Source organism: Aquarana catesbeiana, linkage group LG06 (assembly GCF_042186555.1).
Source record: "Aquarana catesbeiana isolate 2022-GZ linkage group LG06, ASM4218655v1, whole genome shotgun sequence".
NCBI lineage: Eukaryota > Metazoa > Chordata > Amphibia > Anura > Ranidae > Aquarana > Aquarana catesbeiana.
Window position 1 is genome coordinate 368,588,457 of NC_133329.1, and position 144,179 is coordinate 368,732,635.

Here is a 144,179-nt window from a genome sequence, read left to right on the forward strand (position 1 = left end):
GCTTTAGGGCATGGGGGGCACCCTGCGGGCCCCCCCCCCACCCCAAAGCACCTTGTCCCAATGTTGATGAGGACAAGGGCCTCTTCCCGACAACCCTGGCCGTTGGTTGTCGGGGTCTGCGGGCGGGGGGCTTATCGGAATCCGGGAGCCCCCTTTAATAAGGGGGCCCCCAGATCCCGGCCCCCCACCCTATGTGAATGAGTATGGGGTACATGGTACCCCTACCCATTCACCTAGGGAAAAAAAGCGTCAATAAAAAACACAGTACACAGGTTTTTAAAATAATTTATTAGGCAGCTCCGGGATCTTCTTCCGACTTCGGGGGTCTCTCCGGCGTCCGCATCTTCTGCCGGCTCCACCGCTATCTTCTGGCGCTCTTTTGCCAGCGGTGGTCCGGACCTCTGGATCGTCTTCTTCCCTCTTCTCTTCCAGAGATGTTGACACGACGCTCTCTCCAGCCAGAATGGTCTCTGTGCGCTCCGCACCGGACTTATATATGCCCTAAAGCACCCACCCTCCATGTTGAGGGCATGCGGCCTGGTACCGGGCCGCTAGCTCGTCCCCACCCCCATTCCTGACCGGCCGGGCTGCGTGCTCAGATGAGGGTCTGGTATGGATTTTGGGGGGGACCCCACGCCGATTTTTCGGCGTAGGGGGTTCCCCTTAGATCCATACCAGACCTAAGGGCCTGGTATGCCCCTGGGGGGGAACCCACGCCGGTTTTTTCATTTAAAACTTGGCGTGGAGTTTCCCCTTATGATTCATACCAACTATTGTATGTTTTAATTTGTTAATGCCAAAAACGTGGCAAAGTAGTACTGCTCCCAAATCGCGGTAAAATCGCGGTAAAATCGCGGCAAAATCGCGGTAAAATCGTGCGACTTTGAAGTCGTATAAGTGTGAAAGGGTCCTAAATAAAAGGTATTGCACTTACATTTGTTCAGGTAAAAGCCAGCGTTGTGTACAACATAGACGGCCACCATAAAAACATCCAGATACTGTAAATAGAAACGTGATAGCAGGAGACAGCTCCTTCACTCATCACTGCCTGTATGTAAAGTCATTTGAACCTGGGGTTGGTCTTGAAGACACCAACACTGGAGCATGCCTCCGAAGGACTTACATCTGCACGAGAGTGCCTCTGAAGGACTGTAATTGCTGTACTACACCTTAGCAGGTATGCCTGGACAGTAGGGGTGTAGGGATAACCTTGCATAGGTATGTTGGACTGCGGAATCTTCAAGTGTTTCTCCTTTTCCAAGTAAAGTATTGAAACAATGTCCTTGCCTGGTCTGAAGTTACTGAAAGAGGTGTATCGCAAGTAACTGACACAAATATAGTTTAACAAGCGGGTCTTAACACATTGGGGGTATGAAGGTATGCATGTGAAGTGGAGTTAGGTGAAGACACAAGTGGTTACCTAGGGCAGTGTTTCTCAACTCCAGTCCTCAAGGTGCCCCAACAGGTCATGTTTTCAGGATTTCCATTATTTAGCACAGGTGATTTGATCAGTTTCACTGCCTTGGTAATTACCACAGTTGTTTCATCTGAGGGAAATCCTGAAAACATGACCTGTTGGGGCGCCTTGAGGACTGGAGTTGAGAAACACTGACCTAGGGTAACAGAAGCATAACAAGGAGCCTGTCGGTAGCGTGTACCTGCTATAGGCAGATGTTGGAAATCCTTCCATCAGCAGTCTCCCATAGCAACGGGAGCGGATTTGTGCCGCAGAGGTTCCCCATCCTGTAGAAAGGTAAGGAGGTTCAAAAGTCAAGTTAAGTGCATGTGTGGAGCCTGCGTGGAGCACACGGCGGGACTCACTCCGCTATTGGGGAGTTATAGTGGAAAATGTTGGACAGGTGAATGTGGACATTGGCTCTCCTAAATGCAGATTACGGAGAAGGAGTACATTGTCACGGGGAACCTAAAGTTAACTGGACAACAATTAAGGTGTCAGAGTGCATGGTCTACGTTCATCTCTAATGCCCCATACACACGATCGGTCTTGCATACACACGGTCACACAAATAGTTACATAGTTACATAGTTAGTAAGGTTGAATAAAGACACCAGTCCATCCAGTTCAACCTGAGTGAGTACACCCTCACATCAGTCCCTACCCTCAAGAAACCCACAATCCAAGGTCCCCAACTCACATTCATATACTAGGGCCAATTTTGGACAGAAGCCAATTAACCTACCAGCACGTCTTTGGAGTGTGGGAGGAAACCAGAGTACCCGGAGGAAACCCACGCAGGCACAGGGAGAACATGCAAACTCCAGGCAGGTAGTGTCGTGGTTGGGATTCGAACCAGCTACCCTTTTTACTGCTAGGTGAGAGTGCTACCCACTACACCACTGTGCCGTCCTACACCACTGTGCCGCCCTAAATGTTGGCCAACAATTACGTGGTTTTTCAGCTCTTTAGCGCCACCCTTTGGGCTCCTTCTGCTAATTTCGTGTTAGTAGAAGTTTTGAGTGTTGATTTGCGCTTTTCTTTTTGCGTTTTTTCATTTAGCGCTATTATTATTAATATTATTATTATTATTCTTGATATCACTAGGAAAAAAAAAGCCTTTGAAACTTCATTTGCGGAGGGGCAGGAGGCAGAGCCTAGCGGAGCAGACATGCATTGTTAGAGCTCCACACCGCTGAGGAGAGAAGAGAAGGACAAAGCGGAGCCTGCAGGCTCAAAAGGTATCCATTTGAACCTTTTTGCCCCAGGGAACAAACTGTGAAAGTTTGGGCAGGAAATATGGTACTGGGAGGAAGCCGTGGCAGAAATAAAAATCACCTCACAAAGAGCTCACAGGCACTCACTGCAGCTGAAGCAGCTCCAGTCACCTCACAAGATACAGCATCAGGGCTCTCTCACAGACAGAAAATGTCACAGCAAGACTCTCCATTTGAGTCAGATACAGAACAAATCCTCTCACAAACTTCTCCACAAGCCTCCTCAGTATCCCCAGTAATATTATTACAATTTGAAAAGATGCTTCATAAGGCTTTAAAACAAACCTCAGACCAAATAACAAAAAGCCTAACCAAAGAAATAAGAGAGCTGGGAAACCGCACCGCAGCCTTAGAAATAAAAATGGATGAAATTGAAATTACAACCCAAGTAAATATAACAGAATTGGAACAATTAAAAAAAGAGAATTTAATACTTCAAACTAAGCTCGAAGATTACGAAAATAGAGCCAGACGTTCAAACTTGCGCATAAGGGGAATACCTGAAACTGTGACAGACCTGCAATCTACTATTACTGCTCTATTACAAGAACTAAAGCCAGATATCCCTATTGAACGTTTAGAACTGGACAGAGTACACAGAGCCCTCACAGCCAAAAAGAAAGATGGACCCCCACGTGATATAATCACAAAATTTCATTATTACAGAACGAAAGAACAAATACTAATTGCTGCAAGAGGAAAAAAGGAACTTAATTTTCAAGGACACAATTATCAAATTTTTGCTGACCTATCCCAACTTACTATTACTAAAAGACGATCCATGAAACCCCAACTAATGGAACTGCAACGCCACAACATTATGTATCAATGGGGCTTCCCCTTTTCAGTCAGATTTAACTACCAAGGTACAATTTACAGAAGCAGATCAGCAGATGAACTACAACAAACCCTTTTAAAATTAAATCTGACAGAACCCACAAGCAGCAACTCTCCCACACGCAGAAGAATGGCGTCATCTTCACCTTCAGGCAGCACCCAGAAAATCTCAGAACAAAATGGGAATCATCATTCTCACAAAAGAGGCCGTTATGCCACATCATCCATGGACCAAGAAGATTCAATGGACTGACATCCTATTTCCTGATATCTCTTCATTTATTATACTAAGAGATGGTTCTCTATAAAAAACCTGTATTTATAACTGAATGTGACTGCATTCTGATAGTCACACACTGTGTGGGATCATGTTACATTCCAGTTATATTTCTTATTACTTCTGATTCATATAGCCTTAGAATATATAAGTGAAATAAGGAAATTCTTGTTCAGTTATATATTATCAGGTAATAACAATAGATTTATTACTTTTTAGGACAAATATGTTCAATAATCCAGAAGTAATGGAAGCTTTTTCTTTCTTTTCTTAAAACAAATATATTATTACCTAACTAGTTCCTAGAATTATGTTTTTGTTTATTCTAATCTGAAGCAATACAACCTCAATTTTATGAGTTAACATATCTAAACAGTTACATATGAATAAAATATGTAATTGTTTACTCTAAAAGGGTTAAAATCCCAAAATAATTCAAACTATCTTCATCAATACCAAAGTTATTAACAGTACCTTTCTAACAGAATTATTTAGCCTAGGGCAAGACTAACCATATACAACCACCCTGGAATAAATAATTTCAACAAAAACTATATTCTGCACTCCAATTAATGAAACATCATTTTGATGTCTTTTGACATAGCACTTCTCTCCTGTAAGCGGAAGATCCGTGTACCCCCATTAGCCTTCCTCATTCTCCCAACCATATTATGTGGGAGTGTGACGAAGGCACTTATTCCCCTGAGAGAGATATTTATTCTCTTTCATGAGTAAATTGTGATTACTTGCAAAAAATAATTTATACAATGTATCATCTAATCTCATATGTTTTTTGTTTACTCTTTACTCCAGAATTCACTGGTTTCTTTTCTATCTATTCATCTCTTCAGTCCACACAGGTTGATCTGCGCAGTCAGCTCTGCATAACAAAAAGTAAGTCAAAACTATTTGATCTATTGCCATGGCACCACTGAATATACTTTCCCTGAATGTTCAGGGAATAAATGTCCCTCAAAAAAGGACCAAAGCCTTCCGTACTTTCCATAACAAGAAGGCTCACATAGTATGCCTCCAAGAAACACACTTCACCAAAGATTCTACTCCAAAATATATTTCTCCTTTTTATCAACAAATTTACACTGCTTCTGCCTGTACCAAGCAAAGGGGAACTCTAATTGCATTTCACCGATCCACACCATTCACCTTATCATCAGAAATTAAAGACCCAGAAGGTAGATACCTGATACTCATGGGTTATATAATGGATACAGCAATCATGGTGATTTCCTACTACGCTCCTAACAAACAACCTACACCATTCCTCTCACATATATTACAAGTGATTAATACTCACAAAATAGGAACAGTGATAATGTGTGGGGATTCGAACCAGGTCCTCCTCCCATTTCTAGATAAATCACCTTTTCCACCATCCAAAATAACCTCTAGATTACCTTTTTCTCAACTTCTTTCCAAATACAATCTGGTAGATTCATGGAGAGAAAGTAACCCAATGAAAAAGAAATTCACTTATTTCTCGCACCCTCATCAAACCTTCACCAGAATAGATCATATTTTTCTAACAATAGGAATGATACCAGAAATTATTGCATCAGATATAATTCCGATTCCGTGGTCTGACCATAATGCAGTATACACTACTATAGCCTCAGCCATACCAAAAGCGCATGACCCAACGTGGTACTTACCGGACATAATGCTCAAACACCCACTACATCAGATGGCCATTGAACAAGCTTTAAAGGAATACATATCAATTAATAATACAACAGACATCTCCCCAATAACACTGAGGGAAGCTCATAAGCCTGTCTTGCGTGGTACAATACAAAGACAAATGACACTATTTAAACGGGAACGCAAAAATCTAGCAAAAAAACTAGAACTCAATTTTAATGCAGCCTACATATCATTTTAAGATAATCCATCTCAGAGTACAAAATCTCATCTGGAAAAATCTAGATTGGAATACGATCTATTTCTCACTGAGTCAGTTGATAAATCCCTCAAACGCTCCAAACACAATTTCTACATGAATACAAACAAACCAGGTACATATTTGGCTCGGGCATTAAATTCAACTAACAAATCTTTCAAACCAATACGTTTGAAATTATCAAAAAATGTTTACACTTGTAATCCAGTTAAAATAGTCCATAAATTTCACTCACATCTCGCAACTTTATACAAGACAAACAATGAATTTAATCCTACAGAAGCTGAATCCTTCTTCTCAAAAATAAACTTACCTGAGTTATCTCAGAATCAAAAAAGCAGTTTGGATGAGCCTATAACTATAGATGAAGTTGCTAACGCCATAAAAGACCTAAAACTTAACAAAAGACCAGGCCCAGACGGCTACTCGGCTTTATACTATAAAACATTCTCAGAAATACTCTCTCCCATTCTTACTGAAACTTTTAACAAACTTCTAGATGGACATTCTTTTCGGCAAGAAACACTAATGGCAATTGTTTGTATGATCCCAAAACCCCTTTCTGATGATACTTCCTGTGTGAATTATCGGCCTATCTCTCTGTTAAACCTCGATATTAAATTATTAGCAAAAATAATAGCAAAACGCCTCAATAGCATTATAGGAAAATTAATACATAGAGATCAAGTAGGCTTCATGCCAAATAGACAGGCAGGCGATAATATACGCAGGGCAGTGTTATTGGCACATATTGCTAAAAAACGGAAATCCCTTTATGTTTTCTATCTCTCGATATTAAGAGGGCATTTGACACAGTATCCTGGCAATATATGCAATATTCATTACAAAAATGGGGTTTTGGACCCCACTTTTTAACATGGATCAAAGCATTATATAATAAACCCAAAGCCTATATAAAATATGCTGGATACAAATCTGAAGCCTTTAATATCGAAAGAGGTACCCGACAGGGTTGCCCATTATCTCCCTTATTATTTGCCCTTATACTCGAACCCATGGCCCAATACATCAGAACAAACCAAACTATAACTGGCATTGAAGTAGGAGGTATTACACACAAATTATGTATATTTGCAGACGATATATTACTTTTTCTATCATCACCACAGGTCTCTGGTCCTAACTTAATACCAGCTCTTGATGGATTTGCAGCCCTATCCGGTCTTATGATTAATCCTAAGAAATGCCTAGTGCTTAATATTTCACTCACAAACATGGAATTGTTAGGCTAGGGCTGCACTCCCATTCACATGGGCAGAAAAATCAATCCCATATCTTGGAATTCATTTAACAGCATCTCATTCTGACTTATTCTCAACCAATTATCCTCCTGTATTAAGACAGATCACAAATCTAATAAAACAATGGTCGCAACTTCCTTTATCCTGGATAGGGAAGATTAATGCAATCAAAATGACTATTCTACCCAAATTGCTTTATCTATTCAGAGTCCTCCCTATTCCAATTCCTTCCTATTTTTTGAGAATAGTACAAAAAAGAGCAACTTCGTTTATATGGGGCTCTTCTAAACCACGTATACCTATACACACACTACATCTTCCCAAAAATAAAGGAGGCCTGGGATACCCTAATTTTACTAACTACTACAGAGCAGCATATTTGGCCAGTCTGTCCAAATACCATGCAAAACAGGAAATCCCATTATGGGTATTTATAGAGGCTTCAGAAAATGACCCTCTATTAATATCAAATTTATTATGGCTTGATCCTAAAGACCGCTTTAAAATTCATAATCCCATAACTAAACACTTCTTATCTCTCTGGGATAAACTAAAAACCAAATATCAGTTACAATCTCCACACAATCCTCTCCTTTCTTTTATCAGAAATCCGGCCTTTTATCCGGCATGGATCTACCCAAATTCTTTTAAAGCTTGGACAACATCAGGCATTCAGACACTAAATGACTTCATAGCATCTAAATCATTCCTTTCATTCCCATCGCTTAGAGAAAAATATGATCTACCAAACTCTGAGATATTTAGATATCTCCAAATCAAAAATTTCTATACACCATTCCTAAAGGGGGATACACCATTATCCCAATTATCCATTTTTGAATCAATCTGTACAAAAGATCCATTTGCTAAAGGTACAATTTCATCACTTTATAATCAATTATATGGAGTAGCAAATCTTAATAGACCCTCTTACGTTCAGAGGTGGGAGGAGGACCTGGGACGAACTTTAGAAGACACGGACTGGTCTAACATATGGCTCACATCTAAGTCATCTTCACCCAACATCTTAGCACTGGAGACAAATTATAAAGTCCTAACTCGCTGGTACCTTGTACCCGCTAGAGTGGCAAAATATTCACCTAATACCTCAGCTCTTTGTTTTCGAGGATGCCCAGAAATAGGCACATATTTACACATATGGTGGACGTGCCCAGTAATCCAAACCTTCTGGAAGGAAGTCTTCGTGATTGCATCTAAAATATTTAAAAAAATAATACAACCAGATCCATATTTTACTTTACTTAATCTAAAACCGGAATGGTCAACACTCTCTCAATTCAAACTTATGATCCAACTAATAACGGCTGCAAAACAAACAGTGGCCAAGGCATGGAAATCTCCTACATTGGTACTAGCAGAAACAATTCACAGAATGAATAATACAATGTCCCATGCTAAGATGGTAGCCATCGATCAAAATCAAATTCCAAAATTTGAAAAACTTTGGCACCCTTGGATAAAACAACAGTTCCTGTCAAATTTCAATGACTCTGTCCTGTTGCCATGGTAACAGATTAAATGACTTACAGAGACACCCATTCTAAGGCTTCAAAGAGAACTAAAAAGAATAATAAACTGACGAGCGGGACAACCTTGTGGACCATCCCTCTACCTTTCAACCCTTTTTCTTCTTTCTCTTTCCTTTTCTCCACCTTACGATTAAAGCTCATTATCAGAATTTATTTGACCTATATACACTCTACTTGTAAACAATATGTATAGTAGGTATAAATCATTTAAATACCTACAAAAGTAACTAAGGAAATGATATATATCTTTAATTTAGGTTTACGTGAACCCAATGTTTAATATTTGAAATTTCATGATATTTACCTATATAAACCCTACTGTAAAACAATGAGCTTACTTTATAGATCCTTGTAAACTTACTTTATGTATCTTTATAACATTGTATACTCAATAAACTTCTTTTGACAAGGAAACTTCATTTGCAATAACTCCATCAGTATCACCAGCAAAGCAGCTTCATTATTATCCCATTAAAGAAGAAGAGAATTGTGCTCTGCATTTGAAGATTTCATAATTTGCCTCGTCACGAATGTTAATTCTCCATTACGAACGCTAGTTTACAAGACCGGCCGCTTCTGCTTCTGAGCATGCGTGAACTTTTGTGTGACTGACTTGTGTACACACGATCGTAAAGTCCGACAACAAAGTTTTATGGCGGAAAATTTGAGAACCTGCTAGCCAACATTTGTTTGAGGAAAGTCAGACAGCAAATGTCCAATGGAGCGTACACACGGTTGGACTTTCCACCAATAAGCTCACATCCAACATTTCCCGTCGAGAAAAGTGGCAAATAATTTCGCGCTACCCCCAATTCTAAGCAGCTGACACACCAAATTGGATAAATGGTAAAGAGAAAACAATAACAAAATGTCTAATGGGTGTAGGGACAGGGGATTATAACGGTGCTAGGGTCAGAAAATACAAAAAAGAAAGAAAAGAAGGTTTCTTTTAAAAAGGCAAAAAATTACAAAGTTTATTGGTAATAGTACATACATAAAAAAACACATAAGAATCAATTTACACTTAGAATAAATATGTATACTGCATGTGACCCGAGGTGTTGTAGAGTAGGCCAGATGGAAGTGGCCGTCAAAATGGGGGCTCGATTTCCTACATGTTTCGCCAAGACATTGGCTTCCTCAGGGAACAAGAGCTCAAATATGTAAAAAAGGGTCTGTATATGAGGATATAGAAAACATCATGTGAGTAAAATCGTTTAACAAAGCAGTATTTAATATATACTCAAGAAAATCAAAATTGTGGCTAGATAATCATGCAACAAGGTGGCCCCACTGGTGCCGGTAACGCAAACGTACCTGGAGCGCCGACTCGCAGAGAGGGGGGCCGCGAAGGGCGTCACCACAGGGGAATAACGGGCAGGCCGCGCCGTATAATTGTGCCTGCAGGGGGCGCACAGTAGACCTGGCAGAGGAATGTATTGAAAATATGTGAGTGGATGTTATGTTTAGCATATAGGGGACTGAAGATGATGCAGGTATGCATCACTTGCATAAGGCGAAGAAATGTATATATCTATATAATATAAAAAAGTGTAAAACTCACAATTTTCTTTAAAAACAATGAATTGCAGTGGACACAAGGTGCCTGTAGATGGATGCACACACACAGCAAAGCGAATAACGGAATCAGCAGTCAATTAGGAAAAATGGCCTAAATGAAAGAATGAGTTGCTATTAAGATGAAGTTTAGTGGACAATATAAACTAGGCAGGGAAAAGAATCAACAACAGGGAACTTACTGAGTAAGGTACCCTGCCAGATAGGGGTCTCGAATTGATGCAATCGAATGCATGAAATGTATTAGAAAAACACCAATTACAGTGTATCCTGGGAAAAGATGGATATAAAGGGGAAAGTTAAGGCAGCATAGACTATATTGAGAGAAATAATAGGACTGCTAAAGGGACAGGAGACAAATTTACCTGGTAAGACATAAAGCAGGGGATGTGACTTTAAGGAAATCGATGTTGAGGATTATTCAGGGAATGGATGGTAAGTCCCAAATAGCTCCTAAGGAATGATTGAAGGCTCAGTGAATAGTGAAAGGGGAACAGAATTGTGCTAAATGTCCTAAAGAAAAAAGAAATGACCTAATTGCTGTGTGTGGAGTGTGTATAGGCACGTCCGTCGTCCAGCAGAAGGGCTGGGGGACTGGCCGGTTACTTATGTGCCCCCCACACCTGATCAAATGCTGATCAGGTGTGCGGACGCAAGTGAAGGGCGCCTGCGCACAAAGCGGTGCCGCGGAACAACAAGTTCCGACATGCACCGCGCGCGCATGCTCAGAGCAGGCGGACCGCTTGGCGAATGAGAGGATGGGACGCCAAGGAATGGGAGGTACCAAGGCGTCACCACCTCCCATCAGCCGATGGAGAAGAGGGGACCAGAGGGTCTGAGTGTGACGCGGGCACCCAGGGCAGACAAGAATGGTCTGCCCCGGGCGTCCGTACAGGCATGAACAGCGCTGGCAATGCACCTCCCGAGGGGGGAAGCCAGCAACACGACTCCCCACCAGGACGTAGGGGGACCAGGAAGAGGATGCGATCCGGCAGTGGGGCACGCCAAGTGCAAGACTGGAAGTGGGCAGAGACACAGGGTGGGGGGCATGGCCTCCACTAACCAGGCCGTCCACAGGGGTCCATGGGGACAGCGAGAGATACCTGTGTGTCAGCACACAATATCACGCCAGTGTATAGCAGACATAGAGAACCACAGAGTCCTAGTTATACAGGGAGAAATATAGAAAAAACAAATCTTGTATGATACGGACTGAAATCAAAAAGGACATATGGGTCAAAAAGGTATGTTAGTACAGATATCAATATCAAAACTTCTCATATCAATGAATACAAATAAAAATGGAAAATTACACAAATGCACATGTATGAAAATAGAAATGTTGATATGAAGGGAAGTACAGTAATGGCAAATGACAGAGGTCATGATGGTAAAGAGTGCCATAAGGAAAATGAAAAGGGGAACCGCAAGTGGAGCCATGGCAGAAATCCGGAAGAGCTGAAAAACATCAAATAGGTGGGATAGGAATATAGGAAGGTGGGGACAGGGAGAGATTGGTACAGACCCATCTCTAAATCACTTATCGACCACTACATATCCGAATACCAACAATTGATATTCGAAGCCTACCAAAAGGGCACTATAGATTCCAACACATGGAAGTTTCTCAGTGTCAAAGAACCTACAACTCCTACCTTTTATTCGCTCCCCAAACTCCATAAATCTCTTGATCACCCTCCGGGCCGTCCCATCGTGTCCGGACGACAATGCCTCACCGAATCTGCCAGCGCATTGGTCGATAAATATCTGGCACACCACGTAGTTGCCCTGCCTTCATACATTAAGGATACTATTCATCTTCTTCGGCTACTTGAAAACCAAACCCTACCCGAAAACACATGGCTAGTAGCCCTAGATGTGGAAAGTCTATATAACACCATTCCACATAATAGAGGCATTTCAGTGATCAGAAAATTAATCCGGAAAGAGGCCCCAAATTTGACACATACGGGGACTTTGTCCTAGAATTATTGAGGTTCATACTCACACGGAACTACTTTATGTTCGGCTCCTCCCACTACCTCCAGGTGCAAGGTGTGGCTATGGGGACCAAGTGTGCCCCAGCCTATGCCAACCTTTACCTGGGGGGGTGGGAGAGGGAACTATTTGATCCGGTCTATTCCAATCCCTACCTGTCCAGGGTGATTTCCTGGTACAGGTATATAGACGACATATTGTTGTTCTGGTCAGGTACCAAAGAAGAACTTGTTCTGTTTGTTCAGCACCTCACTTTGAACACGTTTAATCTTAGGTTCACCATGGAGTGCAGCCAATTGCAGATCCATTTCTTGGACCTCCTGATTGGCTTGCAGTCTAATGGTCAAATCTACACCGCCCTTTATCGTAAACCCTCTTCGGGCAACACGATATTGCATGCTCACAGTGCCCACCCCGAACCTCTCCTTAGAAGTATCCCGTTTAGCCAATATCTGAGGATAAAACGTAATTGCACCATAGAGGAAGATTTCCTCAAGGCAGCATATGAATTGTATAATAGACTCCTCGATAGAGGCTACAGTCATTCTCTTTTGAAAAAAGCCTTTAATAAGGCAAAGAAACTAAACAGAAAGGACCTTGTTTTTTCCGACAAATCATCAGACATTAGACAACCGATAAGACTCATTACCCATTTTCAAACCAACACACTCAAATTAAGCACATTCTCAATCAATTTTGGCCCTTACTAACATCAGATCCTATAATCGCCAAATATGTGAATACACACCCTGACATCACATACCGCCGATCCCCCTCACTTCGCGATCGACTCACTACTAGCCACCATGTTACTGACACTGCCCTTAGGCCCACTGCCACAGGTACATACCAATGTGGCAGATGTGACATTTGTGCCTTTGTCACTAACTCTCAAGTGGTGAACTTGCCTAATGGAAACATTCATACCATTAGACACCGAGTCACCTGTACCACCGTAGGAGTCGTTTATCTGGCCCAATGCCAATGTGGCTCATACTATGTCGGCAAAACTAAGCGTCCGTTTCAGATCCGTATTCGCGATCACATCAAACCGTTACATAAAAATACTACCACCACTGCTATCAACCGACATATTGCTGCTCAGCACAACTTTGATCCCCATGTCATTGTGTTTTCCGCACTCGAACATGTTCCTTCACATGTCAGAGGCGGAAGCATAGACAACAAATTACTACGACTTGAAACAAAATGGATTCATACATTAAATGCCACTAAGTTTCCGGGACTTAATGAACATATTAGTTTCAAACCTTTTCTCTAATACCTCGAGCCATATCTACAAATATAGTGCGCATTTCTATTTTCCATGCCCACCCTCCAGTCCGCGTCGCTTATAGTTTTCATTCGATTCGTTCCTTTTCCCTCTCCCTGTCCCCACCTTCCTATATTCCTATCCCACCTATTTGATGTTTTTCAGCTCTTCCGGATTTCTGCCATGGCTCCACTTGCGGTTCCCCTTTTCAGTTTCCTTATGGCACTCTTTACCATCATGACCTCTGTCATTTGCCATTACTGTACTTCCCTTCATATCAACATTTCTATTTTCATACATGTGCATTTGTGTAATTTTCCGTTTTTATTTGTATTCATTGATATGAGAAGTTTTGATATTGATATCTGTACTAACATACCTTTTTGACCCATATGTCCTTTTTGATTTCAGTCCGTATCATACAAGATTTGTTTTTTCTATATTTCTCCCTGTATAACTAGGACTCTGTGGTTCTCTATGTCTGCTATACACTCTGTGGCGTGATATTGTGTGCTGACACACAGGTATCTCTCGCTGTCCCCATGGACCCCTGTGGACGGCCTGGTTAGTGGAGGCCATGCCCCCCACCCTGTGTCTCTGCCCACTTCCAGTCTTGCACTTGGCGTGCCCCACTGCCGGATCGCATCCTCTTCCTGGTCCCCCTACGTCCTGGTGGGGAGACGTGTTGCTGGCTTCCCCCCTCGGGAGGTGCATTGCCAGCGCTGTTCGTGCCTGTACGGACGCCCGGGGCAGACCATTCTTGTCTGCCCTGGGTGCCCGCGTCACACTCAGACCCTCTGGTCCCCTCTTCTCCATCGGCTGATGGGAGGTGGTGACGCCTTGGTACCTCCCATTCCTTGGCGTCCCATCCTCTCATTCGCCAAGCGGTCCGCCTGCTCTGAGCATGCGCGCGCGGTGCATGTCGGAACTTGTTGTTCCGCGGCACCGCTTTGTGTGCAGGCGCGGGCGCCCTTCACTTGCGTCCGCACACCTGATCAGCATTTGATCAGGTGTGGGGGGCACATAAGTAACCGGCCAGTCCCCCAGCCCTTCTGCTGGACGACGGACGTGCCTATACACACTCCACACACAGCAATTAGGTCATTTCTTTTTTCTTTAGGACATTTAGCACAATTCTGTTCCCCTTTCACTATTCACTGAGCCTTCAATCATTCCTTAGGAGCTATTTGGGACTTACCATCCATTCCCTGAATAATCCTCAACATCGATTTCCTTAAAGTCACATCCCCTGCTTTATGTCTTACCAGGTAAATTTGTCTCCTGTCCCTTTAGCAGTCCTATTATTTCTCTCAATATAGTCTATGCTGCCTTAACTTTCCCCTTTATATCCATCTTTTCCCAGGATACACTGTAATTGGTGTTTTTCTAATACATTTCATGCATTCGATTGCATCAATTCGAGACCCCTATCTGGCAGGGTACCTTACTCAGTAAGTTCCCTGTTGTTGATTCTTTTCCCTGCCTAGTTTATATTGTCCACTAAACTTCATCTTAATAGCAACTCATTCTTTCATTTAGGCCATTTTTCCTAATTGACTGCTGATTCCGTTATTCGCTTTGCTGTGTGTGTGCATCCATCTACAGGCACCTTGTGTCCACTGCAATTCATTGCTTTTAAAGAAAATTGTGAGTTTTACACTTTTTTATATTATATAGATATATACATTTCTTCGCCTTATGCAAGTGATGCATACCTGCATCATCTTCAGTCCCCTATATGCTAAACATAACATCCACTCACATATTTTCAATACATTCCTCTGCCAGGTCTACTGTGCGCCCCCTGCAGGCACAATTATACAGCGCGGCCTGCCCGTTAATCCCCTGTGGTGACGCCCTTCGCGGCCCCCCTCTCTGTGAGTCGGCGCTCCAGGTACTTTTGCGTTACCGGCACCAGTGGGGCCACCTTGTTGCATGATTATCTAGCCACAATTTTGATTTTCTTGAGTATATATTAAATACTGCTTTGTTAAACGATTTTGCTCACATGATGTTTTCTATATCCTCATATACAGACCCTTTTTTACATATTTGAGCTCTTGTTCCCTGAGGAAGCCAATGTCTTGGCGAAACATGTAGGAAATCGAGCCCCCATTTTGACGGCCACTTCCATCTGGCCTACTCTACAACACCTCGGGTCACATGCAGTATACATATTTATTCTAAGTGTAAATTGATTCTTATGTGTTTTTTTATGTATGTACTATTACCAATAAACTTTGTAATTTTTTGCCTTTTTAAAAGAAACCTTTTCTTTCTTTTTTGTATTTTCTGACCCTAGCACCGTTATAATCCCCTGTCTCTACACCCATTAGTTATTTTGATTATTTTGGGGATGAGGTGCTGTATCCCTTGGTACCATCTAGCCACCTTTACATTTATTGAATAACAAAATGTGTAGCGCTATAAAATGATGGGCTGTTAGCCCAAAATGGCATCTGAAATTACAAACAGTGAATGAGAAAAATGGATTGTGTCGTAAGAAGTAATAATGACAATACAAATAATAAAATCAATCTGTGTGTAATACACATAAAAAGTGACAATATAAATAACAGCACTGATAGTGCTGCAACTGAAACTTCTGTGGATATAAAATTCCAGTCTATATGTTTAGAGTTGTGAGACTCAACCGCAAGAAGTTCCAGTGTGGAAAAACATGTCTGTCCATAAATACCAATTTGTGACTGTGATAGAACCACCACCGTGAGAAGAGGAGAAGAGGAGGCTTACCGGAATGTTTGAACACGCCAGAACGTATGCTCTGCGTGTCAAACAGGCTTATAATGTGGTGAGTAGATTCGGGGGATGTCAATTTCTCTGTTTCCTTGTTCGCACTCCAATGAGGACATGTGGTGAGTGGCCTCTCATATGGAACAGTACTCAGAAATTCACAAATGTAGAATGGCAAAGGAAAAAAAGCAAAAAGGGACCAAATAGTGTAATTCTGTATAAAAAAATTTAATTTAAAAAAGTTATGAACACTCACATGATTGTAGATAAAAAAAAGAGCTTGTACAAAATCAATAAGCAGCAGTGGAGACCTTTCTGACGCGTTTAGTCTCCAAGGACATCGTCTGGGGTGTCCCTCCACTGCTGCACTCCACAAATATATAAAGAATGTGACCCCTTATCATGAAAATCAAGTCTACAAGCGTTTGCAGCAAATTGACCCGAGCACTTCCTGTATGTTAAAATGGCGTCTCGGCGTGGGCTCCATAGTGTATGATAACCAATATGGAGGTGCGTTTCCCGTTGGAAAGTCTGACCGTGTGTACGCAGCATAAGAGTAGAGGCCCGCCTTAAGGTCGAGTATTCCACCACGGCAATAGCCCTGAAGATCCCACCCCGGGGTAGGCCTTTCATGTGACTGGTGATTGGCACCCAGTGAGAAGAGAAACATGGAGAACGTGATGAACCACCACCACTTTACCCTTACAAACTTATCACAAATTTGACTCCGAAATTCACAAGGCCTCATTCACACAGGGCGTACTACAACGTATGCTTGTGCAAGGGCCGTGTTTACCCGCACGGGGAGGAACAGGTGTTCAGGAGAGGCATTCCCATTGATGTCAAGTAGGACGCAGCGGTTGCACGCACACATCTGGTGCAACTGTGTATAGTAACCAATCGTTTTCTAACTTCAGCTTTTTAAATTAAAGAGGAACTGCAGTCTGTTCACATAATTTGTAATAAAAAGATTTTTGCCATTCTGAAGCTTCCCTCTAACTACTTTGCAAATGTCTGTTGCTAGGCAGTCGTCGTAATCTGCCACTTCCTTCTCCGCGGAGCTGTTCCTTCTCTTCATCCCTCGCGTTTCCTCCTGGGAAATGGGGCGTACTGTCTTCTGGGACCTGTGTGTGTCAGCCGCCCATTCACAAAGCGCTGCGCGACTCGCGCGTTTGCGCAGTAGGAAATGGGCAGTGAAACCGCAAGGCTCCACTGCCTGTTTCCCTTTGTTAGAATGGCGGCGCCGGCACCCAATCCGATGGACGGATCGGCTTCGGGGGGCCGACATTGCGGGAACCCAGGACAGGTAAGTCTACTTATTAAAAGTCAGCAGCTACAGTGTTTGCAGCTGCTGACTTTAAAAAAAAAAAAATTGCGGCAGGAACACCGCTTTAACAATAAAACCTGGAAGCTGATTGGGTACTATGCACAGTAGCACCAGATTTTGTGTGCACCAATTTTAGTAAATCTAAGGCCAGGTTCACACATATGCGGCTGCGGTTTCAGTGCTGCAGTCCAGTGCGGTTTTGTTCACCGGTTCAGGTGCGATTCAGGTGCAAATTTTTACCTGAAATTGCACCTGAAACGAGACCCAAAGACACAGTGACAGGACCCTTTTTAAAACCACACCACGGCCGCCCCACACATGTGTGAACCGGCTCCATTGAAAGCTGGTCCAATTCACATGTTATGCGAATTGAATGCGGTTAAAAATGCACCCAATTTACATATATGTGAACTGAGCCTTACCCTTTTAAGTTCTGGGACACACACCCACACCCAAACGGATGTCAAATTAGGAGCAGTGGCTGTGTCCATTCAGCCGCAGCATTCCAGTTGCCATGAAGGGTATTGTCTGCATGGGGATGCATGAAACACCTATGGGTAAACATGGCCTCACATGGGTATACGCTATAGTACACCTCCCCATGTGAACAAGGCCTAAAGCATCGCCAGCAATTAAAAGAAGCCCTCAATTCTTCTCATTCAAGGTTGAATGATCAGTTTGACCTGCCTGTAAGGGAACAAGTTCATTCTCATCCAACTGCTCACAGATTCATGATTGTACAAGTAGAAATTAAATGAATGGGCACAGATGTCACAAAACGTGACATTCGTCTTGTTCTGTTCTGATTCAGCAGGGCATTGTTCATGGATTCTCTGCTGATTGGACCAGTCTGTGCCCATGTGATGGAGGTCTTAAAGTGGTTGTAAACCCTTACAGACCACTTCTTGGAAAAATATAGAATCGCGCTGAGCATGTGAAAAATAATAATAAAGTAAAGAAAGTGCAAACTAACACACTAACCCAATATTTAAAAAGTGATCAAATATCCATAAATGTACAACCAGGTGTATTGTGAACGGGAATCTTGAATGTTAAAAACACCACTATATATGAGAGGACAGAAGCTGACCAATAGTGGTTGTTCAGGTGAGCCAATTGGCTAAATAAAAAACATATAATTGCAAATGTCCAAAAATTGAAATAATAATATCACCCGTGAACCTAAAAAACGATTGAAAAGTGAATGTAATGTCCATCCATAAATATGCAATCTTCGGTGTTTCAAAAATGAAGGAATTGTGCACAATTCACCACCATTGTGTAGAGAGTTACTGCTTACCGGAAGCCCGTGATCCCCCACTACAGAGGATCAAGGGAAGCCTGTAATAATGGATGCCCTCCAGGGCATATCAGATGCAGCCAATACCCTTCAAATCATCAGTGCTGATAGTGTGATCTCCAAAGGACCATTATTCCTCAGTAAGGATGAGCTCCAGGGTGTTCGCACACTCCACGTGCCATGCCCGCCAGGAAGTCGGCACAGCGCTGCACTAATCACAGGCAGGGAGACATTTACAGATCTCTGCAGCCGCACATCGGGAAAATGTCTCACTGCCTGTGATTAGCGCAGCGCCGTGCCGACTTCATGGCGGGCTCTGCACGTGGAGTGTGTGAACACACCAGAGCTCATCCTTACTCCTCAGAACGCCTCATTTCATTCACCAGTGGGTAGATTTGTATGGCTACAAACCGGAGCCCGGCCACCGCCTCACTGCTCGGTACAGCCTCCGCCAACACTCTGCCCGCCGCGGCTGCACTCCCTTCCGCTCAGCGGCGTAAAGCTCTGTGACGTCACAGCCAGCGATTGTCTTTCACCAGGCTTCTACGGTGTGGAGTGGGTTGTAGGTAAGCCTATAATAAGACTTACCTGTAGGTACCCTGCACAGTTTAGGAGATAGAATGTGCTGACGTCATTGGCACATGCACACTGAAGCAACGGCACGTTCGTGCTGTTGCTTCAGCTAGTGTGTCGTTAACGGTGGCTCCCACGGGAGTGACGTCATCGCGGCTCCGGCCAATCACAGCGCCGCCGGAGCCCATGATACCAGGATGTAACTCCGGGAGCGATGTCGCCGGCCGGACCAGTGTACGGGGACCGCGGCAGGGGCTCCGCTCTAAGGTAATTCATTATGAGCGATACTCGCTCATTATGCCTTTGTCTTGCAGGTATTTTTTTTTTTTTGTCAGTTCACATTCACAACCACTTTAGGGTGCTTTGAGCACTGTTGATAAATTAGAGATTTTATTCAATGTTCTGGATATTTCACTTTGTTGCACTATAAATGACAGGTCAACTTAGTCAAGAAATGAAGTGATAAAACTGCAAATTGCAACCTTGCTCAGCTTCATCCAAGGTAGGCCTCTGACAACATTTAAAAAATGTCTTGTTTTTCATCCCCCTCCCCCATCTGGAGGCAGCAATGTCTGCACTGTGCTCTGTACCCAGCTGCAGGCTAAAGAGAAACTGAAAGTAATTGAATGTGCAAATATCTTTTTTTTAGTTTCTGTTCTTGGGAGCGGCCGAGAAGCAGGAAGCTTTTCAAAGGCGTCTTTTTTGCTTAAAAAGTTGGACGTACAATTCCGTGAGTATGAAATCAATCTATAGGGGATTATAGTATATAGGACTTTTAGCTTCTGTGTCCTATGGGATCTTTGTTCTTTTCTTTACTTCCTCTATATCTTCTCGTCTATAGTTCCCTTTTCTAATGGGTGTTTAATAACCTTTTCGTATAGGCCCCAACCTCTAATCAGGATAACATACCTCCCAACTGTCACTTTTTCCTGCCTAGTTGTCCCTCTTTTTGGTCTGATGTATCAACTTTTTAAAAAATATTATTATTATTTTTATTATACAGGATTTATATAGCGCAGTTTATGCAGTGCTTTATGTCTACTATGTAACTACCAAAAGTGTTCTACTACACAAACCCTTTCACCCAACCTCTAAAGTAATGCATTTTTTTTAAAAAGCCAGAAGTATGTCTTTTCCTACATGCTGTGTGCCAAAAGTGTCCCTCTGTCTCGTCTCAGAAAGGTGGGAGGTGTGGAATTATATCCTCTGAAAGTGACTTTGCAAAGTAAAAATATATATAGAGAAAATAGCCTTAAGAACATTTGACCTAAAGTGTTAAAGAATATTCAACTAATAGAGGAAATAGCCTAATGCCGCGTACACACGATCGGACATTCGGACAACAAAAATGTTGGCTCAAACTTGTCTTGCATACACACGGTCACACAAATGTTGTCGAAAATTCCGAACATCAAGAACCTGGTGACGTACAACACGTAGGACGAGCCGAGAAAAATGAAGTTTAATAGCCAGTGCGGCTCTTCTGCTTGATTCCGAGCATGTGTGGAACTTTGTGCGTCGGAATTGTGTATACACGATCGGAATTTCCGACAACGGATTTTGGTGTCGGAAAATTTGAGATCCGGCTCTTAAATTTTGTTTGTCGGAAATTGCCGACGGAAAATGTCCGATTGAGCCTACACACGGTCGGAATATCCGACAAGAAGCTCCCATCGAACATTTATTGTCGGAAATTCCGACCGTGTGTACGCGGCATTACACTGTAGGCTACTAACATTCGATCAGAAGAGGAAAACTAAGGGAGACCTCTGCTAAGTGTATGGAGATTCCTATGCTCACCACCAACAGTGTAATGAATTGCCTACTGCAGACATGGACCTTCTAAAATCTATACAGAACTGATACATTGTTGCAGAAGCGGAACTCTTTTGTTGCTTTTGGTGTTCATCGGTAAGCCCCCATTCACACCAGTGTGGCTTTGAAATCACGCTACTTCAGTACGATTTCAAAGCCACAGATCAGTGTGATTTGTACATCTGATTTTACTGGCTTAACAGAAGTCAATGCAAGTCACAATGAAATCAGAAAAAAAATTGTGCAGGAACCTTTCTCAAAGTCCCTGTGACATGAGTCATGGCGATTTGAATGGTTTTATTGCTGACAATGGGGTGCAACTTGTCATGTGATTTGGAACTGTCAACTTGCATGACAAATGGCACCGGTGTGAACGGGGGCTAAAGGGTTTCAGCGGTCAATTCACTAAGACCGCTTTCACACTGGGGCGTTTTTCAGGCGCTACGGCGCCAAAAATAGCGCCTGAAAAAAGCCTCAGCAGAGCAACCCAAGTGCTTTCACCCTGGGGCGCTGCACTGGCAGGACGTCACAAAAAGTCCTGAGAGCAGCTTCTTTGCAGCGGTGGAGGAGCGGTGAATACACCGCTCCTCCACTGATCCTGCCCATTGAAAACAATGGGGCAACGCTGCTATACCGCCGACAAAGCACCGATGCAGCGGTGTTTTGCGGGTGGATTTAACCCCTTTTCGGCTGCTAGCGGGGGTTAAACCGACCCGCTAGTGACCGAATAGCGCGCTAAAACGCCGGTAAAATAGTGCCGCTTTACCGCTGACGCCCAGGGCGGCTCAGTGTGAAAGGGGTCTTACAGTTAAACAACGACTGAAAAAATGCATGTGGTAATCCGTTTTCAAATGTGCAATTCACTAAAAATTTTGCGATAAATAACCCATGCGGTAAAGATTTGGTAATGCGGTAATTACCGCATATTTCCATGCTGTAATTTATTGTGTGACCACCGCGTCCTTAATAACCAATCACTCATCAGCTGTCAGCGGGTTTCCCACTGACAGCTGAATGTAAAAAAAATAAGTGTGGGGGTCCCCCCCAATCCATACCAGGCCCTTCGGGTCTGGTATGGATTGTAGGCGAAATCCCACACCAAAAAATGAAATAAAAAATTGCGTGGTGTCTCCCACCAAATCCATGTCAGACCCTTATCTGAGCATGCAGCCTGGCAGGCCAGGAAAGGGGGGACGAGCAACCCCCCCCCCTCCTGAGCCATATCAGGCCACATGCCCTCAACACGCCACCTTGTTCCCATCTTGATGGGGACAAGGGCCTCTTCTCCGCAACCCTGGATGGTGGTTGTGGGGGTCTGCGGGTGGGGGGGTTATGCGGAATCTGGCCCAGATACCGCCCCCTCATGTGAATGACTAACTCACCCAAAAAAAAAGTTGGGTAAAAAATAGTAAGCAGTTTTTGACAAGTCCTTTATTTAAAAAACAAAAAAAAAGGCCCCCCCCATGTAGATCCATTGTCAATCACAATGCCTGTCGCCACCGCCGAACCAGAAAAAACCCCACCTCCTCTCCCGCTGTCTGACAGTTCTTAAATAAACAAGGGGTGTGACCCTGCTCTTTGTGATGTCATCGACCGGGGGCATGCAGACTTTTGCTTTCTTCTGGTTGGCGGTGGCAGCAGGCATCCTGACTGACGATGGATCTACACCTTGGGACATTTTTTTTTTAAATAAAGGACTTGTCAAAAAGCACCTACTGTCTTTTTTTTTTTTTTTTTGGTGAATGAGTTGGGATACTATATATCCAATACTCACTCACGTGGCAGGTGCCGAGATCTGGGGGCCCCCTTGTTAAAAGGGTCTCCCACATACCGATAAGCCACATTCCCGCTAACCCCCACAACCACCTGTGCTCAATGCCCAGATAAGGGTCTGGTATGGACTTGGGGGGGGGGGCCCACTCTGTTTTTTTTCTTTTTTTCAGAATTTTTAATTGCCAGCAATGGTTTTGTTTACATTCAGCTGTCAGCGGGAAACCCCTTCTCCTTCCCCCACAGCCTGCAATTGTTTTGTTTACATGCTGCCAGTGGGGGCCTCCTTGGTTCCCTACTGCATGCGCAGTAGGGAACCGGCTTTGAAGCCGCTTGTGTGTAAGATTATTGTGATTCATTCGCTTGCAATGAATGTTTGGGCATTGTCACACCCACTGATTAACCACTTCAGCCCCGGAAGGTTTTACCCCCTTCCTGACCAGAGCATTTTTTACAATTTGCCATTGCGTCGCTTTAACGAAATTTGCGTCCTTTTTTTCCCACAAATAGAGCTTTCTTTTGGTGCTATTTGATCACCTTTGTGGTTTTTATTTTTTACGCTATACACACAAAAAAAGCGACAATTTTGAAAAAAAAAATGTTTTACTTTTTGCTATAATAAATATCCCCAAAAATGTTTTTAAAAAACACATTTCTTCATCAGTTTAGGCCAATATATATTCTTGTACAAATTTTTGGTAAAAAAAAATTGAAATATGCGTATATTGGTTTGCGCAAAAGTTATTACGTCTACAAACTATGGGAAAAATTTATGGCATTTTTATTATTATTATTATTATTATTTTTATTATTTTTTTTTTTACTAGTAATGGCGATGGTCTGCGATTTTTAGTGGTATTGCGACGGACAGATTGGACACTTTTGACACATTTTTTGGGACCATTGACATTTGTACAGCCATCAGTGCTAAAAAATGCACTGATTACTGTGTAAATAACACTGGTAGGGAAGGGGTTAACACTACAGGGTGATAAAGGGGTTACATGTGTGTTCTAACTGTATGGAGATAGGACTGAGTAGGAGACGAGACATATCGCTGTTCCTACTTACTAGGAACAAAAGACATGTCTCCTCTCCTTTGACAGCACAGGGATTTGTGTGTTTTCACCGTGCTGGCACTCGTGCCAGCGATCCCTGCTGTGCAGCCCTCTGGCGGGCGGCTCTTTAAGGAAACCCATACCCGCATGGGGTTTCGCGCAGGGGAGCCATTCTGCCCCCGTAAATACACGTGAGCCAGTCGGGAACCGGTTAACAAATACATTTCACAGTTTTTACATAGGTGACAAACCTACTGTATATTGCATACTATTATACTAATATGATACTCTATTATATACTTGTTTGATACGTCATTGTCAAAATGTTAAATTGTCTTATGATTTCAGCAAAGTAAATATGAGCATGGATGATTTACAGACATTACACGAAGAATTAGAGCAATTAAAGGTATTTTTTTTTTTTAAAGGGGGTTGTGTTTTTATTTGTGTTCCTCTGGTAAACTTGATGATTTTACAAAATTTCAGGTTCAACTAGTGTTATATTAAAGCTGTATAAAAACCCGAAAGCAAACATGTATTATATTTCAGCTCACTGTTTCTTTGCTGGAAGAGAAAATTTGGGGGGGGGGGTTGTTTTACTTGAAAGGGGGATTGGAGGGATAGGGGATTTAGTGAAGTCGGGCGGGGGAGGATTTGTACTGGAATGGGGGAGGGGGGGGGTTGTGCTGGGAAGGAGGATTTGTTGTGGGAGAGGAATAGGATTTGTGTTGGGAGGGAGCATTGAGGGGATGGGGATAAGTGCTAGGATGGGGAAGAATGGGGGATTTTGCTGGGACTGGGGATTTTGGGAGGGTGGAGGAGGACTTGTGCTGGGGAAGGGGGAAGAAGATTTGTGTTGTGAGGGAGATTTCTGGGGGGGGCGGGATTTGTTCTGGGAGGGGGGAATGAGTGTGAATTGTTTCTGAAAGGGTAAAGTGGATTCTCCTTACCCCTACACTGTGCACCACACACACCCCTGCATTCTGTGCATTACACACTCCTGTCTCCTGCATGCTGTGCATTATGTACTCCTAGACCTTGCTCTCTGTGTGCCATCTACTCCTAAATCCATCACTGACTACAGCCCTCTATGTGCTACATACTCCTGATCCTTGAACGCAATACACGCCCTGGACCTGCAGTATGCGTTATGTATCCTAAACCTGACATTGACTGCAGCACCCTTTTTTGAAGCCAATTAGAGCCCCAGGCTCTACTCATGTGCTTGAGAAAAAGAAAAACAAAAAAAACATTGAAATCAATGCGTCCGGCGCCCCGCATGTAGATTAGGGGCCAGGTGCATGGATTAGAGGGGCAGTGCCCCTAATGGAGCAGCGGCCACTGACAGAGAGGTCAAATCTCCCCAATGCATATACAAATGGCAGTAAAAAATCTGACAGGTGTTCTAATCCCTGTTCACTCTTTTCAAAAATGAAAACAAGCTTTGACATCAGCTGTACTTTAACTGATCTCATATGATTTTGTTCTCCAGCCCTGGTTTCCCAGGTTCTCAAGAAGTTCTCCAGCTCCCTTTTTAAAATTTTTTCTTTTTTTACATTACAGAAAAAGCAGCAATACCAGTGAGATTCATGACACTAAAAGTAGAGCCAGGAACAATGATAGGTAGATATATACTGTATGTAGCAAAGTCCATGGTTCCTTGAGGCCTAATGGTGACCTCCAGAGTTAGGGACAGCTGACATCCTTCTGTGTAGAGTGGGTAACAAGGCATGGTGGGTGTACTGCTAGATGAAATGGTGGGCGGCAGACACTTTTTGAATGCAAAGAGATTTATTGTCTCTTGAACAGAACTGTAAAAGAGAGGGTTAGGGCCAGGACACCCTTAAGTAGATGCAATGATAATGATAAAGACTTCTATAGGTAGACAGCTATACAGATGAAGGCCTCCAGCCAGACACCGCTTCTGTATAGGTAGGACCACTGTCTCCTATGGCAACAATCTTGTAGCAGTTACTAACGGTAGTTGTATTCACATATTGGCAACACAAACCGTTCTCCTTACTCCACAATCACTCATTGTGGATCTCCCAGTCTTTCACTAGACTTTGAATCCAATAGCCACTGAATCCCCAGAGCTCTTCCACTTTTAGCACTCAGTATCTTCCTCAAGCATCACCCCCGCTTCCCTGCTGGGTCCCTGGACTGGCACCCACAGATACACTTCAAGCATCACCCCCACTGACACGCTGGGTCCCTGGCTTGGCACTCACTGATGCTCCTCAAGCGTCACCTCTGCTGTCCTGCTGGGTCCCTGACTTGACAATTGCTGAAGTTTTCCCACTTCTTCACCGTCCCTGGCTGTTGAGAAGTCTGCTTTGGTACTGTCCTCAGCTTGCTCACAGTGGTCTCCGATAACAAGGGGGATGGTCCCTTAGTGGCGACAACTTCCCCTTCTACCTCCGACCACAGCTGGTTCCCTGGCCGGCGGAACCGCTACTTCTGGTTGGACTACAAGCCCGCAGTCCCAACCCTGCACTGCTTCTGGATAGGCCCTCAGATAGCCTAGCAGCCAGATGTCCCCAGGATAGGCCTCAAGCTTACGGCCTAGCAGGCCAGGGCGACATAACACACGTCAACCCAGACAGCCGTCCAGGTGGCTTAGAACCTCGATCACCTGACTCCACCAAAAATAAATAGGCGCTCCCAGCAGGCCAAGGGACCAAATAAAATCCCTGCCCATTGGCTTGGACACCCATTCATTCTCGTCTGAGCTTGCAAAGCCTCTGTCTTATCTAGTGTGACCAGCATAGCGCCTCCTAGTGACAGAAGAGAAAGGATGCAACAAGTCCAGTTTTAGAGAGGAACCAATTAATCTCCTAACAATCGGCCAAGGCAGCTATCGCTTGGCTACACATCAGGCTGCTACATATAGGTAGAAGAGATAAAAACCTTATGAGCATTTTATCCAACCATTCCTACAACATCTGTATTGGATAGAGTCATCCTTTAAATATATTCAAATTTTTGCAGGCCTGGTCCAGCCCTGGGGTACAATTATTTGATTCCAAAGGTTTGGGCACCTCAATTTTTCCATAATGAATAACTGGCACACACTCTTCGTTTTGCCCCTTAGAGACAGTGTGAGCAAGCAGCCAAACAGAAAACATTTAAAAAAATTGAAAAACAAACAGCGACTGAAAATAATGAAGAACTGGAGAAAGAGCTAGATAAGTTGGATGCGACAAAAAATAAACTTCAAGATGCCTTAAAACAACAACAGGCACGTTTCAAGGTAAGTCGAAGGTTTTCTTTGCCTCCTATGTGAATGAAGTAATTATTAGTAATTAGTAATTATTATTAACCACTTAACCTCCGGAAGATTTACCCCCTTCATTACCAGGCCATTTTTTGCTTTTTGCAACTGCGTTAGGTTAACTAACTTTTGCACAGCCATGCAGCAAGCTTAACATCTAGGGTGATCAAAGGGTTATTGTGTTTCCTGTGAGCTGCTTTTACTTAAAGCGTTAGTAAACCCGCTGACTTTTTTTTTTTTCCTACACCTGTAAGGGAAAAGGCATAATGAGCTAGTATGCACCGCATACTAGCTCATTATGAGATACTTACCTTAGAACGAGGCGCTGGCATCTCAACCTGTCCACGCTGAGGTAGCTGACATTTCCCCATTTCCAGCGTGCCTTTCCGGGTATGCGCGCTGGAGACTTTTTTTCCGGCAAAGTCCGGCGGCTGCCCTGTGCGCATGCGCCGCTGCAGTCAGCGGCTCATTGCAAGGGGAATATCTCCTAAACCTGTATATTTTTTTTACCTACAGGTAAGCCTTATTATAGGCTTACCTGTAGGTAAAAGTTTAAAAAAAAAGGTATACAACCTCTTTAAGTGCCGGTTTTTATTCCCAGCTGACAGGACAGAGCTCTGTATTGTTTACATTAATAGAGCTCTGTCCTGTCTTTCTCCTCACCGATCAGGGGGTGGCAGCAGTCATCTATTGACCAACACCCGCTGATTGGCTTGTGCTATGACTAATCACAGCACAGCCAGCACACCCCCTACCCGGAGATGCAGAAACTTATGCAGTATATACGTGATTCTGCGCAGCCGACCCGCACTATAGCAGTAAAGCTACAGTGCTCGGTCAGCAAGTGGGTAATGAAGATGAAACCGGACAGAGGGAATCTAACATGGAGAGTCCAAGTACTGCTCTGAAACTCCACTGAGATGCATTCAGTTGGAACCTAATAGATTTGAAGCTTCCTATCACTTGACCATTTTTCTTTCGAGGAGGCTGAAACCAGAAGAATTCTATATATGATGCTTGGTTTCTGCCAAACAGGGGGCCATAGTGGAAGAAGTTTGGGTTTTCATCTGAACGCTTGAACAGTGAAAGTTCGGTCGGCTCACCCTTAGTTGGGATGTTAATCTTTTTAAAAGAACAACCCCCCACGCACCAGGGGCAGATCCAGAGTCTAGTCTCGGGAGAGGCACTGCCAGAAAATATTTTTTTTTTTGCGGGCAATTTAACAGGTAAACGGCTGGTGTTGGCGCTTTTATCATCACTGCACCATGGTTGTTATGGTGTCAGGATGATTGAAGTGCATTATTTCTATTATTACATTGAAATATAAAATGAAATGGTTCAACTCACCATAATGCAGAATCAGTGGGAGCCCTGAGTGCGTCACTTTCCACGTCGACCTGCCTTCAGATGCGGATTGTCACTTGCCACGTCCCTGCCACAAGTTGCAAATTGCCACTTACCTGCCATCAGATGCAGATTGTCACTTAACACACGTGGCGGATTGTCACCTACCACGTCACCTGCCACACGTTGCGGAATGTCACTTGCCACGTCACCTGCCACACGTTGCCTATTGTCACTTGCCACATCACCTGCCATATGTTGCTTATTGCCACGTCACCTGCCACACATTGCTGATTGTCACTTGCCACACGTTGCTGATTGTCACTTGCCACGTAACCTGCTACACGTTGCTGATTGTCATTGGCCTGCTAAGGTGCAGGTGGTCACTTGCCAGAGTGAAGACAGGCAGCAGAGAGATGATGTAATCTCTCTGCTGCCCGCGGCTGCAGAGTGAGGGCAAAACTGCAGTGAAGCAGGGTGGGCGGTGAGAGATGACGTCATCTCTCTGCTCCCCGACCGCCGGCACGTTGACTGACCGCCCACTCACACACTCAATGACTGGCCTGCCCACCCGCACACTCACCTGCCAATCCCTGCTGACTGGCCCGCCGCTCGTTAACCCACTTGCACGGTCGCCCGCCTGCTCACTCGTCCTCTGGCTCTGACTGGCCGGCCCATCACTAATTTCTCGGGGGGTGGGGGGGCATGGGCAATTGTCCTGTTGCACCCCCCCCCCCCCCCCCGATGAGCCGCTGCCATGCACTGGTTTTCACCTTGTTTGCAGTCCCCTGCCATTCTATTCCAAAGTTGTCAGTAAATAAGCAGTACTCCTAGGCATGGAAAGCATAGGCTTGAGAAAGGAGTCAGGCAGCTGTGACATGCGTAGCCACGCCCCCTTTGCAGTTCACTGGCATATGATGTCACGTCTGGCGCTGAACTCCACAGAGAGCCACGCTTTTAGGTTACATTTGTTTCCTGGTTTCTTTGCATCACCTGGCCTCAGGTGTTACCACAGCTTCCTGGCTTGGAGTGGTGGATACCCTTGGACCACTGAGCTGCCGGTTCCATGGGTTTGGATGACAGGCGATGATATGTGAGTTGCTAATTGTCTTTTTATTCATTAAAGATTTTGTGCACAGCCTGTACAAATGGCATCTCCACATATGCTTCTATCCTAGAGCAAGCTTTGTGTAGACTTGTTGCTTTCTGTGGGAGTTCAGGACCAAACTCAGGAGTTTAGAGCCTGGTGCTGATGAAAAAGCCAGAACCATATCTTGTAAACCAAAATGGCAGGCAGTGTGTAGGTGTTTATCTTCTGTGTCGCCAGTGATAACCAATGGCTCCCCCAATGAAGGGTTTCTAAGGGAGCCTGGCCTTCACCATAGACCTCCACATGGATTTGGATTTGGATTTGATACATGACTCTCCTTGGTAGCAGCTCTTGGCTTTGCCCCATTGGTGACATCTTATATTTTGACAGGCAAGCAAACTGAACTGCCACATTTTCAGGCAATAGTGCTGTCTAAAAAAAGCACATGCAGGGAGACGGTGTTCAGGCTGAATTACAAGCAAAATGTTGAGTCAGGAAACAGATTCCAATAACTATAACCAGATTGTAGTAGAATAGTCTGGGTCTAATCCAGAGTATCAATCAGAACTCCCCAAATAGCATAATGAAATATTTACAGGACCAGCATTAAGTGCTGACACAGTGCATTGAATTGAATTAGCATTTGATGCCAGATGTCAGTGGCATGCTGAAATGTGCCCCAACAGCAGTACTTTACCTCAACCAATAGGTGGAGCAGGCATGCATTTTCCAATCTAAGAGCAGTTGTGTCCTTTATACTGTTTCTGCCCTCCAACAGTGTGGAAGGATGGCAGGAGGTAGGTAGGGGTTGCCAATTCTTTAACATTTCTACTGTATTTTGCCTACATGAGCCCTTTGTGATTGGTAAATTTCTGTGTTTGTGTGCTATAAGGAAGAAATGCTGGATCTAAGTGAGACGCATGATGAACTAAGAGAGGAAGAGTCTGAACTTCAGAAGAAATTAATTGAAAGCGAAGAAATTTGTAGAAGTATCCAGGATAACTTAATGGTAGGTCACACATGAAATCTAAAACCAGAAATGTAAGAAATAAATAAAAACGAATTTCGGGAGTAATTAAATAAATTTTTCGGACGAAAACGAAATATTTCAGTGTGCGCATGTCTATAAATTAATAAGTTAAAGTAAGTACAGTAATCCAGTCTAGATTAATGGAGTTCTAATATAGGTTGCATAGAACAGCCAGGTAGCTGCTTGACCTCTCCCTCATTTATTAATTCCTCTAACAAATTTTTAATATACTGTATCTTTTCCTATGGCAACCAAAAAAAGAACACTTTTTAATATCCTTTGATTTTTTTTAAGTAAAATAAGTAGGAAAAATTGCATATCAATATTTGCCATTTTCCTTCTGAGACAGTATGGGGCGCTTTAGGCTTCCTCTATTGCTTTAGACTTCTCTTTTATAGACCTCAGTAGCTCCAAATCACATTTACGTGAATAGGTCAGAGGAGTGACTCCTCTCTTATCAGATTGCTCAGCCTGAAGATTTATTCAAAGCAAATGTCAAAGCAGCTAAGCCATAGCACTCTGGGAATCCTTTCACATGGCTCATGTTTATTTGTCATGTGTTACGTTTATTTGTAAACAAGAGTTTCATATTGATTATATAATATAACAGTAAAAACAGATAAAAAGCTACATTATAAAAATGTTAAAACATAGGAAATAAACAACTGAAATAAAATCTACCTTTTATAGTTTGCCTGTAACCGCTTCAGCTCTGGAAGGTTTACGGCACTGTGGTATTTGAGGCCGGGTTCACACTGGTACGACAAGACAGTACCTTTTTGGATCCGACTTTGCCCTGCGACTTGAAGTCCGACATGCGTCCGACTTTAATGAACAGGGATCCGACTTTGATCCCCGACAATACAAGGCACTGTGTCTGGTATGAATATTTAGGGGAAACTCCATGCCAAATAAAAAAAAAAATGGCATGGATTTCCCCTCCAAGAGCATACCAGGCCCCTCGGTCTGGTATCGATTTTAAGGGGAACCTCTACGCCGAAAAAACGTAAAGACCCTTATCTGAGCACACAGCCTGACAGGTCAGGAAAATGGATGGGGACAAGCGAGTGGCCCCCTTCCTTCTGAACCGTACCAGGCCGCATGCCCTCAACATGGGGGGTGCTTTGGGGCAGGGGGGGCTGTGCCCCCCACCCCAAAGCACCTTGTCCCCATGTTGATGAGGACAAGGGCCTCTTCCCGACAACCCTGGCCGTTGGTTGTCGGGGTCTGCGGGCAGGGGGTTTATCGGAATCTGGGAGCCCCCTTTAACAAGGGGGCCCCCAGATCCCGGCCCCCACCCTATGTGAATGAGTATGGGGTACATTGTACCCCTACCCATTCACATTAAAAAAAAAAAGTGTCAAAAATAAAACGCAGTACAGATGTTTTTCGAAGTAATTTTTTTAAGCAGCTCCGGCATCTCTTCTGATCTGTTCTCCCCTCTCCGGCACTTCTGTGTCCTCCGCTGACGTCTTTTGCCTTTGTCAGTTCTTCTCCTCTCTCCGGTTCTTCTCCGCTCTCTCTCCGGTTCTTCTCCCTCTGTCCGCTGTCTTCTGCCGGGTCTCCGCTATCTTCTCGCACTTTTGCGCGCTCTTTTGCCTGGTCTTCTCCGCTGTCTTCTCCCTGTGTTCTTCTTCCGATGTTGACTGAACGCTATCCAGATGACGTCACGCGGTGACCCCGCCCCATGCCAATATAAGTAGTGGCGCACCCGGCATTAGAGCAGGAGAGAGTGTTGAGTCAACATCGGAAGAAGAACAAAGGGAGAAGACCGGGCAAAAGAGCGAGAAGATAGTGGAGGAGACCCGGCAGAAGATAGCGGACAGAGGGAGAAGAACCGGAGAGAGCGCGGAGAAGACCCAGAGAGGGGAGAAGAACAAACAGAGGCAGAAGACATCAGCGGAGGACACAGAAGAGCCAGAGAGGGGAGAACAGATCAGAAGAGACGCCGAAGCTGCCTAATAAATTACTTTACAAACATGTGTAATATGTTTTATTTTTGACACTTTCTTTAGGTGAATGGGTAGGGGTACAATGTACCCCATACTCATTCACATAGGGTGGGGGGCCGGGATCTGGGGGTCCCCTTGTTAAAGGGGGCTTCCAGATTTCGATAAGCCCCCGCGCCCGTAGACCCCGAAACCAATGGCCAGGGTTGTCGGGAAGAGGCCCTTGTCCTCATCAACATGGAAACAAGGTGTTTGGGGCCCCCCTGCCCCAAAGCACCCCCCCTATGTTGAGGGCATGTGGCCTTGTACGGTTCAGGAGGGGAGGTGCTCGCTCATCCCCACCCCCTTTCTTGACCTGCCGGGCTGTGTGCTCGGATAAGGGTCTGGTATGGATTTTGGGGGGGCCCTTAAAATCCATACCAGGCCGAAATTTGGTGTGGAGTTCCCCTTCAAGATCATCAGAGCACAAGTCGTATGCCAAAGTCAGATCAGTCAAGACGGCGATCCAACTTTGATCCAACTTCAGTGATATTCATTGGGCTAAAGTAGGATCAAAGTCGGACCAAAGTAGTGCAGGGGGCAATTTCAAAGTCGGACCAGTTAAGATGGCTCCCATAGGGAAACATTGATTTTCACACGTCATGCGACATGAGCTCCCAATGTCGGAGCATTTGTCGTACCAGTGTGAACCCGGCCTCACTGACAATTGTGCGGTCGTGCCACACTGTACCCAAATAAAATGTATGTTTTTTTTTTCCCCACAAATAGAGCTTTCCTTTGGTGGTATTTGATTATCTCCTTTTTTTTTTTTGCGCTAGAAACAAAGAAACAAATGACAATTTTGAAAAAAAAAACTATTTTTTACTTTCTGCTATAAAACACATCCAATAAAAATGTTTTAAAAATCTAATTTCTTCATCAATTTAGGCCAATATGTATTCTGCTACATATTTTTGGTAAAAAAAAATCCCAATAAGTGTAAATTGATTGGTTTGCGCAAAAGTTACAGTGTCTACAAACTATGGGATATTTTTATTTTTTTACTAGTAATGGCAGCAATCAGAGACTTATAATGGGACTGATATTTTGGGGTGGACAAATTGGACACTAATTGACACTTTTTTGGGGACCAGTGACACTAATACAGTGATCCTTGCTAAAAAATATGCACTGTCACCCTACTAATGACACTGGCTGGGAAGCGGTTAACATCAGGGGCGATCAAAGGGTTAAATGTGTGCCTAGGGAGTATTTACTAACTGTGGGGGGAGGTGCTTTTACTACTTAAAGACATGGATCAGTGTTCCTGCTTCACAGGTACACGGGATCCATGTCTTCTGTACTCACGGAATGACAGCCTGCCTTGTTTACATAGGCAGACCGTCATTCTGTCATAGTGTGGAACGATCGGCGGGTCCCCGGGGGGACATTGGCTGACCGGCGGCACGTGTGCGTGACCAAAACCTGGAAGTGCAGAATCGTGTGTGTGTGTGTGTGTGTGTATATATACCATGCTGAGCAAAGTGACAGTGTTTCTGAAAAGCCCCCGTCTCCTTCCCAATCTTACTAGCACTACCCTGCCCGCTTCATCTCTCCGCAGCAGCTTTCTACAATACTTAGCAATTCCAGGTATGAAGGAGCTTGTGATATATTGAGTCTAGCAGTCAAGCACGCTCACGTGACAGGAGAGTGAAGTCACCAGTCCTCCGGGTCGCTGACAGCAGTCATTTCAATGCTTGTTGTGGAGATAGAAGGAGCTATGATGGAGCACTGGGTATACAGTAGGTGGACAGGGGGCCTTTTCCAGAAAAAACTTCATCTTGCTCTGCACGGGAAAGGTCTCTTTAAAGAAAAACTATAATGGTGGGTGTTGATTTTATTTCAGTTGTTTATCTCCTATGTATTCAGGTTTTTATAATGCAGTTATATCTGTTTTTACTGTTTTTATATATATCAATATGAAACCCTTGTTTAAAAATAAACCTAAAACCTGTCAAATAAACATCATACTTGACAAAGGATTCCCAGAGTGTTATGGCCTAGCTGCTTTAATGTTTGCTTTGTCTAAATCAGGGGTGTCCAAACTTTTTTCAAAGAGGGTCAGATTTGATGAAGTGAACATGCGTGAGGTCCGACCATTTTGCCTGACATTCTTTGAACCATTCAAATTCGATCTAAGTGTTCGTTCGAGCACTAATACACTGCCCAACAATAATTCTCTTGCCATTGTGGCTGTGTGTGAGTGAAGAGATGAGCTTGGGCGTGTTATTTGGATATACCGTATTTATTGGCGTATAACACAAACCTTCACTTTAAGAGGAAGTTTCAGGAAAAAAACTTAAATTGTAAATAAAGAACTGTGAAGCAAAATAAGGGTCAGTGCCCATCTGCAGCCTCACAAGTGCCATGAATGCAGCCCCACCATTGCCATGAATGCAGCACTCCCATTGCCATCAGTGCAGCACCCCCATTGCCATGAATGCAGCACCCCCATTGCCATGAATGCAGCACCCCCATTGCCATGAATGCAGCACCCCCATTGCCATGAATGCAGCACCCACCATTGCCATGAATGCAGCACCCACCATTGCCATGAATGCAGCACCCACCATTGCCATGAATTCAGCACCCACCATTTTCAGAAATGCAGCACCCATATTGCCATGAATGCAGACTCACCATTGCCATCAGTGAAGCCTGATTGATGCCCATCCATCTGCAGCCTTGGAGGGGACAGGGAGGGGGGCGGGACGAGTGCCAAAGGATTACATATGGGAAAAACTCCTGTTTTCCCGACGGCCTCTTTAATACAAAGTCCCGCCTCCTATGATGGACAGAACAGTTGTCCAATGGCAGCGCGGGACTTTTACAGAGGCTACCGTGTAAACAGGAAATTCTCCTGTGTGTACGGCACTCGTCCCGCCTCCTCACTGTCCCCTCCAAGGCAGCCAGCATATATATCTTTTGTGGCTGCAGCGCTGGGAGATCGTTGGGGGCCACAAAAGATATATATGTCCAAATAACCAGGCGGGCCGTTAAAAACTGGAACGTGGGCCACAATTGGCCCGCGGGCCGGAATTTGGACATGCCTGGTCTAAATAAATCTTTGGACTGAGCATGCTGATAAGGGAGGACTCACTTCTCTAACTCATTCACTTGCATGTGTAAATGTTATCTGGAGCTATTGAGCTCTGTAAACAGATTTTTTTTTTGTCTTTTTTACATACTACTTAACGGACCACTATAACAAAATAGAATTGTATTCTGGTAGCTCTATGTGGTAAATACCCATAATCATACTATTCAGAATATGATTTTTTTATATACCTTTATTGATATTTCTCTCTATATATACATATAGACCAAGCAGTCTATCAAACATAACAGTTACAGGGGTTGAGACAAACTACATAACCCTACTTACAGTGTTATAGTCACCTTTTATTCAGATGGTTAAACTTTTTTTACCAAAAGAAAATAAACCAGATGCTGTAACTGCTTATAAAGTGCTAGCTGCAGTTGGCATTTAATTGGTTTGTTGCTTACTTAAAGTGTTACTAAACCCACAACAGTATTATCAGTCTGTATATGCAGTAAAGCATGCTTGTTATACTCACTGTGGAACATAAGGGGTTAATCCTCGTCATTGTGTAAAAAGGCTGTTTGACCCTGTCTTCTCTGATCCTCCCCTTCTTCCACTGTCCCCAATAGATCTCCTGAGACTTGGTGGCACTCTGCACATGCTCAGTTTGGTGTGTGTTGATAGAGTTTTTTTTTTTTTTCTTGGGAGGGTGCATGTGATCAGCACAGTCCAGACAGGGGTTCAGGGGTCCTGCAGCCTCATAGGACAGTCAGAGGAGAATGAAAACTCCTACAATCTTTAACCATACACTGATAGAAGGCACAAGACTGCTATATACTGCTGATGAGAAAAGTTATATAGCAGTTTATATTTACTAAAATAATTGCATTTACATGCCCTGTGTACTGTGGGAGATCAAATATAGTGAATGCAGTTTCCTTGGTTTAGTAACACTTTAGGCTGGGTTCACACTTATGCGAATTGGATGAAGGTTTCCCCATATCCAATTCGCATGACAGGAGAGCTCAATGGACCTGGTTCACGCAGCTTCGGGGTGGCCACGGTCCAGATTTAGAAAGTGTCCGGCGCATCTTTGGCTCCAAATCAGGTGCAAATTCAGGCAGAAATTCAGACCTGTTTCGCACCTGAATCGGAGGGCTGCATTGGACCCTCTGCTGTGAGCAGCAGCCACAGCATGTCTAAACCCAGCCTTAAAGCCCATACAGAACTATAAGTCCACTAGGGATATCCTGTCTAGAGGGTGACAACGCTGCTGCATGATTTCACTTCACAATGAACAGCGTTGTCACCCTGTTTAAGAAAGTGGAAAAATAATAGATCGAATGGAAGAAACAAAAGGTAATAAAACTGTTACAAGAGGACTTAGAACTGCTGTGTTATTGCTAGCGACTATCTTCATCATATGTGTCAATTTTTTAAATTTTGCCCAGTTACATTTCCAGTCCCAGCTTCAGTAGGAACCAAGAGCTGACTCTCATACATTAAAATCTACCCGTGGTCCTGATTTAAAAGGGCAAACCAGTTTTCAGTCTTTTCCAATATACCCAACAATCCTTTGTTACCTTGGTTTTGTTTTTGCACCAGGTTAACAGTCAATTGCCTGCAAAGAATATAAATTTTAAAGAGACTCTGACCACTGCAGAAAACAGAAGTGATGCTGAACCTATGGACATTACCTACACCTGTTACCTGACTTCAGGTCGCCCCTTTATCCTGGGGGCTGGTCAGGCCTTGCTGACGTTTGAGGAGGAGAGAGGTACGGTATTTTTACTTGATTCTAAAAAAAAGTATTTTGATATGTTGTTGATCTACCTCATTATAGGCGGATTACATGAGGGTGATCTTGGTATCTAGATGGTTCTGGTAAGTAAGTAAGACTTCACCATTTTTATTCTGCAGCAGGTTACAAAATTAAATAAAATATGCGATTGGCTGTTATGTCTACACCATTTTTCTTCACTCTCTTGTTTTAAAAGAATTTTTTTTTAAGATGAAATAGAATTTGTCACAGTTGTTTCGTGTTCTCAGTGTCCTCATTGGGGAGATTTCCCCTCACTTCCTGTCCCAGGAACATTGATAATTGGGACAGCGAGTGAGGGCAAATTTCCATGTCCAGGACCTGGGCGGCAACAAAAACCCGAGAGAAATTCACACTCTTCCCCATTTAATCAAAACCTATATTTTACATAGTACCCCTTTTGGTGAACTTTGCAGCATAAAATGGCTAAAAATTCAATTCTAGCATTTTGCAAAACATAAAGCCCACCTTTTTTTGTTTTTTGTTTACTTTTAGGCTTCATGCACATAGGATGTTTAAAGATGCCAGCGCTGCTGCCAGGAAAAAGCAGCGTTAAAAATGTTTTTTGTCGCGTTTTTGAATAGCGTTTACAGGCATTTATGCGCGCTTAGCCGTGTTAGCATTTTTGGGTGTTTTTACAGTAAAAACACTGCCTATATTGTAAAAAGACCTAAAAACGCCAAACGCGGCTAAAAGCTTGTTACAACGTTAAGCCGTGTTTAGCGGCAACTTACCATGTTTACAGTACCTGCCCGTGAGAATGTGTTTCCAGCGCGATCCCATTGCGCTGGTTCTCAGCGACAGGGTACTGTACATCTCGTGCTGGCTGTAATAGGAAAAACACATTTTCCTATTGCAGCCAGTGCGAGAGAGAACTCCCCTCCAAGGGCATACCAGGCCCTTAAGTCTTAACCCCTACCCCAAAGCACCTTGTCCCCATGTTAATGAGTATAAGGGCCTCTTCCCAACAACCCTGGCCATTGGTTGTCTGGGTCTGTGGGCGAAGGGCTTATCGGAATCCGGGAGCCCCCTTTAATAAGGGGGCCTCCAGATCCCGGCCCCCCACCCAATGTGAATGAGTATGGGGTACATCGTACCCCATTGATCAGGATGCTGGTATGGCATATGGAGCAAACAGAATGCTGGTATGGGGTATAGCGGTGATCAGGACGCTGGTATGGGGTATGGCGGTGATCAGGATGCTGGTATGGCATATGGGGGGATCAGAACGCTAATATGGTGTATGGCGGTGATCAGAAAGCTGGTATTTGATATGGCGGTGATCAGGATGCTGGTATGGCATATGGGGTGATCAGAACACTGGTATGGGGTAAGGCGGTCATCAGGATTCTGATATAAGTTATGGCAGTCATCAGGATGCTGGTGTGGCATATGGGGTGATCAGAACACTTTAATTGGGGTATGGCGGTGATCAGGATTCTGGTATAGGGTATGGCAGTGATCAGGATGCTGGTATTGCATATGGGGTGATCATGATGCTGGTATGGGGTATGGCGGTGATGAGGATGCTGGTATGGTATATGGGGGCATCAGAATGCTGGTATGGGGTATGGCGGTGATGAGGATGCTGGTATGGTATATGGGGGGATCAGAACGCTGGTATGTGGTATGGCGGTGATGAGGATGCTGGTATGGTATATGGGGTGATCAGAACACTGGTATGGGGTATGGTAGTGATCAGGATGCTGGTGTGGCATATGGGATGATCAGGACGCTGGTATGGGGTATAGCAGTGATCATGATTCTGGTAAAGGGTATGTCAGTGATCAGGATGCTGGTATGGCATATGGGGCGATCAGAACACTGGTATGGGGTATGGTGGTGATCAGGATGCTGGTATTGCATATGGGGTGATCATGGTGCTTGTATGGGGTATGATGGTGTTCAGGATGCTGGTATGGTGGTGATCAGGACTCTGGTATGGCATGTGGGGTGATCAGAATGCTGGTATGTCATATGGGGTGATCTGAACGCTGGTATGGTGTATGGCAGATCAGGGCTCTAGTATGGCAGTGATCAGGGTGCTGGTATTGCATATGGGGTGGTCATTGGGCTAGTATGGCGGTGATCAGGATGCTGGTATGGCATACGAGGGGATCAGAACACTGGTATGGGGTATGGCATTGATCAGAACACTGGTATGGGGTATAGTGGTGATAAGGATGCTGGTATGGTGGTGATCAGGATGCTGGTATGGTGTATGGTGGTGATCGGGATGCTGGTATTGCATATAGGGTGATCAGAATGCTGGTATTGGGTATGGCGGTGATCAGAGCGCTGGTATGGTATATGGCAGTGATCAGCACACTGGTATGCCAGTGATCAGGATGCTGGTATGGCATATGAGGGGTTCAGGACGCTGGTATGGGGTATGGCGGTGTTTAGGATGCTGGTATGGCACATGGGGGGGATCAGAAAACCTGTATGCGGTATGGTGGTGATCAGGATTCTGGTATAGGGTATGGCAGTGATCAGGATGCTGGTATGGCATATGGGGCAAACAGAATGCTGGTATGGGGTATAGCGGTAAACAGGACGCTGGTATGGGGTATGGCGGTGATCAGGATGCTGGTATGGCATATGGGGGGATCAGAACGCTAATATGGTGTATGGCGGTGATCAGAAAGCTGGTATTTGGTATGGCGGTGATCAGGATGCTGATATGGCATATGGGGCGATCAGAGCGCTGGTATGGGGTGTGGTGGTGATCAGGGTGCTGGTATAGTGGTGATCAGAACGCTAATATGGTGTATGGCGGTGATCAGAAAGCTGGTATTTGGTATGGCAGTGATCAGGATGCTGGTGTGGCATATGGGGTGATCAGAACACTTTTATTGGGGTATGGCGGTGATCAGGATTCTGGTATAGGTATGGCAGTGATCAGGATGCTGGTATTGCATATGGGGTGATCATGAGTATGGGGTATGGCGGTGATGAGGATGCTGGTATGGTATATGGGGGGATAAGAACGCTGGTATGGGGTATGGCGATGATGAGGATGCTGGTATGGTATATGGGGTGATCAGAACACTGGTATGGGGTATGGTAGTGATAAGGATGCTGGTAAAGGGTATGTCAGAGATCAGGATGCTGGTATGGCATATGGGGTGATCATGGTGCTTGTCTCATGGGGTATGATGGTGTTCAGGATGCTGGTATGGTGGTGATCAGGACTCTGGTATGGCATGTGGGGTGATCAGAATGCTGGTATGTCATATGGGGTGATCTGAACGCTGGTATGGTGTATGGCAGATCAGGGCTCTAGTATGGCAGTGATCAGGGTGCTGGTATTGCATATGGGGTGGTCATTGGGCTGGTATGGGGTATGGTGGTGATCAGGATATTGGTATGGTGTATTGCGGTGTTATTGTGAGCACTCGGACAGGTGCTGCCTTCATTGTTTATTATGATTACACTGGGGCAGTGATCAGGGACACTGGGTCAGGCTGGCACTGCAGTCTGTGAGTTTATATGCAGCATGACAGGCTGCTGTACACTCACAGGCTGCAGCATTGGCTCTCTCTGCATTCACAGTGAGAGCAGAGAGAACCAATGCTTACTTTCATTTTGCATTGTTTACTATGTGATTGCTGTGATTGGACACAGCAATCGCATAATAAAACATCGCCGGCCTCACGGGTGCACGCTGATGCGGGCTGACATACAGGTATGTTAACGCACATCGCCGCTGCTTCCTGTCCACTGTCTATTGAAGTGGTTAATGGGCCCATCTATGAACCCAGTTATAGTAGTCAGGAAGGGTTAAAACATCTGACAATATTTGTATTGCTGTATTTGCCTTCCTTTACCTTTGCCAGCCGCCCCCTTCATTTCCTATACGGGCGTCATAGAAACAGGAAGTGAGGAAAAATCTCACCAGAAATAAAAATCTGGGGAAATAGACCACTTTTGTGGAAAAATAAAAAATAAATTGGATGGATTTGGGCCTTAGCACCATGTCAGAAAAAAAAAGCTAATAGGTATTAGAACTTTTGCAAACACTTTTGTGAAATAAATTAGTAACTCTTGACAATAAAACTTACACTTTTAATATTTACTCCCCCCTCTTAAATACTGTTTCCGAATAGTTGCTAGATCTGTTATTGCCAAGAAAAGACATTCTCTGGAGGGGATCGATGGCGGAAGGAATGTGGAAGCTCTGCAACCTCAATTAGACAAATCGGTGAAATTTGAGGTAAAATATGTATTTCTCATTGTATTTCCTTGGATGGATCATGCTGAGGTGTTTTTTGAGACCGTTTTGTTGCCTCATTTGCTTTATAGGTGCGCATGGATATTTCAAGGAAGAAATTAAAAATTTCTAATCTGCCTGAGGATATTCCTGAAGAGACGCTAAAGGACAAAGTGGAGCTGACCTTCTATAAATCTAGTATTGGAGGAGCAGAGATCGAGGAGGTGGAATATGACAGGAATGATAACACTGCCTATGTCACATATTTGCAGAATGGAGGTATGCAGGAAACATACACCTAGATTATTTAATTTGGAAATGAAAGCGATATTAAGCCCAAGACCAAACAGTTATTAACCTAGAAACATAGAAAAGTGATGGCAGAAAAAGACTGAGTAGTCCAATGAGTCTGCCCATTTTTTTTATTTGTGTTTTTTTTCGTTAACTTTATTGTCTGACTATAGATCTAGGTTTGTTCCAATGAAAAGAAAGAAAAAAAGAGCGCACCAGCCTAGTGCATTATCCTTGACAGATTTATTGATTAAAAACAAGATAAAATCTACTCACAAAGGTTGAAGAAAAAATCGCATTGTATATGGCACAGAGGCCTCTGAGGACTCTGATGAAGAAGGGTAACCTTCGAAACGCGTTAACCAGCAGTAGTCCGTACGCCTCCTTCCTGGGACCTGGAAAACTGCTACCACTGGACTAATCGCCTCTGTGCCATATACAATGCGATTTTTTTCTTCAACCTTTGTGAGTAGATTTTATCTTGTTTTTAATCAATAAATCTGTCAAGGATAATGCACTAGGCTGGTGCGCTCTTTTTTTCTTTCTTTTCATTTAATATTAGGACAATCCCATCCTTAAGAGCAGCAAGGCCGAAATCCACAGTCCTTCCTGAACCCTTGAGATCTTTTAGCTAATACACCTGTGCGCAAGAGTATTTTTGCATCTTTTCATAGGTTTGTTCCAAGCATGTTTGAAGCCATTTACCGTTGACTGTCTCACTACCTCTGCTGGTAGTTTATTCCAAGCATCATCTACCCTTTCAGTAAAAAAATACTTTTTAAGATTAGTTTTGAACTTCCCTTCAGTTACTTTGAGGTCATGTGCCCGTATTCTTGATTTTGGTTTCATATTGAAAGAACTGCCTTCCTAAACCTTATTCACCCCCTTGATGTTTTTAAAGGTTTTAGACATGTGTCCCCTTTCCCTTCTTTCCTCCAGACTGTATATATTATGTTCCTGAAGTCTCTCTTAAAATGTTTACTCCCCCAGACCTTTCACCATTTTTGTTACCCGTCTCTGGACTTGTCCTGTCTTATCCAGGGGCGGCCCATCTATTAGAGGCGCATAGACCCCCCCCCCCCCCCATCCATGTGTTCAGCCCTCAGATCTACATGCAGGGCACCGGACGCATGGATTTCGATGGCGGGAGTGTTTTTTTTTAGCACCTGATTAGAGCCAGAGGCTCTAATAGGCTTCAAAAAAGGGTGGGCTTGGGGCGCAGAGCACTGCGCCCCGATTCCACCCAGTTATGTCACATTAGAGAATTAATATTCACTATTACCACACTGATCCACCTCCCGGGCCAATCAGGAAGCGGGTTTTGAGAGGCCTGGTTCACATTGATGCGGTACAGAAAGTGCAGCAAAATCTGTGCAGTTTCCGCACCACATCAAAATCACACCCCTGTTAATGCGAACTGCTGCCGATGTGTATGTTAAGTTAATGACACCCCGAAATCTGTTCGCAAAACGCAGTGTGATTTGCAGAATCAGATGGCATGGGTGTAAACACCCATGCCATCCAAATCTGGTGCGGCAAAAAAAAAAAAAAAGATCCTGGACCATTTTGGTGTGGATGCACCAATGAAATGAATGGCTCAGCTGCAGAATTGCATGTAATTTGAACAGGAATGGGATACGATTCCTGTCCAAATCACATGTGGTTTCCACACTGCAACCATTGTGAACTGGTCCTAAATGATGCCCACTGTCATTCAACCTCGAGAGACTTAGGAAATACTGTGAGTGCAGGCCATCCTGGATGCAACTCCTGAGGGAGTATTAGGTCACATTCACATGGTTGGGTAGCTGGATTTCCAATCGTAAGAATCAGCGGATTGACTGGGGCATGCGATCAGCCTGCGATTAGTTGCAGCTGAGTGGCTGCTGCTGTTCAAGTGTAGCCACACACAGAGCGGATAGCTGCGGTTATAGATAGCTGTGAGCTCCACCCAGGCTCGGACATCTTTCGTTAACTGAAGCTATATGCTCTGTGTACCTGCATGCAAACAGCAGCATCCGAGGTCAATTTTTGAGGATTCTAGAATAGGGTTTCACAAGCTCAGCAATGGCATGCAATGCCAAGCTGCTGCAAGCAAAGCAAACAGAATATTGGTATGCATTAAAAAGGGGATTAACTCCAGAAATAAAGTGATAATTCTCCCACTCTACAAGACTCTACACTCTGGTCTACACTCTACAAGACTCTGGTCCAGCCGCACCTGGAGTATGCTGTTCAGTTCTGGGCACCAGTCCTCAGGAAGGATGTACTGGAACTGGAGAGAGTCCAGAGAAGGGCAACAAAACTAATAAAGGGTCTGGAGGATATTATGAGGAAAGTTTGCGAGCACTGAACTTATTCTCTCTGGAGAAGAGACGCTTGAGAGGGGATATGTTTTCAATATACAAATACCGTACTGGTGACCCCACAATAGGGATAAAATGTTTCCGCGGAAGGGAGTTTAATAAGACACGTGGCCATTCACTAAAATTAGAAGAAAAGAGGTTTAACCTTAAACTACGTAGAGTGTTCTTTACTGTAATGCCACGTACACACGACCTTTTCTGCCGGAAAGTCCGGTCGTGTGTACGCGTTATAAGAGCGGCAAGGATGTGGAATCCTCTTCCACAGGCGGTGGTCTCAGTGGGGAATCGATCATTTCAAGAAACTATTAGATAAGCACCTGAACAACCACAACATACAGGGATATACAATGTAATACTGAACTATAAACCTAAAGAATTCACTTTTTTATTCTCTTTTATAGTGGCTCAAAGAGTTCTAAAGAGCCCTTGGCACCAGTTCATGGCTGGAGAAGTCACGTGTGAAGTTGAGGTGATGCCGTGTGTGAATATAGAACTGAACAAGCTGCAGGTAAAATACAACTATATCTTATATCAGCATGTCTTGGTTTTGTTTTCCAATGTTTTTATTGAAATCAAATTTTAACAGATAACAGGGTTCACATTGATACAGGTTTCGTGTCAACAGTATTATTACAATAGTGAATCTCAAAGTAGCGTGAATGGCTCATTATATAACTGTGCTAAGGCACCTAAGACGCTTAACACACGTAGAAGATATTACAGTGAAATTCCCTGAAGAGGGACTGTCATGTAATGTAGTTCAATTTCCCAACTTGGGGTTATAACAGAAAACTTAGGTATTAGGTATACTCTAGGATTAATATACTGTAGAGCCCGATGTCATGCGTATGATAACCCCACTGTGGGGACAAAGTAATTGTTTGTATGTAGAAAGAAAAGAAGAGGAAAGGGGGAAAGAAAGAAAAGGAAGAAAAGAAAAGAGAAGAAGAAGTAGAGTATGCAAACGATCTCCACGCTCCAAGCCTCTGACCCGCCCCTCACGGCGACTGGAGGTACCTAATCCAAGGGTTCCAAACCCTTTCAAATCTATCTTGTTGGTCGCGAAGAATACTAGTTAATTTTTCATTTATCATGATCCAAGAAATTTTGTTTTTAACTAATGCCAAATTTATCAGGGGAGTTTTCCATGCTCGCGCTATGGTTATCTTGGCTGCTAGGAGGATAAAAAAGATAAGGGATCTGAGATGCCTGGGTATTTCGCTCGAGAGATCAGAGAATAATGCCGTCTTAACATTTTTAGATATGTTCACTCCAGTCACTGAATAAACCAGATTAAAAAGTCTTATCCAAAATCTCTTGACCTTCGGACATGTCCACCAGGTGTGGAGCATTGTGCCCTCTTGGCCACACCTCCTGAAACAGAGAGGCGATGCGTCTGGGTAGATTTTGGTTATCCGTGTCGGAACTAGATACCATCGTGACAATACCTTATAGTTCGCCTCTACTAGAGAAGTGTTCAGAATTCCCCTGTGTACCATGGCTGACCACTTGGACCAAGTGTCCTCATCAATCGTCTCCCCCAGGTCCGCCTCCCAAGCTAATTGGTAGGGAAGTTTAGAGCCTTGGTCTGTTAGTAGAACATATAACTCTGAAATACTACCTCGCGTTTCAGGCCCTCTTAGGCATTTATTTTCATAGGACGTTCTAGTGGTGATGTCCCCCTGGTCTCTGCATAGTGAATGTAAGTAATAAGTGATTTGGGAGAGTCGAAAGGACTCGGTCGGGGGCATATCTAGAGTGTCTCGAAAATAGGAGGGTTTTCTGATGCCCTTGTGATCTATAAAATGTGCTATCTTGTACAAGCCTTTATTGATCCACCAAGCAAACTGTTGTGGGTGTTGTCCCGGGGGAAAGTGCGGGTTCCCAAAAATGGGGGCAACTGGAGTATGTGGCGACCTAAGAGAGTATATTTTGCACATCCTATCCCAGAGGTTCAGTGAGTGAGATAGAGAGGGGCTCAGAATGGCTCTGCGTTCCTTAGAAGGTAGCCACATTAGAAGGTCCATAGGGAGAGGAGAGCTCGCTTGTGCCTCTAGGTTAACCCAATCAGGGCGATAGGACGTAGAATAGATTTGGTAAAGTTGTGCCAACTGGGCCGCTCTATAGTAACGTAAAAAGTGTGGTACCCCTAATCCACCCTGTCCCTTTGAGACATACAAGGAAGATCGAGCCACCCTGCAACCTCCCCGGCTCCAGATGAATTTGAAAGTTAATGATTGGAGTTTTTTAAAAAATGTTGTAGGAACTGAAATCGGAAGGGACCTAAAATAATAAAGAATTCTAGGAAGGGTTATCATTTTGACGGTACTTATCCTGCCCAGCCAAGAAAGACTATGGTTTTGCCAATTCTTTAAGTCCTTTATCGTGGAAGAGAGAAGAGGGGCGTAATTAGCCTTGTATAGGGTAGATATGTCTGGGGTGAGTTTTACACCTAGGTAGGGAAGGGCCTGTTTGCACCACCTAAATGGAAAAGAAGCGCGTACAGAGGTCAGGGTTGAGGTAGGTAGATTAATATCCATTGCCTCTGATTTAGACTGATTGACCCTCAGGCCTGATACCATTCCAAAGTCAAAAAGTAGTGAAGCCAAGTTAGGCAGGGTCGTAATAGGGTCTGTGATGAATAATAAAAGATCATCTGCAAATAATGCACACTTATGATCTCTGCCTCCACTGTATACACCATGTATATTAGGATCAGACCTGATGGCAATCGCCACTGTTTCTATAGCAACTATGAATAAGAGTGGTGAAAGGGGACAGCCTTGCCTGGTTCCTGTTCTAATTTGTAGCAGATCTGATTTGTGGCCAAAAGCTACAATGTTAGCTGAGGGGGTAGAGTACAGTACAGATAATAGAGAAAGGAATTTAGATCCAAAATTCCATTTTCTCAAAATGTGAAACAAAAAAGGCCAAGAAAGGGAATCAAAGGCCTTATGAAGGTCTAATGACAATAACATTCCCCGTCTGGTTCCTAAGCCATCCCAATCCGAGTGGAGCAAAGATATAATGTCTACGGCCCTGCGAATTTGATCTGCCGCCTGTCGCCCCGGGACAAAGCCCACCTGATCTATATGGACATATTTTGCTAGGAAGGTATTAAGTCTATTAGCGTAGATTTTGGTTAATAATTTCAAATCCACATTAATAAGTGATATAGGGCGATAATTTGTCACCTCACTGTGGTCTTTGTCAGGCTTTGGTAGTAGGCAGATATTGGCTCTATTTAGGTCTCCCCCCAAGTGAGCCCCATCACGCAAGGCCATGAAAAATTCCAATAAGTGGGGTGCTAATATTTGGGCAAATTTCTTATAGTAAGAGGCGGAGAACCCGTCTGGACCTGGAGTTTTTGAGACATGAGCTTGTTTTATTGCCAACATTACCTCTTCTAAAGTGATGGCCTCATCCATTATTTCCTTGTGTGAGTCAGAGAGGGATGGGAGAGTCAGGTCTTTAATGAAGTCATCTATAGCACCGGGTTGTAAATTCTCCGGCTCTTTATATAAGGAGGTAAAATAAGAATGGAAAAGATTTAGTATCTTTTGCGGATTTTGTGTAAGGGACCCGTCAGGCTGTCTAATCTTTGGGACTGTCCTGCGACGAGGCTTGGGAGTCAGTCTGCGTGCTAACAGTGTTCCCGGCTTATCTGTTTGGGTATAAAATTTTGCCTGTGTCCATCGAAGGTTTTTTTCTGCCCTGGTTGTTAAACAAAGATTTAGGTCCAATCTAGCCGAGTCAATCTGAGTCCTTAGATCCAGATCAGGATTATTTTTGTGTCGGGTTACCAGGTTGGACAGCTCGCGATCCTTTTGACTAATTATTGAATCAGAGGTTTTCTTCAGCCTTGAGGCCGTCTGAATGAAATATCCCCTGATAGTTGCTTTATGTGCCGCCCAAGTATTCACTACGGAAGTGTCCATAGGGTCATTCTGAGCAAAATACTCTGTGATCTTTTGTTCGATATCAAAACAGATTGAGGGATTACTGAGTAAAGAGTCATTCAATCTCCAAGGGGCCGGACCTGAATAACATTGTAAGGAGTCACAAGCTGTCCAAACCGCTGAGTGGTCAGACCACGTTACATCTATTATTTTACTGGTGTGGAATACGGGGACTGCCGGTGAAACCGTGAAAAAATGATCTATTCTAGAATAGGTGTTATGGACATGTGAGTAAAAGGTGTAGTCTTTCTTGGATGGATTAAGTTCCCGCCATATATCTATTAGATTATGATAGTGTAACATTTTGGCCAGCTTAAAGCCGATTTTTGGGAAATGGCTCCGGGGAGTTGAGAGCCGCCTCGTCTTATCAAGTATGGAGTCTAGGGCCACATTGGAGTCACCCCCAAACAGGACTGTGCCCTGTAGTTCCGGGGTCGTTTTGTGTAAAAGCTTCCGAAAGAAGGGCAATTGCCCTGAGTTCGGAGCATAATAAGAAATTAAAGAAACTAAATTGCCCTCCAGATGACCCACCACCATGAGGTAACGGCCCTCTGGATCAGCCACAAGCTTCTCCAATGAGAAGGTCACTCGCTTAGAAAAACAAATGGCCACCCCTCCAGTTTTCCCGGGTCCGTTCGCTAAGTAGAATTGGGGGTAATAATGGTGTAAGAAAGTAGGGTTAAAAGTTGGAGAGAAGTGCGTTTCTTGAAGAAATAGCACATCGGCCCTAAGTGATTTATAATATTGGAAGGCCATTCTGCGCTTAACTGGCGCATTCAGGCCCTGTACATTATGGGAAATAAATCCAAAGGGGTGATTCTTATTAGTGGTTGCCATGATACACAAGGGAAAAGAGGTTATCACTTACCAGTTCCCAGAAAGTCACAAGGCATCCTTCCTCGAGAGATGGAGTCAAGGGGGTGGCCAGGGCCCGGAGCCGTGGGATCGCAGCGAAGTGGAAAAGAAATACAGGAAAATTAGTGGAAAAATTAGTGGAGAGAAGAAATGAGGGTGAGTGACCCAAGGGAGAGTCACTCAGGATGAGTAGAGAGCTAGTATACAATTGTACCAATCGTAATTGTAGATGCATAGTAAACAAATGGGGAAATCTCCCCTACTCCTTTTGGAAGTAGTACCGGGTCGATGGACCCTGTACCCAGTTTGGTTTCGGTCCCGCCACACAGTGAGAGGACCGGAAGCAAACAAGGCGAATGACTGCCACAACTGGCCTCCGCCAAACCCTGCAATATATTTATAAATGTTCATGGCACATACTAATAGCACATTAAGGAAGTCCCAAGATTCAAATTGGTGAATTAGTAGAGGAAGTGCAGTGGAGAGTCAACTTTTCATTATTATTGGTTGAGGAATGACTCAGTATTGGGGTATACCCACAAAGTTGACCTCCAATTTAACCAAGGGAGTTTTATAACTGTGAAAAAATAAAATTGTTATTTAGAAAATTCTTAAACGGATTCAACTTTGATCCCGCCCACGGATCAACATAGAGAGTAAAATGGTGACAATTGTCACAAAGGTAGGTTTATGAAGCAGAAAGGTATCCATCATTCTCAAGGGGGTTTAGCTTTCAGCTTAGCCTTGCTTCTAGTTGAGCGCCAGATTGGTGAGAGGGGGCACTTGGGTGACCTGTCTGGAGGAGTACGAGGCTGTGATGGACGCGGGGAATCCTTGTGTTCCACGGAGATCAAGCCCAGCCTCTTCAACATCGCTTCGCCCTCCTGAAAGGTGGAAAATGAGTGTTTCTTGCGCTGGTAGGTGAATGCCAGGCGGAAAGGAAAGGCCCAGTGGTATTTAATGCCATTTGTTATAAGAGGCTGTAGTAGCGGTTTGAGTGCCCTGCGTTTTTGGACAGTAGCGGGAGAGATATCTGCAAAGATTTGGATAGGGTGTTCACGGAGGTGAAGATCCGTTATTTCTCTGGCCTTGAACATCACCTGTTCTTTAACTGAATAATAATGCGGCTTCACAATGATGTCACGTGGCAAACCATCAGTGCGGGGCTCAGCCAAAGCCCTGTGAGCCCTATCCAGCTCTAATTTATGGGAAGGGAGATCTGGTAATAAGTGAGAGATCAGTTCTTTGCTCACCGCCATTGAGTCCGCGAAGGACTCAGGGATCCCACGTATTCTAAAATTGTAACGGCGTGAGCGATTTTCCAAATCGTCAATTTTATTAAGGGCTTCTTCCAGACGTTGTTGTACAACTTCAATGCAGTCAGTATTTTGGTTGGTTCTGGCGATGGTCTCATCTAGTTTGGACTCTATGGTCCCTATGCGAGTTCCCAGCTCCTGGAATTCATTCTTCAGATCAGCTGTAATGCGTTTAGTCGCTTTCTCTAGCCCCTGGTCTAGCAATGCAGAAAAGCGTGCTATTATGGTTGGGTCCCCTGGGTAATCTAGTGGTGAGGCATTAGAGAGGCAGGGTGTGGGGGGAGGACTGTCTTCCATATTTCCCTGACTGAGCATTGCCTCACAAAAGGCTTTGTCTATTTCAGAGCTCTGGGAAGAGAATAAATCTCCTGCAGGTGATGGTATAGTATGGTGAGTGGAGTAATCAGCCTGCTCACCTGTCCCAGCTGTTAATAGGGCTCCTCCAGGCTGGATGTGTGGGGGATCCTGTGTGATCCGTTGTGCACGCTGTGTCGGCGGCGGTGCCGGCGCCATCTTGGCCGTCTGAGCGCCCTCCAGGGATTTCCTCCTGTTGCCTCTTTAAGGTAGAATAGCGTTTTTTGGGGGGTTTATATCGGCTCCCAATCGTGTCGGGAGTCGGACCGGGTCTGTGGCGAGTGCGGGCGGGACCGCTGTGAGCAGGGATCGGCGGAGTTATGCCAGCGTGGAGCGGAGCTGCAGATTCAAGCGTCCGCCATCTCCAGCCGCGCGCATGCGCCCCTAGCATGTCTTGGTTTTGGTCACCCTTTCCAGTTCTCATGCAGGGCAAAGTAAAAGATCCACTTCATTTTCCTCACCTTCACCTTTCACCTTGCTTTTATGACCTTCTGTTCAGCTAATGAGAGCAATGTGAAATACCCAGCACTTCTGAGTATGGGTGAGCATGCCGCTCACTCTAAACTGATGCTGCAGCCTGGTGATGGGCCCCACCACTTGGGGTCAAGGAAGGGGCACATAACAGTGTGTGAGCGTCGACAAGACTGAAGGTTACGTGCAAATGGTGTTTTTTCTGAGGCAGTTCTCACCCAGGTTGCTCTAAGTATTTTAAGTCCATCTTTAGCCAAAACTTTTTTTCTTTACATAGTGTGTGGACTATGGTCTTTTTTATTGTACTTTGTGACCTCATTGGTATTTTATACTCCCTTCCTGTATGATCACCAAGACAGGAAGTAAAGAGAAATACCACCAAAGAGACTCAAGGAGCACTTAAGATTCAGACATCAAAATCAAGCTATGAAAATCTATTAATATAATGCTGACTTGATATAGAGCCAACAGTTTGTGCAGTACTTTGCGATTATAAAGAGACAGTACAGCTAAAATACAATTCAGTACAAGAGGGTTAGGAGGGCAAGTGTTATGTAGGAGCCACTGGTGAAAAGGGATCCCCCACCCTGCACAGCCAGGCACACTGAATTTCCACAGGCACACTTGAGACAGGAAACAGTCCAGCAACTTTGGAATGGGATAATTATGGCATGCCCACTTGACTGGAACAAAACTTCTTCAGGGACACTTCAACTATATACACAGTCCATATACACTCCTTTCCTTCCTCCTGCACAATCTTTCTTACAGATCCTCAGTGTGTCACCCTAAGGAAAAGTTGGTAGCAATGGTCTTTTACAGGCAGGGGCCGCGGGCCTCTATACTTGAGAAAGATTGGGTGACACCACAAGCACCTTCACTGCACTTCCTTCCGTGGTCATTGAGCCCAGCACTTCCTCTTCAGGCCCTACCAGCCTACCTGGCGGCAGCAGTCCTTTTCTCTAGCCCTCCTGGCTAATCTCCCACAGTCCTCCCAGACTGACTTTCCAGCCATCCCAGGCTGCCACTCATTAGCCCAGCCAGCTGACTTCTCCTGGAGACCTCCTGGATGTGCTCGCTGGCTCCTGATGTCCTCACTCTTGCTCCCATTCCTCTGGACAGTACACCTCTGTGTGTTGTAAGAGGATCCCTCCATCACCCGAGCCTCAGGCCCGAGGTCACCCCCCCAGACTAGGGGGTTACCCTCATGGGCTACCATGGGTATTTAAGGGGTGCCCTCCCCCTGCCAGCCTATTTGGCTGGAGATTGGCTGGGGCCCTCATCAGTACTCCAGGCAGCTCCTTCTAATCTTCTTCCCATTCTTCTGGAAGCTTCTCCAAGGTTTCACAAGTAGGGGAGGTACCAGAGGTGTAGCCTGATGAGTCATTTAGCTTCCCTGAGTCACTAACCCTAACCCAGATTCAGCCCAGCCTGGCTCTCAGCCAAGCTAACCATTTACCTACACTACAAAACTATCTACAACATTAGGACACTTACCTGTCCTGGAGTCCAGCGATGTCGGCACCGCAGCCTTTCGGCTTCGCGGCCGGGTCCCTACTGTGCATGCGCTCTGCGCTTTCTCACTGGCCCGGCAGAAGAGGAGGGGGGCTGAGCTGCTGACGTACTTCGCCGCTGCTTGGTCTCCTGGAAGTGGGGACAGGGTACCTGTAAGGGCCCTTTCACACTGGGGCGGTTTGCAGGCGCTATTGCGCTAATAATAGCGCCTGCAAACCGACCCGAAAGTGCCGCTGCTTTGTCTCCAGTGTGAAAGCCCTGAGGGGTTATACATTGGAGCGGTGCGCTGGCAGGACGGTAAAAAAAGTCCTGCCAGCAGCATCTTCGGAGCGGTGAAGGAGCGGAGTACATACCGCTCTTCACCGCTCCTGCCCATTGAAATCAATGGGACAGCGCGGCGCTTTGCGGTGGTTTTTAACCATTTCTCGTCCGCTAGCGGGGGGTAAAACCGCCCCTGCTAGTGGCCGCATAGCGACGGTAAAGCACCGCTTACCTAAATGACTGGTACACGCTCCCCCCCCCCCCCCCCCCAGAAAGGTGCAAAATGTGTTATGGGAAGAATAAGTTAAGCAGAAGTTCCACTTTTGGGTGGAACTCCGCTTTAGGATAACAGTTGTTTTCTTGGGGACAAACTAGACTTTCTTTTAGGAAAATTGTCTTGCAAAATGTTATTTGCTATGTAATCTATAGACAAAAAGACGTAAAAGGCTTTTCTTTTTCTATTTTGACCAGCGTTAATTTAAAAAAAAAAAAGTTTTACTGTAAATAAAATAGTATACATTTTATTCTGTAATTTTTCCTTAATTGATACTAAAATTATACTGTATCTCTGGTACAAAGCATGGCATAGTTAGTTGCACATTTTAAAAACAGGATTTTTTTATGTGACACTGAAAAAAAGCCAAAGCACTTGTAAAAGAAAAAAATACTTAAATTATAATAAGAGATTAAATAGGAATACATTTTATTAAAAAATATTTTTTATTACTTATAAGGTTTCTTATAAGGTGTAACTTTTGATCTACATATAACTGATGTTATATGTAGATCAAACGTTACGCCTTTGATCTACATATGAATGAAGTTGTACTTACAATGTAACAATACATGGGGTTAATTTACTGACACTGGAGAGTGCAAAATCTGGTGCAGCTCTCAAGAGAAACCAATAAGCTTCCAGGTTTTATTGTCAAAGCTTAATTGAACAAGCTGAAGTGCTTCTTTGTAATACATAGCATTAGGGATGCACTGATATATCGGTCGCTGAAAATTATCGTCTGAAAATAGGGTTATCGGCGTTTTGACGATAATAAAAAAAAAAAGTGTCAGTAATGGAATGCTTCATCCTATTGACTTCAATGCAAAATCTCGTCCCATTGACTTCAATGCAAAAACACCCCCTATTGTCTTCAATGCAAACTTGCGTCCCATTGACTGCAATGCAAACACTCTCCTTATTGCCTGCAATGCAAAATCGCGTCCCTTTGACTTTAATGCAAAAACGCATCCCATCGACTTCAATCCCAAATCACGTCCATTGACATCAATGCAAAATCGCATCCCTTTGACTTCAAAAACGCCAGTAACATTAAATTGCATATTTTTATTTCTTTTTTTTTAAACTGTCCTTTTCGGTTTTGGTTTTCGGCCAAGTGCATCCTGAAATTTCGGTTTCGGCACCAGAATTTTCATTTTTTTGTACCACTACTTAGCATTTCCCAACTGTCAAAATGTAATTGCCTGTTATAGCAGTGAGGGAACGGCGATGGGGAAAGTAGCTGAACATATGAGATACACCCCAGAAACTGAAGTAGTGAAGCTTTACCTTGGTCAACAAAACTTTCTCTCAGAATCGGAGCATCAAGGATAGCCAATCACAAAGCAGTGAGCAAGACTGAATGAAACCATACTGCGGATGGTGTGCACTGTGATCATTTTTAGTGTAATTCCACCATTTATATAATTTTCAGTAATAAATTCTGTACAAATTTAGCATAACATTACTTCCTTTTTTTTGTTTTTTTTTTTATGTATCCCTTTGCCACTCAAACATGGACTTTCTCATACTCACCTTGTTCTCTGTGGGTGGAAGAATAAGGTTAAAAGAAATGTTCATCATTATTTAAAGAACATTTTTTAATCCTTAAAAGAGATCAGCTTGCCTAAATAATCTTGGCTTTTAAAATTCTTATTTTTGTGTGCAGTTTGTAATTACCTATAATATGTTCATAGACATCAGCTGTATGTGCTCAGTACATATGTAGGGTCTGAATTCTGCTTTATAGTGCTATGCAGTGGTTGTGCTTTACCATACTGCCCAACTTTTTGAGATAGGAACGAGGGACACCTATTAGCAAAACTATGTAGGCATAGGACTATGTAGGCATAGGACCCCTTAAAGGAGCATTATACAAAAAAACACTACTATTCCTGTATAATGGCCTTTGAAATATACAAATGCAGCAATTTAGAAATTGAATGAAAACTGTGCACTCCCAGTGTATCTAATGTTTTACTGTATTTTAGGGGTGCAACGGATCGTCGCCGATCCGTGATCCGAACGGGTCAACCTGCACGGATCGGCACACCACCCGATCCGCGGAGCGCTCCGCTGCCTCTGCCATAGGAAAGGCAGCGGCTTCGGCCTAGCTCCGGAGCGGCGGCCATCTTGGTACACCCGGCGGCGGCCGCTGTCTCGCCAGGAAGTGACGTTTCGTCACCGCCATCTTGCTATACCCCACACTCCTGCACAGTAATGATAGAGTGAGAAGGGGGCAAGCGGACATTTTGTTACACCCACCGGAGTTTTAGATTTCACAGGTATTTTCAACACAAGACGGAGCTTATCTACATTCAGTTAAATGTGACAATCAGAGGTGTTCTGTCACATTAGCAACCATGTAAAGTCAGCAGGTTTGCTGCTGCTTTTAAAATTTAACATCTAAACAGTCCGTCGGATTTACAAATACTGTATTTAAGCATATAATCTCCGGTTTGTGCTGAAAATACCTGTGAAATCTAAAACTCTGGTGGGTGTAACAAGATTTGTCTTGTTTTTTTTTTTTGTTTTTTCTTTTGTTTTGCTGATCCGAAAAATTATCCGATCCGTGACTCTGATCCGAGGAACGATCCAATCCGTGAGTCTTTTGATCCGTTGCACCGCTAGTATTTTAGTAGTTAAGCGGTTTTCCTTGGCTAATTTCCCATGAGTCAAATGCAGTACTTGTCATGAGGTATAGAGGGCTGCCCCCCCCCCCACCCCCCAGGCTCAATATAATTTTCAATATATATATATAAAGGAAGAGAGAACATTCAGAGACTTTTGACAAACTAGAAGAAATGGTGATCTGAGATCTATTCTATAGGATTGGCTCGAGACTTCAGAAAAGAAAGAGACTGGGGAGTTATTTCAAGAACAGGAATTACTGCTATTATTCCTTTACAATTCGATACTCCCAATACAGGCTGTTAGGGTCCAGGGACTGCACAAGTACCAAAGGGCTACATATGGTCCTTTGGGATGCAGTTGTGCATCGGAGAGCTAGAGGGGCCAATCTACAAACCTCTACATTCTACGAAAATTTGAAATGTGTAAAAAATGTGAAAACCCCAATTGCATAAAGGGGTAATAAACCTGTGACATGAAAAATTAACAAAACCTATCCTTCTAAAGCCTGTACTTGCCTCAATCCAAAGCACTGAGTGTGATTTCTGTCTTCTGCCTTGTTCCTCTGCTATCTGTTAGGGTCCTTTCACACTGGGGCGGGTTGCAGGCGCTATTGCGCTAATAATAGTGCCTGCAAACCGACCCGAAAGTGGCGCTGCTTTAATTCCAGTGCGGTGCGCTGGCAGGACGGGAAAAAGTCCTGCCAGCAGCATCTTCGGAGCGGTGAAGGAGCGGAGTGTATACCGCTCCTTCACCGCTCCTGCCCATTGAAATCAATGGGACGGCGCGGCTATACCGCCAGCAAAGCCCTGTCTCGGCCGCTAGCAGGGGGGTAAAACCGCCCCGCCAGCGGCCGCATACCGACGGTAAAGCGCCGCTTACAATAGCGGCGCTTTACCGCCGACAACACCCCCACCCCAGTGTGAAAGGACCCTTAGAGTGGTTACTGACAGGTTGTGTAGACTCTATTGCCCCATACACACAGTCGGATTTTCCGATGGAAAATATGTGATAGGACCTTGTTGTCGGAAATTCCGATCGTGTATACACAAATCTGACGCACAAAGTGCCATGCATGCTCAGAATAAATTAAGAGATGAAAGCTATTGGCTACTGCCCCGTTTATAGTCCCGACGTACGTGTTTTACGTCACCGCGTTCAGAACGATCGGATTTTCCGACAACTTTGTGTGACCGTGTGTATGCAAGACAAGTTTGAGCCAACATCCGTCGGAAAAAAATCCTAGGATTTTGTTGTCGGAATGTCCGATCAATGTCCGACCGTGTGTACAGGGCATAAGTGTGATCATGGGGAGGAAGAAGAGGAGTTCCAGCAGGCATACAGTGATTGACAGCCTCAGCTGTGCATGTTTCCCTATGAGATTGTTTAGGAGGGGTGTGTCCATCCCTTTCACTTTCTTTCTGAGCTGTGCAGTGTGTGACATCAGATCCTGGCTTACTGCTTCTGGTAGCTCAGAGGTGCTATATAAAATGCGTGTTTTAGGAGGCTATAGAGAAAAGAATAAAGATAAACAGGTACAACTTACGTAGGAGGATTTGTTTAATCTTTGTGTCACCTAAGGCCAGTCACTTCACTGGCTATATGAACGGTTCACAACCACTTTAAGGTAAAAACTGCAATATTAACTCAAAATGCATCCAATGAAAATGCATTTTGTCCTTGTCCTTTATATGAGACATCGATATCCCCATTAATTGTTGTATATTGTTATGGATGTAATTTTGCTGTGTTCCATTGCAGATGTTTTCTGCTGCTTCACCAAGGTCAGTGCTATTAACTGGCATCAAGAATGTTGATGAAGAAGAAGATGATGTTCAAGATTTAATTCAGATCCACTTCCAGAAAGAGAGCAATGGCGGCGGTGAGGTGGAAAGCACTGAGTTTTGCCAGGATAAGAGAAAAACACTCATATTCGAGGAGGATTTAAAATAAGGTGTACATTCTCTCCCTATTTCCTATTACATAAAGCTGCCATGCCAAAATTTAAAGCACAGCAGTTACTTTGGAATTGCGTTTGCTGTCTGGTGACTGTTATGAATCATATTTAATAAAGATTTCCAGCTTTGAATCATTTTTTCAGTTATTTTATGTGACTGCTAGAGCTGTAATATCAAGCATCTGGAAGAATTTGGAATTGCACTTCTATATTAAAGCTCCACACACTGGTGGAATCCAGTAGTGCAGCTCTTATTGTCAGACACAATACGTGTTACAGGGAAAGTTTTTTTTATCCATCCTGGCACTATAAATAGTAGCAGGCCTGGACTCCTAATGACGCGTGGTGGGAGGAAAGTACCTCTGTTATTTTATGGGCTCTTTCATACAGTGCAGTTTCTAATTCTGTATTTGCTGCGCTTTAATCTCAATTGATTAACCCCTTCCAGTCCAGTCCTAGCGTCCTTGTAAGTGGGTCTTTACAACTAGAGAGTGGCTGTTATGGTGGTCACATGATCGGGAGCCCGCCTCGCCAGCTCCTGATTATGACTGGAGACCAAGAGTTGCCTATGACAGCTCAATCTTTGTGCTGGGAGTGTGCAATGAGCACGTTTTCAGCACAGAGGTCAATGCCATCCATGGACACACATGTGGGTTTTCAAGCCAACCCTCTTTGCTGTTGCATACGCGGGTGGCAAGATGTTAACATAAATTTCCCTTTTTGCATGGCCTGAGAAAAGACCCTCAGCCCACTTTAAAGCTGAACTCCAGGAATTCAGCAACTTTGTAAAAACTGCGGGCATACCACAAGCTACGTCCAGTGAGGACCATGCCACCGCATGGACTTATCCCTTTAATTTACATCTGACAGGTTTATTGTGCTGCTGGAGCTCCAACGCTGAACGCTCTGCTCTCAGTTCCTTCAAATGTCGCTGCATCTGTTATACCCCTCCCCTCTTCTTGCCCAATTACAGAAGATTTTGTATTAATTAAACTCATTCCCAAAATACAAAGGCTTCTTTAAATGGGCAGCAGAGGGTAGGAGTGGGCATAGCTGCTCTGTGTGCATCTCTCCTCTCTGAACTCCAGGAGTGCAATAAACCTCTCGGTTATATAAGTCCAGAAAGTGGCATGCACCTTGTTGGACATAAAGAGGAGCTCCAGGCTCCCTGATAGTTCCGTCCACCCATTTAAAAATTTAAAGTCAGCAGCTACAAATACTGCACAAGTGTGAGTCTCGCTGCAACTTGTGATTGGTCCCGTAGTCTTCTGGGACCTGTGATGTGTCCCAGAAGACTGCGAGGGAAGGAGAAGGGGGCGAAGTGGGAGCAGGTACCTCCCCTCCCACAAAGTGCCAAATGTGGCAGTGGAGGGGGAGAAGGTGCAAACAAGCGGAACTTCCCCTTTTGAGTGGAGCTCCACTTTAACTCAGTGTACCTTCACTTTTTAGAAAGTGGCTGAATTCCTAGAATTCAGCTTTAATATAAAACTTTCCAAATTTCTTCAGCAGGTATGCTTGATATTACAGCCCTTGCAGTCAGTTATATCTTTCTATAAGCATGTTATGGCAATTGTACTCCTAGCAATGTAAATGGCACATAAATGCCAGGGGTATTAGCCCCCTTTCTGTGTTTCATGGGGCACATAAAATAACCTTAAAGCAATATTCCAAATAGGCATTAAACAAGAACAACCAATAGACCATTAAAAGATAAAATATACAAATCAGCTTTTGGGCTACTGTATTCACATTCAATAATATATAAATGTGAAGGTGATGCATGGTTATAACCCTCCAATACTTAATTCAAAATGATAAAAAAAAAGTTTTACCTTTTGTTCGACTTTAAAGTGGAGTTCCACCCAAAAGTGAAAGCTCCACTTATCTGCCACCTCCCCCAGAGCCCCCCCCCCCCTCCAGTGCCACATTTGCCATCTTTCGCCATCTTACCTGTTTTTGACAGGTACCTGTCACCCACTTCTAGGAGACTGCGCTGCGGTGACCCTCGGCCCCCCTCCTCCTTCCTCCACCAGCGGGCCAGTTAACGCTTTGCACATGCTCAGTAGGGAACCCTTACCACGAATGGCAGTGGCAGCACCCGACAGTCAATCAGAAGGTGAAGATTCTACTGCTGTATGTAAACGAATGATTAAAAGTTGAGTGACTAATAAAATGTATTTCAATGCTTCTTTTGTGTACCTCACTTTATAAAAAGAAATCTCCACTAACAACGCATTGTTTTAGCTGGGAAAGGTGAGGAATGTGTCTTGTAACTTTTTTCCATAGCCAATTTTCATTATTATTATACAGGATTTATGTAGCGCCAACAGTTTGCGCAGCACTTTACAATATACAAGGGAGACAATACAATAACATACAAGAGGGTTAAAGTGGTTGTAAACTCTCAAAAACAAAAACAAAAAAACAAAAAAAAAAAAACAACCTACAAGACAAAGGCATAATGAGCTAGTATGCATCGCATACTAGTTCATTATGAAAAACTTACCTTGGATGGAAGCTGTTGCAGCAGTCCCCGTACACCGCCGTGACTGGTGACATGTCTCCCAGAGTTATTTCCGGGTTCATGTGATCTGGCGCTGTGATTGGCCAGTGACGCGATGACGTCACGCCCGCGCATGTGTGCAGGAACCGCCGGTCACGGCACAGCTCCTGAAGAAAAACGACACGAGCGGGCCGTTTCTTCAGTGCGCATGTGCCAATGACGACGACACATGCGGATACTATGAATATCTCCTAAGTTTAAGAGATATTCTTGGTACCTACAGGTAAGCCTTATTATACCATTTCCCCCTGATGTAGATGCGTAATCCCTGTATCGATACGCACCGGGGAGGGGTCAGGATGGTACGGCAGGCATCTTGTGCACTGAGGAGAACGCCCGCATCATCCCGATACCACCATTGGTATACACCAGTATAGGCTTACTATAGAGCGGTGCACTGATGCACCTAATCTGTGTGAGTACCCCTGAAGGGGATCTTTTTTGCTTTATTTAATAAACGGTTTAAACTGTACTTGCACTATCGAGTTTTTCCTGTTTCATATCCCGGTTGGTGTATTCTGAGGAATCCAGGAGCCCAATACCATCATAGAGCACAGAGGCGGTTCATATGCGTGTTTTGACTTAGCTTAATCGCAAAGTCGCACGCTCCAAGGTAAGCATTTATTACCTAAGGGGGGCACCTGAGTGATGACACCTTAGCACCACTTGGATCACAGTTTTTGGATTACACAGACCTTTATCAATACTGGATTAGTGACGCAATTGGTCGCTACTTGCATGCACATGAGCACTTTGTTATATGATTTCAATCACTTACTTCAGCACGGTCATTATTGACCTATTTGGACACTGTATGAAAGCACAGAAACACTTTGATATATTGCTGCTTTTATATATTTATATATATATTTATATATATATATAATTTTATTTTTTGTCTTGTAATACACAGTTATGCACTTAACTATATTCATAATATGATATATGTGTATTAACATTTATTAATTCACGGCCTCATTATTTAATTTGAGATCAATTATTTACTGTGCACTTCTTATACATGCCTTTTAGCGCAGCGTATATATATATATATTTATAAGCCTTATTATAGGCTTACCTGTAGGTAAAAGTGGTAGTACAGGGTTTACAACCACTTTAAGAGGGCCCTGCCCTTTTAAAACAAAAACTCACTGTTTTGTTTTAAAAAAGGTGATAAGATGTGAATGATACAGACAATGCCATTTTTGCATACATATTGATGAACTTTTGAAACATCCTGTGTTTTGGAATCTTTTCACAGACACTAGGAAATGTTTTATGAAACAAAATAGAGGAATGAAATTCTTCTAAAGAGAGACCTGATAATGCTGTGTAAACTTATAGCTGCCCACTAGAGGCCCCCATAGTACAAAAAATAAAAGATGAACATTCTGTCCTACATCAAAATAAAATAAATATAAGCGGAGGTATTTTTTAATGACAAAATATGTAATGGTTAATAATAACCATCATCATTGTGAATAATATGCTGTTAATTGATATTTGTTTCTCTGTTTGTCATATGCACGCACACATCTATCCAATTTAAATTCAAGGTAAAAACTGTTGTACATATACAGTATCTCACAAAAGTGAGTACACTCCTCACATTTTTGTAAATATTTTATTATATCTTTTCATGTGACTGAAGAAATGATACTTTTCTACAATGTAAAGTAGTGAGTGTACAGCTTGTATAACAGTGTAAATTTGCTGTCCCCTCAAAATAACTCAACACACAGCCATTAATGTCTAAACCGCTGGCAACAAAAGTGAGTACACCCCTAAGTGAAAATGTCCAAATTGGGCCCAATTAGCCATTTTTCCTCCCCGGTGTCATGCGACTCGTTAGTGATACAAGGTGTTAGATTCAACTTTTAAACAAGTTGCTTAAGTTTATATTGCTTTGCCAAATTATTGCTTCTATAAGAAAGATGACACGGAGTCAGGTATGTCTGTATCACAGTTCTCAGCATAAAGGACTGCTGCCTTTTTACTCTTTCAAAGGCCTTTTATAGGCAATTATACAAGCAGTAATCTTATCGGCATTACCAAATGAGGTTAAGGTACAAAGAGTTTCTCATCAGCGAACATGTAATGATTATTCAGCAGTTCCAAATTCCATCTAGATACAGATTGATACGTACACAGAAGAGAAAAGCACAAACAATTTAAATAGAACAATTGATACGTACATAGGTAAGAAAGGAGCACAAACAATTTAAATAGAACAATTGATACGTACACAGGTAAGAAAGGAGCACAAACAATTTAAATAGAACAATTGATACGTACACAATTACAGTGGAACTCTAAGTCATTATTTCAACCCTATCAATTTCCTCCTTTGACATCATCCTCTCCCTCCCCCTGGGTCCTCATGAATAAGTTCTAGTCAGTTTTTCCCCAGAGTCCTTTCCCTGACCGCGAGTTGTCAGAGGGGTAGAACCCATCCCCCTAGGTATTACCAACATCTTAAAATTCAAGAAGAGGAGTTTTATAGGAGTAGGGTGATGTCAATACACATTTATCGGTATGCCCTGTCTATTCTCCTAATTTTCCTATTTATTTTCCTGTATACACATATATTTGTGATTGTAAGTGATATTAATATTAGAATAATAATTACCATTGGACTTAACAACCAGTGAAAGGTATTGGTTGCTGTAGAAGACATTCCACTAAATATATCCCACCAATGTGGTGCAGTATCCTGTTGTATCTGTGAGGAAAGATGTACTAGTCTACCTTTGTCAATAATCATTTGCTACTTTAGGATCATCTATAGCCCATTCGAAAGTTGTTGTTTCCTCTACTTCAAGTACATTAATACCAGGAGTCCATGCATATATTTGTAAAACAACAATCTTTAACAAAAAATATGTAAGTAGATATTTCATCATGTTGTTTTCTCGGGTTGTTTCTTGCAATGTGATGTGTGTATCCAGGTAGGTTTTCCTTCCAGCTTTACTGAGGTGGCTGTGGTCAAGAGTACTTGGTAAGGACCTTCAAACCTTGGCTCCAATGTCTTTCTGGTGTGTTTCTTTACATATACATAATCCCCTGGTAGCAGCGTATGTGTACCTGTTATTGAATTAGGGTCTGGAAGAGAAGAATACACACTTTTGTGGATGTTAGTTAGACGTTGTTGTAATTGTATCACATATGCAGTCAAACTATCACATTGCAATTGCATACTCTGTGGAAAGTATAAACCTAATCTAGGTGCATTCCCAAAAAGTATTTCGTATGGGGATAATCCTGTTTTTCCTGTTGGAGTGTACCTTATAGAGAATAAAGCCAGAGGCAGGCATTCTGGCCAAGGCTTGTTTAACTCTTGCATGGCTTTTTGTATTTTTAACTTTATTGTCCCATTTACTCTCTCCACTGATCCTGAACTCTGTGGGTGGTAAGGGGTGTGAAAACTTTGTTGAACCCCTAACATGGTCATCACATTCTGCATGATTTCTCCTGTAAAGTGTGTCCCCCTATCTGATTCTATGGTTTCAGGAAGACCAAACCTAGGTATTAACTCAGTGATCAGTTTCTTGGCTGTGGCTTTAGCTGTAGCCGATTTTACTGGATAACTTTCGGGCCAACCTGAGAATAAATCGATACACACGAGGACAAATTCAAAGGGGCCGCTCTTAGGCATTTGTATGTAATCAATTTGCAGTCTCTGGAAGGGGTATTGGGCCCGGACCTGGTGTTTACGTGGGGTTTTTACTCTCTGTCCTGGGTTATTCAGGAGACAGATTTGGCAGGCTGCACAGTAGTTTCTTGCAGTGCTACTGAATCCAGGGGCGAGCCATCCTTGGTTCACAATCCTATACATGGAATTGGAACTGACGTGTGTGGGTAGGTGAACTGCCGCTGCCATTTCTGGGTACAGAGAGGCAGGCAGGCATATTTTGCCTCCTTCCCTCCATACATTGTCAAGGTCTGGTGCTGCTCCCATTCTGACCCACTTATCTTTCTCACTCTCCCCTGCTTGCTCCTGTAATTTACTCAGCTGCTGCCATATTGGTTCTGGGATACTCACCTCTACCGCTGCTAAGGTCTCAGGGCTTCCTTCCCCTAGAGCTGCCTGTTTTGCAGTCAAATCTGCAAATGCATTTCCTTTTGCCTCAATTGTTTTTGCGCTCGTGTGTGCCGCTATCTTCATGATGGCCACTCGTTTAACCTTTTGAAGATTGTTCAGGACTCTCTTAATCCCTTCTCCATGTTTTACAGGTGTACCTGCTGCTGTCAGATAACCTCTAGCCCTCCATATGTGGCCATAATCGTGCGCTACACCATAAGCGTAGGCAGAGTCAGTGTAAATATTCCCTTCTCGTTCTTTTAAGTATTCTAGGGCTTGTTCTAAAGCTTTTAATTCTGCTTCCTGTGCTGACATGTGGGCTGGTAAGGCCTGTGCTTCAATTACCTGCGTATCAGTCACTACAGCATACCCTGTGTGATATTTACCCTTGTCATCAGCAAACCTACTGCCATCTATGTACAAAGTGTGCTCAGCATTTAAAATCGGTGTATCTGTAACATGTGGGAATCCCATTGTCTCCTGTTCCATGAGCTGAAAACAATCATGCTGATCTACTTCTTTAAACAAAAGAGTGTCAGTGTCCTCATTTCTTTTCTCACTAGTACTATTAGTACTACCATTCCCCCTTGCCAAATCTGGTGACTGAAGAGGCAAAAAGGTGGCCAAATTTAAGGTTGTACAGCGCTGAAAAGTAACATTTGGAGGTAAGAGTAAAGTACACTGTAACCTTAATTGCCTAGCCATTGAAATGTGTTTGGGCTGTACCTGAGACAAGATTGCATGTATGTCATGTGTGGTATGCACTACGACTGGATTGTCTAGAACAATCTCTGATGACTTATCTATGATAATTGACACTGCAGCTACCGCCCATACACAGGACGGTGAACCTCTAGATACTGGATCTAATGCTGCTGAAAAGTAAGCGACTGGTCTTTGTTTTACATGTGCCTGTGTCAGAACACCTGTGGCATGTCCAGTGATCTCAGCAATGTACAGATTAAATATCTTGGTGTAATCTGGTATACCAATAGCCGGGGCAGAAATCAACAACTTTTTCAAAGTGATAAACGACTCATAAGCTACTTCTGTAAGCATATACGGTACAATTTTCAAACAATCGTATAATGGCTGCATCAAAGCGCTAGCATGTGGTATCCACTGTCTACAATATGACACGATACCTAAAAACATACGCAATTGTTTGAAATTCCGTGGGGGTAACATTCCCTTTATCACTTGAACCCTCTCCTCAGTGAGATGTCTCGTACCCTGTGATATACAATGTCCCAAAAAGATAACTTTTTCCTGACACACTTGTAACTTTTTTTTATTAACCTTGCAACCTTTTTCTGCCAAAAATCGCAACAAATTAAGGGTGGTGGCCAAACAAGTTTCCTTCTCAGGGCAGCATAACAATAAATCATCCACATATTGTAACAATACACAGGAATCTGGTGGTACCCATTCTCCCAACACCGTTTGCAATGCTTGCGAATACAAGGTAGGTGAATGCGCCATACCCTGAGGTAGGCGTGTCCAGGTTAGTTGCCGATTTTTGATTGAAAATGCGAACCAAAGTTGGCATTCTTCAGCAAGCGGGACGGAAAAGAAAGCATTCGCTAAATCTATAACCGTAAAGTACATACTGGTTGATGGTATTTGTGACAGTAATGTATGTGGATTGGGTACTAAAGGTGTCATCGGGGCTAGTATTTTGTTGACCGCTCTAAGGTCTTGGACCATTCTATACTTAACCGGACTACCGGCTACTGATTTCTTTTTAACCGGGTACAAGGGAGTGTTTGCCGGTGATTTTACCTCTTTTAGAACTCCACTTTTTAAGAAGGATTGGACCTGCATTTCTATGGCCGTCTCTTGGGGTGCACTAAGTGGATACTGCTTTTGTTGGGGAAGCACTGCTCCTGGAATCAGCTGTAGGGTAACCGGAGGTATGGGCAAAAGTCCAACATCAGCTGGATGTTTCTCCCATAGTTCTCCTGGAAGGGACGATAAAATCTGATCTAAGTCTGAAGGAGGTGGGCCGGACAATTCCGATTCCTCCTCTAGGTATTGTATCAGGTTACACATCTCCATGTGTTCTTGATTATCCCCTATAGCTAAGGTGACAGTGCCATCTGGGTGATAGGTAATGTTAGCTCCTATTTTCTGCAAAATGTCAGCTCCTAACAAATTAGTGGGGGCTCCTCTGGATACCAGAAAGCGTGAAAGGAACATGTGTTTCCTACTTTAACTTTCAGAGGTTTTGTAAGCGGGGCGTCGGCTAAAATGCCATCATATCCAGTTATTAGTAAAGTGTCAGGTGATTTTTGGCCAGGGAGTAGTTCAGAGTCAGAAAGTAACGAGCGTGAAGCTCCTGTATCGACTAAACAAGAGATTTTCTTATTACCAACCGTTATATTTGTCTTAAGCATTGTTGTTTTGGATTTTTCTAAAACCGGGGTGAGTCATGCTCGTGGACCATCTCCCTGCTGCCTGATATGACTATTTTTGTTGTCCCTGGGCTGGTTCCTTCTCTGATTAACTGGAGAATCAACACCTTCCTCTCCTTCATCCCTTATTCTTTTCCTACAGTTGCGTCTGATGTGACCAATCTTGTTACAGTAGTGACAGGTAAGGGGTTTGCGAAAGGAACCTCTACCTTGTTCTTGGGGACCCCCGAGTGCGTTGATAGCATGAGATTTCCTCCCTTTGGTTTCTGCTAAGTCCGCCTCTATGCCTTGCGCTTTTTGTAACAACGTCCCTCTATCTCTAGTTGCCCTCCACTCTGGTGTGCAGGCTTTCAGTCTCTCACTTATCTGTGGAATTAATCCCTCCATAAATTGTCTATTGAAGGCTCGGATTGTGACTGGCAGGGCCAAGTCCAATCCCTCATCTGCCATCATACTTTCCATAGATAAGTAAAATTCCGATACAGTCTGTCCTGGCATTTGCTTCATGGGTGATATGGACCCCCTCTCCTGTTGTTTTGCCTGACAAAAAGCTTCTAATCTAGGAATAAAAGGGGCCCTTGAGTCTATATGTCTGACATGTCCTGCCTCCAGGTTGCCCTCCCCATCAACTTGTCCTGCAGGTCTGTGTGGACCTATTTCTGTCATAAACTGGTTAAACAGGGTCAGAGTCATTTTGTGTCTGCATAGATCCTCCCCATCCTGCCAGGTCGCTTCATGTGTATTCATTAACTGTGTCACAAATCTACAAAAAGCAGCTGGCTTTGCTACCGGGTCTGGGGCGCTCTGTATTAATGCCATAAGGGTGTCTGCCGACCATGGTGCCCAAGTCCTTATTTGCATTCTACGAGTGACAGTAGGTGGGGCATTTGGATGGGCTGCTTGTCCAAATTCTGGATTGTTTACCTGAACAATGCGTGTATCAGTGCGTACGGGAGCTACAGTTTCTGGATGAGGTTTTTGTGCCCCACAATGCACACATTCTACTGCCCATTCTGGGTTTTGTGCTCCACAATCCTGACAAACCCATCCTCTCCCCTCAAGTACCGGATATATCTTGTGTGGTTTGCGTTCTACGTCAGTGTATGGGGGTGGGATGGCTGAGCTGGGAGCCTCGACATTTTTTGTTCTTCTATCTTTCATATCCCAACCATCACAATCTGGATTATACTTCCACCCCTCTTCTTTCGCTCTATTTGAGACCTTAATTAAGCATTGAACCTGACGCATCCATTGCTTCTCTAACACCTCTCCTTGTCTGTCCCTTTTTATTTCACTCCATACATCCGGGTCTAAGCCCGCTGCTCCTTTCACCTTAAATTTACGAAGGACATCCTTTAAGTCCTGTGCTTCGGTTTTCCCATAAATGTTCTTAATTATCTGTGGCACCGTATAGTGCGCCACAATTCCCTGATGGGGTTTTGTGTTCCTCTGGCCCATTCTAACAGTCCTGCCTAGGTAGCGTGTGGGACACTTAGTGTACAATATAATGCGGCTACAACATATACAAGAATGAATAATTACTTTATATGCTAGCCCAATAACAAACCAGCTAAGTTACACTAGTTCCTCGTTGCCTTCCTCCTAGGGTGCTAGAATACTAGAAACCCTGAATGAGATTTCTGAAATCGAATTACTTTATATGCTAGCCCAATAACAAATAATTACTTTATATGCTAGCCCAATAACAAACCAGAATGCGGCTACAACATATACAAAAATGCGGCTACAACATATACAAGCATTCCTTTAAGTGACCAGGTATCCGACTAGATCTCCGGACTTTTGGAGATCTTATTCCCTCCCCGTATCTGGGAATCCCTCTCATACACTCTTATCCCTGCTTTATGGAGCAGACAGGGCTTATACTCTCAACCCGTCTATGGTTTATGAGTTAGATGTGAGGTTAAGCATAAGCGTCAGACCCCCAAGCTCACAAGCCCTCAAGTTCCCAATCATGTGAGGTAAGGCGCATTCCATTGCTTAGTTCGGCAATCCCCTTCTAACTCATACCATCCTTGACAAGGCTCATTCACTTTCTCAACAAGACAGACACAGACAACAAAACAAACAAATAATTCCAGCAATATAAACTAAAATATGCAGTAATTCTAGACTCACCACTACAGAGGCTGGTGTTTTAAAACCAGGAGAACCGTAACTGACAGAACGGATAGGCACAAATCAGGGGAGCACAGAATATAAGAAAAATAAAGCTTTTTCTTACCTGGCCAGGTTTTTTGATCTGTGGTTCCCGGAATGCCTGTCCTTTCGTTCCGTCAGCGTAGCTCAGCCACCTCTTGTAGCAACTTGGTGGGTCCCTGTTCTTCGGGCGCCAAAATGTTAGATTCAACTTTTAAACAAGTTGCTTAAGTTTATATTGCTTTGCCAAATTATTGCTTCTATAAGAAAGATGACACGGAGTCAGGTATGTCTGTATCACAGTTCTCAGCATAAAGGACTGCTGCCTTTTTACTCTTTCAAAGGCCTTTTATAGGCAATTATACAAGCAGTAATCTTATCGGCATTACCAAATGAGGTTAAGGTACAAAGAGTTTCTCATCAGCGAACATGTAATGATTATTCAGCAGTTCCAAATTCCATCTAGATACAGATTGATACGTACACAGAAGAGAAAAGCACAAACAATTTAAATAGAACAATTGATACGTACACAGGTAAGAAAGGAGCACAAACAATTTAAATAGAACAATTGATACGTACACAATTACAGTGGAACTCTAAGTTATTATTTCAACCCTATCAAAGGTCTCAGGTATGAAGGGGGAGCAGGTGTGTTAAATTTGGTGTTATCGCTCTCACTCTCTCGTATTGGTCACTGGAAGTCAACGTGGCACCTCATGGCAAAGAACTCTCTGAGGATTTGAAAAAAAGAATTGTTGCTCTACATAAAGATGGCCTATGCTATAAGAAGATTGCCAAGACCCTGAAACTGAGCTGCAACACGGTGGCCAAGACCATACAGCGGTTTAACAGGACAGGTTCCACTCAGAACAGGCCTCGCCATGGTCAACCAAAGAAGTTGAGTGCATGTGCTCAGTATCATATCCAGAGGTTGTCTTTGAGAAATAGACGTATGAGTGCTTCCAGCATTGCTGCAGAGGTTGAAGGGGTGGGGGGTCAGCCTGTCAATGCTCAGATCATACGCCGCACACTGCATCAAATTGGTCTGCATGGCTGTCCTCCCAGAAGGAAGCCTCTTCTAAAGATGATGCACAAGAAAGTCTGCAGTTTGCTGAAGACAAGCAGACTAAGGACATGGATTACTGGAACCATGTACTGTGGTCTGATGAGACCAGGATAAATGTATTTGGTTCAGATGGTGCAAGCGTGTGTGGCAGCAACCAGGGGAGGAGTACAAAGACAAGTGTATCTTGCCTACAGTCAAGCATGGTGGTGGGAGTGTCATGGTCTGGAACTGCATGAGTGCTGCCGGCACTGGGGAGCTACAGTTCATTGAGGGAACCATGAATGCCAACATGTACTGTGACATATTGAAGCCGAGCATGATTCCCTCCCTTCGGAGACTGGGCCGCAGGGCAGTATTCCATCATGATAATGACCCCAAACACACCTCCAAGACGACCACTGCCTTGCTAAAGAAGCTGAGGGTAAAGGTGATGGACGGGCCAAGCATGTCTCCAGACCTAAACCCTATTGAGCATCTGTGGGGCATCCTCAAATAGAAGGTGGAGGAGCGCAAGGTCTCTAACATCCACCAGCTCCGTGATGTCATGGAGGAGTGGAAGAGGACTCCAGTGGCAACCTGTGAAGCTCTGGTGAACTCCATGCCCAAGAGGGTTAAGGCAGTGCTGGAAAATAATGGTGGCCACACAAAATATTGATACTTTGGGCCCAATTTGAACGTTTTCACTTAGGGGTGTGCTCACTTTTGTTGCCAGCGGTTTAGACATTAATGGCTGTGTGTTTAATTATTTGAGGGCACAGCAAATTTACACTGTTATACAAGCTGTACACTCACTACTTTACATTGTAGCAAAGTGTCATTTCTTCAGTGTTGTCACATGAAAAGATATAATAAAATATTTACAAAAATGTGAGGGGTGTACTCACTTTTGTGAGATACTGTATGTAAGGATTAAACAATTTAGAACAAGCGTAAATAATGAAAATTAGTCTATCGGTATATAGGGTCAGGGAGATGTGGGCTGGCATCTGGGGAGATGAACTGGGTAACTGCACAGAGGGCCACTCTGATTGGGCTTCAGCTAGACTTGTGACCTTTATATTTTTAAGGATTTTCTATCCATGTCCTTTTATGCAGAGTGGTAGTGGATGCTTGGGGCTGGAAGTTACTGTATTTTAACACGGTACAAATTAAAGTAGGAAGAAAATTGTGGTTCCAAGGCATTGGTGGTTCAGTGGTGTTCTTGAATTTTTACAAGATTCCCCAGGCAGACCTTAAGCTGAAGTGTAATATATATGCATATAATGACTTCCATTGCCCCTCCGTCCCCTTGATCACCATGCATTAATATTTTTTAAAACAAATAATTTTGCTTTTAAGAAATATCTGTCTTGAAACCCAGTGACATCACCACTAAGTCTGTCTGCTGGTCTATGCTTCAAGTTTGTTGGAAGTGGTCTACAGTCAAAGGACCTAAGATTGTCCTTCAAGAGCTTTATATGAAAGAACTCATCCCAGCCATCCCTTTAGATACTTGTTTTTAACATTTCTTCAGTTGCTTCCCGAAATCTGGCCTAGGCCAAAATGATGTCATATATCCCAGGAATCTTCGTGGGCATTTTTTCTTTCAACTGGAGGAAGGGAGGAGGTGTTTACTCAGCTAAGCACATCCTTCTGCCTGCATGCTGGAGCTAGGGGCAGGTGGATTTAAGAAAGTAAATGCTACATGAACATACCTCCCAACATTTTGAGATGGGAATGAGGGACACCTACTACCAAACGTATGTAGGCATAGGACACGCCCCCTGCCACACCCTCTTAAAAGGAGAATTAATCAAATAAAAAAAAAAAGGTTAAATCCACAAGGGCTTTTTTTACCAATACTATTACTTTATACTGGCTGTTAAAATTTACAAATGCAGTCATTTAGAATTTTAAAAAAAGGTTTAGCACTGGGAAACACTTTTTGAGAGATAAAAAGTGCATTTTATATACAGTTGTATGGATCAGACCAAAATGAGGGACAAATGAGGAGGAAAGAGGGACAGAGGGACATTGCTCCAAATGAGAGACAGTCCCTCAAAATCAGGGACAGTTGGGAGCTATGCATGAATCATCTGCTCCTACACAAGATGACTGTGGCTAACAATAGCCATAGCAAACGGGTGTTTTCAAAGAGATTTCTCAACAAAATGAAGCATGGAGACATGGATGGATGGGGGAGTTTGAATATTAACTACTGACTTTGAATAATCAAAATGATCAAAATAGAATTTTTCAGTTTGTGGTGCTCAGATACGATTTAGTTCAACTTTAAGTAAGAAATAATCACATCCCAAATATAGAGGTTAACAAAAAGGGTTAGATACCAATTTTTCCCATTAGAGGGCACCAAATCCCTACTTGTCAACTTACAATCAGCACACAAAACTTCATGAAACCTACAGATGAAAGGGCAGATCCATGAACTGAACATGTTAGGCTGAGCCCAACACTGCTTAGACATAGATCCCAACTATCCCTGATTTGGAACAAAGTCCCTCTGTCCCTCTTTCCTCATCTGTCCCTCATTTTAGTCTGATCTATATGATTGTATATAAAATGCAGTATTTATTTCTCAAAAAGTTTTTTTCTGTTTGTTTTTTCAGTATAACACTAAATGTAATTGGACAAAATATCCATCATCCACAACTGATTTGTGATTAATGGGAATGGCCAGACACATACCTCCCAACTTTTTGAGATTGGAATAAGGGACACCTATTAGCAAACATATGTAGGCATAGGACACGCCCCCTTAGGGGGAATATATACAAAAAAAATTGTTAAACCCACAAGGGCTTTTTTTCTGCCACTACTATTCCTTTATATTGGCTTTTGACATTTACAAATGCAGCAATTTAGAAATTGGAGGAAAGGTTTAGCACTGGGAAACACTTTTTGAAAGATAAAAAGTGCATTTTATATACAACTATATAGATCAGACCAAAATGAGGGACAAATGAGGAGGAAAGAGGGACAGAGGGACATTGCTCCAAATCAGGGACAGTCCCTAGAAATCAGGGACAGTTGGGAGCTATGGAAGAAGAAGGAGAAAAATATTACAGCGCACACATGCAAAAAAACATTCACCTCCAGCAAGGCTAGTTTAAAAACACCTAAACATTCTCAAAAAGACATTTTCAAAAATATGGGGATTTGGTCACACCATATTGCTATATGGTGCTAAGCCCACTTACTGCGACAAAGTACCCCATGATTAGTGGGTCCTACACTATCCATAGATTTGGGAGATCCTGCTTCTCTGAACCATGAGAGCTACACTCTTCTAAATGGGAGAATCTTGAGGTCTTCACCCATGACACAAGAGGACACTAATGAGGGGCACTGATGAGGGAGTGGGGTGCTCCTCACCCAAAGGATTTGGTCAGAATCCATACAATACACAAACAAGATATTTGGGGGGCACACCTTCTCATTAAAGCTGGTGCAGCCATAAGACCATACAATAGAAGAAAAAATATTACAGCGCACACATGGAGCTATGCACACAGTTTAGTTTAGTGTAATAGGTGTTGCCCCAGCATTTTCATATACGGAGAATGGAAATGTTTCAGAGGTGGGTGTGTAGCAGTAAAGTGTCCTGTTTTCTAAGCTGGGATTCTCATTCACATGGGCCTACCGATCTGTACACATGTGCAAAGGGCTGTCTGCAGCCGCCCGGGATGCCCAGGTGATCAGTGTAAGGGTTTGTAGGCAGCATGTGAAATCCATGACAGGCGACACAAACCTCCACACACATCCCAGAATGCATGAATGGGGACACGGCGGGTTTATTTACTAAAGCTAGAGAGTGCAAAATGAGTCACAATTCTGCATAGAAATCAATCAGCATCCAGGTTTTATTGCCAAAGTTTAAAGTGAATGTAAACCCGAATTTTTTTTTTTTTGATGTCATAATGTAGAGTATTAGATTTCCTATCATTTGAGCCCAGTCTTGCCACAAAGCTCTAAGCAATCCTCTTTTATTGTTCAGTGAGATAAAACTTGACAAACAGAGAAAAACTTTGTCAAATCCTCCCCCTTGCTGTGAGTGACAGGTGATTTACATCTCGTGCACTAACCTAAGACATGCATTATTTTTTAATTCCCTCCCCCACTCCTTTCTTCAGCAGCTCTGCAAGGATTGGCTGTTCCACACCTCACCATGATTTGGCATGCTGAAGTCATGTGGTTACTTTCCTGTCTTTTCATTGGATGTTAGAGATCATAGCAGAAGTTCAGTGTAAGAAATACACAGGAGAAAATGCATATTGACAAGGGGAGTGTAGAGGTGGGCGGGGAGTCTACTGACATCACAACTCCACCCACCGAGCTCCAGACAACAGACCCGCCCACAGAATATGCAGTTTTTCGGGTCTCATAACAGAGAGAGAGGGGAGACATTTGACAGGTAAGGATACATGCAGGAGGTATGTATATCCTTATAGATAACCCCTATGGCAGTAGTTTAGAAAGGATGACATTGGGTTTATCCACTTTAATTGAACAAGCTGAGGTTAGAAGCTGATTGGTTCTTTGCAGAAATGTGACTCATTTTGCACTCTCCAGCTTTAGTAAATACCCCCCAGTCTGTCCATAGATCAGACCTGCACAGATGTGCACTCCGGGATGTGTGCGGAGCTTCCTGCAGCCAGCCTGCTGTCATTGTTTAAGGGAGTATTAAAACCAAAACCAAAACCAAAATGTAATATATTGCAGCTTACCAATCATTTGATATGGTGGCTACATTAGTGTTCCTTTCTATTGCTTGATCTGTTGTCACCTGGTGATCTGACCAGTAGTACATCTCCTGTATTAGTGAGACCCAATGTACTAAATGTACACTATTCCTAACACTAATACAAACGATGGGGCACTGTTCCTCCTATTGATACTAATAATGGGGCACTATTCCTCCCCCTAATACCGGTCATGGAGTACTATTCCTCCCACTGATACCAATCATGGGGCACTATTTCTCCCACTGATTCCAATCATGGGGCACTATTCCTCCCATTGATACCAATCATGGGGCACTATTCTTCCCATTGATACCAATCATGGGGCACTATTTCTCCCACTGATACCAATCATGGGGCACTATTCCTCCCATTGATACCAATCATGGGGCACTATTCCTCCCACTGATACCAATCATGGGGCACTATTCCTCCCACTGATACCAATCATGGGGCACTATTCCTCCCATTGATACCAATCATGGGTCACTATTCCTCCCACTGATACCAATACCCCTGATCTAGTTCAACTGTATAACAATTTTGTTTCTTAGCAATTAAAATAAAACAATCTGAGAGGCACAATGCCAGCTCACCGCTGATCTCTTCATTAATAAGCTTTACTAATAAGGTAAATGACTTCTCTATGCCGTTGGTGAGTCTGTAATAAACACTCAGCTCTCCCTGTTGTCCTTTGTTTTCTTACTTAATATTACTTTCTAGAGATCATAATGAAATCCCTTTGATTCTCAGCGAGTCTTTTATAATAATAAGGCCACATGACATTTTTCTGAGGGGGTTCTGAGTCATTCCCTAAAATAGCTGCTCATAACATGTCAACAGTATAAATAATTAAGTAAAACACCTGTCTCTGCCGCACGAAGGCGTCACGCTGTTCGAACCGCGCAGCAGCATGACTCGCAAACGACAAAACATCGCGTTTCAGCTTGTAAGATGCCAGCAAGATCACAGGCAAACGTTTTATTTAGAAATGATTATTCAATGCTAAACAAAAAAAAAAAGAGGAAAAATTTGGCGAGGAAAAGCTGAAACAAAAATCTCTGTGATGTATTAAAATGTACAGCAATGCAGAGCTGTCTTCTGTATTTTCTTTTTAAAATCTTTGTACTTATTTCAATTATTTATGCAGCATCAAGATATTCGGAAGCATTTTATGGAACGTATCGGACCTTTTATATCATTACCTCCCCTGAAGTAGTTGGAAGTGTAATGTGTATGACCAATGGCGGCCAGTCCATTCGGGGTGCCCGGGCCCCGCCCTCTCGCTCCACTCCACCCCCTATATGCAATGGATAGATTCATGCATAGCATGAATAGCACCGCCCCCTATTCATGCGTCCGGCCCCTTTCAGGGCACCAGGTGCATGAATTACAGCGGCCAGGTTTTTTTTTTTTAACCACTTACGGACCGCTGCACGCCAATATACGTCCTTAATTTGAAGCGGAATATCGCTGTTATGGCAGCAGCTAGCTGCCATAACCCCAGTATCCTCTTCTTCGGCCGGCGGTCCACTTTCCGATAAGAGTGGTCTCTGCAGCAGATTCCCCGCAAGATCACTTTTATCGGCGGCAGGAGAGGGCCCCCCTCCCTCCCGATGCGCTCCGGTGCCCAAGGCCGTCGGCAGCGGCGGAGGCGATTGGATCTTCACCCTTGCTGGGCATGGAGACGAGTGAGGGGAAGATGGTCCCCACCCGTCTCCATAACATTGCAGGGCGGAAGCAACGTCAAAACGTCACTTCCGCCCATAGCTCTTAAAGTGGTTGTAAACTCTCCCCGACAACTTTGTCCCATGTAAATCAGCATAAAAAACCCTAATGAACATTGCTCTATTTGTGGGGAAAAAAGGACATCAATTTTGTTTGGAAGCCACGTCGCACGACCGCGCAATTTTCAGTTAAAGCGACGCAGTGCCGAATCGAAAAAAGTGCTCTGGACTGCTAAATGGTCCGGGGCTTAAGTGGTTAAAGCACCAGATTAGAGCCAGAGGCTCTAATAGGCTTCAAAATAGGGTGGGCTCAAGTTGCAGAGAATGTGTTACAACAGCGAATGAATATTGGGGGAGTCATACCGCCACTGTGTATGACTATAGGAGGATTATTGTCATACTCACCAGGAATAATTTTTTGGGTGGAAGCTTTAACCACCTCACATCCGCGCTATGGCCGAATGACGGCCTTCCCTGTGCACGCTCCCTGCGCACGCCATGCAGGGCGCGCGCCGAGCGCGCTGTGATCACCGAGTCACTGAGACTCGGGTGATCACCGATCTAAGTAAGGGGCCGGTCCCGGCCCCTTACCATGTGATCAGCTTTCAGCCAATGACAGCTGATCACATGATGTAAACAAAAGATCGGTAATCGTTTTTTTTTTCTACTCACGCTGTCAGAAAAAAAAGCCGATCACCAGCTCAGATGTCAGGGACATCGGTCCCCAAGTGGAAGAGGCACATCTGCCTCATCAGTGCCACCTAATAGTGCCACCTTACAGTGCCCACAGTGCCACCTAACAGTGCCCACAAGTGCCACCTAACAGTGCCCACAAGTGCCACCTAACAGTGCCCACAAGTGCCACCTATCAATGCCCACCTGTAGTGCCAATCAGTGCCACCTGGCAGTGCTGCCCATCACTGCCACCCATCAGTGCCCATCACTGCCACCCATCAGTGCCCATCACTGCCGCCTATCAGTGCCCATCACTACCATCTCATCAGCGTACATCAATGAAGGAGAAAAATGACCTGTTTTAAATTTTTTTATAACAAAATATGAAAAAATTAAATTTTTTTTTTTTTTTAAATTCAGTTTTTTACTTTTTTTTAACAAAAAGTAAAAACTGCAGAGGTGATCAAATACCACCAAAAGAAAGCTCTATTTGTGGTGAAAAAATGATAAAAATTTCATTTGGGTACAGTGTTGTATGACCGCGCAATTGTCATTCAAAGTGCGTCAGCGCTGAAAGCTCAAAATTGGTCTGGATAGGAGGGGGGTTTAAGTGCCCAGTAAGCAAGTGGTTAACCTAGAAACAATTTTACCTAAAGTGGTTGTAAACCTCAGACATGAAATATGAACAAAGTATATCCCTCTATAGTGTGTACTTGTCTCTATCCACAGCAAGGGTCATTCTTGTCTACTGCCCATTCCTCTACTATCAGCATGAATCACTTCTGACAAGTTTTCCTGACACCAAGAGAAAAAAGGTGAAGGGGAGGGAGCTCCAGCACACAGTCTGTGATTGAGTGAGTTGAGTCACGTGACCAATAACATAGACAACATAGACTGAAGTGACCCGGTGTTCTGGCAAAATGATCAACCTGGCAGAATGTGCAACCTGCGTCACTTCCTGTGACATGGAATCAACTGTATCTCCTAACCGCGTGCACTGCGCATGCGCAACGCGTCCCACAGTGCCTTCCAGGGGCGGCACTAGGTGGGTGCTTGGGTGTGCTGAAGCCCCCCCAAAATATCTTCAAGCACCCTCATAGCACCCCCAAAAATTCCACTGAGGTAGTGGCATATAAATGTGCACAGTTAAAGAAAAAATATATTTTACTTGATGTGAATCCTGCCCTGCTTGGCTGGGGACTCTTTTTTTGAAGAGGAGGGATACAGCCGCATAAGCCGCTGATGCTTAGTTAGATCTGGCTGAGAGGGGGGCGGATTGATCCAGAGTGCTGTGCAGAGGTGCAACCTTATAAAAGACCCTGTGACACGTGGTGCCTCTGCATTTGGCGCGCAAAAGAAGGGGATGGAGGAAGCATGGTGTTGAGAGAGAGCTTGAGCCCAGCCCAGCCCAGAAGCCTGAAGGTATGTTAACAGCTGAGCTGGCTGATTCTTTACATGGTAGACCGCTGGGGAGGGAGAAGAGCTGCTGTATGCAGGGAGCTGACTGAGTCTGCTGTGCTAGTCAGATGTCACATCTGACTGGAGAAGGGGGGTTTCCTGTTGTTGGTCCATGGAGGAGGAGGAGGAGGAGGAGGAGGAAGCATTTGAAGGATGGTTGCTGTTACTGGCTTTTCTTTTTATAAGGGAGCTGCTGCTGAGTGAGCCTGGAGAGGGGGAGGGGGGAGTGAGACACCACTTTGCAGTCCTCAGTCTCATTTGATCTATGTCAGCAGCAGACAGCCTAATCTGGAGTCTGAGCTGAGCTGTTGTAAGAGCCCTTTCACACTGGGGCGGGGGGCGGCGTTGGCGGTAAAACGCCGCTATTATTAGTGGCGTTTTACCGTCGGTATGCGGCCACTAGCGGGGCGGTTTTACCCCCCGCTAGTGGCCGAGAAAGGGTTAAATACCACCGCAAAGCGCCTCTGCAGGTATAGCCGCGCCGTCCCATTGATTTCAATGGGCAGGAGCGGTAAAGGAGCGGTATACACTCCACTCCTTCACCGCTCCGAAGATGCTGCTGGCAGAACTTTTTTTCCCGTCCTGCCAGCGCATCGCTCCAGTGTGAGAGCCCTCGGGGCTTTCACGCTGGAATGAAAGCAGCGGCACTTTCGGGTCGGTTTGCAGACGCTATTATTAGCGCAATAGCGCCTGCAAACCGCCCCAGTGTGAAAGGGCTCTTAGAGACATCCTGCCCTGTGGTCTATTCTTGGCACTCTGATTTTCCCTGGGCTGCTGGGCACTGGCACTGCAATCATTAGAATGCCCCCCAGATCAGAACAGTCAGTACCCAAATGATGACTATCCCCATTAGAGCGCACCATTACACTGTACAGGGCACAGAACTGGTGTGTGGGTTTTTTTTTTTTTTTTTTTTTTAACAAGACTTGATTATCACTTTAACCACTTCAGCTCTGGAAGGTTTACCCCCTTCCTGACCAGGCCATTTTTTGCAATACGGCACTGTGTTATTTTAACTGACAATTGTGCGACGTTGTACCCAAATAAAATGTGTGTCCTTTTTTTTTTCTCCACAAATAGATCTTTCTTTTGGTAGGATTTGATCACCTCTGCGTTTTTATTATTTTTTACGCTATAAGCAAAATAAGACACAATTTTGAAAATAACCCAGTATTTTCCTTTTTGCTATAAAGCATTCAATGAGAAAATGTCAAATCAAATGTCTTCATTCATTTAGGCCAATATGTATTCTGTTATATACTTTTGGCAAAAAAAAATCTCAATAAGCATATATTGATTGGTTTGTACAAAAGTTATAGGGGTTAATTTACTAAAGGCAAATAGACTGTGCACTTTGCAAAGTGCAATTGCACTCTACAAGTGCTTTTGCTTCAGAGCTTAGTAAATGAGCAGAAGCTTTGATAACTTCCATCATCCAATCATGTGCAAGCAAAAATGCTGTTTTTTTTTTTTTTTTTGTTCCCTTGCACGTGATTGGGTATCCTTTCCAAAGTGAAGCTTTACCTCATGTACTAAGCTTTGAAGCAATTGCACTTTCTAAGGGCAAATGCACTTTGCAAAGTGCACAGTCTGTTCCTTTAGTAAATCAACCCCATAGTGTCTACAAACGAATATATATATATATATACACGGATATACAATTTTTATTTTTTACTAGTAATGGTGTCGATCAGCGACTTATAGCGGAACTGCGCTATTGCAGTGAGCATGTTGGACACTGCCACTTTTGGGAACCAGTGACATTATTACAGTGATCAGTGCTAAAAATATGCACTGTTATTGTACTAATGACACTGGCAGGGAAGGCTTAACATATGGGGCGATCAAAGAGTTAAATGTGTGCCTAGGGAGTGCTTGCCAATTGTGGGGAAGGTCCTTTTCATACTGGAAGACATGGATCAGTGATTCTGCTTCATAAACACAGGATCTTTGTCATTCTGTGTGTACAGAAGACAATCTGCCTTGTTTACTTACTCATTTTGTCAGAGTACTGAATGATCATGGGTCCCGGTGGACATTCGGTCCACGGGTCTTGCTGATTAGCTCCCACTGTGTAAAAGCCCGGAAGTGCAGAATCATGTGTATAAATGCGTGATTCTGCACAGAGCGGCCACCCTGTAGCAGTAAATCTGCTATGGGGTGGTCCCAAAGCGGTTAAGCACTTCTTTCGATCTGTTGTATGGAATGTTGGCAGTAATCTGAAATACCTCTTTATTGCTCTAACAGTTGCTGGTTGTCAGTCTGCTGCTCATCCATTGCTGTCTACGATTACTGGGTGCCAATTCCATCTTCAGGTCTTCCACCACTGCCTCTTTTGATCCCCAACCAGCAACAAGTTTCAGAGTTCTGCTTTAAGGTGGGTTCCTCCAATGTACTTTCTGAGTCATGTCCTGGGTCTGCTCTTAAACAGTACTTTCTATCTGTTGTGTGGAATGTTAGCTTTGCTCTGAATTACTTCTCTTGCCTCAACAGTTGCTGGTTGCCAGTCGGCTGCTCATTCACTGCTGTCTACTGGGTGCCAATTCTAGCTACAGGTCATCCACCACTGTCTTTTGTGATCCCCAACCAGCAAAAAGTTTCAGAAAGTTCAGCTTTAGGGGTAGGTTCCTGCAATGTGTTCTTTCTGAATCATGTCCTGGGTCTGCTCTTAAACAGTATTTTCGATCTGTTGTGTGGAATGTTGGTGGTGCTCTGAATTGCCTCTCTTTATTGCTCTAACAGTTTCTGGTTGCCAGTCTGCTGCTCATCCACTGCTGTCTACGACTACTGGGTGCCAATTCCATCTTCAGGTCATCCACCACTGCCTCTTTTGATCCAGAACCAGCAACAAGTTCCACAAAGTTCAGCTTTAAAGTGTAAGTAAACCCCCCCTATCGTTTTCAGCCAAGGAAGCTGCCATCTTTGCCTCTGTTTAGTCTACAACTGCCATGATGCTGCACATGTGATCAGTTATGACACCAGCCATTGGAAGGCTTGACAGTTTGGTTGAGAGCACAACCAATGGGAGTGTTACATTTCCGGCACGTGCCGGAAATGAAACTGTTTTATGGATGGGTTTACTTCCGCTTTAATGTAGGTTCTTGCAATGTGTTCTTTCTGTGTCATGTCCTGGGCCTGCTCTTAAAGTGGTTCTAAAGGCTCAAGGTTTTCTCCTTAAAAAAAAAAAAATCTTGTGTGGAACCCCCTAATACCTGAGCCTCATCATTCTTTAGCAATGTGCACGAGAGCTTAGACTCTATGGGGACTAACTCCAATTAGGGGAGGGGGCCAGGTCTGCCCTAGGCAAGACTAAAATTGGGGCACACTCTATCTAAATTTTGTCCCACCCCTTCTCAAGTGGCTATTTGGGGTCTCTGGTGGACTGTGGGATAGTAACACCCCACCCCTCCCCCCCACTAGCCTGCTACAGTGCTCCTCTCAAACCCCTCATTGGCCTGCCACAGTGCTCCCCCCACCCTGATAGGGGAAGAAATAGGAAGGGGATATGGAAAAGGAGAGAAATGTAAGAAAGGGAAAGATGGGGGGAGAGGCATGGAGTGTGAGGGCAAATACCTGAAACGTCTGCTTTGAGTGGAATGAACATGTTTCATTTCATGTCTCAGGTCGCTCCTCAGCAGGGCCAGCAGTTCCCTGTGCTTGTGCTTCACTTGTTGCTCGCAGAGTCATCTTCCCTGCAGTCATACTGCTGCCGTGTGGGACATAATGGTGACAGGCTTGGTGTGTGCGGGTGGACTCGAGCCTCACGTCAGCACCCGGTTTGCAGGAGGGCCACCGATACTGCCACCGATAATGCCTATTGCAGCGGGGCTCCCTGTGACCCTGGTAGTTCTGCCCCTGCATGGTAGCCCAATTTAGCAGGAAGGCACAGCTTTCTTCCCTGCTTTTCTGTGACGCTGCTCCAGATTTAATTCTAAACACTTGCACAGATGGCAGGGGGCAGCCCTGCCCCCCTGAAAAATGCCACCCAAGGCAAACTCCTTGTTTGCCTCGCGGTAGATATGCCCCTTGTCCTGGGTATGATGTAAATTACTGCTTTGTTTGCGTTTTTACCAGTGCTTGGAATCATTTTTATTCTCCCAACAGCAATTTGCCACCGTTGTCTACAGATCATCACATACTACATTCTTCCTGTCATCCAAAACCACCAAATACTCCCAGGTTCTCCTTTAAGGTAGGCTCATGAAAACTTTTCTTTCTAAATGATGTGAGCATAATAGTATTTTCTGTTGAAGACTGGCAGTTAGCTTATGTTAATGGGTTAGTTCAACGTGCAAAAACTGTCTAGGCATGAGCTGTGCAGTTTTGAGTACATGTGGACAATGCAAGGGCATTATGTAACCTTAGACAAGCATTGTTTGTTTTTTTATATCTGCATGCACCCCTTATCTGCATTGGCAGTTTTTTGGTTAAAGTGGAGTTCCACCCACTTTTACAACTCTTCAGCATCCCTCACTAAACTGTGCACTGTAAACAAATTGGATATTTTTTCATTTTTTTTCTCAGCACCTACTGTATATCTGCTGTATTCATTTTTCACTTCCTCCTCCCTGGCCGCGGCCCATCTCATCATTTCCTGTTTGCAATGCCTTCTGGGAAGGGGCGGCAACTTCCTCTGAAACTGCCGTTGCTATGGAAACCTGACCTGAAAACTATTACACTGCTTGTGCTGCACTGAGCATGTGCGAGATCTACAAGGATGAGATCCAGGAAGAAATACAGTCTGGCTTCAGATGCCCACACTTAAGATGGCCACGGCCTGCTGTAAGTTTATAAAATAACAAACTACTGCTATAAACTAACAAAACAGACCTTAGTTTAGAGACTAACTTTACTAGAATACATTAAGCTTGTGTATTATAGGGGTATTTTTATTTAAAAAGTATAATTTCAGCCGGAACACCACTTTAAGCTGAACTAACTCTTTGCATTCTGCAAATGGTTTGAAGTCTGAGCCTTGTGGGACAGTAATTCAGGTTTCATGTTTGACATGTTTTGAAGCAGTTAGCTAAACATTTGCTATGTAGTTCACTTCCAAATTTGTGACTTTTGATTTATGAAGTCTGTAACAATTTTAGGTTCTCAAGTTAGTATGCAGGGCCTAGTCTGTGTTGATGAAAAATGGCATGTGTGCCAAGTACATATTTGAGTTTCTCTGATGCGGTTTAATAATATTGCTGTCTTGCTGTGAATTTTGTTGGCAGCCAATAAACATAGGTGTATGTGTGATTTATGAAGGCATAGTTTTTTTTTGTGTGCCGTGTACATACAGTGCATCCAGAAAGTATTCAGTGCTTCACTTTTTCCACCTACTTTGGTTTGATCATGTCTCCAACAGGCCACAGCATATGTCAGCTATGACTTGGTATCATTTCTTGTTCTGTCACCTGTTAATGGTTTAGCATTGCTTGCCATTCATGGTTTACTCCATCCTGTGCATTGTTTGTTTCTTTTACCCCTAGCACCTGCATAGCACCTGCAAAAAAAATTGGCTGGAGCCGCCCCTGGTGCCTTCAGTGGCTGATGTTGGTGCACAGAGGAATTTGCCTGACAAAACGCTCGACTGATGCGCGTGGCAGCAATAAATGAACACTTACGAAATTTACAATGCTAAAAATTACTGTGATTGGCAGCAGCAGGAGCCAACGGCAGGGCCAGTACAAGGGGTGGGAGGGGCGTGGACTCTATGAAAAGGAGGGTGCAGTCAGCAGAACGATTGTCTGCATATCACATTCACAAACAGCAATGAATTTATATTTAAAAAAAATATGCAGACAATCATTCCGCTGACTGCACCATCTTTTTCGTAGAGTCCACGCATGCACTGTTACTTTCTTTGTTTGGCAGAGTAGATGACTAGATTATTAGCAACGTAAATTTCGTAAGTAAAAGTTTATTTCTGGCGTGCGCATGTTGGTCAAGTATTTTGTCAGGCAAATTCTTCTGTGCACCGATGTCAGCCACTGAACGGATGTATGACGTGCTGCGCGCTGCGCTCGGTTTGGAGATACAGCTGATTCCATACCCCCCAACATTTTGAGATAAGAATGAGGGACACCTACTAGCAAACGTATGTAGGCATAGGACACGCCTCCTGTCACACCCCTTTAAAGGAGAAATAACCAAAAAAAGGTTAATTACAGTGGGGACGGAAAGTATTCAGACCCCCTTACATTTTTCACTCTTTGTTATATTGCAGCCATTTGCTAAAATCATTTAAGTTCATTTTTTTCCTCATTAATGTACACACAGCACCCCATATTGACAGAAAAACATAGAATTGTTGACATTTTTGCAGATTTATTAAAAAAGAAAAACTGAAATATCACATGGTCCTAAGTATTCAGACCCAGTATTTAGTAGAAGCCCCCTTTTGATCTAATACAGCCATGAGTCTTTTTGGGAAAGATGCAACAAGTTTTTCACACCTGGATTTGGGGATCCTCTGCCATTCCTCCCTGCAGATCCTCTCCAGTTCTGTCAGGTTGGATGGTAAACATTGGTGGACAGCCATTTTTAGGTCTCTCCAGAGATGCTCATTTGGGTTTAAGTCAGGGCTCTGGCTGGGCCATTCAAGAACAGTCACAGAGTTGTTGTGAAGCCACTCCTTCATTATTTTAGCTGTGTTCTTAGGGTCATTGTTTTGTTGGAAGGTAAACCTTCGGCCCAGTCTGAGGTCCTGAGCACTCTGGAGAAGGTTTTCGTCCAGAATATCTCTGTACTTGGCCGCATTCATCTTTCCCTCAATTGCAACCAGTCGTCCTGTCCCTGCAGCTGAAAAACACCCCCACAGAATGATGCTGCCACCACCATGCTTCACTGTTAGGACTGTATTGGACAGGTGATGAGCAGTACCTGGTTTTCTCCACACATACCGCTTAGAATTAAGGCCAAAAAGTTCTATCTTGGTCTCATCAGACCAGAGAATCTTATTTTTCACCATCTTGGAGTCCTTCAGGTGTTTTTTTAGCAATAAAGCCCGGATTGGTGGAGGGCTGCAGTGATGGTTGGCTTTTTACAACTTTCTCCCTTCTCCCGACTGCATCTCTGGAGCTCAGCCACAGTGATCTTTGGGTTCTTCTTTACCTATCTCACCAAGGCTCTTCTCCCCCGATAGCTCAGTTTGGCCAGACGGCCAGCTCTAGGAAGGGTTCTGGTCGTCCCAAACGTCTTCCATTTAAGGATTATGGAGGCCACTGTGCTCTTAGGAACCTTAAGTGCAGCAGAAATTTTTTTGTAACCTTGGCCAGATCTGTGCCTTGCCACAATTCTGTCTCTGAGCTCTTCAGGCAGTTCCTTTGACCTCATGATTCTCATTTGCTCTGACATGCACTGTGAGCTGTAAGGTCTTATATAGACAGGTGTGTGGCTTTCCTAATCAAGTCCAATCAGTATAATCAAACACAGCTGGACTCAAATGAAGGTGTAGAACCATCTCAAGGATGATCAGAAGAAATGGACAGCACCGGAGTTAAATATATGAGTGTCACAGCAAAGGGTCTGAATACGTAGGACCATGTGATATTTCAGTTTTTCTTTTTTAATAAATCTGCAAAAATGTCAACAATTCTGTGCTTTTCTGTCAATATGGGGTGCTGTGTGTACATTAATGAGGAAAAAAAATGAACTTAAATGATTTTAGCAATATAACAAAGAGTGAAAAATTTAAGGGGGTCTGAATACTTTCCGTCCCCACTGTGAATCCACAAGCAACTTTTTTTTACCACTACTATTCCTTTCTATTGGCTTTTAAAATTTACAAATGGAGCAATTTAGAAATTGGATGAAAGGTTTAGCACTGGGAAACACTTTTTGTAAGATAAAAAGTGCATTTTATATACATCTATATAGATCAGACCAATTTGTCCCTCACAAATGAGGAGGAATGAGGGACAGAGGGACATTGCTCCAAATCAGGGACAGTCCCTCAAAATCAGGGACAGTTGGGAGCTATGCTGATTCTAGGTCACAGGAAATCACAGGAAGTGACAAGGGTTGCACATTCTGCCAGGTTGGGCATTTTATCACAATACGGGCTGGGAAGGAGAACAAGCTGACAGGGGGGAGGGAGCATTGAAGGAGAGGAGTGATTAATAGATGCAGTTGAGATAAGGCAGCACCACTGCCTCACCACAGATTAAGACACTGCCCAGGGCAGTGGCCCCTCCCATCCCTTGTACTGGACCTGCCGTTGGCTCCTGCTGCTGCCAATCACAGTGATGACGAAGCGGGGGGGGGGGCGGGGCTGCTGTCTGTGTCAATGGATGCCGCAGTGTGGCCCGGGAGCAGGAATGCACAAGTGCCCCCTTGGGAAGTGGCTTCCCATGGGGGCACTGGACAGAGAGAAGGAGCCAGGAGTGCCGGTGTGGCACCCAAGAAGAGGAGGTTCATGTGCAATTCCATGTTTCCTATTTTACAAGAAAATTACCTTTACAACCACTTTAGTTTTTTTACAGAAGATATGGGGGCATTTTATTCAGCTTGCAGGAAAGCTTCTGACGTTCGTCCACTGCTTTATAAAAAGACCCCAAGTGTATGTAAAGCCCCATTTTTCTTACTTTGTATAGAGTGGGTAATGTATAGAACCCCTGTCGGGTTTTTATTGCTATCTGTACCCACTGGGGAGGTTCACCATCTTCGTTTGTGCAGGTGACCATTGCCAGTGAAGAAACAGAATACAGAAAGTAAAGGGAAATCCTGAATGTTTTGCCCTGTACACACGACCGGTTTTGCCGTCGGAATAAACTCTGAAGGTTTTTCCAACGGAGTTCCGACGGAATTCCACTCAAGCTGTCTTGCATACACACGGTCACACCAAATTCCGACCGTCCAGAACGCGGTGACGTAGAACACGTACGACGGGACTAGAAAATGGAAGTTCAGTAGCCAATAGCTTCCGTCTCGTACTTGCTTCAGAGCATGCGTCATTTTTGGTGCGTCGGAACGGCATACAGACGATCGGTTTTTCCGATTAGTAATTTGTTCCGTCGGAAAAATATAGAACATGTTCTCTATCTAAGTCCGTCTGAATTTTTGACGGAAAAAGTCCGATGGGGCATACACACGGTCGGAATATACGATGAAAAGCTCCCATCGGACTCTTTCTGTCGGAAGTTCCGCTCGTATGTACGCGGCATTTGAGTTGTCTCGAGAACAAAAGGAGAGGGGAAATCTTCCAATAAAATAATTGTTCTGTGGACAAATGTCTAAAAGGGGGACTCTCCCCACTTTGGGGAGATCTCCTTTTACTTCCTAAGTAAAAAGAACTTCCTTCTGAACTCTTTCTTTTCGGCGCCCTGTTTTGGTTCAAATGCATATGGACTTCTCAAATTGGGGGGGACCTCTGTCTTTCGAGAGGGGCCCCTGTTCATGTGGCGCACTGCCAAACACAAGTCATCTGGCTTTCTAAGGACTTCCCTCATTGGGGGTCCGGATCCAGCGTCTCATGTTTATCTCTCCTAGAATAAAAGCATAAAACATTTGTGAATTCAAACTGTCCTATTTTGTTCTATCTGCCTGTATTATCTCAAAAAGTCTTATCAGCCCTCTTGGTTCTCATCTTGGACTACAAAACACCCCCCTCCCCTCCTTCATGTTGTGCAGATGAGTAGAGAAGGAGAAATACTGTTGTTTAGCACAAGACAACTATCCAGGGCTGGCACTACTTGCAATTTCAGTTCAATTTCAATTGTGATCAGGGCCATCTTTATCGCAGGGCAAAATAGGCAACTGCCCCTAGTAGCCCAGTCATTGTTGTGGGGCCCAAAGCAGCTGCCCCTTGAGCCTGCACTGCCCGCAAATAGTTGATAAGCGGATTCAGGAAGGCCCAAGAAAATGTTTGCCCAGGGTCCAATCGATATTAAAGACGGCCCTGATTGTGATGTCAGTCCACAACAGCATTTGCCTGCCATCCAACATTTGTTGGCCGAAAGTTGGACAACAATTGTCTGATGGAGCGTACTAATGCCCTGTACACACGGTCGGACATTGATCGGACATTCCGACAACAAAATCCATCTGATTTTTTCCGACGGATGTTGGCTCAAACTTGTCTTGCATACACACAGTCACACAAAGTTGTCAGAATTTCCGAACGTCAAGAACGCGGTGATGTAAAACACGTACGTCGGGACTATAAACGGGGCAGTAGCCAATAGCTTTCGTCTGGTAATTTATTCTGAGCATGCGTGGCACTTTGTGCGTCGGATTTGTGTACACACGATCGGAATTTACGCAAACGGATTTTGTTGTCGGAAAATTTTATAGCCTGCTCTCAAACTTTGTGTGTCAGAAATTCCGATGGAAAAAGTCCGATGGAGCCCACACATGGTCGAAATTTCCGACAACAAGCTCCAATCGCACATTTTCCGTCGGAAAGCCCGACCGTGTGTACGGGGCATTAGGGTTGGATTTTAGGCAGTCTGTCATCACACAATTCCCTGCCAAAAATCCAATCATGTGTACGAGGCTTTAGATGTAGGGGTTGCATTAGTTGTCTTTGTTTAGGCTTTTTTCTTTCTTTCTTTTTCACCTACTGATCCAGCCAGTAAGTCTGTTATTTTTCAACTTCCTTTAACAGGCCAAGCTGCCCAGCAAAAGTTGCCATTAGAGGGATGCGATAAACCATTTATCACTAAAAGGTGTGCTTACTGTAAGACTCGTTTCACATATATGCGGTGCGGGATACGCAGCGAATCCTGTGCGTTTCCTGCACCGCATTGAAATTGCACTGCGTTTATGTGACCCACAGTGGGTGTCAATGTTAAATTAATGATATCCCTAAACAGTTTGCAAAACAAAGTGCAATTGACAGAATCGGATCATGTGTGAACACCAATGCGATCAGTTTCCAGGGTGGGAAAAAAAGGGCCCTTTACCATTTTTTGTGCGGATGCGGTGCGATTTGAGCCATACAAATGAATGACTCAAATCACATCGCACAGACATCACATGTGATTTGAATAGGAATGCAGTGCGAATCTGTGTGAATCACATGCGGTGTCCTGCATGGCATATATGTGAACCCAGCCTAAATGCTTAAAAAGTATTAGCTGGAGTACAGTTTTCATTTTTTAGTCCAGTGCATATAAATCTGAAAGTCTTAACACTGTCCTCTCCCCAGACCGACAACCTTGCTTTGTGCACTGGTGCGCAGTCATGTTGGAGCAGGAAGGGGCCATCCCCAAACTGTTCCCACAAAGTTGGGAGCATGAAATTGTCCAAAATGTCTTGGTATGCTGACGTCTTAAGAGTTCCCTTCACTGGAACTAAGGGGCCAAATCCGACCCCTGAAAAACAACCCCACACCATAATCCCCCCTCCACCAAATGATTTGGACCAGTGCACAAAGCAAGGTCCATAAAGACATGGACGAGAGAGTTTGGGGTGGAGGAACTTCACTGGCCTGCACAGACTCCTGCAACCCGATAGAACACCTTTGTTCATCTCAGAGGTGTTCTATCAGGTTAGAGGGGAAACTGTGAGCCAAGCCTTCTCGTCCAACATCAGTGCCTGACCTCACAGATGCTCTTCTGGAAGAATGGTCAAACATTCCCATAGACACACTCCTAAACCTTGTGGACAGCCTTCCCAGAAGAGTTGAAGCTGTTATAGCTGCAAAGGGTGGGCCAACTCAATACTAAACCCTACGGACTAAGACTGAGATAGCATTAAAGTTCATGTGTGTGTAAAGGAAGGTGTCCCAATACGTTTGACAATATAATGTACTGGACGTCAATATCTGTATACGACGTATCTGTATACCATGTCTGATATGCTCGAGGGCCTTTTTCTATAGAGTTTTCTCAGTAAATTTTTTATGAGGTAGGTTGCCAGGTCTTACCTCATCCCTCTCTATTTGCTTGGCTTGGGATTGGCATGCAGAATGTGATAAAACAGGTTCTTAGCCAATCTATAAACATTTACTAGGGCCAATTTAGACAGGAGCCAATAAGCTTACCAGTATGCTTTGGAAACTATGCAACAGGGAGAACATGCAAACTCCATTTGTCCTGGCCAAGATCTGAACTAAGGACACAAGTGCTGACCACTGAGCCACCCTTCATCCATAGGGTTCTACAAAACTTCACAGTTCATTTTTTTGTACAGATATGGAATTTTCTCATACATATTTTGAAGAATTTAGAATTTTTAAAAGACACTTGTATTTTAGGTAGCCTGCCCCTTTAATGCAGATCAGGATGACACATTCGAACCGTTTCCCAGGTCTGGCCGCACAATCACCAAACACGGTGTCATTACACAACGGATCAGAATTTATGTGTAAAGTAAATATTGATGCGCATTTGTTTACACAAAATTTAAGTCATCTGTCTGAAAATGGTTCGCCATTCTATTTTAATTTATTTACAAATACATCAAAATTTAACACATAAACGCCATTCTCTGGCACGCATGGACGGCAGATGGAGTCATTTAAGTCCTTTAGAAGCTTTGGAACAATGACAAGTTCTAGGGAGCCGCAGAAGTATCGTCCTCCATCTGGACTGGGACACGGCACAAAGGATGAATGGGAAAGGGAATGGTCAATGAGATTCTGCGAAGGAATATGGTCGAGTCACGTGACCTACCATGAATAGACGCTGCAAGCTTGATGTGGGCCAAAGGTCATCCTTTATTTGGTGAATTATGTAGACTGAGTCTAATGTGTTGACTCTAATCTTTTCCAAGGGTAGAATAATATCAGAAGGTGAGAAGCTCGCTCTGAGTACGGGGTCACACCAGAAATTACACATTGACTTGTGTAGAGGAACTTGTAATCACATTTGTTGTATCGAAGATTGTTATTATTTAATTAAAAAGAAGCGCCATTGAATAAGGTGATGCTTTCTTTTTTTTGCTACTACCCCTTTTCCCATTAGGAATCTCCTGGTGGTAAAGTCAGTTCTAGTACGTTCAATACAGGTTGAAATTTTTTAGAAAATTCCTAAAGGTAAACTCCAGGCATAAACACTTTCATTTAAATATACTCCTCAAGAGCCACAGTGGGCCACCATAGCTCCCAACTGTCCCTGATTTCGAGGGACTGTCCCTGATTTGGAGCAATGTCCCTCTGTCCCTCTTTCCTCCTCATTTGTCAGTGGGTGTAAATCCACTTTGTGTGCACTGAGTGGCTTTACAAGCCTAGTTATTAGCTTGTAAAAGTAGTGGTGACATCATCACTGACAAAGAAGGGGAGAACACGGCGGGACTATAAATGAGACATGCAGTCAAGCAGTGGTGGGTGTAGAAAACGGTATATTTAATGTAAATCAAAATGATTAAAAATTCATACAGTGAAATACATGATAAAACAGCAAAATTCATATATATACATATAGGAACATGAATAAACATGACACTATGTGTAGACCCTTATGCTACATTAACCAAGGAACTCCCTATTTGCTTGAAATTGCTGATAGCATTGCAAATGTCCAAACAAATGAAAAATACAATTAAACGCTTCAGGCATTGCATGTACTACGGCTCTACGCGTTTCGTGGAGTGTGTTTAATCCACTCATCAAGAGCTGCAATGTCTTTGATCTGAAAAAAAAGACCATAAAAAAATGTCTAAATCATTTGCCTTAAGGGGAAAAGTACACCAAGTGGAAAGATGTCGTGTGGGAAAATATACTCTGGGTAGTACTCACAACCAGCATGTGGAGATGCGATCTTGGGAGCTGGAGGCTCCCCTAAGGGTGTCTTGTCTGGGAGCTGTGGCAGGGTATGGCATAAGCGGGCCTGCCAACTTGGTCCCGCAGCCTGAGAAAGACTCTCCAAACACCGGTGGCTCATCTGCACCAATAGCAAATGGTGGCCAACAAAAAATCTTGAGTGGTTTCTAAAAAGTATAAATATAAATATGCATGAAGTTGTCGAATAGACATTTGGAACAGGAAGGGGCAATCCCCAAACTGTTCCCACAAAGTCAGGAGCATGAAATTGTTCAAAATGTCTTGGTATGTTGAGGCCTTAAGAGTTCCCTTCACTGGAACTAAGGGGCCAAGCCAAACCCCTGAAAAACAACCCCACACCATAATCCCCCCTCTACCAAATGATTTGGACCAGTGCACAAAGCAAGGTCCATAAAGACATGGATGAGCGAGTTTGGGGTGGAGGAACTTGACTGGCCTGCATAGAGTCCTGAGCCCCAACCTGAGTTGAAGCTGTTATAGCTGAAAAGGGTGGGCCAACTCAATATTGAACCCTACGGACTTATGCTGCGTAAACACGATCGGAAATTCGGACAGCAAAAAACACGATGAGAGCTTTTGGTCCGAAAATGCGACCGTGTGTATGCTCCATCAGACTTTTGCTGGCCGAATTCCAGCCAGCAAAAGATTGGGAGCATGTTCTCAATTTTTCGGTCGGAAAAAGTTCCGATCTGAAATTCCGATCGTCTGTAGGAATTCTGACGCGCAAAATTCCTACGCATGTTCAGAAACAATTCGACGCATACTCAGAAGCATTGAACTTCATTTTCTCGGCTCGTCGTAGTATTGTACATCACCGCGTTCTTGACGGTCGAAAGTTCAGCGAACTTTTGTGTGACCGTGTGTAAACAAGCCAAGCTCGAGCGGAATCCCGTAGGAAAAACCATCCAAGATTTTTCTGACGGAAAGTCCGCTCGTGTGTACGGGGCATAAGACTGGGATGCCATTAAAGTTCCTGTGTGTGTAATAGCAGACGTACCAATACTTTTGGCCATATAGTGTACCTCCCAACCTTTTTGAGATGGGGACAAGGGATACCTATAAGCAAAAGTATGTAGACATAGAACTCACCCCCTGCCACGCCCTCTTAAAGGAGAATTATATAAAAAAAAAACAGAGTAGTTAAACCCACAAGTGCTTTTTTTTAACCACTACTATTCCTTTATATTGGCTTTTGGAATTTACAAATGCAGCAATTTAGAATTTGGATGAAAGGTTTAGTGCTGGAAAACACTTTTTGAAAGATAAATAGGGCATTTTATATACAACTATATAGATCAGACCAAAATAAGGGACAAATGAGGAGGAAAGAGGGACAGAGGGACTTTGTTCCAAATCACGGACAGTCCCTTGAAATCAGGGACAGTTAGGAGCTATGGCTACAGGCTGCCTGTAGGAAACTACAGAAGAGGGCGGAGACAAGACCAGTCACCCTGCACAAGGAGAGAGCAGCAGTGAGCGGTCTTTACTACAGGAAGCTCCTACACAGAGGGAAAGCTGCACACTGGATTACTGCATAGATCTGGAAGAAAGACAGAAAGCACATTAAGAGTCCAGTAAGAATACACATAATGAATGTATTTAGATTTATTGATTATCCTGAAGGTTAGCATTAAAGCTGGAATGATCTTTTTTTGCAAACTTACATTGGTCCAGCTTGGCTCCATATCTGATATGTGATGGGTACTGAGGATGGTGTAAAGCAGTGGTTCTCAACCTCAGTCCTCAAATACCCCCAACAGGCCATGTTTTCAGGTTTTCCTTTATCTTGCACAGTTGCTTTAAATCAGAGTCAATGGCTTGGTATTTTAGACCGCTATTTTAATTAAGAGAAATTCCCAAAACATGGCCTGTTGGGGGTACTTGAGGACCGAGGTTAAGAACCACTGATGTAAATTACTTTAGTAGTCCACACTACATACAGTGATAGCCATGACTGTCCAGGTCCTTCTCCAGGAGAATAGGAACACTCTCAAAAATATTTTTTTTGGAAATTATACCCCATAAGGGTTCTCATTTTTTGCCATAATTTTTAAAGTGTAAGTAAAGTAAAAAAAATATAATAAAAAATACATACGTATAGGGCCAGTTCACGCAACATGCAGTCCAATGCATTTTTTTTTAGCATCAAAGACGCATGAAAGTAGATTGTATGGTTTTCAATGGCATAGTTCACACCAGTGCTTGCAGTTCTAGTGCATAAAAGTTCGAGAAAAAAAGTAGAACATGCTGCATTTTTTTCTGCACTGTACAGTACTGGAACGCGGTAAAACACATAAAAAATGCACTGGAAGGCATCAAAAAGCATACTGTCCTTTTCTGAAGTTAAGAAAAAAGAGGAGGGAAAAAAATGCACTGGATTGCACCAAAAATGCACCAAAAACCCATCAAAAACGCACCGGAACACACATCCGGACTGCGTTTCTTTGGTGTGAACTGGCCCATATGCTTTAGGTTTCATTTCTTAGTTGTTCTCATCCTGTTTGTTTAAAACCCTGTGTATATTTAGCCACCATAAATACTTTAGAATTGTTCCACGGATCCCCCTCTGTATTCATTTCCTTTATGCATGTGTCTGCCATACATTCTACTGTCTCAAAATTTCCTTTTCTAGTCACACATTCAGGTGTACTGAGACCAGAGAGTGTAAATGATGAAGAACGATGAGCCTGAGTGAAAGAACACATCCCAGATATCCCTTTACACAAACATGTTCCTCCCTGTTGGCTGCTGGATGGTGCAGACGTTAGCTGTGCTTTGCTGATCAATTGCTCGATTACTGTTTCAGAAGGAGGCCTGTGAATGTAACCAAACAACTGATGGGCAGACTACATATCTAATGTCTACATCATTCAGTGGCCGGCTCTCTCCCTGGAACATGCCTGTCTAAAGGGTGTCCTTTCACTTTTGCGATTGTCAGGAAGTTGATGCTTCCTGAGCCCATCCCTGTAGCCCAGCTACAGCGATGGGATCAGGATATGCACACATATTCCAAGTAAAAAATAATAATTCAGCAATACTAATACAGCATTTTGAGTCAGTGATTAATGCACTTTATTAATACTTAATGTAATGATTTTGACTTAAAGACTTCTTTACCCTTACTTGTCATGCTTGCATTGTCATCTTTCTCCCTAAACTTTTAAAACCTCAAAACAGATTTTGAACAAATGTAAAGACAACTCGTCTAATGCCGCGTACACACGAGCGGACTTTACGGCAGACTTTGCCCGGCGGACTTTTCGACGTACTTTACGACGGACTTTCTGAATGAACGGACTTGCCTACACACAATCCACCAAAGTCCGTCGAATTCGTACGTGATGACGTATGACCGGACTAAAACAAGGAAGTTCATAGCCAGTAGCCAATAGCTGCCCTAGCGTGGATTTTTGTCCGTCGAACTAGCATACAGACGAGCGGACTTTTCGACCGGACTCGATTTCAACGGATTAATTTAAAACATGTTTCAAATCTAAGTCCGTCCAACTTTTGAGAAAACAAAGTCCGCTGGAGCCCACACACGATCGAATTGTCCGACCAAATCCCGTCCGCCGGGCAAAGTCTGCCGTAAAGTCCGCTCGTGTGTACGCGGCATTAGACTCTAATGGAACCATGAATTTGCTTTTGTGTTATGTTCTCAATGAACCTTATATACACGTTATCTTTTTAATATCATTCATTAATTTTCATCCCCGTTGTCCCTTTGGTATCTTAAAATGGAAACACTATTACTTTAGTTAGTGACTATTTAATAATGTTCCTTCAACAAATCTCTGAGTCAGCTGTGTTCACACATCACTACATTGAGGCACTTTGTGCATTTCAAAATTCTTCCACTAGATGGCCACAACGTAAAAGTCATAATAAGTATTATAATAAGTATATCAAATACAGTCTGTGCATTTTAAATGAATCCCATTTCCAAAGAAGTGAACTGAATCCAAAATCGCATGTTCAGCATTCCTCTCCCCATGCCTTGACTGACTCCTTAATTATGCCAAAGTACAAATAACAAAAGCACTATTTATTAGAATATCTCTCCCTTACCAAGTGGGGAAATGTCAATACAATGAGTTCACTTGTCAAATTAATATCTACCTTTCACTGCCGCCTGCTACAATACAGTATATTGTTCAGATCTACACACTGCTATCCCCTGTAGCTATGCTGGATATAATGAACAGCTATCTAGTCCAAACTCTGCAGCTGATTAATGCCCAATTCTGTCTGTTTGGTAAACGTAATATTATAAGACAGAGCGGCAAAAGAAATTTGTGTATTTGGGTTTTTTAAATATTCTGAGTTGGAGGACCAAAAGCCTGAGTTGCCGTAACAAAGAGAATATGGGGTTCAAAAAAGACTCTATTACTTTGCCCATTCAAATAGCTAAGAGCGACCTAACCTTAAGCCCCGTACACACGATCGGACTTTCCGACGGGAAATGTTGGATGTCAGGCTGTTGGCGGACAATCCGACCGTGTGTACGTTCCATCGGACAATTGTTGTCGGACTTTCCTCCAACAAATGTTGGCTAGCGTGTTTTCAAATTTTCCGCCAACAAATGTATGTTGTCGGACTTTCCGATTGTGTGTACACAAGTCCATCGGACACAAGTCCAAAGTACAAACACGCATGCTCGGAAGCAGAAGCGGTCGGTCTTGTAAACTAGCGTTCGTAATGGAGAATTAACATTTATGATGTGGCAAATGATGAAATCTCCAAATGCAGCACACCATTCTCTTCTTCTTTAATGTGATAATAATGAAGCTGCTTTGCTGGTGATACTGATGGAGTTATTGCAAACACATTTTCAAAGGCTTTTTTTTTTTCTAGTGATATCAAGAATAATATTATTATGTTTTTTTTTTTTTATTTGTGCAAGTTACCACAACACCATTATCCCGTAGTTTTTAAGATCAAAGATACAACTATGTTGGTGTCCCTTGTCAATTTGACATTGTATTTTTTAAAATGTAACTGCCTACTCCCAAACTGTCATTTGAAGTAAAACCCACAGCCAAGTATTATTCTCCACAATTTTTTTATTGTGCATTAAAAAAAGAAAACAAATAAAATTAGACATGCTATCTGTCAATAGAACTTAACCAAAAAGTGCTTTCTATGCATCCAAAATATAGAAAATATATCAAATCAAATCATTATTCAGCCAAAAAAATAATGTCAAAGCAATAACTCCAAGACCAATAATAAATAACACGTTATCATCTCCGATTCCGTAACATGGCTGGTTGATGAGCGGCCGCTCAGAAACAAACTGAAAAGCGCGAAATGAAAAGTGCAAAATGAAAAGCACGAATCAACACTCACCAAACTTCTACTAACACGAAATTAGCAGAAGGAGCCCAAAGGGTGGCGCTAAAGAGCTGAAAAACAACGTAGTACATCACTACGTTCGTAATTGTTGGCCAACAATTGTGTGGCCATGTGTATGCAAGACAAGTTTGGGCCAACGCCCTTCGGACAAAAGTCCACGGTTTTGTTGGCCAACAATCCGATCGTGTGTATGAGGCTTTACACTTTTTTCTATCTAGCTTTTTCCTTGGATTGCATAGCATGCATTCTATCTAATTCTGGGCATTCACAGTGTCTGAGCAGACAAGGTCTTCCTGTTCTTCCAGGCATAGGCGTGCGCAAGGGGTGTGCCAGGTGTGCCTGGGCACACCCTAATCCTGGGGTTGGCAACCTGTCAATGGTGGGCAGGTGACAGGTAAACCACAACCCTTCCTTGCCGACCCTCAGAACCTCGACAGGAGAGGTGGCGTGGGTGGAATTTAGTGGAACCAAGATGTATTTTCCTCCTGCAGCAGCTGAAAGTAGGCTTCTCCTCTCCCTTTTGTCAATATTCAGCTGCCACAGGAGGAAAATATAGGGGATTGGTACTAATATATGCCACCCCCACCATCCCTCATTTCCCTGATCCTCTTCCTTCTGTTGCCCGGGTCTCCCATGTGCTCCCTTGCTCCCATTGTTTCAGGATAGAGAGCGGGGAAGAGGCCGGTAAATATGTCAAACGCATATGTGTTGGAGCTTTGCGGTGCACACCCTAAAGCCAGGGCCGTCTTTAAGGCAGGGCAAAAGGGGCAGCTGCCCTGGGCCCTATCATTGTTGTGGGGCCCAAAGCAGCTGCCTCATACTTGCCAACTATCCCAGTTTAAATTCCCTTGTCCCTTAAAGTTTTAGTCCCGTGCTATGTCCTGATATCCAATGTGAAGTGCTGGTACTAATGCTGCCCAGCTCTGCCCTATTGTTGTGTACAGATGACTCACCTGCAGACCCTGTGTTTACATGCAAATACCAGCATTTATATGTAAATAGAGGCGGCATTCATAAGTAAATAGCTGCGGCCAACGGCATTGATATGTAAATAAAGGTGGCATTCATATGCATATATTATGCACCCCTGTAGTGAGGAGATGATGTGTTGTAAGGTCTAGCAACCAATCAGTGAGCAGTAATACTGTACAGTAATCTCTAGCAACCAATTAACAAGCAGAAATCATTTGCTGTAACCTCTAGCAACTAATCAGTGAGCCGTAATGTGTGCTGTAACCTCTAGCAACCAGTCAGTAAGCAGTAATGATATGCTGTAACCGCTGGCAACCAATCCCAATTTCTGCCTGATCTGATACAGTAAACTGAGTTTAAGTCTAGCTGCTATTTATTGTATGTCTCAGAGCAGGTGGAGAGTGAAATTGCATGGGGGGGGCCCCAAGAAAATTTTTGCCCAGGGTCCAATCAATATTAAAGACGGCCCTGCCTAATGCAGTAGGCTGCGCACACCTATGCTTCCAGGGTATGCTGCCATCCATGCTTGGGCAGGCATGCTCCCCAACTTTTTATTGCACATCTGAGGGATGTTCTTCTGCATGTATATTAAATGGCCAAATGTTTGCCAGCAGCTTAGCTCGCGGGGCAAAGACTATTTTGTGTCTTTGTCCTGTTTGATGCCCTATTGGTTCGTACATTGTGCTTCCCTTTTACCATCTTTACTGATTTTACCGTTTCTTACAACTCTTTCCTTTGCAGTTAGCCGACTGAAGCTTTCTGAAGGGTTTTTCCCTGGATCAGTCACTCCAGTTAAAAAAACATTCTCAAATAAGCTAGGAGATAAGTTTTAAAGTTTTTCTCTTTTAGATCTCCCTAATGCCCCTTTTATTTCTCTTTTCGTCTTAGCCCTTATGGTTTGGATCACTGCTTATCTCGTTCCATTGACAAACATGACAGGAGGGGTCATTCTAAGTCCAGACTTTCCCAAAGTCATCGCTGTAGATCTCATTCTCCTTTTTGGCACCACAGATATTATTTTATATCCCACTCCCATCATAGATCATGCAGGAACTGCAGCATGTCTTGCAATAGCAAAGCATTACCAGGGAAAGCATTATGTCAAACTTGTCAAATATGGACTTTTCCTGCAAGACCGAACAAACCTCAGGCAAAGAAAAGTGTAAGCCAGATGTTCTAAGCAGGATCGATATAGCAGAGGTCTCCAATCTTTCCAAAGGGCCAGTTTACTGTCCTTCAGACTTTAGGGGGGCCACACTTTGCCCAGTGGGGAGTAGAAAATGGCCAGAAGTCAGTGGATATAACCAATGCCCCATCATTGGTATTAGTGGGAGAAATAGTGCCCCATTGGTTGTATCAATGGGAAAAAATAGGGCCCCAAAACTGGTGTCTGTGGGAGGAAGAGTTCAAATTACTGGTGTCAGCTTGAGGAATAGTGCCTCATATCCCTAGAAGAAATAGTGCCCCATTTTTATTTTTAGTGGAAGAAAGAATGCTCCATAGTTGGTGTCAGTGGGAGAAAAAGTGCCCCATCATTGGTGTCAGTGGGAGGAATATTACCCCAAGGGCTGGATATTGGCAAGCAATAAGCCACATTAGGCTCTTGGGCTGCAGTTTGGAGACCACTAGTCTAGAGAAGCTAGATCATATAAGCCCTAGCCAAACTTTCATAAAAATGGAAGAGTACTCAGTTTTAATTCTTAAAAAATAGCAAGTCCACTTCTTCATCAGTCAGGTCTTTTTAGGGATTTGCCCACCCAGCCATGTCAGGTCTGAGAGCCAGGCTCTCAGCATTCCAGCAGGTTTGGGCAGATATATTCTAAAATGCATGAATACTAAATGCAAATAAATATCTACAATATTATATGTCTCTCTTTTGGCTTGTCCATGGCACCACGGACATTCTTAAAGTTATTTTTTCATAATTATTGCTCACCTAGGGGAAAAATGTACAAATTTATCACCACTTGGAGGACATGTTGATAGTAAATCAAGAGAAAGACTTGCATCAGTCATCAGAAGATAGTGCTTCAGACCTTAAGGGCCATACACATGGGCCGAATATGGCAGAACACAATAGTTTAGAGGGGAGATTGCTGTACTAACATCAGATTGTTAGTACAGGAAATCCTTTCGAGCCCTACAGTTTTTTTTCATTCAGCCCACTGGGTTTAATGGTAGCAAACTGATAGTGTGTACCTGGCTTTACAGACTTTGGCTGGTTGATTAATTACAACAAAAGCCACTTGCATCCATCTCAATCCTTGATCTACCTAGGCTAGAAGTGACATTCAACACATTACAAGCAATAATATCTCTCAAAATTCCAGTTATCAGTGACAGAATGTACACAACCTTATCTGCTTCTCATCTGACAGGATCTCAGTGATTGCAAATTACGGGAACATTGATTGCAACAATTATGCACATGGTACAATATGCACAATGACACACAAGGATGTTTCAAGTTAAATTTTTATGTCAAAGGACATCGACCCCTTTGCACCACAAGATCAGAATTATCAACAGGATAAAAGCTAGTTTTTGGTGGTGAACTATTCAATCAAACCTTTTAAAGCCACATTACCCACACATGACATCAAGGACAACAAAATAAGGTGGATGCCTGTCATAAGGGTTGGGAAGAATATTGTCAAGGGAAGATGGTGCAGGTTTTCTGACCGTTTCATTCCCAAAAGCTGGTTTTCAATAACCATATTCTGTGCTATGTGAGCATCAGTCCCTGCAAGAGACATCAGTGAGGCTGCAGACAGGGGCGTACCTAGTGTATTGGCATCCGGGGCGGATCCTATATCTGGCACCCCCCCAACTTAAAATGTAAAAACACCCCACTGTGCCCCCTGCATACCTCTGCATCCTTAAATATCTCTTTGTCACTACTGCGTACATTACACAGCACCTCTGGACCTCTTTACATTACACAGCCCTTGTACCTCTAGACCCCTTTACTTTACACAGCACCCTGCACCTCGGGACCCCTTTACATTACACAGCACCCTGCACCTCTGGACCCCTTTACATTACACAGCCCCCCACATCTCTGGATGCCTGTATGTTACACAGACACCCCCCAACAGCTCTGGACCCCCTGCATGTTACACAGACCCCCCTACAGTGCAGACCCCCCTACCATGCAGACACCCCCCATTCATTACAGACCCCCCCTACAGTACAGACCCCACTACAATACAACCCCCCTACAATACAGACCCCCCTACAGTACAGAAACTCCCCTACAATACAGACCTCCCCTACAGTGCAGACCCCCCCCTACAATACAGATCCACCCTACAGTGCAGACCCCCCTACAGTGCAGACCCCCCTACAATACAGACCCCCCCTACAATATAGACCCTCCTACAGTGCAGACCCCCCTACAATACATACCCCCCTACAGTGCAGACCCCCCCTACAATACAGACCCCCTACAGTGCAGAACCCCCTACAATACAGACACCCCTACAGTGCAGACCCCCCCCCACATTACAGACCCCCCTACAATACAGACCCCCCCTACAGTGCAGACCCCCCCTTCAGACCCATAATGTACCTCTGGCCTCGGCTCAGATGATCAGCGCGATACATGATGCACAGCACGTGTAGACTACACGGAGGAGGGGCCGGCGGCTTCAATCTGCTCGGCTGTGTGAGACAGCCGAGACAGATCAGAGCCACGGCGCGGCCACGAGAGAAGGGGATTGTTGCGGGTCCTGGGTGCGCCGATGGGTGTCACTCGGGTGCGGCGAACACCCCCCCATTTGCAAAGCCACTACAGGCTCTCCATGTGTGTACTGTGTTCTTACCTGCCGCGCCGTGCCGCTGCGCTGCTTAAATCCGCTTCAGTCGCGCCCCCACTTAGTACACCACTGGCTGCAGGCAGACAACAAAATTGCAGCTTTTTATGTAAAAAACAGGGAGGCACACAGAGTTTTACATTGTTTTAGGTAGTGGAGTGGATCATGATTTGGGCCCAGAGGCATCTCAAAAATCTAGCTGCACTATATATACCTCACGTTCAGAAATAGTAAGCAGACCGTCTTTCCCAGGACTTCCTGGATAGCAAAAAGTGGCCTGTTCTTGATTTAAAAATGGGGGCATCAAGTAGTGGACTTGTATGCATCATCATGCAACCACAAACTCCCACTATTTTCCTGTAATTGACCCAGTTGTCAGACAGTAGCAGAACATGCTCTGATGGCTTCATGGTCTTATAATCTGACCAATGCCTTCCTTCTGATACCTCTGATTTCTGCAGAGATGGCAGTTTGAACTAATCACAGTTATTGAGATTATAGCTCTATGTTCTCAAAGACTACAGCTCCCTGTGCTACTCGAACTGAGCCAGGAGAAGCCAATTTGTTTTTTCTGCATTCCGACATTATATCCCAGGGTCTTGTCGTGCATTCATATCCAATCTGTCCAAACCCATTGAAACCTGGGCTTCCTACAGTCAGGCTTAGAGAAAGTCCTAATTTAAGCACTCTGAAGGCTCAAGTCTAAGCTATTTTAGCATTTACAGGAAAACGGTGGGCAATAAATGAGCTGATTGCACAATTCATGAAGGCTATGTTGAAACTTAGACAACCTAAAAAAGCCATGGGACCTGTCTCTAGTCTTGGATACATTACCCAATTTATCCTTTAATCTGCTCATCTGTTCTCTGTGGAACTTGACTTTGAAAGCAATATTTTAGTTGCTGTCTTGTCTGGTGGAAGGGTTTCCAAAATCATACTTTTGGGCTGCAGAGAGGTTTTTTCTTGTCTATTTTCAGTTTCTTTCCTTCAAATATTATCCTTTCTGACAAAAGTCCCATCCGGTTTCACATGAATTAGGAAATTTCCCAACCTACATTTTATTCTCCAGAACAGAGAGATCATATCCATCCACTAGATGTGGGTAAAAACCTCTCTTTATGTCTGTCAGCTACAGCTTCTTTCAAATTGGATGAAAATATAGTCATCATTCCAGCAGGAAAGAACCAATATAAATCAGGTTTCTACTGGACCTTGGCTACTTGGATCGTAAGGCTTATCCATAAAGCTTACAAGAAAAAAGGGCTTCTTGTTCCAATAGTCATGACTGCTAATTCCTCGAGGTCTGTATCACCATCCTGGGCATCATTGTCTCAAGTGCCGCCTGAAATCATCGGCCGGGTTGTTTTGGACATCTATTCAAAACAATAATGGCACTTTCCTGACTTGTCTCCATGGAAGCATAAAGTTCAGAGTGTAAGCTTTTTGGAACCTAGTTATGGGGATGGCGGAGCTGGGGAGGGGCAGATTGTTATCTACGGATGTGTTCTATGGAGTTGAAGGGTATGCCTTCATGGAAATAAATCAGGAAATTAAAATTGCTGTTAGTATAGATACAATTTTCCCTTTTTTCCCCTAGTGTGAGGAACACTAGGCAGCTTTTTGGGTTTTGTTATCCTTGTTCAGGATCAACACGACAATTAAAAAAAAAATAGAAAAGGTTATTGACTTTTGCTGTTTTTTTTTTTTTTCGTTTTTTTTTTTAGCCTTTGTTTGCTACTACTGTGTTAGAGTTATATTATTCCATGCCATGTTCAACAATTGTCTCACACTTGTATTAAAAAAAAAAACACAGTGTATCTCTCTGTGCCAGTGTCTCATCAAACAGCAGTGTACAATGCCGGCTCTCACTTTAAGTGTCACATGATAATGGAAGCCATTATAGGTAATTGCCTCTCAACACTTGCTTGTAATGATAGCATGTCAGTGGACAGATGGTAAGGCCTCTTAGCCAAGACGTAACACAAAAGCCAGTGCTGCTAAATCATTAACAGAGATTATATATGTAGATTATAATGACTAACACAAAATATTGTTTATAATTCTAGTAGAAAAAATATTTTCAAATATATTTATATTGATATTGATTATTGTTATTTCAGACACACAGAGGTTTCACCAAGTTGGACTTCTCGGCCAATGTGCGTTCCTCTGATGTAAGAGTAGCACAAGGGGATGCTGTATTGTGCACACACAGAAACACTGATAGAATGCAATGGAATGGAATTCCGCACATCCATGTGCTTGAGGGAAGTGAGACTCTAGATCATATTTTAGTTTTAGAAGCAATGCAAAAAAATTGGAAGCTGTTGGATTTTTATTGCTGTCTGGGGAGATTTTAACCTCTGTTTTGTCCTGGTGAAAAACCTAGAAAGTGCATAAAAAAACAAGACCACCAGACCAAATGTTGAATGAGGCTGGGTTCACACTATTGCAAATTGGATGCAGATTTCTCCGCATCCAATTTGCATGGCAGGAGATTGTGACCGGCTCTCTATGGAGCCGGTTCACACATCTCCATTCTCTCCAGCGGCTCCAGTGCAAATTGCACAGGTGCCCTGTGCGTCTTTTGGTCAGTTTCAGGTCCAAATTAAGCCAAAAATTCAGGCTGAAATCGGACCTGAAACGGTGAATGGAGACGCACCTGACTCCTGCTGCGAGTCGCTTTGTTCTCCAGTGTGAACCCATTGATACCCTATCAATAAATGTATCACTATGTTGCTGTATTTCGACTTCCTGTTCATCTTAGCCCATTGATTATCTACTCTTAGGCAATAACACCTAGGATTTGCGTTATTAACAAAAATGTTCAATCATCTGATGCCACCCATCATCAAGCTCCTCCACCTCCCTTTCCCGGTAAACATATCTGTTCTCAACCATATCAATTATCCTTCAAGAATGATCCACTTAACACATTGATTTACACCCATAGTCCCTCTGCATGTTTACAGCACTTATATCAATCACCCAGCCTTCCCCTTCATATACTGTTGCCATGTATGTCCCTACTTTCCTTAAAACAGGTATTTCTGACCAGCACTCAGCTACTCTCATGCTGGATTTTGTATCCATCACCCCAGACTGATGGCTGGTTATTAGACTAGTGGCATCCACAACTGCCCTCCAACTGCTTGCACTTCTTCCCCAAAACTGATATAGACAGGACACCACCCACTTCTCTCCACCCTAATGACTGAAGACAAACCTTTCTCTGGATTGATGGTTCCTAAAGCTCATACCCAGCCTGAGATGGTTCATCTAGATGGTAAAAGCCAGTGATCTGCACTATATTACCAAAGGTAATGGAGTGCCTGCCTTTACACACACATGAACTTTAATGGCATCCCATTCTTAGTCCGTAGGGCTCAATAATGAATTGACCCACCCTCTGCAGCTATAACAGCTTCAACTCTTCTGGGAAGGCTGTCCACAAGGTTTAGGAGTGTGTCTATGGAAATGTTTGTCCATGGCTTGCAGTCTCCTCTCTAATTCATCCCAAAGGTGTTCTATCGGGTTGAGGTCAGGACTCTGTGCAGGCTAGTCAAGTTTCTCCACCCCAAACTCGCTCATCCATATCTTTATGTGGAGACTGTGAGCCAGGCCTTCTCGTCCAACATCAGTGCCTGACCTGACAAATATTCTTCTGGAAGAATGGTCAAACATTCCTATAGACACACTCCTAAACCTTGTGGACAGCCTTCCCAGAAGAGTTGAAGCTGTTATAGCTGCAAAAGGTGGGCCAACTCAATATTGAACCCTACGGACTAAGACTGGGATGCCATTAAAGTTCAAGTGCGTGTAAAGGCAGGCGTCCCAATACTTTTGGTAATATAGTGTATATATACGTAGATGATATACGATGATATATTCCAATACTTTGGTAAAATAGTGTATTTTGACAGCCGATAGCAACCTCCAACCTTCCTAACCTAGCTCTTTTCCCAATTTCCTTGCTGACATCCCCTCCTACTCTTTTCTTTTCTATACTACAGAAAAAAACTTTCCTTTCGCCTCCCATACACAGAATATATTGACCTTGAAATTGGGAAGATAATTTTCTTTTTTAATTAGGCCACACTCCATTTTCTGGGCCTGGCACACTGACAAGATGACTATCAGCCAGATAGAGACATTCCTGGGATTGTTTCTGAGAACATGCAGACAATGCCGCCATTCACTCTGTCACTTATTTTGGCAGATCAGCTTGGAAATAAATATATTATAAAAATAATGACCTGGCATGGGCAGCTGCTCCGAATGGATGGTTGGTAAATACACTTTATAAAGATAATGGTTTTAGTAGACATTCCTGGATCCTAAACAAACACATATTACATACCCTGTTTCCCCAAAAATAAGACCTAGCGTGATTGTCGGTGATGGCTGCAATATAAGCCCTACCCCCCAAATAAGCCATACAATGTTTCCCCGAAAATAAGCCCTGCCCTGAAAATAGGACCTACAAGGACTTTAACTAGGGCTTATTTGGGGGGTAGGGCTTATATTGCAGCCATCACCGACAATCACGCTAGGTCTTATTTTCGGGGAAACAGGGTAGTTACATAGTAGGTGAGGTTGAAAAAAGACATAAGTCCATCAAGTCCAACCTATGTGTGTGTTTATATGTCAGTAATACATTGTATATCCCTGTATGTTGAGGTCGTTCAGGTGCTTATCTCATAGTTTTTTTAAACTAACGATGCTCCCCACTGAGACCACCGTCAGTGGAAGGGAATTCTACATCCTTGCCGCTCTTCCTAAAGAACCCTCTACGTAGTTTAAGGTTAAACCTCTTTTATTCTAATTTTAATGAGTGGCCACGTGTCTTGTTCTACTCTCTTCCTCGGAAAAAGTTTTATCCCTATTGTGGGGTCACCAGTACAGTATTTATAAATTGAAATCATATCCCCTCTCAAGCGTCTCTTCTCCAGAAAGAATAAGTTCAGTGCTCGCAACCTTTCCTCATAACTAATATCCTCCAGACCCTTTATTAGCTTAGTTGCCCTTCTTTGTACTCGCTCCATTTCCAGTACATCCTTCCTGAGAACTGGTGCCCAGAACTGGACAGCATACTCTGGGTGCGGCCGGACCAGAGTCTTGTAGAGCGGGAGAATTATTGTTTTATCTCTGGAGTTGATCCCCTTTTTAATGCATGCCAATATTCTGTTTGCTTTGTTAGCAGCAGCTTGGCATTGCATGCCATTGCTGAGCCTATCATCTACTAGGACCCCCAGGTCCTTTTCCATCCTAGATTCCCCCAGAGGTTCTCCCCCCAGTGTATAGATTACATTCATATTTTTGTCACCCAAATGCATTATTTTACATTTTTCTACAATAAACCTCATTTGCCATGTAGTTACCCACCCCATTCATTTGTTCAGATCTTTTTGTAAGGTTTCCACATCCTGCGGATAAGTTATTGCCCTGCTTAGCTTAGTATCGTCTGCAAATACAGAGATTGAACTGTTTACCCCATCCTCCAGGTCATTTATGAACAAAATAAATCGGATTGGTCCCAGCACAGAACCCTGGGGGACCCCACTACCCACCTCTGACCATTCAGAGTACTCCCCATTTATCACCACCCTCTGAACTCGCCCTTGAAGCCAGTTTTCAATCCATGTACTCACCCTATGGTCCATGCCAACAGACCTTATTTTGTACAGTAAACGTTTATGGGGAACTGTGTCAAATGCTTTTGCAAAATCCAGATATACCACGTCTACGGGCCTTCCTTTATCTAGATGACAACTCACCTTCTCATAGAAGGTTAATAGATTGGTTTGGCAAGAACAATTCTTCATGAATCCATGCTGATTACTGCTAATGATACCGTTCTCATTACTAAAATCTTGTATATAGTCCATTATCATCCCCTACAAGAGCTTGCATACTATTGATGTTAGGCTAACTGGTCTGTAATTCCCAGGGATGTATTTTGGGCCCTTTTTAAATATTGGTGCTAAATTGGCTTTTCACCAATCACCTGGTAACATTCCAGTCAGTAGACTGTCAGTAAAAATTAGGAACAATGGTCTGGCAATTACTTGACTGAGTTCCCTAAGTACTCTCGGGTGCAAGCCATCTGATTTATTAATGTTAAGTTTCCCAAGTCTAATTTTAATTCTGTCCTCTGTTAACCATGGAGGTGCTTCCTGTGATGTGTCATGAGGATAAAAACTGCAGTTTTGGTTACTGAAGCCCCCTGATTCCCTCATGAAGATTGAGGAGAAGAATAAATTCAATCCCTTCGCCATCTCCCCATCCTTTGTAACCAGATGTCCTTCCTCATTCTTTATGGGTCCAATATGGTCTGTCCTCCCTTTTTTACTGTTTACATACTTAAAGAATTTCTTGGGATTTTTTTTGCTCTCCTCCGATCTGTGTCTTTCATGTTCTATCCTCGCTGTCCTTATTGCACCCTTACATTTCTTGTTGCATTCTTTATAAAGTCTGAATGCTGATGATGATCCCTCAACCTCGTATTTTTTGAAGGCCTTCTCCTTTGCTTTTATATGCATTTTTACATTGGAGTTAAGCCATCCAGGACTTTTGTTCGCTCTTTTAAATTTATTACCCTAAGGGAAGCATTGGCTAATGCCCTTATTTAATATGCTCTTAAAGCAAACCCATCTCTCCTGTTCTTTGTTCCTAAGATTTTATCCCAATTTATGCCTTCTAGCAAGGCTCGTAGTTTAGGGAAGTTGGCTATTTTGAAATTCAGTGTCTTTGTATTCCCCTTATGTTTCCTATTTGTGTGATTTATACTGAAGCCAATTGACCTGTGATCGCTGTTTCCTAAATTGCCCCGTATTTACACCTCCATGATCAGGTCTGTATTGTTGGTAATCAGTAGATCCAGTAACGCTTTATTTCTAGTTGGTGCGTCTACCATCTGAACAATGAAATTGTCCTGCAAGACATTTAGGAACTGGCAAGCCTTAGACGAATGCATGGTTCGCTCCGCGCAGTCTATGTCTTGATAATTAAAAACCCCCATTATCATAACACTTCCCATCCTTGCTGCTATTCCATCTTGTGATAGGAGATCCGTCTCCCCCTCTTCCCTCAGGTTAGAGTCCTATAGCATACTCCCAGTAATATTTTCCCCTTAGCTTCATCCCCTTGGAGCTCTACCCATAAGGATTCCACCTCCTCCCTAGCTCCCTTAGTGATGTCATCTCTCACATTTACTTGTACATTATTCTTGATATATAGGCATATCCCTCCCCCTTTTTTACCCTCTCTATCCCTGCGATAAAGGGTATACCCTTCTATGTTTGCCAGCCAATCATGAGAGCTATTGAACCAGGTCTCTGAAATCTCCACAAAATCCAAATCCTCCTTGTACAACAGTATTTCTAGTTCAAATTTCAATAATATACTAAAGCGCTGAAATGGATTTAAATGAGACTAAACCATTTCTGAAAATTACAAAACTGTGAGAATCTTCAAGTTTCAAAAACTTGTGACTGGAAGAAAACCAAAAAATAAAAGCTGCAAAACTTAAAAGTGTTCAGACACCTATAGTGAATAGCAAATTAAATAATGTGTTGTGCTAATATCAACCTTCCAATCAATATTAAATCCAGTGCAAAAATGGTTAATAAATCAATCCCTCTAAGTGTCACTAAAAATATAAAAATAAAATATGGTGTGGTCAGAAAACATATAGCCACTAAATCGTAATCATATGCTCCACAAATAGATAAATGAATAAACCGCAGGTTACCACCTGTAAAAAATGAATGACTGCTATATACCATCCAATATCTAGTCTATTCAAAACAACTCCTCTTATAATATTATAATATCTCGATACTCGCGGTGTGAGGACTCACCGCGCCCCAAGCGGCTGATTGTTTCTATCCAGGCAATAACTATCCAGGTTCATGTGAGTGTATCCAGTGAAGTCTTTCTAGTTTAAAGCAATCCATACTTCGTTCATTGCGCAATGATGTCTCTTCTTTTTTTTTTCATATATCCTTGGTAATTGAGAACATTCATCTATACGCCCTTTACTTTATACAGCAGTATAAGGGAACTTTGTGAACAGACTTAATTTTGGCATATATGGGATTTTGTTCAGCTGCCTATACAAGTGCAGCGTATAATCTTCTGCAATTAAGAACGGCTATCAACATATAACTTCAAGCTATTATAATATTATTAGAGGAGTTGTTTTGAATAGACTAGATATTGGACGGTATATATAGAAGTCATTCATTTTTTACAGGTGGTAACCTGCAGTTTATTCATGTATCTATTTATGGAGCATATGATTACGATTTAGTGGCTATATGTTTTCTGACCACACCATATTTTATTTTTATATTTTTATTGACACTTAGAGGGCTTGATTTATTAACCATTTTTGCACTGGATTTAATATTGATTGGAAGGTTAATATTAGCGCAACACATTATTTCATTAGTATCTCTAGTTCACCCATCTTGTCCGCCAGGCTCCAGGCATTGGTGAAGATGCCACGTAGTTTAGACCAGTCGCATACTATCTTCTTATTGAGTGTTCCGAGATTGCAACTAGGACTTGTTACTATATTTATCTCGGGTTTATGTGCTTTAGTCAACCGACCACTAATGCCCCCAATACTACCCTCTGGAATATGTTCTGCGCTGACTGTCTCTACCTCTGGGCCCTCCCCCCGTTGCCTAGTTTAAAAACCCCTCTAACTTTTTGGCCATCTTTACTCCCAGCTGATCTGCACCCTCCTCATTTTGGTGAAGCCCATCCCTTCTATAGTACTGGTGATCGACTAAGAAATTGGCCCAGTCCTCCAGGAACCCAAACCCCTCCTTACTACACCAGCTTTTTAGCCACTTGTTTACTTCCCTAATCTCCCTCTGCCTTTCTGGTGTGGCTCGATGTACCGGTAGTATTCCTGAGAATATTACCTTGGAGGTCATTTTCCTCAATTTAGCTCCCAAGTCCGTAAAATCGTTCTTTAGGACACTCCATCTGCCTCTGACTTTGTCATTGGTGCCAACGTGCACCATGACAGCTGGGTCTTCCTCAGCCCCTCCCGGTAATCTGTCCACCAGATCCGTGATGTGCCGAACCCGAGCGTCTGGCAGACAACATACAGTTCGGTGCTTCAGGTTTTTGTTACAGATTGCCCTCTCTGTCCTTCTAAGAATTGAGTCCCCTACCACCAGAATCTGTCTTTCCTTTCCCTTCACTTCCCCCCCACTTTCACTGGAGGAGTTCTTGCTCCGGCAGCTAGGAGAGTCCCTCAGCTCCAGCAGTGCATTAATGGTGGCAAAAACACATATGCACACATACCACAAACAGCCGAACGCCACACACACACATGCAAAGATATGAGAGATAGTTACTAAAAACTGGAGAGTGCAAAATTTGGCACAGTCCCAATTCCTGCACCATCACACCTGAGATCAGTTCACTTCCTGCCCCTTCACACCTGAGGTCAGTCCCACTTCCTGCCCCTTCACACCTGAGATCAGTTCACTTCCTGCCCCTTCACACCTGAGATCAGTTCACTTCCTGCCCCTTCACACCTGAGATCAGTTCACTTCCTGCCCCTTCACACCTGAGGTCAGTCCCACTTCCTGCCCCTTCACACCTGAGGTCAGTCCCACTTCCTGCCCCTTCACACCTGAGATCAGTTCACTTCCTGCCCCTTCACACCTGAGGTCAGTCCCAATTCCTGCCTCTTCACACCTGAGATCAGTTACACTTTCTGCCCCTTCACACCTAAGATCAGTCCCAATTCCTGGACCATCACACCTGAGTTCAGTCCTAATTCCTGCCCCTTCACATCTCAGATTACCCCAATTCCTGCTTCTTCACACCTGAGATCAGTCCCAATTCCTGCCCCTTAACAATTCAGCCATTAGCCTGTGACGCAAAGTTATGACAAGGACAGTATCATTATTAAAGGGGTTGTAACCCTCTTGTTTTTTCACCTTAATGCATCCTATGTACCTCTCTGCCCCAGGTTCTTGGCTCTTGATTGGATAGATTGATAGCAGCGCAGCCATTGGCTCCTGCTCCCACTGTGATTGGACCATCCAACTGTGATCGTTCACAGGAGAGGCAGAGCTGCGGCCTGCCCATGTAAACAAAGCATAGTGCCTTTCTGTGAGGGAGGAAAATGGAGATCTTGTGTTTCTGCTAAGCAGAAACATGGATCTCTGTTTTCCTCCAGTCACAGTACCCCCCACAGTTAGAAAGCACTGCTAGGAGCACACTTAACCCTTTGATCGCCCCTGATGTTAACCTCTTCCCTGCCAGTGTCATTTATACAGTGACTGTGCATTTTTTTTAGCACTAATCACTGTATTGGCGTCACTGGTCCCCAAAAACTGTCACTTAGTGTCAGATTTGTCCGCAGCAATGTCGCAGTCCTGCTAAAAATTGCTGATCGCCGCCATTACTAGTAAAAACAATTAAAAAAAATAAAAAGTCCATAAATATATCCCATAGTTTGTAGACGCTATAACTTTTGCCCAAACCAATCAATACACACTCATTGGGCTTTTTTTTACCGAAAATATGTAGCAGAATACATATTGACCTAAATTGATGAAGAAATTAGATTTTTTACATTTTTTATTGGAAATGTTTTATTGCAGAAAGTAAAAAATATAGTTTTTTTTTTCAAAATTGTCTCTTATTTTGTTTAAAGCGCAAAAAAGAAAAAACGCAGAGGTGACCAAATACCACCAAAAGAAAGCTCTATTTGTGGGAAAAAAGGACATCAATTTTATTTGTGTATAGCTTTGCACGACCGCGCAATTGTCAGTTAAATTAACGGAGTGCCGTATTGCAAAAAATGGCCTGGTCATTAAGGGTGGTAAAACCTTCTGGAGCTGAAGTGGTTTAGATACACTTGAATCTTAATTTTTGTGCTTCCCTACTGAATAAGCTAATTGCAGTATATTTCATAGACCTTGGAAAGATTGTTTGCATTTGGGTAAATCCTATAAATAGTGAGCAAAAAAAGTATTTTTCATACCTTTATGGACAAGCAGACTAAGGTAAAGGCTTGTGGCTTGAATACAACATATATCCAGAGGCTCAGTAGTGTATTAATTAGCTATTGGATCCCTCTGATGCCTTTCATGATACCTGGACCCAGGGCCGGTGCTAGATTATTTTGCGCCCTAGGCAAGACCAGCTACTTGCAACCCCCAGCAATGTTCTATCTGTGAAGAAATATAGTAGTTAAAAAAAACTCAGAGTAACAGAGATAGTGTGCAGCGAAATACAGAACCTGAATGAACACAAGGCTGTGACAGACTTACCAGTCCAACTGCCCCATCCAGGGAAAGAAAAAAAGGGTAGTACCACCAGTGCCTCCATAAGGCCAAGGCCAAATGACCTACTAAACCGCCCTATATACTCATCATGGGAGAGAAAGCACCCGCCCACACAAGGACCCCATCCGGTGCGCATCGCTCGCCTGGTCCAAGACCCACAACAGAACCAATGACTGCCCTTGCCATCTTGAAAGAGAGCAGGGTGGGGGCATACCAAGCTCCAGGCATTGGAGCTAGTAGGGAGAGCAGGACAACCTGTCTGCATGACCCTGAAGACCCAGGCATCCAAAAAAATTTACAACGTCAGGGACTACTGTAGGTCAAGGTCAAACAGTACAAACCAGTGGCCATGGCTGCGCCCTAGACAGCAATGTGTCCTAGGCAGCTGCTTAGTTTGCCTAGTGGTAGCACCAGCCTTGCCTGGACCGACCTTGGTTTCTGTGGCCTTGTGTTAAGTAGATGTTAGTACTGCACCAGATCCTTGTTAGCAACATCAGGGCATTGTGGAAAAATAAGTAAGGAAGGCATTAACCTTTAGCATTTGTTCAGTGTCTCCAATAACCAAGGAATATAGGAAATGGGAAACATCATCCTAAACATTACAATATTATAAACCAATTTAAGACCAGTAAAATATCAAATATTCTGTGCAAAACATGCCATGATAACAGAAGGGCACTAAAATCTGCAGTAATAGAAATCTTTCCAGCCTTGTCTGTCCAGCCATTTCTGCAGCTTTCAGCTCTCAGCCTAGGCAACCAAGATCACATGGTCTCTGGCTACCAATCATTACTGTAGAGTAGTGGTCTCCAAACTCCTGCCTGTAGGCCGAATGCGGCCTTTTGCTTGCATTTATCGGGCCCTTGGGGGCACTATTCCTTCCTCTGACACCAACCAGGGGCGGGGCATCATTCCTTTTACTAGCGCCAACAGTGGGGAGCCATTCCTCTCACTGACACCAACAATAGGGCATTTTTCCTTCCACTGACACCAATGATGGAACACTATTTTTTCCACTGGCACCAGCAATGGGGCATCATTTCTCCAACTGATATAAACAATTAGGCACTATTCCTCCCACTAATACCAATGATGATTTTTACTCCCGCTGACACTGGGGCATTTTCTACGGCCACTGGCCACTCCGGCCCTCCTAAAGTCTGAAGGACAATAAACCAGCCCTTTGTTTAGAAAGTTTGGAGACCGCTGCCGTAGAGAGACTGTTATATAATATCAATAATGAAATAAGATGATCAAAAAGAAAACCCCACACACAGTATGTAGATAATTACAAATTATGGTCTGAAAAAAAAGGATTCTTAATGCATTAGTTCATGTTGATAATCTTGTTTGCATAGGGTCTGATTTCGAAAGGAGTAGAATGGTTGTTGGTACAATGAAACTTCAAACAACCAATCACGTGCAAGTGAAATTCTTTTTTTTTTTTAATTCCCCTACACATTTGTTTGATTTGTTGTTTTATTTTATTTTTGAAGTTACCGCAATTTCATTAGGCTAATGGAACATTCTACCCGTTTAGTAAATAAATCCCATTCTTATTTACATCTAAAAACATAAAAAAAACCTGTAGCCTTCCTTTATTAAACATGTGATTTCAAACTGATGATTCATTGAACATGTGAATAAAATTTAGCTTGTAAGCTGATCTTTGTTACAGTCCAAGGTTGCCTGAAATATTTACTTATAATGTGTTCCTGGCAGCAGACTGATGTCTCCAGAAAAACTGATTTTTTTTTGGCTATTTTCCTTTCTACTAGAGATCTCTTTGCATGTCTGTTTTTCTTAAAACAATTAACGATTGCAAAAAGTAGGCATGCACATTTTCTGTTTGTGGGAGTATCATTTCAATATCATCTGCCTTGGTTTTTAAGTGTAATTTGTGAATATACAATTAGACAAATCATTAGCTTCCATTGAACAATTATAGAAAAAAATTCATTATGGCTGTAGAGTTGTCAAACACAGGTGTTCTGTCTATTGGTAGAATTAGTTCTAAGAGCATCCAATTAGGGATGAGCAGAATAATTTTGCAATTTTAACAATTTTTTTCTAGAACAAAAATTCTCAGTTTCGCTCATTGAACTGCTTAGGTGAAATATGCTTGATAAAAATAAAAATTTTGGGGAGGAGAGGAAGTTGCATGTAGGGTAGTTTAGTCTCTTTTGTATGCGTTTTTTCTCCATTTTTGTGTATCTAATCAATATTTGTGTACTGCTGTATGCTACTGTATTTGACTTTTTTTGTGGAAAGATAATGTATATAATACAAAATGATGAGGCTACATAAACAGGTCCAGGATAGTTGAATGGAGCTTCCATAACACTATTTAAAGCCCATTACGCTCAAAAAAACATAAAAATCACCTTCATTTCACATTTCACATTACCTACAATGTTTGTCACCAAAAACGTGTCACATTATCAAATTTTGTATCTCCAAATTTTTGCCAAAAATATGGAGAAAATAAAAATCTTTATCCCTACTATCAATATTATCTTCAAATTAGCTTTAACTTTCATTGTTGAAAGCCTACATCTTCAGACAAAATAGGAGGGTTGATTAACTAAAGTCAAATAGACTATGCACTTTGCAAGTACAGTTGCCCTCTACAAAGTGCATTTGCTCCAGTGCTTAGTAAATCAGAGGAAGCTCTGCTGACTTCCATCATCCAATCATGTGCAAGCAAAAATGCTGATTTTTTTATTATTTGTCCTGCATGTGATTGGGTATTATTTGCAAAGTGAAGCTCTAAGCTCTGGAGCAACTGCACTTTGCCTTTAGTAAATCAACTCCATTGTGTCAATTACTCCTTTGCTGTCTTCATTCTTATCCAACCTACCAGGCATCGGCAGCCTAATATACAATATTTTATTTTATTCATTATTTCAGGTACTTATATAGCGCCGTCAATTTATGCAGCGCTTTACATATACATTGTACATTCACATCAGTCCCTACCCTCAAGGAGCTTACAATCTAAGGTTTCTAACTCACAATGTATATATATATATATATATATATATATATATATATATATATATATATATATATATATATATATAACATTGGCAAAAGTATTGGCACGCCTGCCTTTTCATTAACTTAATAGAATCCCAATCTTAGTCCGTAAGGTTCAATATTGAAGTGGCCCACCCTTCACAGCTATAACAGCTTCAAATCTCCTGGGAAGGCTGTCCACAAGGTTTAGGAGTGTGTCTATGGGAACACACTCCTAAACCTTGTGGGCTAAGACTGGGATGCCTTTAAAGTTCATGTGTGTGCAAAGGCAGGCGTCCCAATACTCTTGGTAATATAGTATGTATATATATATATATATATATATATATATATATATATATATATATATATATATATATATATATACTGTATATGTACAGTAGATATATATGTTTCAGCTAATTTAAAAAGAATGACAATATAACATAGTGAAATCTTATATAAGTTATACATTTTATATTTTAAATATAGCATGAACCTTTTTATTGGTACTTTTATCTGTTTGTCTTTAAAAATGTATACTTAATGGATCAGATGCCTATTTGGCAGATGGAATTTTATTAAAAAAATAAAACAGGAAATGCAGTATTTATTTTATGGAATAGTTTAACTTCCTGAGTATTATACATTAGGAGGGGAGATGTAAACTTCTCTACAATTTTTTTTTTTGTGTACTTTTCTATTTTAAAAAAAAAAGTTATGTTGCAACATGTTTTTGGATTTTAATGTTTCGCTTTCTTTGGTTTTAATGTTTTGTGTGAACTGTTTATACACAGTATATGAAAACATGACAGATTTGGAAAATGTGTTTCTAATTTAGGACTGGTCCATTTGGCCTCGGCAGGACCATTTTACAGGAAGTGTGTGTGTGTTAAGACTGCACTGAAAGCCTCCAGCTGGAGCTCAGAGTTTGACATGATTATAAAACCCAGATGTTGTGTTCTAGGCAGTCCCGTAATTCAACAGTATGAAGATCCCAAGGGTCAGCTGCAGGCATTCAGGAAATTCAAGTTTCTGTTATATTTCAGAGTCTGGTAAAATTACTCAGTGATATGAAAAAAGTACAGATTTCTACCACACTTCATCATAAAATGTCATTGTAGACACTTTTACAGACTGGGGGAAGAATTTCGCTTAAAATGTTACATGTTTAGTAGGTTCTAAGATGGAAAAACTGGTTGTATTTGACTTTGGACAACAATGCACCAACTTCAAGGCTAAGCCCTCTTGAAACAAATGTATTAGCTTTTGCTGGAAGGTTGCCAGTTAAATCACCCATCAACATCCCATGCATTTCAGGGGCTGGTACACTGGAAAGATATGGAAAATCAAGCAGAGTCGTGTAGGGTAGTTTGCCCCAAACCCAAAAATGTTACTTTTGATGGACAGCCTGATCTGCCTGTAAAAATTGAGAAAAAACAAAAACAAAATTCATATACTGGTGTAGCGTTACCCCCCTGCAGGAGCCGCTTGGATATTGGTTTCCCTGGGCCTCCCACTGATTAATCCACAGCCAGATACAGGGTATTTTTACACAGCCAGGTGCACACACTCTTCCACTTGTTGTTTTCAAAGATCAGTCTAGGGCAGGGATCTCCAGACTATGGCCCTTGCAGAACTACATGTCCCATGAGGTATTGCAAAACTCTGACATTCACAAACATGACTAGGCATCATGGGAATTGTAGTTCCTGAACAACTGGAGGGCCATAGTTTGGAGATCCCTGGTCTAGGAGATTTGTTTTTGTATTTTATTTTGAGAACTTGGATAGGAGAAGGGAATTAGTAGGATATTCCAAATTAACTATTCACAGATGAGGACAACTCTCTCAATAGAACAGTGTAGCAGATTATCAGTAGGACCATACAGCAGCTGTATGGTATAAACAAGTCCCTTTGTAGCAGAAGAAACTCGGTGAACTTTGCCTCTTCAAGGCACTAGCCAGTGTCCCCTTTAGCTCACACCCAGGAGCTGACTTCTAGCAGTCAGAGGGGGATCTAACAGCACCAGTCCCCAGGATCCCCTGTGGGGGTCTGTACACACAAGGCTCCTGAAGCACTTAGCACCAGACGTCCACGGACATCCTCCCTCAGTCAGCTCTCACAAGAACCATGGGTTGCAGCTTCAATGTTTCAGGCCCATAGGTCACCCACCAGAGGACACATAGCAGCCTGCATGGAGGAGGGGCGATAGCCCCCGTCTCACCTGGACCTGTCTCTCTCTAGAACAGTGGTTCTAAACCTCAGTCCTCAAGTACCCCCAATAGGCCATGTTTTGGGAATTTCACTTAAATAAAATAGCTGTTCAAAATACCAAACCATTGACTCATTTAAAGCACCTGTGCAAGATAAAGGAAACAATAGAATAATACGGCGCACTCTGGATACAACAATCTGAAAATGGGGGGGGGGGGGAGAGGTTGTGGGTTGAGGGGGAGAGTAAATAAATTTTCTTTTAGTAATTAGTCCATGTGAGGAAGCAAAGTATGATGATAAAAAACAATAATAAAACTGTCCATGGAGGGCTGCCAGTTCCAAGTTCAGAAGGCACAAAAACTCTGGAATATACAAAGGACAGGAGAACAGTGCCCTCTAAGTTCAGTAAGCAAATTAATTTAATAAAAGTAGTAAGGTTAAAATCCACTCACAAAAGTGTAGTACAAATGGGCATGTGGTGTCATCTGCTCCGACAACCGGGAGAAAGAGGGGGTAGTCCGATATGGATGTAGTAGTGGCTGTGTCTCCGCGGTGATGTCCTGTATCCGGTCACACTGCTGGTTCACAATGCCTTCTGGGTGGTCACGACTGCAATCAGCCGCGTACACTGCTAACAAGGACGGTCATCACTTCCGGGTCGGGTCAGCGGGAGGAGCATCGCGTTCGGGACATGCATGTCTCTTCCTCAGGCTTCAGTGGCGGCCATCTTTGGTTGGGGCATAATATACCCACACGATTCCCAATCACATGATTCATTACCATGGCAACATTATACATATAGGAAAAACGGAAGTAGGGGGAGATAGAAAACGGGGTGTTCTAAATGTAATAAAGATACTAAGTTACCGCCTAATGTTGTAGCATGGTCTGTGTCTATATAGCTGAGCTATGTTATGAGAACACAAATGGGATTAAAGAAATGCAGCAAGTAGTGAAATGGGGTGGACAGTGGATGTTGAAATTTTATATGGGGAGGAATATGTATATATATATATATATATAAGATAATCGTGAAGGGACCTCTGCGCTACTAAACAATGGTGCATAAATAGCCGTGTGTAAAGAAAATCATAAAAGTGCTGCTGCAAAATCTAAAGTGTACACCTAACCACCATAAAGTAATCAATGAATAAGTGATTTTGCGCAGACACACAAATATGTAGAAAATGGGTAGAAATTCATAAATGTCACAGACTGGTACACGTGTGTGACCTGTGTTGATTCATAACTAGTAACACCTAATATAGGTCATGTGAATAAATAAAATGTCCAACAGTGAAATAGTGACAAATGCGTGGCATATACAAATATATATCCACACAAGGTGGTGATGCTGGTAGACACACCAAAGTTCAATGGTTGAGATAAATCTTCTGTACATATGGCATCCGCAGTACTAATATTCATAGAAATTCTTTCATGCTTGAATAAAAATATTATCCGTACACAATCCACTGCATCTATCCAAAGTAATCATCAATGATGAATATGGATTAATTGAAATTATTGATTACTAAAGACAATGTGTTGGCTTATCATCATAATAGGGTATTAATTTCTATAGTTTCATTTAGGCCTCTAGGCGATAAATTGTCCAGGGAATAGATCCAATAATTCTCTCTTTCGCAGAGTCATTTGTATCGTTCAGCAGGGGGCAAGGTTTTCGGAATGGACTCCAGTATCCAAACCCGTAGTCCCAAGGATGATTGGTCATGAAATTCTAGGAAGTGTCTAGGGACACTATGTTTGTCGTTTCCTTGTTCGACCAGATTGCGATGTTCTCCAAAACGCTTACGCAGAGTTCTGACCGTATGGCTGACGTACAGTAGGCCACATGGGCAGGTTAAGCAGTAGATTACATATTCAGACGAACATGTGAAAAAATCAGGTATTATATACTGTTTGCCTTTGTGGAAGAAATCCTTTTGTCTATGTGTAACATGAGCACACGTTCGACATAAAGGTTTCTTGCACTGGTACATGCCTTTGATGTTAAAGAAGGTTAGGCATGTACTAGTCGTGGGACAGGATGATTTTATCTTGCTTGGTGCTATTTTAGCCTTGATGTTTTTGGCACATCTATAGGTAATGAAGGGACGGTCACTGACCATAGCTTTGGGGTGGGGATCTTCTCTTAAGATTGGCCAATGTCTTTGGAAAATCTTTTCCATCTTCCTGAATTTATTATGAAATTGTGTGACAAACCGGATAGGTGGGGAATCGTCTGTGGGTATGAGTTCTTTATCAAGATAAGATTAAGAAAAACCTGCAAACATGGCCTGTTGGGGGTACTTGAGGACTGAGGTTGAGAACCACTGCTCTGAAAGACCCAGAGCCCACATGCTCCTCAGATATAAATACAGTCACCCAGCATGCCTTGGTGCAAATCCCCTTCTTCTCTTAAGATTGGCCAATGTCTTTGGAAAATCTTTTCCATCTTCCTGAATTTATTATGAAATTGTGTGACAAACCGGATAGGTGGGGAATCATCTGTGGGTATGAGTTCTTTATCAAGATAAGATTAAGAAAAACCTGCAAACATGGCCTGTTGGGGGTACTTGAGGACTGAGGTTGAGAACCACTGCTCCGAAAGACCCAGAGCCCACATGCTCCTCAGATATAAATACAGTCACCCAGCATGCCTTGGTGCAAATCCCCTTCCAATTGGCCAGGGCTGTATAGACATCCATGCTCTCATATGCCAGGTTTCCTCCCACTGTCCAGTATACTCCATAGCTATTGGATCAGTATGGAGCTTTCAAGACAACATGAGCAGCACCAGAACACACTGAGCAGACTCTATCAATCAATCACAGCTCTCTGTTAAGCAGACTTCACATACATTTGCCTAGCTAGCTCCCTGTTAAGCAGAGAAACCAAAAACTATATACACTCACTCTAGCACCTACCTAGGAGGGTGCTATATTGGATACCATTGTTAAATGTATTAACCACTCGTGGACTGGTTCTTTATGTGGCAGGGTTATAGGGGTCAGCTCAAAGCCTCAAACTTCCATTGCTGGTATGAATGATGGGCAGTCTTTCCAAGAGTTGAGTGATTTCCTGCAGAACACAGCAGGCTACGCAGTGAGTATTTTAAGGAAGTGAGGGTAGGTAAGAGTGAGACTCCAATATGCATACAATGCAAACTTTGTTTAGGTAGCTATCTCTAGCTTCATGGAAATAAAACCCACAAGGGTAGGGAACTGGGGGAATTGGATTGGGACTATATAATACCACGCACCAGAAAATAAAATGAAAAAAAAAAATAGAGAAAATGTGTAGGATAATCACAAGGATATAAGCTAAAATTACTTTGTTTATTTAAATTGGTGAGTAAAAAGCCACCTGAGACATAGGTGACCGGTATGGGTATAAATTTCACATAAACGAACTTGCCACAAAGTACTGGTCATGGTACAACAATTCATGGACTGTACACTGTTGTTGACTGTATGGAACCCCAACGCATTTCGACTATATACGTCTTCCTCAGGGGGTGAACACCATTAGCATGGTTTTAGAGGATCTCTGTAAAGTATACAACAATCAATACAAAGAATACATACAAGATAATATGGCAATACAGGAGTAGTTATTTGATTAAAATAAATGTATAAACTCACATGTAGTTAATAAGAAAACTATACCAAGTTATCCCTGGGACCTCATGCACACTGGACGTTTTTGGATGTTTTTACAGCTGCTGTTTTTGACTTCAGATGTTTTTTTCTACAGTCAATCAACCCCCCATCATGTTATCCTATGTGTCCATGCACACATAGGCTGTTATCAACTGTTTTTTGGCTTGGGAATTTTTTGGCTGTAAAAAAAACCACAAAACTAGTGGGTTCTGGGAGGAGTTTTACAGCTGGTTTCAGCTTTAAAAATGCTCTAATGTAAAAAAACGCTGATAAACGGCAATAAACGGTCAAAAACGTGTCTCACCAGCGTTTTTTAAAGTTTTTGATCCATTGAAAATAAAAAAAAAACACTAATGTGGAAAAACGCTAAAAAACGCTAATGAACGCTAAAAAAACGCTATTGCAAAAACGTTGAAAAACTCACTACAAAGCTACTGGCGTTTTTATAATGCTATTTTGACGTCAAGTGTGCATGAGGCCTTATAGTAATTAGTTGAGATGGTAGGGGTGTGGATGGGAGGTTGCATAGTATATAGGTAAACTGCCAGGGCATTCCCTGCATTAAGGTAAAAAAAAGCTCCACTACGTGTTCTATAGCCTGCCCCCCCCTCCCAAACACTTACTTGGCTTGCAAAAGTGCATAGTCCATTTGCTTTAAGACTGCTTTCACACTGGGGCGGGCGTTGACAGTAAAACACCACTAGTTTTAGTGGCACTTTACCGTCATTTTAGTGGTGTTATTCGGCCGCTTTTGGGGCGCTTTTAACCCACACTAGCGGCCGAATAAAGGGTTAAATGCGCCCCGTGTAGCCGAAGTGCTTTGCAGACGCTTCGGCAGCAGTGCCCACTCATTTTAATGAGCAGGAGAGGTGGAGGAGAGGTGGAGGAGAGGTGGAGGAGCGGGTGTATACACGGCTCCTTTACCACCCCAAAGATGCTGCTTGCAGGACATTTTTTAGCGTCCTGCCAGCGCACCGTCCCATTGTGAAAGCACTCGGGCTTTCACACTGAGACTGCAGGGGAGGTGTTTTTCAGACGCTTTACAGGCGTTATTTTTAGCCCAAGAGCGGCTGAAAAATGCCCCAGTGTAAAATGGGTCTTAGTAAATCAATCCCATAGGCTCCTGTCAGGCAAACTCCTGTGAGGAGGGAGCAGGAGGGGTGTGGCTTACCAGCTCTGTGTTTCTATGGACACACACAGCCCAGAACAGGAGCGGGTGCTCACAGGTGCCTCTTAGCTCCCGGCTTGCTGAGCGGGCACTCAAAAGAAAGAGGAGCAGACAGTTAAAAAATAAATCAATCCCTCACAAGAAAAACTACTAGGACTTCAAAAGTACCACACCAAAGGATAATACAAATTCCCATTTTTATTGTACACAGCATTAAAAAGTTCAAATACAAATGTCGGACATATAGAAACTGTTTAAAACAGTTGCAGTTACATGTCATGCCAGTGGTTGATAGCTACCGTATAAGTTGGTCATTGGAAAGGCCTCATATAAACATCTCCGACATGTTTCACAAGACAAAGCCCGCTTCCTCGGGGAGATCTGGCTTATATCTCTGCTGTAAGGGCTCACATTACATGTAGCTTGCTCCTGGAATTAGATGACAGTATCCACCACACAGCTGATATGTGCCCCCTGGAAAAAGCTGTAACAAAAAAAAAAGGAAGTGTATCCACCATCACACGTAATCCTCGTTTTCCATGGTTCAGTTACTAAGATTCCCCTAGATGTTAAGGCTAGGTTCCCCCCAGTAACATGCTGATGGATTAACCTCATATACAGGCAGTACGCGGCGGGGGACTGAAAAAGAGAAGCTAAGGGAACGCTCTGTGCAATATTGTTGTACAGACTAGGTAAGTATAACATCTTTTTTGTAATAATAAAAAAAAAAAAACGAAGCTTTTGTATCACTGTAATATGAAGAAATAATTCTGATGCTAGGTCTACTTTAAATTCATATTAACAATGATTTTCTTTCTCTTTGGATTTGCAACAACAAAGTAATCCTCAACAGCCACTTTGCTGCCGCTGTAAATGAGCCAGTAAGAGCTTCTGCTGCTCTTGCCTCCAGTGACAATGACACCATAAAAATAGATTCTAATTAATGCCACAGGGAAATAGTTTGTATTCAGCAGAGAGAGGATCCACATTAACCTGCAACAGTTGTATTCAGGTCAATATCTCTGCGACAGAGATGAATGTCTCTCTCCATGTACAGATAGCTGACTCACTGTACACTGCATTATTTCTATTAAATAACTTTTCAATTTATTTGCCTGCCTAGTTATGTCTCATCTGGAGTGATGTGTTCCTCAGCAGCCTTCAATATGAAATTATTCAATTTCTGCCTATCGTTTCCGCTTCTTTACAAGCCATTAATACGAGAGGCTAAGAAATAATAGACATGCCGGCGGACAGGTCGGGTACAATTTGAAAAGTAATTTGTAGAGATATGCTGGGAGTTAGATCAGATGACTTGGGTCATCTAAAGAGAACCATTCAGGCTTATGCTATAATTTGAATATTAAGTCCAAGAGAATTATTATCGGCTTATAATTGTCATTATACCGCGGCAGGTTGGCACGGCTGCGGAAAGCGACGCAGTGCCGTTTCGCAAAAAATGGCCTGGTCATTAAGGGGGTAAACCCTTCCAGGGCTGAAGTGGTTAAAGTCTCATTTTTTTAATATCAGCCTTATCACCACCTAAAAAAATGGCAGACAGTACTCATCTTCTTTAAAGCTGCCTCCAGCATCCTTTTCCATGGTCCAATGCCATGGTCCTACTTTCTGTGAGCTCAAGGCTTCAAGCCAAAAGTGTGTCTTCAAGCCCCTTGGCTATCAGATACAGTAATTAGGGAAGCACGGTGGCTTACTGGTTAGCACATCTGATATCCTCAGTTTGTATGCTGGTCAGGCCACTATTTGTATGTAGTCAGCATGTTCTCCCTGTGCTTGCATTGGGTTTTTCCCGCACGCCAAATACATTGTATACATAGTAGGTAATCGACCCCATTCTGAATTGGAAAATAAGTTATGGGTGGTCCCACACAGATGGATGTGGATTGTAAATGCAACTGCTGTCCCTACTAATACAACCACCCGAGTGGAGTGTATGGTAATCAATGAGTTAAAGTAGTAGGTGTGGCGCTAGAGTTGCCACCTCATCTCTTTAAACCCAAATGCATATTAATTACACAGGTTCTGTGGCTGATTAAGGTGGTAATTAAACTCACTTGTTGCCTTATCTGCATTGAATTAGCCTTCAGAACCTGTGTAATTCATATGTGTTCGGGTTTAAAGGGATGAGGTGGCAACCCTAGGTGTGGTGCTGTTCTTAAGAGTGAAATAAATCCTTTAGCCTAGGTTCACACTTGTGCGATGCGGGAACCAGCGCGATTACAGCGCCGCTTCCCGCATCGCATCTCTCCCACAGGCAGTTCACACTGCCCTCTGAGAACCACTGCGAGTGTCAATACATTGTTAATGACACCCCCAGATCGATTCACAGATCGCAGTGCATACCGTGAACTTGCACAGGAATCGGATCGCATAGCTGAGAACACCCATGCGATCCGATTTCAGTGCGGGGGAAAAAAAGGTCCCTGCACCTTTTTGTGTGAATTCAATGCGAGTTCAGCCATACAACTGTATGGCTGAACTCGCATTGCACAGATATCGCATGCGATCAGCCCCACAGTGCGAGTGCGAATCCCATGCAATGTCTGTTTTCGCACAAATGTGAACCTGGGCTTAAACAGGAATCTGAGTGCTCCAAAATCTGACTTAAACCCAAGTGTTATGAATAGGGTTACCACCTAAAGGCGTGGATCTGGGATCTGCTACACAGTGGCATATACTGTGAATGTGGAATACCCCTTCAAGGGGGGAATATTTAGGGGAGTCCCATAAGAAGCACCAGCACAAGTTCATAAAAAAAGGAAAACACGATTGAAGAGCACCTGTCACTTTTTTCAAAAAAGACTTTGCTTTTATGAATTCAAAAGGACTGTGTATATGATTATATATCTTTATTTTTTCACCAGAGCACTAGTCACTTTATATAAGATTGCACGTCTAATTGTCACCATATGATATATGAATTTAGAAAAATGTATATATTATTAATTGCTAGACCACTAGCTGGATTTAAAGCACCAGTCACTTTATATATTTACCAAGGAAGGGTTGTCCATTTATTTTACAGGTTCATAACACTTGGGTTTAAGTCGCTGTTTAACCACCTTAATACAGGGCACTTTCACCCCCTTCCTGCCCAAGCCATTTTTCAGTTTTCAGCGCTGTCACACTTTGAATGACAATTGCGCGGTCATGTTACACTGCACCCTAATGAAATTTTTATCATTTTTCCCCCACAAATAGAGCTTTCTTTTGGTGGTATTTGATCACCTCTGTGTTTTTTATTTATTGCGCTATAAACTAAAGAAGAGGGACAATTTTGAAAAAACACAATATTTTTTACTTTTTGCTATAATAAATATCCAATTTTTTTTTTTTTTTAACAAATTTTTTCCTAAGTTTAGGCCAATACGTATTCTTCTACATATTTTTGGTAAAAAAAAAATCGCGATAAGCGTATATTGATTGGTTTGCGCAAAAGTTAAAGCGTCTACAAAATAGGGGATAGATTTATAGCATTTTTATTTATTTATTTATTTTTTACTAGTAATGGCGGCGATCTGCGATTTTTATTGTGACTGCGATATTGCGGCGGACATATCGGACACTTTTGACACATTTTTGGGACCATTCACATTTATGCAGCGATCCATGCTATAAAATTGCATTGATTACTGTGTAAATGTGACTGGCAGGGAAGGGGTTAACCACTAGGGGGCGATCGAGGGGTTAATGTATGACCTAGGGAGGTGATTCTAACTGTGGGGGGAGGGGACTGACTGGGGGAGGTGACCGATCGGTGTCCCTATGTACAAGGGACACGCCATCGGTCTCCTCTCCTGTCTGACAGGACGTGGATCTGTGTTTACATGCACAGATCCACGGTCCTGCTCTGTTACCCGGCAATCGCGGGTGCCCGGCGGACATCGCGGCCGCCGGGCACGCGCACCGGGTCCCGAGCGACGCAGCGGGCACGCGTGCGCCCCCTAGTGGCTCGGGAGGGCGATCACGTCATATGACGTCCGCCCAGAACAAGAGAAGCCTCGTCCCGCCGTCATATGACGGTGGGCGGTGGCTTAGTGGTTAAAGAATCAAGTAAAGATCAAGTACTTTGAGAGTGAGATACAAGATACAGTAGCAAAAATGTGGGCAGCACAGTGGCTAAGTGGTTAGCACTTCCACCTAGCAGCACTAGAGTCGTCAGTAGACATATGCGCTGTCATTAATTTGTTTCGTTTCATTCTGTTCCGTTTCATATTAGCTATTAATTCGTATTTCGTAATTCGTGTCCGAAATTTAATTTGGATTCGTACGAAATACGAATTTTCGTTAGGTTCATTAACTTTTCGTAACAAATACGAATGGTCGTTATGATGAACTTAAAAAGCAAAAAATACCTTTCTCAATATGGCAGTCATCGACTCATTATGCTCATTATCAGGGGCTCCCACCATCCCTGTGCTGTGCTGACTTCCTGGGTTTTTAACTTCATCATAACCAATAACCGTAATTATTGTGACAATAATAAAACAATAGTAACAAACATTCTTATTTTGTCCGATTCTCCCATCGACTACCAGTACCAGTCTCCCACTCCCATATTAAAAAAGGTAATTTTCCCAACCCTCACTCAGCAACAGAAGAAAACCTCTGATTAGTCAACAAAACACCAGTCATGTTTCCGTTGTAATGGAATTTGAATCCGAAATTCGTCAACGAAATTTCGTATACAATTCGGAAGCATAGAAATTCGTATTTTGGATATTTCTGAATGAACAAATTTTTGGAAATTCATACGAATTTTCAATTCGTACGAAACGAACCGCACATGTCTAGTTGTCAGTTTGAATCCCAACTACGGCGTTACCTGCCTGGAGTTTGCATGTTCTCCCTGTGCCTATGTGGGTTTCCTTCCAAGCACATGCTTGTAAGTTATTGCCTCTTGTCCATGTTGGCCCTAGCGTGGGAATTAGAGTTGCCATGTCATCCCTGTAAAACCGAACACCCATTGATTACACGGGTTCTGTGGCTGATTAAGGTGGCAATTAAACTCACTTGGTGCCTTATCTGCACTAAATTAGTCTCAGAACCTGTGTAATTCATATGTGTTCGGGTTTAAAGGGATGAGGTGGGAATGTGAGTTAGAGACCTTAGATTGTAAGCTCCTTGAGCTAGGGTTGCCACCTCATCCGTTTAAACCCAAACACATATGAATCACACAGGTTCTGTGGCTGATTAAGGTGGTAATTAAACTCACTTGGTGCCTTATCTGCATTAAATTAGCCTCAGAACCTGTGCAATTCATATGTGTTTGGGTTTAAATGGATGAGGTGGCAACCCTACCTTGAGAGCAGGGACCGATGTGAATGTACGATATGTACTGCACTGCATTAATTGACAGCGCTATATAAGTACCTGTAATAAATAAAAAAAATTGTTATTGATGTGTATTTAGGCTCCCTGTTGGGGCAACAAGATTACCCATGAATTTGGGGGAGGAAGTAAGCTCTTTCTCTAAAGTATGTAGCAAAACGATACAATAAGAAACTGCATGTATACTATTTTTTTCCTGCAGAAGAACTGTTCAACATTTGACAGAAGATGTAGTTGGAAATCCTATTCAAGGTAAAGTTTTTGTTGGCAGCAAAAGCATCCATGAGCGAATCTTCCTTTTTGAGGGGGCAGAAGAAGGGTTGAGAACCAAATGTTCTGCTTGCTAAAGAATGACATGTCTCTGGAGACAAAGGGCTGAGAATGATACTTTTGGGGCATATTTAAAAATTATTTTCTTGTATGGATCTATGGTACCTTTGGGGTTGGCATCTAGCACTCTCCATTGTTGAGTTTACAGTTTATGGATGCTGGTTTGCTCATTCACTGGAAGGCTGTGTGCAATCTGGGGCAAGTGGTTCCTGTGTCCCAGGTATTGGGCTGGGAAGGTGGAACCCTCTGGTTGTAAAGGCAGAAGGTTTTTTTTATCTTAATGCATTCTATGCAATAAGATAAAAAGCCTTCTGCATGCAACAGACTCCCTCAGCCAACACTTACCTGAGTGCCATCTCTATCCAGCGATGTCCACATGTGCCACAGCTGTTCCGGGACTCTCCCTCCTAATTGGCTGAGACACAGCACCGGTACCATTGGCTCCCGCTGCTGTCAATTAAACTCAGTTAGACAATCAGGAGAGAGAGGGGCGGGGCTGAACTTCGGCTCTGTGTCTGAATGGATACACGGAGTTGCAGCTCAGCTCGGGTGCCCCCATAGCAAGCTGCTTGCTGTGGGTGGCACTTAATAGGAGGGATGGGCAAGGAGCTCCAGCCTGGGACCCAAAAAGAAGAGGATCGGGGCTGTCCTGTGCAAAACCACTGCACAGAGCAGGTGAGTATGACATGTTTGTTATTTTAATAGAAAAAAAAAAACTAGACTTTACAATCACTTTAAAGAACTGAAGTTGAGAAAAAGAGTGTAATCCCTTAGCCCATGAGGGATTGGGCAGAGAGGCTGGGGCTATCAGGTGTCTTGCGTTCACATGTGCTGGCAAGGAACATGCTGAGAGGTGAAGAGAACAGAGAGAGGACCTCATCAGTCTGTTGCTGCTTCTTCACTTTCCTGTCACAGGTTGAAGGCAAGGAACTGTTTTATCTAACCTAAGCAGGCAAACATTAATTCACAAGTGTGTGTGCCTTATGTTAGGGTAGGGCTGTGAGAATCTAAGGACTGGATATACCTGGATGTACAGAAATTTTTTTTTTTAACTCTGTTAAATATAAAAAAAAGTGTTCAAAGCCTTTGAAGACCCCTCGTATATACACAGTATATATATATATATATATATATATATATATATATATATATATATATATATATATATATATATATATATATATATATATGTATGTATATATATATATGTATATATATATATATATGTATATATATATATATATATATGTATATATATATATATATCTTTAGTCTCACACACACCAATTAGGCAAAAAATTATGACAGGCAAAGGGAGTAACATTAATTATCTTGTGACAATGGCATCTGAAATTTGCTAGGATATATTAGGCAGTAAGCGAACATGTTGTCCCTGAAGTTACTGTGTTGAAAGAAGGAAAAATGGGCAAGTGTAAGGATTTGATCAACTCTGACAAGGGCCAAATTGTGGAAAGGGAATCTTGTGGTGCTGTTTATGGCTAATGCCCCGTACACGCGGTCGGATTTTCCGATGGAAAATGTCTGATCGGAGCGTGTTGTCGGAAATTCCGACCGTGTGTGGGCTCCATCGGACATTTTCCATCGGATTTTCCGACACACAAAGTTGGACAACAGGAGATAAAATTTTCCGACAACAAAATCCGTTGTCGGAAATTCCGATCGTGTGTACACAAATCCGACGGACAAAGTGCCACGCATGCTCAGAATAAATAAAGAGATGAAAGCTATTGGCCACTGCCCCGTTTATAGTCCCGACGTACATGTTTTACGTCACCGCGTTTAGAGCGATCGGATTTTCCAACAACTTTGTGTGACTGTGTGTATGCAAGACAAGTTTGAGCCAACATCCGTCAGAAGAAATCCTAGGATTTTGTTGTTGGAATGTCCGAACAAAGTCCGACCGTGTGTACGCCCTATAAGGCCCTAAGGTTGGGGCAGAAATGCATTAATTCTTTTATTTGACGGATACTTTTATGTCTAGATGGATACTTAATAAAGCTTGAACCATTTTATCATCACTCAAGTCGGTGCTGGATTTTCTAACTCTCTGATATTTGTCTAAGGGCCAAACTGTAATGGCTAGATGACTGGGTCAGAGCAACTCCAAAACTGCACTGCTTATAGGATGTTCTCGGGCTGCAGAGGTCAGGGCACACCAAAAGGGGTCCAAGAAAAGAAAAACTTGTAAAATGGTGACAGGGTCATGGACAGTCAAAGCTCTTTGATGCAAGTGGGAGCAAAGGCTGACCCGTGTAGTCTGATCCAATAGAAGAACTGCAGTACCGCAAATTGCAGAAAAAGTTAATACGGGTTTCAATACAAAGTTGACAGAACACACAATGCATTGTAGTTTGTTACATATGGGACTGTGTAGCTGCAGACCGGTCAGGGTGCCCATACTGACCTGTATCCACAGCCAAAAGTGCCTACAATGGGCACGTGAGCATCAGAAGTTGACCATGGAGAAATGGAGGAAGTGGCTTGGTCTGATAAATCACATTTTCTTTTACATCATGTGGCTGGCTTGGTACATTGCCTACCTGGGGAATTGATAGCGCCAGGATGCACCAGGATCAAACTGGCCTACCGTTATAGTGGGAAATTTCCCGGTAGGCCGCCGGGCCGCTTTGAGCTGTGGTTGCGACCGCCCGGCCTTTGTTGGCACCCGTATAAAAAATATGGCTGCGGGCCGACATGTCAACTGCGCATGTGCCGTTCCAAAGCTACCCAGGCTCAGAAAAGCCCATACATGCTCAGCCATTTTTGGGCAGGCGCACGCGCAGTGAAGTAATGCCGCTGGGCGGTGCCATTTTTTAATGTCAGGCACTCCTCTAGGTCCATGTCTCCAAAGGTCAGGGCTGTTTTGACAGAAAAAGGGGACCTACTTAATATTAGGTGGATGGTCATAATGTTATGGTGGGTGGTTAAAATGTTATAACTAATCAGTGTATGTTTTGCTGGTTATTTAGTTGTATACCGGAAGGTCAGCTTGAATAATGTAGCTAATCAGTGGCAGCTGGTGCTCAAAACTTTTTGGGGGGTGTAAAAAACTAAAAAATTCTGAAAAATGTTGATAAAAACCATCAAATGCAGCTACTGTGCCCATCAAATGCAGCCACTGTGCCCACCAAATGGCACCAATGTGCCCTCCAAATGCAACCACTGTGCCCATCAAATGCCACCACTGTGCCCGTCAAATGCAGCCACTGTGCCCGTCAAATTCAGCCACTGTGCCTGTAAAATGCCGCCACTGTGCCCGTCAAATGCAGCCACTGTGCCTTTCAAATGCAGCCACTTTGTCCATCAAATGCTGCCACTGTGCCTGTCAAATGCAGGCAATTGTGCCCGTCAAATGCAGCCAATTTTTCCCGTCAAATGCAGCCACTGTGCCCTACAAATGCAGCCACTGTGCCCGTCAAATGCCGCCACTGTGCCCGTCAAATACCACCACTGTGCCCCTCATATGCAGCCACTTGTGCCCATCAAATGCAGCCACTTGTGCCCATCAAATGCAGCCACTGTGCCCCATCAATGCACTGTGCCCGTCAAATACAGCCACTTGTGCCCATCAAATGCAGGTACTGTGACCTCCCCCACCCGCCCGACCACTCGCTCGCCATCTGTGTGGCAAATCAGGCAGCGGGTGACGGAGGCGAGCTGTGGGATGGTGGGATGAGCAGCGGTTCAGGTGGCGGCTCCTGTGTCCTCCATTTGCCTCTTCTTCCTTCCTGCTAGGCGTCCAATCAGAGCGCCTGTGCCTTCAGCCAATCAGGTGATGGGTATTAGACCCACGCCTTCTGAGTGGCTGAGAGGCAGTTCAGTGTTAGAAAAACGAATATTCATTCGCTTTTCTAACACACCTGGGTGGACTGCGAGCGCAATGCTCTCCGCTCCGAATCCACCTTTTTTGAAGCCTATTAGAGCCTATGGCTCTAATCGGGTGCTTAAAAAAAAACACCCCCGCCACTGTAATTCAGGCACCCGGCGTCCGAAAAGGGGCCGGACGCCTGAATAGGGGGTGGCTACAGCGGCCATGGATAGATTCATGCTATGTATGAATCTATCCATTCTACACAGAGGGGGTGGTGTGACAGAGGGGGCGGTGCCCAGGCGCCCCCTAGGGGACACACCACCACTGTAGCTAGTTGTATAGAGCCAGGCTTTATTCTGTCACTCTGCACTTTATATGGGGACATTGGACAGTGAGCTCCTTTGGGGTCAGGACTGAAGCACTATGAAGAATACTACGTATGTTCTTCGGTGATGTAAAACAGACGATGATGTGTAAAAATCAGCACAATAATGGATAAACATGTCCTAAATCAGGTTTATACTAAAAATGAGAATCGTTTGAAACCTAATGAACTGCAGGACTAGTGTATGAACAGAGAAGAACATATCTATCAGTCTGCACTAATCAATCCTCTCTCTGCCAAATCAGCTTGCCACTTACAGCTGCACTTCAGATGCATCACCTAATATGAAACAAGAAGAGAAGTCTGCAGGAACTGACTGTGACGGAGGACCTTGGGATCATTCCAAGGACCTGCTCCATCCTTTTCATTCTCTTCTGCATTATGTACAGAGCAGCCATTAATGTAAAGTCAGGTACAGCCGTGCATGACCTCCAAAAGCCGAAAATCAAAGGATATTGATTGAGAGGAGTTGCCATAGAAACATTTCTGGAGTCCCTTTAACATTAAGAATGAAGCACAGACTTGGAAGCACACGGCTCCTGTGTCACATAGCTCAGTGATGTGTTACTTACCGCTAAATCACTTTTAAATAAACGAGCTTAGGAGCGTATCTACAGCATGCACAACTGTGCCGTTTTCTGTGATTTTATATTAAAGAGGTATTAAACCCAAGCAAGCATTTATTATATTGCAGCTTAGCAATTCTTAGATGTGATGGCTGCATATGCTTACCTTTTTAATGCCCTGTACAAACGACCGGTTTTCCCGTCGGAATAAACTCCGACCGTTTTTCCGACGGAGTTCCAACGGAATTCCGCTCAAGCTGTCTTGCATACACACGGTCACACCAAATTCCGACCGTCCAGAATGCGGTGATGTACAACACGTACGACGGGTCTAGAAAATGGAAGTTCAATAGCCAGTAGCCAATAGCTTCCGTCTCGTACTTGCTTCTGAGCATGCATCGTTTTTGGTACAGCGGAACAGCATACAGACGAGCGGGTTTGTTCCGTCAGAAAAATATAGAACATGTTCTCTATCTAAGTCCGTCTGAATTTTCAACGGAAAAAGTCCGATGGGGCATACACACGGTCGGAATATACGATGAAAAGCTCCCATCGGTCTTTTTCTGACGGACATTCTGCTCGTGTGTACACGGCATAAGGCTTTCTTTCTTCTATTTTCATCTGGTGATCCAGCCAGCAAGTCTTGTTTTTCACAGTACTAAGGCTGGCCATACATTATACAATTGTCTTGTACAATTTTCCTTTAGATATACCATAGCCATGTAATATGCGGTCAAACCTAAACACTTTCAATTTGTATGCAATCAAGCCACCCCTTGCACTACATAGTTGAAGGTAAATCTAAAGGAAATTGAATAAGAAAATTGTATGGCCAGCTTATAGTGTTACTAAACCCACAACAGTACAATCAGTCTGTATATGCAGTAAAGAATGTTTGTTACATAGTTCCCAACTGTCCCTGATTTGGAGGGACTGTCCCTGATTTGGAGCAATGTTGGTCTGATTTATATAGTTGTATATAAAATGCACTTTTTATCTTTCCAAATGTGTTTCCCTGTGCTAAACCTGTCATCCAAATCCTAAATTGCTGCATTTGTAAATTTTAAAAGCCAATATAAAGGAATAGTAGTGCAAAAAAAAAGGATTTAATTTACCTTTTTTTGGTTAATTCTCCTTTAAGGGGGTGTGGCAGGGGGCGTGTCCTATGCCTACATGCGTTTGCTAGTGGGTGTCCCTCATTCCCATCTCAAAATTTTGGGAGGTATGTTGTTATATTTATTGTGGAACCTAAGGGGTTAATCCTGTGCATTGTGTAAAAAAGGCTGTTTGATGCTATCTTCTCTGACCCTCCCCTTCTTCCACTGTCCTCAATCCATCTGCTGATAAGACAGAGCCTTTGGAGTCACTCTGCACATGCTCAGTTTGGTGCGTATTGCTAAAGAGTTCTTGGGAGGGTGTACATGATCAGCACAGGGCCAATCAGCACTGTCCAGACAAAGGGCCAGGGGTCATGCAGCCTCGTAGGACAGTCAGAGTAGAATGAAAACTCCTCCTACAAGCTTTAACCAGACACTGATAGAAGTCACAGGACTGCTATATACTGTTGATGAGAAAAGGTGTTTAGCCGTTTTATATTTACTAAAATAATTGCATTTCATGTTCTGTGTACTGTGGGATGCCAGATATAGTGAATGCAGGGTCCTGGGTTTAGTAACATCTTAAGACTTAATATTTATCATTTTGCATAAGCAACGGTTCTCTTTCTAAGAGCCCTTGCACACTGGGGCGGTTTGCAGGCGCTATTGCGCTAATAATAGCGCCTGCAAACCGCCCCGAAAGTGCCGCTGCTTTCATTCCAGTGTGCAAGCCCCGAGGGCTTGCACACTGGAGCGATGCGCTGGCAGGACGGTAAAAAAAGTCCTGCCAGCAGCATCTTCGGAGAGGTGAAGGAGCGGTGTGTATACCGCTCCCTTACCGCTCCTGCCCATTGAAATCAATGGGACGGCGCGGCTATACCGCCGGCAAAGCGCCTCTGCAGAGGCGCTTTGCGGTGGTATTTAACCCTTTCTCGCCCGCTAGCGGGGGGTAAAACCGCCCCGCTAGCGGCCGCATACCGACGGTAAAACGCCGCTAATAATAGCGGCGTTTTACCGCCGACGCCGCCCCCCGCTCCAGTGTGCAAGGGCTCTTATAGAAAGCCAAGATTGTTTCTTCTAATTTGGATAGCATGGTGAAGGGTTAGAACTCCTGGTGGGTTCTTCTCTCCCTGCTATGGAGATTCACTCTCTTTATGTGTCTTAATCACTATTTCCACAGGGACTGAAAGCTATGAAAAATCGAAAATTGTACAGGTGTTACCAGAACAGGAAATAGAGAAATTTCCAATAAGGGCATTTATTCTGGTGACAACTGCCTAAGAGAAGATGTCCCTCATTTCCTGTTGTCTACAGGACAGGAAGTGAAGGTGGTAATAGGAAAAACCTGACACTTAACCGTTCCCTACTCCAGGGGTGCTCAACCTTTTCAAGAGCAAAGGTCACTTACAGTGCCTTGCAAAAGTATTCACCCCCCTTGGCATTTTTCGTGTTTTGTTGCATCACAACCTGGAATTAACATGGATTATTTGAGAATTTGCATCATTTAATTTACAGAACATGCCTACAACTTTGAAGCAAACAACAAATAGAACAAAATAACAGAAAAAGTCAATGTGCATAACTAGTCACCCCCCTAAAGTCAATACTTCGTAGAGCGACCTTTTGCAGCTATCACAGCTCCACGTCGCTTTGGCTAAGTCTCTATGAGCTTGCCACATCTTACCACTGGGATTTTTGCCCATTCCTCCTTGCAAGACTGCTCCAGCTCCTTCAAGTTGGATGGTTTGCGCTTGTGAACAGCAATCTTTAAGTCTGATCACAGATTTTCTATTGGATTGAGGTCTGGGCTTTGACTAGGTCATTCCAACACATTTACATATTTCCCCTTAAACCACTCAAGTGTTGCTTTAGCAGTGTGTTTGGGGTCATTGTCCTGCTGGAAGGTGAACCTCCGTCCTAGCCTCAAATCACACACAGAGTGGTACAGGTTTTGCTCAAGAATATCCCTGTATTTAGCACCATCCATCTTTCCCTCAACTCTGACCAATTTCCCAGTCCCGACTGCTGAAACACATCTCCACAGCATGATGCTGCCACCACCATGTTTCACTGTGGGGATGGTGTTCTTTGGGTGATGTGATGTGTTGGGTTTGCTCCAGACATAGCGTTTTCTTTGATGGCCAAAAAGATCAATTTTAGCCTCATCAGACCAGAGCACCTTCCTCCATACATTTTGGAAGTCTTCCACATGCCTTTTCGCAAACTCAGAACGTGCCATTTTGTTTTTTGCTGAAAGTAATGACTTTCTTCTGGCCACTCTGCCATAAAGCCCAACTCTATGGAGCGTACGGCTTATTGTCATCCTATGTACAGATATCCAGTCTCTGCTGTGGAACTCTGCATCTCCTCCAGGGTTACCTTAGGTCTCTGTGCTGCCTCTCTGATTAATGCCCTCCTTGCCCGGTCCGTGAGTTTTCCTGTGCGGCCGTCTCTTGGCAGGTTTGCTGTTGTGCCATGTTCTTTCCATTTGGTTATGATAGATTTGATGGTGGTCCTAGGGATCATCAAAGATTTGGATATTTTTTTATAACCAAACCCTGACTTGTACTTCTCAACAACATTGTCCCTTACTTGTTTGAAGAATTCCTTGGTCTTCAAGGCAGTGTTTGGTTAGTGGTGCCTCTTGCTTAGGTGTTGCAGCCTCTGGGGCCTTTCAAAAAGGTGTGTATATGTAATGATAGATCATGTGACACTTAGATTGCACACAGGTGGACATCATTTCACCAATTATGTGACTTTGAAGGTAATTGGTTGCACCAGAGCTTTTTATAGGCTTCAGTTTGTTTTAATTAGGATTAGGATTTAATTCATTAAGCTAATAATTTTGTTTCATCATATTTGTTATGTTAGAATGATTTGTTTTTGGCATTTGTTTCATGTATTCTGATTTGTTTCGTATATTCGTTATTTTCTATTTGAATTTAAATTAAAAAATGAATTCAAATTTGAAAAGCAAACATATTGCAATAAATACAGCAAGATAAAAAAGAGTGAAATAAGATGATGATTCTTACTTGGGCTGCTTTACAGAATAGAATAGAGAAAAACAGAATAGAGTCGAATAGAAAACAAAAGAATAGAAAATCTTTTCTATTCTTTTCATATTCTGTTCTGTTCTAATCTATTATTTTTGTTCAATTCTCTTCTGTTTTATTCTGTTCTGTTCCATTCTATCCTATTCAGTTTTATTATATTCTATTATATTCCATTCTATTCTGTTTTATTCTATTATATTCTAATGTATTCTATTCTATTCTGTTTTATTCTATTATTTTCTATTCTATTCTGTTCTATTCTATTCTTTTATATTCTGCTCTATTTTATTCTATTCTGTTCTAATCTATTCTAATATTTTCTGTTCTATTCTATTCTCTAAAGAAGCCTTAGTAGGAATGATCATCGTATTTTTCACTTTTATACGTTACTGTCTTTATTGCAATATTTTTACATTTCAAATTCATTTTCAAATTCTAACTTTTTTTTTCGAATTTGAATTCATTTTCAAATTCCAATTATTTGTTTCCCTATAATTTATATTGGATATGTTGAAATTCGTTACTATTGTGATTCGGAAATTCAGATAAATCCGAATCTCGGAATAATGAAATATTTGTCCGAATTTGGATTCATAACAAAATGAATTGCACTGTCTACTTGATATCACTCTGCCTGGGAAAGGAGCGCTATACAGAAAGCATCGGCTTATGTGGTTCCTGCTTCCTCTGCTTCCAGCGACAGCTTGATGCATGGGATAGTGGGTCAGCAACTCGTTGATCGTGATGTGGGCTTGCTGACCCACCATTCCAGAGCCTAGGCATGGGCTTCCCTGATTTAAGGTCATGGGAAATCAGAGGGCCCCCCTGGCCTACTCTATCCAACCTGAGGGAAAAAAAAAGATCTTTGGCTTTAGTTATACTTTAACAGCTTAGCATATACTGTGGCAGGGCTGCCGCTTTGTGCCAGATTACATACCCAGTGCTTATACACAGCGGGAGCCCAGCTGCGGGTACCAGGGACTCAATGTCTGCTGGCACCTACCGATTAGACAGTACAGAGGCAGAAGAGAAGGTTCTGATCCTGTGTTTCTGCTAAGCAAACTTAGGCATATATTTAATGCTTTGATCACCCCTGATGTTAACCCCTTCCCTGCCAGTATCACTAGTACAGTAACAGTGCATATTTTTTAGCACTGATCACTGTATTATTATTATTATACGAGATTTATATAGTGCCAACAGTTTACGCAGCGCTTTACAATGTATAAGGGGGACAACACAATTACAGTACAGTTCAATACAAAAGGTACAGGAGGGCCCTGCTCATAGAGCTTACATTCTAAAGGGAGGGGGTGGTGGTACAAAAGGTAATAGCTGCAAAGAATGATTTGATGGGGGTGGCTCAGGGACAGTTATGTGGGTGTGGGATAGGCTTCCCTGAATAAATGAGTTTTCAGGGATCTCCTAAAGGTGGACAGGGTAGGGGCTGATCGGACATACTGGGGCAGGGTATTCCAGAGGATGGGAGAGGCTCTGGAGAAGTCCTGAAGGCGAGCATGGGAGGAGGTAACAAGGGAGCTAGAGAGCAGGAGGTCCTGGGAGGAGCGGAGGGGGCGATTTGGGCGATATCTGCAGATGAGGTTGGTGATGTAGATGGGGGCGATGTTGTGAATGGCCTTGTATGTTATGGTTAGCATTTTGAATTTTACACGGTGGGGTAGGGGAAGCCAGTGAAGGGATTGGCAGAGAGGGGCAGCAGTCACGGATCGATTAGTGAGGTGTATTAGTCTAGCAGCAGCATTCATAATAGACTGAAGGGGGGATAGCCTGCTTAAGGGTAGGCCATTAAGGAGAGAGATTGCAGTAGTCGAGGCGGGAAATAATCAAGGAGTGAATAAGTTGCTTTGTGGTGTCATTAGTCAGGAAGGGTCGAATTCTGGAGATGTTGCGGAGGTTAAGGCGGCAGGATTTACCCAGTGATTGGATATGGGGGCTGAAGGAGAGGTCAGAGTCAAGGATTAGACCCAGGACCCTGGCATGTGTGGAGGGACCAATGGTTGTGTTGTTGATATTAATGGTGAAGTCACAGGAGGTGGACCGTGAAGGAGGAAATATAACAAGCTCAGTTTTAGAAAGATTAAGTTTGAGGAAGTGGTGTGACATCCATACCGATATGTCATTCAGCAAGTTTGAGATCCGTGAGGAGATAGTGGGGGTATTAGTGTCACTGGTCCCCAAAAAGTGTCAAAAGTGTCAGGTAGGTGTCCAATTTGTCCGCCACAATATCGCAGTCCCGCTATAAGTTGCTGATCACCACCATTACTAGTAAAAAGAAAAATTCCATAGTTTGTAGACGCTATAACTTTTGCGCAAACCAATCAATATATGCTTATTGGGATTTTTACCAAAAATATGTAGCAGAATACATATTGGCTTAAATTGATGAAGAAATTAGATTTTTAGATTTTTTTTATTGGGTAAGTTTTATAGCAGAAAGTAAAAAATATTGTTTTTTTTTTTTTAAAGCTGTGTGTCTTTTTTTGTTTATAGAGGTGGTCAAATACCAACAAAAGAAAGCTCTATTTGTGGGAAAAAAAGGACAACAATTTTATTTGGGTACATCGTCGTACAGCTGCGCAATTGTCAGTTAAAGTAACGCAGTGCCGTATCGGAAAAAATGGCCTGGTCGTGAAAGGGGGTACATTTACCGGAGCTGAAGTGGTTAAAGAGGAAATTTGGGTATCCCCCCCGCAACCTGCTTCCTCTTACCTCATACCTTCCCCCAGTATTCCTTTTTAGAGTCCCTATACATACCTTTTTCTTTATGTCTTCTTGCTGGTCCTGTAACGTCATACCCAACTTCTTCTCCCTTCTCCAGGAGCGAGTGGCATTCTTTGAGGACTAAGTGGTGCTCACATAAGGACGTGTGAGTCTCGGAGTACTGGGAGCCCAGTCTGCATGGTGACAGGCCTCCTGAAGGGATGTGTAAACAACAGGCTCAGGAAATGTCATTCTGCCCTGAAAAGGACCTCTGGCACTGAACCAAGGAGAAAGCCAAGGAGTGAAAATTGGCACTTTTTTTGGCAGAGGGGGGAAACTTAATATTAAAAAAAATCCTGGAATTATATTTTAAAGCAACAGCCAGGTGCAGGAAATGAATATCAATAGAAAAAGCAATAGGTTGATCATTAATTATTCTCTGGCTCAGCATAAACGCAATTTTTTTATGTTTGGAAGCAATATACTGTACCTTCAAATATTTGGACTAGAAAATACTCGTTATTTAGTGTTTTCTAATATATTAGAAAGAGGCAGTTCAGCTTTCATCTTAACTACCATAAATGTTAACGCTTGGTGTTTTTACTAGCCTAGAAATATTCCAATTTTCATTTTTTTTCACTCCAACCAGCAGAACGAAGACTTCATCGTTGTTAACACACTGAAAATTTACCAGGTGGAACGCTGTACAGCTGCGTATTGATTTTATCATTCCAATCACTGTAACTCCAGTCTGCCCCCCTCCGCATCCATTTCTTCCCAGCGAGAGGTAAAACAATTTTATAGCCGTTTCTTTCTAGTGTTCCTTCTCTGCTGAGCTCTAAATTATTACTTGCAGTAAAATACTGGGGCTCTTTGCATGTTCTTCTAAACGACATCATTTACGAATGAAGGAATCGCGCAGAAAGCCCTCTATGAGCTTTGAATGATTGCCCTCAAAGGCGTTTGACATTTATGATACCCGGTAATGAGGTTCTGCTATTAAAATGAGTGTATATTCTTTTATCACGGTTATATTGCCGGTATTTATTGCACCTGTCCAAACAATCCATGCGGCCTTTAAATTCCTGGTTTTCTGGTTTGTCATTGCTGGTGTCATGGATTTGTGAGTGGCCTTAGCTCTGCAGATTTATCCAAACTCTCCTCAGATTTTTTTTTTTTTTATTGTTATTAAAAATGCAGTCTATGGCTACTTACACTCCTTCACTTGACATTGTGGATTTATTAATTAATTTATAGTGCCGACAAGTTCTGGAGTGCTTTATAGAGAACTTAGAAAGCTCACATCAATCCATGTAAGCAATGTACTTTATAGCACCCTTCACAATTTTACAAACAAACTTAAGCCAGTAAGGGGAAAAAAAGAATGTATGGATCTGAAGTCAAAACGTGAAGACTTGATGCCTTTTGGAGAACATCCATAAATGTTAATTATTATGTGTAGCACCCTCCTAGGCTAAGGATGCTAGGTAAATTTGATGTGGCTTGCTCTGTAGCCAGAGGAGGTGTGAATTGCTGTTTTGATCTGTTCTGGCTCCACAGTCTGGGTATTTGATTCTCTGAATCTTTTGAGAACTTTCCAGAGCTCCGGGTGGGGAAATTCAAATGCTCCTTCTGGGCTTTTACCTTGCTCCAGCCAGTCCCTGGGGAGGTGTGCCCAGATGGTGTGTGAGAGGCAGGTAGGTAGCCAGGAGCTCAGAGAGATGTGTTCTTCCCTGGTGGAAGGGGGGACCATGTGCTTCAAGGGGCTGCTAAGCTCTGAAGCCTTCCTGACTGGCTGTTGGACTATTCCATCCCCTGGATTAAGCCCATGGCCTTGCTTCTTCTGGGATTCGTGAGTAGAGCCCAAACCCCTAAGCTGCAGTTTATCTATGGTCCCCAAGTGTGGATATTAAAAACTGCTCCAGTGTGCCTAGTGTGCTATTCTATCTTGTGAGAGGTATGCTTAAGCAGACCACTGAAAAAAAAATAACTTTTTCTCTTCATTTCCTTCAAAATAGTGCATTCCTGTGCCTACAGCTTCATAGTTACATATCTGGAGTGTTTGATCATCTAAGGAACTGCTGCCCTAACTGCTAATCTCACCAGATTTGGAGTGAGTTTCATGATGTCATTGTTATGTTCACTGTTCTCCCTGCTGTAAAGGACCTACAGTACAAAGACCCCTCCGCTTCTCCATTCATTTTGTGGATCTGAACTTTATGCATGCCTTTTTTCTGTTGCTCTTTCAGTATTTGTTAAGGGAGATCCTGTTCCACAATCGGAAGGTGTTATTTACCAATCAGTTAAGAGGGTCTCTGTTGCTCGAAGGTCAAGGTCATTCTGCAGACTCTGTTAAAAGGAGTAGGCTCACCTCAAGCCAGATTGTATACAAGGTATTAAAATGGACTGTGCTATTAAAGTGGCAGTAAACTCAGTTTTACCAATTGTACCTACAGGTAAGCCTATTATAAGGTTTACCTGTAGGAACTGTGAATATCTCTAAACACAATATGCCGGACCATCAGAGCCCGTGCCGTAAATGACGGCTTCCATGCGCATGTGCTGTAAAGGCCCCCCCCCGTCACTCATGTAGCCAGAGGCCGTGAACCTGGAAGGAAGACCTGGTGAAGAT

General features: G+C 43.2%; 1 protein-coding gene and 1 long non-coding RNA gene across 3 annotated transcripts; both read left to right on the forward strand.

Moving 5' to 3' along the window:
* The first annotated feature begins 19,953 nt into the window (after window positions 1-19,953).
* Window positions 19,954-60,262, forward strand: NMI (N-myc and STAT interactor). Of its 2 annotated transcripts, XM_073634200.1 has the most exons (9): window positions 19,954-20,110; window positions 24,372-24,432; window positions 27,118-27,276; window positions 30,624-30,740; window positions 37,398-37,569; window positions 41,721-41,827; window positions 41,917-42,103; window positions 44,883-44,989; window positions 57,879-60,262. In XM_073634200.1, the coding sequence occupies exons 2-9, from the start codon at window positions 24,382-24,384 to the stop codon at window positions 58,068-58,070; spliced, it is 1,092 nt and encodes a 363-aa protein (XP_073490301.1). In that variant the 5' UTR covers window positions 19,954-20,110; window positions 24,372-24,381; the 3' UTR covers window positions 58,071-60,262. The 2 variants fall into 2 exon arrangements, with proteins under 2 accessions (XP_073490301.1, XP_073490302.1); XM_073634201.1 differs by lacking the exon at window positions 24,372-24,432 and having other exon boundaries at window positions 19,971-20,110.
* Window positions 60,263-80,917: 20,655 nt separating this feature from the next.
* Window positions 80,918-83,152, forward strand: LOC141147802 (uncharacterized). Its single transcript, XR_012245148.1, has 4 exons — window positions 80,918-81,337; window positions 81,454-81,580; window positions 81,703-81,836; window positions 83,065-83,152. It is a non-coding gene; the product is annotated as an uncharacterized lncRNA (long non-coding RNA).
* The last annotated feature ends 61,027 nt before the right edge of the window (window positions 83,153-144,179 follow it).

Excerpts from the sequence above, each read along its gene's own strand:
- NMI (XM_073634200.1), top strand. The coding sequence starts at position 24,382 with ATGAGCATGGATGATTTACAGACATTACACGAAGAATTAGAGCAATTA. Across the intron at positions 37,570-41,720 it reads GACGTTTGAGGAGGAGAGAG|TTGCTAGATCTGTTATTGCC; the intron begins GTACGGTATTTT and ends GTTTCCGAATAG. Across the intron at positions 44,990-57,878 it reads TAGAACTGAACAAGCTGCAG|ATGTTTTCTGCTGCTTCACC; the intron begins GTAAAATACAAC and ends GTTCCATTGCAG.